Source organism: Sturnus vulgaris, chromosome W (genome assembly GCF_052056855.1).
Source record: "Sturnus vulgaris isolate bStuVul1 chromosome W, bStuVul1.hap1, whole genome shotgun sequence".
Taxonomy (NCBI): Eukaryota; Metazoa; Chordata; class Aves; order Passeriformes; family Sturnidae; genus Sturnus; species Sturnus vulgaris.
The window spans coordinates 44,676,234-44,820,412 of record NC_142282.1 but is presented as its reverse complement, the minus strand read 5'-3'; the positions used below and the strand labels follow the sequence as shown (position 1 = coordinate 44,820,412).

Genomic DNA, 144,179 nt, shown 5'->3' with positions numbered 1-144,179 from the left:
TTTAGCCTCTCTATCATTTTTCAGAATACTAATTTGCATTCCCACTTCAGCCATCAAATTCCTTCCCAGTAAATTACAATCACAATGAGGAACAAACAGGAATTCATGCATTTCAAACCTATCCCCCACATCTACTAACAGCAGTTGAATAAAATGCACCTGCACCTGCTCATCCCTTCCACTCACCTCTTGAATAAAAAAGGATCTTTCTGAGAATTTTCCCCCCTTAGGGATGAAAGTAATAAGGGACTTGTCTTTACAAGCAAACTGTGGGTCTGCTGATAAATAAAGCTAGATACTGAGAGATAAAAGAAGCAATGGGAAGGATTCCACTGATTGATAAATGGAATGAGAGATTTGTCTTTACAAACAAACTGTGGGTCTGCTGATAAATAAAATTGGATACTGAAAGATGAAAGAAACAATGGGAAGAACCATAAATTACATGAGGAATTCCACTGAATGACACAAGGAAAAGACAAAGCGGGAGGGGGTAGACATTAGAAGGGAGTCTTAGGTATTGGGCATTTCAGGAAGTCTGTACCTCTCAAGTACTTCAGCCAATGGGGAAAGAAAGAGGGACACACAGCCAGGAAATTAAAATAAAAAGGAGGCTGCATCCTCCAGAAATTTGAGACACCCCAGGGGAAAGGCCCCATGGCCTCTCCCTTTATTTGAATAAAGTTACAGGACTCCTCTGTCTCCTCTTTGGACATAAACCTCTGGTGTTTGTGGATTAATTTTCCTGACAGTGGCAAGGAAATACTTGCAGTCATATTCCAGCAAGAAATAACCTGCAGTCAGAGTGTGCAAAGGAAACCTATGGTGGGAGTTTGCTGCAGTCAAAGTCTGTGATTAGTTGGATTCAGGATGGCTGAACTATAATGAGGAATAAGCTTGGACCTTTTCACATTGTTAAACAAGAGTCTGTGTCTTGATTAATTTCTCTCTCAAACGCAAGGTCTGCTGCAACACTGTTGATTGCATGGTGTGAATTTACCGATTTTGTAATAGGCATAATTCATAAGATATTAAAGTTGTATTTATAGCTGGCTTTTTCATATATTTTAACATCTCTTGGTGCAATTATCTGCGAGAGGTGTCATTTTCAGGATATTTTCTTTTCTTCTCTAGTTGCATATGCATCTCATTTAATCCAGGCTACCTCTCTGTAGGGTTCCAGGTAACGATATCTGAGCTTCATTGGAAGCCTTCTCTAAAGTGATGATCTTGTCGTTCTTGTGAGAGAGGACAGAGCAGAGATGCAATCCCAGTCATTTCTTACAGAAACACTCCAGCAGTTTGCTGCCTTCAAGACATCTCTATCCAAATGAAAACTTTGGAGGGAACCGGCTATTGGATGGGTTTGATTAGTCCTTCACCCCAAGACCTTTACTCATAACTCCTCTTCTTAAGTCTTGTTTTTTAAAATAAGTCAGGGAATTATCTTCCAATTAGGGCCTGGAATGTGGCCATGCCCTGGCTCTACCTGGATGGGAAACTGCCAATAGACCCAAGTGTTTTCTGCATCAAAACAATACTCAAGTAGCTTAGACTTGGCAATTTGACCTTATCAATATGACAGTTGGACATATTTTTGAAGTGAGCTTGGGAATCATTTTCTGGAGATCATTATCCAATTCTTCACTGATTTGAGGTTTATCAGCTGTTGCAGACACTGGCATGATGGTACTATGTTTTAGTGCTTGGTAATAATGTAATTTCACATGTGTTATTAATTATGTCTGTTATTGGAAATGTTTTTGATTGTTATATTGGAATTATTCCTGACTGCTCTAAGTTTCTGGTTTCACTAGATATGTTGTTGTGTTATTCCCTTCATGTTCTTAGCAAGAGTAATGCATGCTGTTTCTAAAACAAAAAGAAAGGGGAATTAGCTTCTAAAGAAGTCTGAGTAATACTATATATATATATATATATATATAAATTTTTAAACAATTTTTAGGTAAGGGTCCTCAATTGAATGTACAATGACAAAGTCTAATTGATTCACTAACTTAAAGAGAAGATATGCATGTCTTTTTATCATCAGCAGGTTCAAAGTACTGATCTATTCAATTGAGCAGACATCAATTGCCTCCATGAAAATGAGCCCAGTCAGAAGAGAAATTACCTAACCACCATGCAACTTTCATGACACGAACAGGAACAGGACTGCCAAAACATAGCCCTGTCTGGTGTCCTGGGGTACAATGCAAAAATGTGTATTCTGTCACCATCTGTTGAAATGTGGGAGGGGTGGTGATCCTTATCTCTGTGGAAGATATCCTCTGCTGATGTGCCATCTGATAAAATCAGGGGGATGATCATCGTTATCTTTTCCACAACCCATCCTTCCTCCAGAAGTTATATTCTGTTAATGGGCCATTAAGTCCTATTGTATGACTGATAAGATTACATCATCCCATTGGGAGATGCTCCTGCCAGGGGCAGGAGCCGAGCCTTTCCTACCTGGATAAAAAACTGGGGTTTGGGACGCGAAGGCAGACCTTTCCACTGGGTCCCAGAGGAAAGTCAGACCATATCTACATCATCGCTGGACCTTCGGAGGAAAACTGCACCTTCTACAGGAGCACTGCTTCAACGGAACCACATCTGTCATCCAGGAGGACTGCAACCACCATTTATACGGACTGCTACTAACACCCTGACTGACAGGGTGTCAGGTTGTATTCTGACTCTGTCGGTGGTTTTTCTTTTGTATTATTGCATGTATTTTATTTTTTCTCTTTTCTCCCATTAAATTGTATTACTGACTTGGAGTCTCGCACTGGTTTTGCTTTCAAACCAACACATTTATTGGCGCCCAAGGTGGGGCACGAAGGGTCCTGAGAAAAGTCAGTATTACAATTTTGTTTTCAGCATGAGTCTCAACATGCTTACATGGGTTTTATATCTTGCTCTCTATATTTTTTCGCACATGGGGAACTATCTGCCAGCTGTAATGCTTCTGTGTAAACCAGGGTATGATATAAAAATTGCTTTATTGGCCTATTATGTCTACGGCATAACAACCTCTGAGGCAATGAATATCATTCGGAATATATACTCAACTTTGTTTGCTTGTCCTAGTCTAGGTTGCTACATCTGCGGCCTTAACAATCACACCCAGCCCCTGGGGGCAGGGGTAAAGAATGATTTTTCCGATCTTTCCAGCCTAACACAGCAGTTTTTGGAAATGTTGAGTTCCCACTGGATGCCAAGGACAGCATAATGTGGTTGTTAGTTCTGCTTTGTCTCCTCGGCACATCCTACAACATGCTTAGAAAAAAACCACTACATGGTGTATTGCTGCGTATTCTTGAGGAAGAGGAAAAAAGAAACAAATCAACTTCGTCCACGTCTGCACAAAATGTCACAAAGAAGAGAAGAACCAAACACAAAGCAACAGTGTCCATGTCTATGCAGGCTGCCACAGAGGAGAAAAAAGCCAGAAGCTCCATCAGCATCTCCACACAAACCATCACTGAACCAGAACAGCCTAGACCAGTAGCAGTTGCCCCCGTTCAGAAGAAGAAATCAAAGAGCAAATCAGTTCGCATAGTGACTGACGAGGACGTGGCAGGACCTTCGCACCCAGCGGACGAGACAGAGCCAGAAATCATCACTCGCTCTCTATCCCTGGGTGAGCTGCTTGACCTGCGGAGGGAATTCACCCGCCAGACAAATGAGTCCATCCTGACCTGCCTACTCCGCATCTGGGACGCTGCAGCCAATGACACCATTCTGGATGGAAGTGAGGCCAGGCAACTGGGATCTCTGTCCCGGGATGTGGTCATTGACCAGGGGATTGGGAGAACCCAAGAAACTCTCAGCTTCTGGCGGTGACTGCTGACAAGTGTAAAGGACAGATACCTTTGTAAAGAAGATCTCCAGGTGCACCAAGGAAAATGGAGCACAATAGAACAAGGTATCCGATGCCTGAGGGAATTGGCCGTGCTAGAGATCATTTTCTCAGAAAATGAGAGATTTCCTAAGAGCCCAGACTGTGTCCGGTGCACGTCACGTATGTGGTTGAGATTCGCACAGCTTGGACCAGAGATGTATTCCCGTTACCTGGCAATGCTGCAGTGGAGGGAAGGTGAGGACATGGTAGGCCTCTTGGCCAATAAACTAAGAATTTATGAGGACACTGTCACAGCCCCATTTCGTACCCATGTCTCATCCGTGGAAACAAGGCTGGTGGAGCAAGTCCAGAGCTTGATTGAAGAGGGCCATCAGAGACTAAAAAAAAGAACTTAAGGAAAACAACTACCAGATCTCGCCAGAACCAACAAGAATTTCTGCCATTAGGAGCCAGCGTTTCTGAGGCAGGGGGAAATGACACACTCCACTAGGTAACCTCTAGTTTTTCCTTCAGGAGAATGAAGAAGACATGAGGAAATGTGATGGAAAACCCACCTCCTCCTTAGCAGCCCGGGTACATGAGCTGAAAAGAGGAACACCTAACACAAGAAGCTCATCTAGACTCAAGGCTGCTCTAGTGTCTTGTGCACATAACTCCAGACAGTATCAGAATGATGGTATGACTGATCCTCTTGAAGGGACCTCAAGAACCTATTTACAGGAAGAGAGCAACCTGTACCAAGACCAGGAATAGAGGAGCCCTGCCTCTAGCCAGGTAGAGGAGAGGGATAATCGGATCTATTGGACTGTGTGGGTCCGATGGCCTGGCACGTCCGACCCACAAAAACAATGTACTCTGATGCCTTCAAGGTATGTAGGAGAAGAATCCATCTCTATTTCTGGGGTAACAGGAGGATACCAGCAGCTGATTGTAGTAGAGGCCGAAGCAAGTTTCACTAGGAACAGGTGGCAGAAACACCCCATCCTGACTGGCCCAGAGGCTCCATGCATCCTTGGCATAGACTATCTTAGAAATGGATATTTCAAAGACCCAAAAGGATATCACTGGGCTTTCGGGATAGCTGCTGTAGAGACAGAAGACATTAAAAAGCTGAACACCTTGCCTGGTCTTGCAGATGACTGCTCTGCTGTGGGACTACTGAGAGTTGAAAAGCAACAGGTACCAATCGCCACAACAACAGTACACCGTCAGCAATACCGTACTGAGAGAGACTCGGTGATTCCCATCCATGAAATGATTCATAAACTAGAGAGCCAAGGGGTGGTCAGCAAAACCCACTCATCCTTCAACAGCCCCATCTGGCCTGTGCGTAAATCTGAAGGAGAATGGAGATTGACCGTGGACTATCGTGCATTGAATGAAGTGACTCCACCACTGAGCGCTGCTGTGCCGGACATACTGGGACTCCAGTATGAGCTGGAGTCCAAGGCAGCAAAATGGTATGCCACTGTCGATATTGCCAATGCATTTTTCTCCATTCCTCTGGCAGCAGAATGCAGGCCTCAGTTTGCTTTCACCTGGAGGGGCGTGCAGTACACCTGGAATCGTCTGCCCCAGGGGTGGAAGCACAGTCCCACCATCTCTCATGGACTGATCCAGGCTGCACTGGAAAAGGGTGAAGCTCCCGAACATCTACATTATATCGATGACATCATTGTATGGGGCAGCACAGCAGGGGAAGTCTCCAAGAAAGGAGAAAAGATTATCCAAATTCTGCTGAAAGCTGGTTTTGCAATTAAGCGAAGTAAAGTTAAGGGACCGGCTCAGGAAATTCAGTTTCTAGGAGTCAAGTGGCAAGATGGATGTCATCAGATCCCAATAGAGGCAATTAATAAGATCACCGCTATGTCTCCACCTACCAACAAGAAAGAAACACAAGCTTTCCTAGGTGCGATAGGCTTTTAAAGAATGCACATTCCTGAATACAGTCAGATTGTAAGTCCTCTCTACCTGGTTACCTGCAAGAAGAACCATTTCCACTGGGGCCCTGAACAACTCAGCGCGCCCGTATTGGAAATCCGAATCGCCCTAGGATTGTGGAAATAATTACAAATTGGCCTGAAGGTAAAACTTTTGGATTGTCTTCTAAAAAAGAAGAGGAGGAAGTGGCACGTGCCGAGGAAGCCCCACCATATAATGAGCTACCAGAAGCTAAAAGATGATATGCCCTCTTCACTGATGGTTCCTGCCGAATTGTAGGCACTAACCGGAAATGGAAAGCTGCAGTATGGAGCCCCACATGAAAAGTTGCACAAGCTACCGGGGGACAAGGTGGATCGAGTCAGGTCGCAGAGCTAAAAGCCGTCCAGTTGGCTTTGGATATTGCTGAACGAGAGAAGTGGCCAAGGCTCTATCTCTACACTGACTCATGGATGGTAGCTAATGCTCTGTGGGGATGGCTGGATCGCTGGAAAAAGGCCATCTGGCAGCATAGAGGGAAACCCATCTGAGCACCTGAGATTTGGCAGGACATTGCTACCCGAATAGAGAAACTGACCATAAAGGTTCGACACGTAGATGCACATGTACCCAAAAGTCGGGCTAATGAAGAACATCACAACAATGAGCAGGTGGACGGAGCTGCCAAAGTAAAAGTATCACAGGTGGATCTAGACTGGCAGCACAAGGGAGAATCATTCCTAGCTCGTTGGGCCCATGATGCCTCTGGTCATCGGGGGAGAGATGCAACATACTGATGGGCCCGTGACCGAGGAGTGGACCTTACCATGGACAGCATCTCACAGGTCATCCACAACTGTGAGACCTGTGCTGCAATCAAACAGGCCAAGCAGGTGAAGCCTCTGTGGTACGGTGGACCATGGTCGAAGTACAGGTATGGGGAAGCCTGGCAAATTGACTACATCACCCTTCCCCAAACCCACCAGGGCAAGCGCTACGTACTGACCATGGTGGAAGCAACCACAGGATGGTTAGAAACCTACCCTGTGCCTCATGCTACTGCCCGGAACACCATCTTGGGCCTAGAAAAAAAAGTCCTTTGGAGGCATGGTACCTCTGACAAAATTGAGTCAGACAACGGAACACATTTCAAGAACGACCTTATCAACACGTGGGCCAGAGAACATGGTATTAAATGGATATATCATATCCCTTACCACACGCCAGCTGCCGGGAAAGTTGAACGGTGTAATGGACTCCTTAAGACTACTTTGAAAGCACTTGGTGGTGGAACCTTCAGAAATTGGGAAATGAACTTGGCCAAAGCCACCTGGATGGTTAACACCCGAGGGTCCATCAATCGAGCCGGTCCTGCCCACTCTGAATCCCTGCGCACAGTGGATGGGGACAAAGTCCCTGCGGTACACATGAAAGATATTTTAGGAAAGACTGTTTGGACTAATCCCACCACAAGCAAAGGCAAACCAATCCCTGGGATTGTTTTTGCTCAAGGACCTGGTTACACTTGGTAGGTAATGCAGAAAGATGGGGAAACCCGTTGTGTACCACAAGGAGACCTAATTTTAAGTAAGAACTGTATGTAAGGTTTCATTCTGTATTATATATATATATCTGTAAGAGGGTATTGGTTTGGGTATGATGTAGATGGTAATAGAATAAGGGGTGGATTATGTCCTGGGGTACAATGCAAAAATGTGTATTCTATCACCATCTGTTGAAATGTGGGAGGGGTGGTGATCCTTATCTCTGTGGGAGATATCCTCTGCTGATGTGCCATCTGATAAAATCAGGGGGATGATCATCGTTATCTTTTCCACAACCCATCCTTCCTCCAGTAGTTATATTCTGTTAATGGGCCATTAAGTCCTATTGTATGACTGATAAGATTACATCATCTCATTGGGAGATGCTCCAGCCAGGGGCAGGAGCCGAGCCTTTCCTACCTGGATAAAAAACTGGGGTTTGGGACGCAAAAGCAGGCCTTTCCACTGGATCCCAGAGGAAAGTCAGACCATATCTACATCATCGCTGGACCTTCGGAGGAAAACTGCACCTTCTACAGGAGCACTGCTTCAACGGAACCACATCTGTCATCCAGGAGGACTGCAACCACCATTTATACGGACTGCTACTAACACCCTGACTGACAGGGTGTCAGGTTGTATTCTGACTCTGTCGATGGTTTTTCTTTTGTATTATTGCATGTATTTTATTTTTTCTCTTTTTTCTTATTAAATTGTATTACTGACTTGAAGTGTCTTACTGGTTTTGCTTTCAAACCAACACATCTGGAAACTTACAAAAGCAACTTATCAAGAAAAAGCGTCATGTCATCATGATGATATTGTGTTCCTACTAACCTTCTTCAGCCATTCCCTGTTTCAGGCTATCAAAATGGACATTCAGTGATGTCAAAGATCAACATTTTCAGCTAATGGACTTTGTCCTACTTCTCAACTAATTGGACTTAAAAACAATGATCATTTATTTCCATTTCCCTAAAAGATACTGGGCATTATCTTTTGTTTTTCCATGCAGCGAGACCCTGTATCAATGACATGATTTGATTTAATAAGTTTTGTTGATTGTAATCGGTCTTTCATGTATCTTATCCCGTATTTAATAGATTACCGGTAATAGCCTTAATAAGATGCAAAGGAATATTTACCCCAGGATTTGGGGAGTTAGATCTGATCAGTGGGAACAAACAAAGTGGAGGTGGGAAGAGAAGAACCAAAGAAGACGGAACAGAAGAAGGGCGCAAAGAGCAAAAGGCACTGTCAGTTTGAGTTTTGTCCCTGATCTCATAGGGGAGGGGTTTATTACCAATGATAAGGATGAAGAATAGTTTTAAATTAGATGTTTGGGTTTTTGGAGGTCTCCCTCTGTTACTTGTAATATATGGCAACATCTGTAGTACAGAAGAAATTAGTCCGCTGGGATGGCATCGACAGAATATGTGGCTTGCTTGGGCCAGTGCTACTGGGGTGGACTCGACTCCTTTTGTTTATCCTTAGCCATGCCAGGAGACCCTTTCTGAACATGTTTAATTGGTATCCCAATAAGTAATTTTACTGCTTTTGCAAAATGGGTAGGAGCAGGAGGAAAGACATATGTGGGAGCAAATAGATCAAACGTGGAGAATCGCTGGTGTAACATAACCAGAGGTGGTACAAAACTGGACATATGCAAAATATTGGGGATTAGACCAAACGGAGAGGGCTTCTAAGCAAGTATGATAACACAGTCATTGAATGAAAGTGAAAGAGAGCCTCAAGAACTACACCTGTTAGGGTGGGTACCTGGGAATTATTGCTTGTTTTTTAACTACTTTTTAAACCCAAGATCAACTGATATGAGTAATGTCCTTGTCCCACGTCCCAAAAATAATATTGTCATCCCTAATCCCAATTCTCCATGGTATAAGAACGTGACTAAATATTGCCACAATTGGACTTATCCTGGAAGTGCTGACAAAAATGCGACTCTAAGAACACTTCCATCAGGTGTCTTTTTAATCTGTGGGGATAGGGCATGGCCCGCAATTCCAGGTAAGTAGTTTGATGGGCCTTGTTATTTAGGAAAACTAACCATATTTGCTCCTAGCATGAGTGAAATGCTGAATCAGACTATTTGGAGAGTGGGACATAGCAAAAGAAATCACAAGCCAGAGGCAGGAGCCAAGCCTTTCCTACCTAGATAAAAAACTGGGGTTTGGGACGCGAAGGCAGACCTTTCTACTGGATCCCAGAGGAAAGTCGGACCTTTTCCACATCATCGCTGGATCTTTGGAGGAAAACTGTGCCTTCTACAGGAGCACTGCTTCAACAGAACCACATCTGTCATCCAGGAGGACTGCAGTCACCATTTATACGGACTGCTACTAACACCCTGACTGACAGGGTGTCAGGTTGTATTTCTGACTGTGTTGGTGGTTGTTTCTTTTATATTATTGCATGTATTTTATTTTTTCTCTTTTCTCCTATTAAATTGTATTACTGACTTGGAGTCTCGCACTGGTTTTACTTTCAAACCAACACACAGACTAAGCAAGCACTTAGGATTGTGATTCAGATGGGCATTGGGTACCTAGATATTTATATATATTTAGGCTAAAATTTGAGACAAGGTTAAAACCTGGTGAAAAGGGGATAAAAGCACATTATAAATTACGAGAGGGCAATACCAGATTGATCTCTATTCTTGCTACCTAGAAGATGCATTACTCAACTGCTGGCAGCAATCCAGTAAGTTGGGGAGGGAGAGGAATAAATCGTACCACACCTCTTAAATGGTGGATACTAATGTGCTTAATACCCTTACAAGCTAATGGGGACTTCTCCAAATTCTATCAGCTTGTACGTATTGGCCTCCACATCAAATATGCATTTGCAGCAAACACTCACATGAATTCTGTATGTTATGACCGACATCAATTAGCATCATGTGACATCATGTAACCCAAAATCTTGCACCAGGAGGACCGTGGCTGGGTTTGCCTTGTCCCAAGGGACAAGAGTATATTTGTTTTACTAAAGAAGGCATGTGGGGCCTTACAGACAACGAGGGGTGCAGGACTAATTTTAGGCACAATTAGTAAAGAATGTTCCAAAACTATTAAAAGAAATAACAAAAAAAAAGATGATAATAAACCCCAGAAAAATTCACGACCTATATTCCAACATACAGGAACACCTTTCAGAAATAGAATTGCCCACTCTAGGAAAGAATTTATTGGTAGATTTAGCAGAAAGGATTGAAGAAGAACTAAATGTGTCCAATTGTTGGGTTTGTGGAAGAGCATTAATGGCTGAACAATGGCCGTGGAAAGGTGAAGGATTGGCTATCACTCAAATACTTAAATGGAATCTAACAGAAATTGCTGAACGAGGACATAGGTCAGAAGAGTGGGTTTTGATTAACATAGTTGTGGGTCAAGAATGTATTGACAGAGAAGGGAAATCAAGGATTTTTCAAAGGATAGGCAAAATACCGTGTAAAGGGGTATATACCGCAAGTTTAAGCACTACCTGGTGGTGGCCAAAAAGCCCAAATGGATACTGCAGCCTCCAAAACAATACTAACTGTAACTTTAATGAAATAGAAAAATTGTTTTGGTGTAGTAAGAATAATGTCAACCTTTTTGAAGGAATAGACACATTAAAAAGGTTCTGGGAAAACCCTCAAGACACTATAGGGGATTAGAAAGCTCCAGATGGAATGTTTTAGATTTATGGGGAAAGAGCATATAGTCAGTTACCGTCAAATTGGAAAGGTAACTGTACCATAGGAATTATTCAACCTGGATTCTTTCTCTTACCGAGAACAAGAGGAAACACCCTTGGGAGGCCTTTGTATGAACATCTAGAAGTACTTTCAAAGAGGGATCTCATCGGGGAAACCCAAAAATGGGGGGATGATGAGTGGCCTCCTGAGCAGATAATAGAAACTTATGGAACTGCTACTTGGGTACAAGATGGCAATTGGGGATATAGAACTCCCATTTATATGCTTAACCGAATTATCAGACTTCAAGCAGTAATAGAAATAATAACCAATAAAACAGTCCAAGATTTAGAATTAATAGCTAAACAAATGTCTCAAACCTGAACAGCAGTGTACCAAAACTGTGTGGCATTGGATTATTTGTTAGCTGAAGAAGGTGGAATTTGTAGGAAGTTTAACATGTCTGAATGTTGTTTACAAATTGATGATAATGGAGAAGTTGTTACTCAGCTAGCAAAAGATATTAAACAGCTAGCGCATGTCCCAGTTCAGAAATGGAACTCCATCCTTCAAGGAACTTGGTGGAAGCAATTGTTTGATGGAGTCTGGTGGAAGAAAGCAGGACTCATGATACTGTGTTCAGTACTAGGGTTACTGTTTTTACCATGTCTAATTCCATATATAATCCCATGTTTTACTCTACTCATACACTCAATCATCCAAGTCATGCAAATTTCAGCCATCCCCATCAATCCCAAACTTGCCGCCTCAGAGAAAACTCATAAAGTAATGATATTAACTAAAAATAAAAAGAAACAGACCCCCACACAAAAAGCACTATCTAGATTTGAAGAACAAACACAAATGGATGAGATAAAGAAGATTGTGGATTGTGAAATGTTACATAGTGATTCGTGTCATTATGGAAATATACCATGGGATCAATATAAACAAGAATACTGAAACCAAAGCATGGACATGAGACACAGGAAAAAACAATTTCATTATATTTGTTTAAATCACTTTGCTGTGAATTGTTGGCTTTTTGTTTTTATGTATTTTTTATTATTTTATCACTATAATTATAAATTGCATCCACTTTTTATGTATAAGTAAAACGTGGGAACATGGACAGACTTGTTACTGTTGTTACCTGCTTGCTAAGAGTGTAACCTGAAAACATGTTCGAGCTTTGTCCAGACCTGGTGGGGGCTTGTGGCTACTACTACTTGAGTGGTAGTCAACATATTTGGGCTTGTTTGGACTTGTACCCCAGCACACTAAGCACGACACAGCCCCACCAGAAACTGCCTCTAAAAGGGGTAATGACCAGGGTGTATGGTGGAGCGTGGACTCCCTGTGTGCCCAGCGCTTCTTGCCCATTCCTTATCAACGAATTAATAAATTGCCTTATTGATTGACCTACCCGATTGTGGTGAGTAAATCTATAACAGAATGAAGTCGTCATGGACTTCTTTCTTCACCCCAAAATTCCATTCCATTATGGACCTCACTCAGGGTGCTGACCCACCATTTAGGTTCGACTTGGCTGGCCACCCATGGTCAGTCTTCAGATCCTCCTGGCCCTCCACAGTCCCAACAATTGCTAAGGTTAAAGGTTGTTGCTACTTCTTCTCCTAGGATGAAAGAACGATTCTCCCACCTCTGGCCCAAACCTAACTGAAAATATAAAGGTAAGATTATTAAGAAAAACATTCTAATGGTGTAATCTAATCACTTAATCTAATTTTCATGTTGTCTTCCATGCCACCTGTGGCAAGTGAAGGCACAGAAACAACACAAAGAAAACAATGACAGCGAGGATTAGCCCCCCCCCCAGTGACTGGAGATCCGAAAGGAGGGATGCCCATACAGACTATTTCAGCAGGCAGTCTGTGGGTAGGCACACGGGGCTTCCCCCAATGTGGACACACTGGCTGCTGCTCCGGTCCACTCCTGGGGACTGTCAATCGCTGCTTCCAGTCCTTCTCCTCCAGCTGAGATGTACAAATCTCCGGGGCTGCAGACCTTGACCCGAGTGTGATGGGTCCACCCGTGTTCAGCTGTCTTGAAGTCTGTTTCTGTAGTCAGTAACACTTGAAAAGGTCCACGCCACTTCACCACCAGTGGTGCTTCTTTCCACTCCTTAACTAGGACCCAGTCTCCTAGTTGGATGTTATGAACAGTCTTAGGTTGCAATACAGGATGTGACCAAATGTATGTATTCCATCACCATCTGTTGAAACCGGGTGAGGCAGTAATCCTTATCTCTGTGGGAGATATTATCTGCTAATGGGACATCTGTTAAAAACAGGTGGGGCAGTGTTCTTTATCTTTTCCACAACCCATCCTTCCTTCAGGAAGATATCGGCTGTTAATGGGCCACTGGGTCCCACTGTATGACTGATAAAATTACATCATCCCATTGGGAGATGCTCCAGCCAGGGGGAGGAGCCAAGCCTTTCCTACCTAGATAAAAAGCGATATTTGGAACACCAAGGCAGCCTTTTTCCACTGGATTCCAGAGGAAAACTGGACCTTTCTACATCATCACTGGACCTTCGGAGGAAAACTGCACCTTCAACAGGAGCACTGCTTCAACTGAACCACATCTGTCATCCAGGAGGACTGCAGCCACCATTTATACAGACTACTACCAACACCCTGACTGGCAGGGTGTCAGGTTGTATTCTGACTCTGTCAATGTTTTTAGATTCGCTCTCTGTAATACTATATTTCTATTTTAATTTTCCAAGTAAAGAACTTTTATTTCTATTCCCATATCTTTGCCTGAGAGCCCCTTAATTTCAAAATGATAATAATTTGGAGGGAGAGGGTTTACATTCTTGTTTTGGTTTTCTTTATTTTTTTTAAAAAATGTTTTTGTTTCATTTAAATTTCTTGGCTAACATACTAAAAATGTTATAGTTTTGATTTGTTAATTTAATTATATTTAATTTTTGTTGTGAGACAAAACTAGGAGCAGAAGCAAGGCAGGTTTAAAATTTAAAAGGGTATAAAAAGAAATTTATTAACTACACAGAGAGGGAGCAAAAAAAACCCAAACAAATTCGGAATAAGATTTTTGACTACTTTTTTCTTCTCTCTCCTAACTTTCAAAACAACAAAACCAACATACAAATAACTACTTCAGTCAGTTTTTAACTTAAATAGTTTTTTTTTTTAGTTTTCCTTCGAGAGAGAAGGTCCTTTTTTGTCAGGTTAAAGGGATTTTTTTACAAGGAGGAAGAAAAAAGTTTTTTTGTGGTTTTATTTTTATGATTTGCACCCATCCTGGAATTTGTAATCGTGGTACTTTTTTTAACTTCATAGCTTTTTCAGAGCTGTGCACGTGGGCTATGTTGGACTCATGGGGTATTATTTTTAAGAATGAAATATTTTAAAGGAAAGATTTTTTGTTTGTTTGTTTATGTTTTATTTTTAGAAAACTGAGATCCCCTTTTTTCCTGGGGGTAAAGATTTTTAACACAGGTACTTTAGTTAAATGATTTATTAAATGGAACACTCCAACCCCCTTATGTCTTTTTTTTTACCGTTTATAGGAATTTTTAGTGTGATATCAGTCTATCTTTACAACTTTACAAAAGGATTTTTAGCCAACTTTCGAAGCATTTTCTGATTTTTTTTTATTTAAAAAAATTTAGTTCTTGCTTCACTGACTTTAGGGTGTTTCCTTTTTCGCCTCTCATATTTAAAGGAAAGCCAGAGGTTTTGCAAATTTTATCTGAGCACAAAGAGTTAAAGTTTCACACAGCTACAAGAGTTGGGCCAGGCCCAGGCCTGCGGGGTGAGGGGCGGCTGAAATTTTAATCAACCTTTTCTGAAGCTCAGCTGCAGCAGCCACACTGCTCTCCAGACAGGAACCCAGGATGCCTCCCCCACAGGCCGTGCGGGGGCCGGCCGGGCCAGGCCTGTCCGAAGCTGCTCCGAGCCAGCAGCAGGAGCCAGGCCCGAGCCGCGGGCCCACGGGATAGGAAGCCGGGCTAAGGTCTTATCAATGAGCTTTTCCTCCCCCAGGCTATCGGGTCCCTTGGTTTGCAAACGGGCCCAGGCAGCCTCCCGGGCCACCCCCCCCGCATGGGACGGAGCCCGGGCTGAGCCGGTGTTACCTGACCAGTCACCAGAAATCAAAGAGAACTTTTCTCCTGGGTAACCTCCTTCAAAATGTGTGTTCACAAAGCGAACTAACTTTCTCTAATTGGCTGTTAAAACTGTCAATAACTAAATAAGTCCTCAATTAGTCCCAATCAACGTACAAAAAAAAGCCCCTATTAAAAAAAACTTCTCTCCAAGTTTCTTTTTCCCAAGTAAACCCAACACAATTCTCCATTTTAAAAAGAGGCTCCTGCCTTTCTTGGCAGACACCTGTCTTTCTAACCAAGACAACAGCAAAGTCCAAAGGCAGGGTCTGTACCAGCCGAGCATCCTGTCAAAGAGATTTCAAAAGAGACAGTATCCTGGCCACATATTGTTTTAAATATACATCACTTATTTCCACCCCCTTTTGTTTTGGGTGGGAGGCTGGGTAATCCTGGCTTCTGCAGGCTGTGGTCTCCCCCACCCAAAACTCAGCCAGGGAAGAATCTCTATTGTGTTTGGCTTTCTTGAGGATGCATCCCTCTCTTTCAGCCTTGTTTGTTCTAGGTCTGAGATGATTAAAGAATGGGTTTTCCTTTTATCTAATCTTAGTCGTTTAACTTACAGTCAAAAGTCCCAGTCAGGTATCTTCAGGGAGGCTTCTTTGATTGTAGCTTCTTGTCTTGGGGCGATACCCCAATACACTTTTTTATACAGTTTTTGTTATAATGAGCAAAACTTTATATCAGTGTTTGAGGCATGAACTATTTCAGTCTCTGACATCCACCCTGTGACTCAAACATTGTAATAAATGTCTTTTTCCTAGCGATTTTCTTCTGGTTATGGGTTGTCCACGGAGATGATGAAGAAAGATAATAAGAGAAAAGACAGAAACAGCAGAAGCAATGACAAGTAATCATACAGTGTCTAATAGTTCAAAATGAAAATTCAGTTGTAATTATCAAACCAATTTTCATTAGCCAGTGCCTCCACCCCATGAATCCCAGTTTTTTTAATGGGTAGTGGGTGTGAGGGATATCACAATGTTGTATCTCTTAGATGTTGGTTCGATATGTTTTGAAATTAGTTTTAGAATTATACAGCGGGTCTTCATTTTCAAATTTCATAGAGGTAGCCTCAACAGGTACATGTATTAACACGTGTCAATCAGCCAAGTTTCAAGAGAATTCCCATCTCTTGTGGTATAATTGATTAACTTTGCACCCTGGAATAAATGTGAACGGATTTCATGAGGGTGCATGTTTTCTTCTTGACTGCACTCACATCTAGTTAGAGGAATTTCATAGGTAACATTCCTACTTGTCTGGATAATTCTATACATTATGAAGGATTAGTTTTTATGATGCAAAATTAACACGCAAAACATTTTCATACAAAATATTCTCATGCAAACATATCCTTAAATCAGAGCTATGCTCTGTTTTCCAGGAGACAGATTATAGCACTGTTGTAATTTAATCTTGACACAAACGATAAACTATGGCTTTATTATTGGTGGGATTAAAAATGAAATTAATTCCCTTTCAAACTTAGCTGTATTATCCCAAGTAGGGTTTGTTTTTTTCTCTTGAATTTCAGTGAGCAAATTGTCCTCATCACATTCTGCACCCACAACTGAGAAGCATGTGCATTGCAGAATGTGCTATAGTCACTACACTGATTGGCATAAATAGGATAAGTGAGGCAAAGTTAAAATACAAAAATCAAACTAGAGATTATGTAGAATGCTTTAACTAATATTTGATCTCCCACCAAGTGACTTTCAATGAAAACGCAAACAAATCACAAACATTAATGAGAGGAATAACGAATTTGTCTTTACAAACAAGCTGTAGGTCTGCTGGTAGATAAGACTAGCACTGAGAGATAAAAGAAACAATGGGAAGGATTCCACTGATTGATGAATGGATAAAAGATATTCGCCTTTACTAACAAACTGTAGGTTTGCTGATAAATGAAATTGGATATTGAAAGATGAAAGAAGCAATGAGGGAAAACAATGAATTCTATAAGAATAAAAAATTAAAAAGGGAAGGTTATACATTAGAGAGGAATCTTTGGTATCAGGCGTTCTGGAAAGTCTGTACCTCTCAAGTACCTCAGCCAATGGGGAAAGAGAGAGGGAAATACATCTAGGAAAACAGGATAAAAAGGAGGCTGCGTTCTCTAAAAAAAGTTTGAGAGATCCCAGGGGAATGCCTGTAAGGGTCGGTCCGAAGTTTCCCTCGTTTTTGCCTCACGACCATTGCAAGAAGACCCCGAGGACCCCCACCCAGGTTGACTGGACAATGGTTTTCTGGCCTGACCAAGGTGGATGCTTGCCAAGGGACTGTTTGCAGGTGCTTGCTGTGCTTCATGGTACACTGCTCTCCAGCAGGCACTAGTTGGAGCGGCAGGTTCTGTATACCTGTTTCTTGGAGCAATCCTCACAATAGTCCACAAATCTCCCCACCTCTTGGCCAGAAGCCACTCGCTTTGGAGAAGGACTATAAAAGAGCGATCCTCTGGAGAAGACCCTTGAGATCTCCCCACGGATGAAGATCCGTCCATTGGCAGGCCCATGAGGACGTCCGTCTCTTCTTTTGGTATATATTTCCCCATTCCCATCTTTCTTTCTCTCTCTCTATACTCCATTTCCTGTATCTCTCCCATCTATCGCACCCGAGTTGTTTGCATTAATAAATATGCATTGCTGTTGTTGAATAAACTGATTTTGTCCCCTGCTGTTTGCCTGTTTGCACCTCTGAGATCAAACGAACCATCACGATCCCCGCCCTGTGTTGGCAGATCGTGACAATGCCCCACGGCCTCTCCCTTTATTGGAATAAAGTAAAAGGACCCCTCTGTCTCCTTTTTTCACATAAACCTCTGGTGTTTGTGGATTAATTTTCCTGACATTAACAAACTGACAATGCAAGCAATTATGGTGACACTTTAATTTTTTTTCACGCAGCTCCATCTCATGTGTTGGTAGGTTCCTGTAAAAGAAAAGTGAAAATTTGGCCCACTAGACCAATTATTAAAAAGAAGTAAAATCTTCATGTTGCTAACACAAAGTGTCAGAGTCCAGGTGAAGAAATTGTTGTCACATTTAGGTGTGTTTTTGCTCTTAAACTCTTTTCCTTAACTTAATGCAGGGATGTTTGAGATTCCTAGAAAAGAGAAAATAAACAAACTTCCCAGGCAAAATACGCCTGAATTAAACATGTTGTTAATTGCATTAACTTATTCAGGTGGAGTTTTAGCTTTTATTCAATTAAGTGCTTGTTGCACCATTGTTGAGGGTTAGGTTTGACTGCTGGTACTTATGGGTACTTGAGAAAACAAAGGATTGGCTGGGTCCAGGTAAAAGGAGGGGGGGGTGGGCAGCTGCTAGCTCTCTCGCTCTGGGGCTTCAGAGGGGGACGCTAGCTGTTGTTGCTTGGGAAAAGGAATTCGCCATAACTCACCCCGGAGCTTCTTGTCCTTCTTGCTCTTCTTGTTCGTCTTGTTCTTTTTCTTGTTCTTCTTCTCGTTCTTCTTCTTCAGAGCTGCTGCTGCTTCTTCTTCCTCTTCTTCTGTGGGGCGAGCTTTTGCTCACTGTAAGGGTCGGTCCGAAGTTTCCCTTGTTTTTGCCTCCCGACTATCGCAAGGAGACCTCGAGGACCCCCATCCAGGTTGTCAGGAAAATTAATCCACAAACACCAGAGGTTTATGTCCAAAAAGGAGACAGAGGAGTCCTTTTTGCTTTATTCGAATAAAGGGAGAGGCCATGGGACATTCCCCTGGGATCTCTCAAATTTTCGGAGGACGCAGCCTCCTTTTTATCCTATTTTCCCGGCCGCATTTCCCTCTCTCTTTCCCCATTGGCTTAGGTACTTGAGAGGCACAGACTTCCCGGAACGCCTGATACCTGAAATTCCCCTCTAATGTATAACCCTCCCTTTTAATTTTTAATTCTTATAGAATTCATAGTTTTCCCCCCGTTGCTTCTTTCATCTTTCGATATCCAATTTCATTTATCAGCAGCCCTACACTTTGTTTGTAAAGGCAAATATCTCTTTCCATTCATCAATCAGTGGAATCCATCCCATTGTTTCTTTTATCTCTCAGTGCTAGCCTTATCTATAGGCTGATCCACAACTCATTTGTAAAGACAAATTTAACATTCCTCTCAATCCCTCCTCTTTTATTTGTTTAATAATTGTCTTTACAAACTTTAGCTATCATTGACTTAATTTCTTGTTTCTGAGTTCTTTTTGTTTTGTAATTATTTGGAGTGACATCAATTTCTTTTGTAACCATCTCTGGATCAGTAGGTGTGGCTATTACCTGCATCCCTTTGATTACATGTTGAATAAGTTGTACTAAGCAAGGGATCATGCATGGTAAAAATATTAGAGTTGCTACAGCACATAAGAGGAAAAAAAGTAGTTGTTTAACCCATAGTCCACCAGGTAGCCAAGAAAACATGTCCCATTCCCATAAAGGTTTTTGCTACTTTTTCTCCTAAGGTCAAAACAATTATTTTCCCATTTTTGGCTCCAACCTAACTGATAATATAAAGGTAACATTATTAAGAGAAACATTCTGATTGTGTAATCTAATTTCCTAACTTAATTTTTACTTTCACGTTGTTTTTCACACCACTTGTGGCGAGTGAAGGCACAGAAACAGCTTAACATAAAGAAAACAATGACAGCAAGGGTTGGCCCCCAATGCCTGGAGATCTGAGAGGAGGGATGCCCACACAGACTATTTCAGCAGGCACTCTGTGGGTGGGCACACGAGGCTTCCCCCGATGTCGACGCACTGGCTGCTGCTCCAGTCCACTCCTGTGGAGTGTCAGTCGCGGCTTCCCGTCCTTCTCCTCCAGCTGAGATGTCCAAATCTCTGGGGCTGCAGAGACCTTGACCCGAGTGTGATGGGTCCACCCATGTTCAGCTGTCTTGACGGCTATTCCTGTGGTCAGTAACACCTGGAAAGGTCCACGCCACTTCGCCACCAGTGGTGCTTCTTCCCACTCCTTAACTAGGACCCAGTGTCCCGGTTGGATGTTGTGAACAGCAAAAGTCCAAAGGCAAGGTTTGTGCCAGCTGAGCTTCCTGTCAAAGAGATTTCACAAGAGACAGTATCCGAGCCATATATTGTTTTAAATACACATCACTTATCTTTATCCCCCCACTCGGCTGAGAATTACAAGGGTAAGGAATTCCAAAGATCAATTCAAAGGGAGATAATTGAATATCTTCCCTGGGTCTTATCCTTGCTAAAGCCAGGGGCAGGAGCCGTACCTACGGCATCTTAGTTTCTATTACCAGCTTCAGGAGATGTTTCTTTATTTCTCCATTCATCCTCTCAACCTGGCCCGAACTTTGTGGGTGCCAGGGGGTATGGAGGTTCCACCGTATTCCTAAAGGAGTCATAACTCCTTGAAGAATTTTTCCTGTAAAATGAGTTTCCCTATCTGAATCTATCGCTTCCACCATCCCTTATCTTGGAATTTTTTTGTTCCAAAAATATTTTAACAACTGATCCTGTAGTTGCTGACACAGTTGGAAATGCTTCTGGCCACCCGGTTAATTGACATACTATTACCAGAAGATATTTAAATCTTGCCACTCGAGGCATTTCAGTAAAATCCACCTGGCATCTCTGGAAGGGACGTACTGCCCAACGCCTCCCTCCCCTGGCCAGTTTCTTTGTAACTTTGTTGTTGGTTTTAGCACAAGTCAAACAGCCTTCAGTGGCTCGCTTTGCCAGGCTAAAGAGACCAACAGCAGTGTTCATTTTGAGGAAGGCGTCTGCCAGTCCTCGGGAGCCCCAATGACTCCCTTCATGAAGTTGTTTTAACAATTGTAAGGCTAGAGCTTTTGGTATCCACTGCTTACCATCCCTTGTAAACCAATTATTTTCTCTTTTCTCTGCCCCACTTTTTTTTTTTAATTATCTCAAGTTCCTCTGGTGGAAAAGAGAGTTTCTCTGGCAGCGGTGCAGTTACTGGGAGCAAAGGCAGGATCTTAGAGACTTCTGGCAACAATGCAGCTTTGCGAGCTTCTTCATCAGCTAGTCGGTTTCCTATTGCCTCCTCCGACCATCCTGCCTGATGCCCCTTAATGTGGATTATCGCCACCTTTTTTGGTAAATTCACTGCCTCCAATAGGCGAGAGATTAAGTTCTCGTGAGCTAATGTCTTTCCTCTGCAGCTTAATAAACCTCTTTCTTCCCCTAGTTTTCCAAATGCATGTATCACCCCATATGCATATTTAGAATCAGTAAATATATTTACTGTCTTGTCCTGGTATAATTCACAGGCTCTCACAAGCGCGTACAGCTCTGCTGTCTGAGCTGACCAGGTGTGTGGTAACCTCCCCCCTTCCCTTAATTGCTTCTCATTCACGATAGAGTATCCTGTAAATCGTTTCCCTTCTACCACCTTGGAGGACCCATTAATGAACACATTCTCTCCCTCAGGCCAGGGAATATCCCGTAGATCTTCCCTAGCCCGTGTCTGGAGGTCTATAACCTGGATACAATCATGGATTTCTTCCTGGCCCCCCTTTTCTCCAGGGCCATTTAAATAAGAGGCTGGATTAAAAATTTCCCCACCTTTAAATTCTAAATCCTCCTGTTCCATTAAACAAGATCCATACTGTAATAATCGAGCACTCGTCATCCACTTAGAGGCTCTCTCAGTTAACGAAGCTTTAATCTGATGTGGGACTTTAACAATGAGATACCCTCCCCTTGTCAGCTTTCGGGCCTCAGCCACCATCAGAGCTGTGGCTGCACAGTTCTGCAGACAATGGGGCCAGCCTCTGGCACCGGGTCTAACAACTTAGAAAAACAGGCAACAGGCCTCCGTGTTCCCCTATGCTCTTGCACCAAAATTCCTTTAGCATGACCCTGTTTGACATCCACATATAGCTGAAATTCTTTTTCTGCGTCTGGAAGAGCCAAGACTGGGGCCTTAACCAATTTGTCTTTTAATTTCTTAAAGCTTTTTTTCTCCTTCTGGTGTCCATACCACAACATTAGGACTGTTTTGAGTTAAAAAGTTATATAAAGGTCTGGCCACCACAGAAAAATCCTAGATCCATGCTCTACAGTACCCCACCAACCCTAAAAACTGCCGTAACTCCTTTTTAGTCTGGGGTAATGGTACCTGTAAAATCCCTTGTATCCTTTCTGGATCAATACACCGTAACCCTTCGGACAGAATGTGTCCCAAATATTTGACCTTCTTTTCTACCAACTGTGCTTTCTTTTTGGATACTCTAAGTCCCTTTTTTGCAAGAAAATTAAGCAGCTTTACAGTAGCCTCTTCAACCACCTTTTCCTATTCCCCTGATAAGAGCAAATCATCTACACACTGCAACAACTTGACTCCTAAGGGTGGAGTAAACTCTCTTAATATTTTCTGCAAAGCTTGCCCAAACAGAACTGGTGACTCTGTATATCCTTGAGGGAGTACTGTCCATGTCAATTGTTGTTTCATCATTTTCCCTCCTTCCTCCTGTTCCCACTCAAAAGCAAAATACTGTTTACTATCTTCTGTGATTGGACACCCCCAGAAAGCATCCTTCAAATCCAGTACAGAATAATACTGATGTGAAGAAGGGATTTGATTTAGGATTGTGTATGGATCTGGAACTGTGGGATGCCTTGGTTTGACAATCTCATTTATTATTCTTAAATCCTGCACCATTCTGTAGGTTCCATCCGGTTTCTTAACCGGCAGGATAGGAGTGTTATAGGGAGACATACACGGCTCTAAAAGACCTGCTTTTAGCAGGGACTCAATAACAGGCTGTAACCCCTTCTTTCCCTCCCTTGAAAGAGGGTATTGCTTTTTAGACACCACTTGTCCTGGTTGCTTCAAATTGGAGAGGCTCTATGTCCAGTTTCCCATATTTCCCTGGAGCTGCCCATACTTCTGGATTTATTTTAGCATAAGCCTTTTCAGACATTTTACACAAAGATATCACAGTTTCGGACTCCGTGTCACTTCGTACAATACTAATTTGCATTCCCATTCTAGCCATCAAATCTCTTCCCAGTAAATTACAATCACAATTAGGAACAAACAAGAATTCATGCAGTTCAAATCTGTCCCCCACATCTATTAACAGCGGTTGAATAAAATGCACTCGCTCATCCTTCCTGCTTACTCCTTGAATAACCAAGGATCTTTTTGACAATTTCCCCCCCTTAGGTATAAAATTTAAGGTGGACCGAGAGGCCCCCGTGTCTACCAAAAAACACTTCCTCTCGATCCGGACCCACCTTAAAAGTTATCAAGGGCTCCTGAGTGGTGGGTCCTTGGTATAATAGGAGCCCCTGACACCCCTAACAATCCATTTCTATTATTCTCTGGACTTCCTCCTCCTGAGGGTCCAGTTGTTTTTGCGGACACTCGTTTTTCCAATGCCCTTCTGCCCTGCAGACAGCACACTGGTTCTTCCCCAGCCACTGTTTGGGTCGGCTGTCCCCTGCCGAGGAGGGAATCCCTCTGCCACTTCCTTGTGGCCGACCCCGTCCCCTCTGTCCCTGGGGACCCCTTGGACCCTGCGGTTTATTCCTCTGGGGCTGCAAAAACTCTGCCATCATCTTTGCTTTAGCTTCTGCCTTTTCCTCATCCCTTCTTACACATATCTGCTGCGGTTTTCTAACCAATTCCTTTAGAGGCTTATTTTGCCACTTTTTATCTTTTTGTACCCCTTCCGTATATCAGGCCAGGCTTTAGTAACAAATTGTACTTTAAGCAATGTGTTGAAGGCTGGCCCTTCAGGATCCATCCCCCCGTGCTTCCTCAAGGCATCCCTAATCCTCTCCAACCAATGAGGGGTTTCCTGTTTCTCCTGTTCTAACGACATAGCCTTAGCTATGTTGTTAGTTCTGGGAGCCGCAGACTTGATTGCCCTGATCAAATAAGCACGGCAATCACGGTGAGCCAGACTGGCCTGGTTATTTGGGTCCCACTGGGGGTCTGCCTGGGGGATGGCATCACCCACCGTAGGTGCATTGGGTCCAGCCCCCCCTGCTGCTTGTGGGTGTTCATCCTCCCACAGCTGCCGAGCTTTCAGCAAAATCATTCGTTTGTCTGATGACTCAAACAAAATTCCCAAAAGAAAATCCCAATCCTTCCATGTATAATCCGCATTTCCCAAATATTCCTCTTATCTTTTCCCCCACCCCTATGGGATCATCCAAATATGGGGGTAATTCTTTTTTTCAACCCTCTTATATCCTGGGTAGTGAGTGGTACAATTACAAACCCAAATCCTCCCCCTTGACCCCCCCAAAGGAACTTGACAGAGTGGCATCTGGTGTACCCCTGTCTCTTGGGGGGCTTCTGATGCCCTAAACTGAGTTCCTCTTCTAGTTCTGGGGGGTGATACAACATGCTGCTCCCCTCCCCCTACACCATTATCCTTTTCAGGTGGGGCTGTAGGAATAACATTTCCCTGATCCCCTTGCTCTGAAAGTTGAGGATACAGACGACCTGCAGCTGGCTCTGGGTCAGCTAGCAACACTGGAGGACAAGACGGGGGAAGGTGCTGAAAAACATTCCAATCCTCACCACTTTCCTCTAAATACCTTCACAAAATTCGACACAAATGAATTTTATCTGTTCCATAAGTAGCCATATAAGTCCCCTTGCCAACTTATACTCTGGCCACACAAAATAACAATATTTTACCATTATTTCCATAGTTACTTCTGGGTGAATATACAATCTCTCCCAAGACCTCAGCATTCACCCCAAGGGACTCTCCGGGGGTATTATGGGATCGTCATCCCATTTGCCGGGGCCCCTTCGCGGCTTTACCTTTCCAACCCTCTCTGGGTGCCCCGTTTTACCTGTGCTACCCTCCATGGGTGCCCTCCCAGGTTTACCTGTGCTACCCTCCATGGGTGCCCTCCCAGGTTTGCTCCCCGAAGATCCCATTTTACTCACCGGTGAGATTTTCAGTGGTCCTTCCCTGCGGACTCTTCACGGACCCCCCTGGTCCGCCACTCGTCTGTCTCCTGGACAGTCTCGGGAACCCAATCAATCGCCCGGTGCCAGCCGGCACCAAGGGGAGCTGATCACCGAAACTGGGTGAGGCGCGCCTTCAGCTCCGCTCGCCGCCTGCCGCCCCGGACGGTGGAAAGATCCCGGACGAGCCCCCAAATTGTCAGGAAAATTAATCCACAAACACCAGAGGTTTATGTCCAAAAAGGAGACAGAGGAGTCCTTTTTGCTTTATTCGAATAAAGGGAGAGGCCATGGGACATTCCCCTGGGATCTCTCAAATTTTCGGAGGACGCAGCCTCCTTTTTATCCTATTTTCCCGGCCGCATTTCCCTCTCTCTTTCCCCATTGGCTTAGGTACTTGAGAGGCACAGACTTCCCGGAACGCCTGATACCTGAAATTCCCCTCTAATGTATAACCCTCCCTTTTAATTTTTAATTCTTATAGAATTCATAGTTTTCCCCCCGTTGCTTCTTTCATCTTTCGATATCCAATTTCATTTATCAGCAGCCCTACACTTTGTTTGTAAAGGCAAATATCTCTTTCCATTCATCAATCAGTGGAATCCATCCCATTGTTTCTTTTATCTCTCAGTGCTAGCCTTATCTATAGGCTGATCCACAACTCATTTGTAAAGACAAATTTAACATTCCTCTCAAGGTTGACTCCAAACAATGGTTTCCTGGCCTGGCCAAGATGGATGCTTGCCGAGTGACTGTGTGCTGGTGTATTGTGTTCACTGGACTGTGCTGTCGTGGCACCAACCAGAGATTGTGTTGTACCAACTGGAGGTTGTGTTGTACCAACTGAGGACTGCCCGACCGCCCGTCTCCCGCAGCTCCACACAATGGTCCATAAATCTTCCCACCTCTTGGCCAGAAGCCACTTGCTTTGGAGAAGGACTATAAAAGAGCGACCCTCTGGAGAAGACCCTTGAGATCTCCCAATGGATGAAGACTCGTCTATCGGCTGTCCGTGAGGACGTCCGTCTTGTCTGTTGGTAGCTATTTTCCCATCCCCTTCTTTTTCTTTTTTTCTCTCTCTATACTTTGTTTCCTATATCTCTCTCCTCTATCGCAACTGAGTTGTTGACATTTAATGAAAATGCATTGCTGTTGTTGAATAAACTGATTTTGTCCCCTGCATTTTGCCTGTTTGCACCTTTGAGATCAAAAGAACCATCACGACCCCCGCTCTGTATTAATAGCGGATCGTGACACTAAAAGAGGGATCTATCACCATGTGCTCCAATGCTCAGGAATCCTGAGTCCACCTCTCCCTGCCCTGCTGGGAGCTGGGCCGCCGCTGCCCCGCCCCCGCAGCTTCTTCGGCACTGCTCTGGGTTTCTCCATGCTGTAAGCCATCACCGCTCTGCCCTGCTGGGATGCCCCGCAGTTCGAACTACTGCCGCTGAGTTTAATGCATCTTGTCCACCAGCTCGGGATCTTTTTTTCATTCCTGCTGTTCCAGCTTAGTGCTCGTCAGAGTCCTGCATGTGCACTGGGATCGACTGCCCCAAGGCTTTGTGAAGCAAACCCTCATCTCCATCCTTTCTTGTCTTGGCCGAGAAGGCTGTCATGGGGTCCCTGGTACTGTTTGTTATTAATTCCATAGATGTTGTTTTGTTTGCCTTGTTATACATACTAGTAAAGAACTGTCATTCCTATCCTCATATTTTGCCAGAGAGCCCCTTAATTTCAAAATTATAATAATTTGGAGGGAGGGGGTTTACATTATCCAATCCAAGGGAGGGTCCTGTCTTCCCTAGCAGACACCTGTCTTTCAAACCGAGACAACCTCTTTTGTTGTTTCCCATAGGTTTTCAGTGGGGTTTTCTCCGATTGATTGTTCAGCTGAGGGAGTGAGACTGCTTTTAAAAAATTTTGCAAGAGTTGCAGTCTGTGAATTAGGCATTTGAGTTGCTTTTATTTCACGGTTTTAGTAGGCTTCAGCTTTTCGCCCTGGAGCAGTTCGCCTTATCAGTTTGTTCCTTTTGTTCCAGTGGTTTTCCTTTTAGACATGATCGAGTTCATCGGCAAGCAATGTCACTGGCTAAAGCTTTTCTTAATAACCAATCACTTTTTTAGTAGTCAATCATCTTTTAGTATCCTATCCCTGTTAGGTGCGACAGCGCAGAGTCTGAGACAGAAGATACTACACTCTGTAATCCATGTGACAAAAGCCTTTATTCAGTTCTGACCTCGCTTTATATATCCCTTTCAATGTTCACGGGTTAATGTCTGTGATTGGTTCACAGATCAGGCTCCTCAGCCCTCTGACCAATAGCTCTCTGCAGCCAGGGCTGGAACTCATTGGATTAAATCCTTGTCTGTCTCCAATTCTGTCCTATCTCTGTTCTTTGGGGGCTTGCCTTTTAAGCCAGGCTGCTTATCCAATCAGTGGTCAGATTAACTGCCCAGTACAAGCCAGCTTGTACTGTGACATATCCCATTTTTTTTTAATCAAGTCCACCCCAGGGGTTGGAAGGCGACTAATAAATTAACCAAGGAAGGATAACAAAATGTTTTCTCCTAAAGTTTTCCTATAGCCCCCACAGAGGAAGCTGCATGATAAATACCTAGACTTGCACAGGGACAACACCATCACAAGACAGCAGCTGCAGAATTGGCCTAAGGATTAAAACCTGCCAATTCTAGTTCTCCACAACGGACCACAGACCGGTGGGGGGAAGGTTCCCCACAAATAGGAGTTGCAAAATTGACTTCAGGACTGAAACATGCCAATTCTTGCTTTTCACAATAAAGCACACAAAAAGCACAGGGGCTTGAGTCCCCTCCAAACAGGTGCTTTAGGCTCTGCACAAAACCCCACATAGACAAAGGAATAAAATCCCCAAATTAAAATTACCACATTTCCACAATTCCCTGAGAGAAAGATGCATTCAAACTTCCAAGCCTACAGAAGAAACCACAATTTCCACAACTCCTTGAACAAACAAAGATATTTTTGACAATTTTCCCTCCTTAGGGCTAAAATTGAAAGTGTATCGAGAGGTCCCTGTGTCTACCAGGAAACACACCTCCTCTCGATCTGGGCGCACCTTACAAGTTAGCAAGGGCTTCAGGGTGGAGGGTCCCTGGTACAATGGGAGCCCCTGACACCCCTAACAATCCATTTCCGTTATCCTCTGGACTTCCGCCTCCTGAGGATCCAGCTGTTTTAGCTGACATTCCTTCTTCCAGTGTCCCTCTGTCCTGCAGATAGCACACTGATTCCATCCCAACCACTGTTTGGGTTGGCTTTCCCCTGCCAAGGAGGGAATGTCTCTGCCACATCTTTGTGGCTGACCCCATCCCCTCTGTCCCGGGGTGTCACAGCACAGCTAGTCTGTAGATGGGCAAATAATTTGGCCATAAATAAGAAAACAAATTTGGCTAGCCTGGTTTGATAAACAGGTCCCTGGGTGAACAAGTGCAGGAGCACAGGACTTCTGGACAACTAACTCATGTGATTAAGCAGAAGCCACTTTATTGTTTACATTATGGTCTACTTATGCATTCTAAAACTACTGTCCATGCGATCATGCATTACTTGATTGGTGCCTCTATCTTGTCCACGAGCTCTGCACACATCTTTCAGGAAATATGATTGGTTACAGTCCTGTGCTTCACGGCCCTCCTTTATCTAGTTCTTGCAGTCTTGGTATTCTGTTTCTCAGCCTCTTCTTTCACACTTTAGCACAATTTATGTTTCAGGAACCTTGACGAATTTCAGAGGGTTCTGATAAGAATAACTAAAAATGGTTTGGCTGGGGCACAATGCGGCCTAAGCTGTTCAAATACATTGCTACAATTCCCCCTTCTTCTGCTTGCACCAGCCAAACCCTTTTTACATTATTTTCCACCAAGTGGGTCACCAATTTCATTATGCTTGGAAAAATACAAAGCAGTAAAATGACTAATAGTAATAACAAAGCTCCCTTCATAATATCTTTCAATCCTCCAGTTATTTCCCATCCCTCAAAACATTCATCCAAACAGCAGTTATTCAGTCAACTTGTTCATGTTATCTTGTAATTGTCTGAGTTTCTTGTGAATGGATGCAAATGGTCAGAGAGGTTCATACAACACATTGCTTCAAAATCCTCACACCCATGCCTATGTACCAATAACAAAAACTCTATAGCAGCTCTATTCTGCAGTGTGCTGCGCCTAATACTATCTATATCAGCGAGCATCTGATTTAAAAGAGCTGAAGTTATGTTTAGCTGTTTGGCTGTCCAGCATCCCAACTTTTTAAGTGCAGCCAAAGCTTGAGGAGCAGCAACACCTGGAGCAAGAAATGATGCTATTATTTGTGCTGGAGCACCCCAAAACTCTAAGTGATTGTCACAATCAGGTCCCAAGCTTGTGATTTCTTTTGCTATGTCCCACTCTCCAAATAGTCTGATTCAGCATTTCACTCATGCTAGGAGCAAATATGGTTAGTTTTCCTAAATAACAAGGCCCATCAAACTACTTACCTGGAATTGCGGGCCATGCCCTATCCCCACAGATTAAAAAGACACCTGATGGAAGTGTTCTTAGAGTCGCATTTTTGTCAGCACTTCCAGGATAAGTCCAATTGTGGCAATATTTAGTCACGTTCTTATACCATGGAGAATTGGGATTAGGGATGACAATATTATTTTTGGGACGTGGGACAAGGACATTACTCATATCAGTTGATCTTGGGTTTAAAAAGTAGTTAAAAAACAAGCAATAATTCCCAGGTACCCACCCTAACAGGTGTAGTTCTTGAGGCTCTCTTTCACTTTCATTCAATGACTGTGTTATCATACTTGCTTAGAAGCCCTCTCCGTTTGGTCTAATCCCCAATATTTTGCATATGTCCAGTTTTGTACCACCTCTGGTTATGTTACACCAGCGATTCTCCACGTTTGATCTATTTGCTCCCACATATGTCTTTCCTCCTGCTCCTACCCATTTTGCAAAAGCAGTAAAATTACTTATTGGGATACCAATTAAACATGTTCAGAAAGGGTCTCCTGGCATGGCTAAGGATAAACAAAAGGAGTCGAGTCCACCCCAGTAGCACTGGCCCAAGCAAGCCACATATTCTGTCGATGCCATCCCAGCGGACTAATTTCTTCTGTACTACAGATGTTGCCATATATTACAAGTAACAGAGGGAGACCTCCAAAAACCCAAACATCTAATTTAAAACTATTCTTCATCCTTATCATTGGTAATAAACCCCTCCCCTATGAGATCAGGGACAAAACTCAAACTGACAGTGCCTTTTGCTCTTTGCGCCCTTCTTCTGTTCCGTCTTCTTTGGTTCTTCTCTTCCCACCTCCACTTTGTTTGTTCCCACTGATCAGATCTAACTCCCCAAATCCTGGGGTAAATATTCCTTTGCATCTTATTAAGGCTATTACCGGTAATCTATTAAATACGGGATAAGATACATGAAAGACCGATTACAATCAACAAAACTTATTAAATCAAATCATGTCATTGATACAGGGTCTCGCTGCATGGAAAAACAAAAGATAATGCCCAGTATCTTTTAGGGAAATGGAAATAAATGATCATTGTTTTTAAGTCCAATTAGTTGAGAAGTAGGACAAAGTCCATTAGCTGAAAATGTTGATCTTTGACATCACTGAATGTCCATTTTGATAGCCTGAAACAGGGAATGGCTGAAGAAGGTTAGTAGGAACACAATATCATCATGATGACATGACGCTTTTTCTTGATAAGTTGCTTTTGTAAGTTTCCAGATGTGTTGGTTTGAAAGCAAAACCAGTAAGACACTTCAAGTCAGTAATACAATTTAATAAGAAAAAAGAGAAAAAATAAAATACATGCAATAATACAAAAGAAAAACCATCGACAGAGTCAGAATACAACCTGACACCCTGTCAGTCAGGGTGTTAGTAGCAGTCCGTATAAATGGTGGTTGCAGTCCTCCTGGATGACAGATGTGGTTCCGTTGAAGCAGTGCTCCTGTAGAAGGTGCAGTTTTCCTCCGAAGGTCCAGCGATGATGTAGATATGGTCTGACTTTCCTCTGGGATCCAGTGGAAAGGCCTGCTTTTGCGTCCCAAACCCCAGTTTTTTATCCAGGTAGGAAAGGCTCGGCTCCTGCCCCTGGCTGGAGCATCTCCCAATGAGATGATGTAATCTTATCAGTCATACAATAGGACTTAATGGCCCATTAACAGAATATAACTACTGGAGGAAGGATGGGTTGTGGAAAAGATAACGATGATCATCCCCCTGATTTTATCAGATGGCACATCAGCAGAGGATATCTCCCACAGAGATAAGGATCACCACCCCTCCCACATTTCAACAGATGGTGATAGAATACACATTTTTGCATTGTACCCCAGGACATAATCCACCCCTTATTCTATTACCATCTACATCATACCCAAACCAATACCCTCTTACAGATATATATATATAATACAGAATGAAACCTTACATACAGTTCTTACTTAAAATTAGGTCTCCTTGTGGTACACAACGGGTTTCCCCATCTTTCTGCATTACCTACCAAGTGTAACCAGGTCCTTGAGCAAAAACAATCCCAGGGATTGGTTTGCCTTTGCTTGTGGTGGGATTAGTCCAAACAGTCTTTCCTAAAATATCTTTCATGTGTACCGCAGGGACTTTGTCCCCATCCACTGTGCGCAGGGATTCAGAGTGGGCAGGACCGGCTCGATTGATGGACCCTCGGGTGTTAACCATCCAGGTGGCTTTGGCCAAGTTCATTTCCCAATTTCTGAAGGTTCCACCACCAAGTGCTTTCAAAGTAGTCTTAAGGAGTCCATTACACCGTTCAACTTTCCCGGCAGCTGGCGTGTGGTAAGGGATATGATATATCCATTTAATACCATGTTCTCTGGCCCACGTGTTGATAAGGTCGTTCTTGAAATGTGTTCCGTTGTCTGACTCAATTTTGTCAGAGGTACCATGCCTCCAAAGGACTTTTTTTTCTAGGCCCAAGATGGTGTTCCGGGCAGTAGCATGAGGCACAGGGTAGGTTTCTAACCATCCTGTGGTTGCTTCCACCATGGTCAGTACGTAGCGCTTGCCCTGGTGGGTTTGGGGAAGGGTGATGTAGTCAATTTGCCAGGCTTCCCCATACCTGTACTTCGACCATGGTCCACCGTACCACAGAGGCTTCACCTGCTTGGCCTGTTTGATTGCAGCACAGGTCTCACAGTTGTGGATGACCTGTGAGATGCTGTCCATGGTAAGGTCCACTCCTCGGTCACGGGCCCATCAGTATGTTGCATCTCTCCCCCGATGACCAGAGGCATCATGGGCCCAACGAGCTAGGAATGATTCTCCCTTGTGCTGCCAGTCTAGATCCACCTGTGATACTTTTACTTTGGCAGCTCCGTCCACCTGCTCATTGTTGTGATGTTCTTCATTAGCCCGACTTTTGGGTACATGTGCATCTACGTGTCGAACCTTTATGGTCAGTTTCTCTATTCGGGTAGCAATGTCCTGCCAAATCTCAGGTGCTCAGATGGGTTTCCCTCTATGCTGCCAGATGGCCTTTTTCCAGCGATCCAGCCATCCCCACAGAGCATTAGCTACCATCCATGAGTCAGTGTAGAGATAGAGCCTTGGCCACTTCTCTCGTTCAGCAATATCCAAAGCCAACTGGACGGCTTTTAGCTCTGCGACCTGACTCGATCCACCTTGTCCCCCGGTAGCTTGTGCAACTTTTCATGTGGGGCTCCATACTGCAGCTTTCCATTTCCGGTTAGTGCCTACAATTCGGCAGGAACCATCAGTGAAGAGGGCATATCATCTTTTAGCTTCTGGTAGCTCATTATATGGTGGGGCTTCCTCGGCACGTGCCACTTCCTCCTCTTCTTTTTTAGAAGACAATCCAAAAGTTTTACCTTCAGGCCAATTTGTAATTATTTCCACAATCCTAGGGCGATTCGGATTTCCAATACGGGCGCGCTGAGTTGTTCAGGGCCCCAGTGGAAATGGTTCTTCTTGCAGGTAACCAGGTAGAGAGGACTTACAATCTGACTGTATTCAGGAATGTGCATTCTTTAAAAGCCTATCGCACCTAGGAAAGCTTGTGTTTCTTTCTTGTTGGTAGGTGGAGACATAGCGGTGATCTTATTAATTGCCTCTATTGGGATCTGATGACATCCATCTTGCCACTTGACTCCTAGAAACTGAATTTCCTGAGCCGGTCCCTTAACTTTACTTCGCTTAATTGCAAAACCAGCTTTCAGCAGAATTTGGATAATCTTTTCTCCTTTCTTGGAGACTTCCCCTGCTGTGCTGCCCCATACAATGATGTCATCGATATAATGTAGATGTTCGGGAGCTTCACCCTTTTCCAGTGCAGCCTGGATCAGTCCATGAGAGATGGTGGGACTGTGCTTCCACCCCTGGGGCAGACGATTCCAGGTGTACTGCACGCCCCTCCAGGTGAAAGCAAACTGAGGCCTGCATTCTGCTGCCAGAGGAATGGAGAAAAATGCATTGGCAATATCGACAGTGGCATACCATTTTGCTGCCTTGGACTCCAGCTCATACTGGAGTCCCAGTATGTCCGGCACAGCAGCGCTCAGTGGTGGAGTCACTTCATTCAATGCACGATAGTCCACGGTCAATCTCCATTCTCCTTCAGATTTACGCACAGGCCAGATGGGGCTGTTGAAGGATGAGTGGGTTTTGCTGACCACCCCTTGGCTCTCTAGTTTATGAATCATTTCATGGATGGGAATCACCGAGTCTCTCTCAGTACGGTATTGCTGACGGTGTACTGTTGTTGTGGCGATTGGTACCTGTTGCTTTTCAACTCTCAGTAGTCCCACAGCAGAGCAGTCATCTGCAAGACCAGGCAAGGTGTTCAGCTTTTTAATGTCTTCTGTCTCTACAGCAGCTATCCCGAAAGCCCAGTGATATCCTTTTGGGTCTTTGAAATATCCATTTCTAAGATAGTCTATGCCAAGGATGCATGGAGCCTCTGGGCCAGTCAGGATGGGGTGTTTCTGCCACCTGTTCCTAGTGAAACTTGCTTCGGCCTCTACTACAATCAGCTGCTGGTATCCTCCTGTTACCCCAGAAATAGAGATGGATTCTTCTCCTACATACCTTGAAGGCATCAGAGTACATTGTTTTTGTGGGTCGGACGTGCCAGGCCATCGGACCCACACAGTCCAATAGATCCGATTATCCCTCTCCTCTACCTGGCTAGAGGCAGGGCTCCTCTATTCCTGGTCTTGGTACAGGTTGCTCTCTTCCTGTAAATAGGTTCTTGAGGTCCCTTCAAGAGGATCAGTCATACCATCATTCTGATACTGTCTGGAGTTATGTGCACAAGACACTAGAGCAGCCTTGAGTCTAGATGAGCTTCTTGTGTTAGGTGTTCCTCTTTTCAGCTCATGTACCCGGGCTGCTAAGGAGGAGGTGGGTTTTCCATCACATTTCCTCATGTCTTCTTCATTCTCCTGAAGGAAAAACTAGAGGTTACCTAGTGGAGTGTGTCATTTCCCCCTGCCTCAGAAACGCTGGCTCCTAATGGCAGAAATTCTTGTTGGTTCTGGCGAGATCTGGTAGTTGTTTTCCTTAAGTTCTTTTTTTTAGTCTCTGATGGCCCTCTTCAATCAAGCTCTGGACTTGCTCCACCAGCCTTGTTTCCACGGATGAGACATGGGTACGAAATGGGGCTGTGACAGTGTCCTCATAAATTCTTAGTTTATTGGCCAAGAGGCCTACCATGTCCTCACCTTCCCTCCACTGCAGCATTGCCAGGTAACGGGAATACATCTCTGGTCCAAGCTGTGCGAATCTCAACCACATACGTGACGTGCACCGGACACAGTCTGGGCTCTTAGGAAATCTCTCATTTTCTGAGAAAATGATCTCTAGCACGGCCAATTCCCTCAGGCATCGGATACCTTGTTCTATTGTGCTCCATTTTCCTTGGTGCACCTGGAGATCTTCTTTACAAAGGTATCTGTCCTTTACACTTGTCAGCAGTCACCGCCAGAAGCTGAGAGTTTCTTGGGTTCTCCCAATCCCCTGGTCAATGACCACATCCCGGGACAGAGATCCCAGTTGCCTGGCCTCACTTCCATCCAGAATGGTGTCATTGGCTGCAGCGTCCCAGATGCGGAGTAGGCAGGTCAGGATGGACTCATTTGTCTGGCGGGTGAATTCCCTCCGCAGGTCAAGCAGCTCACCCAGGGATAGAGAGCGAGTGATGATTTCTGGCTCTGTCTCGTCCGCTGGGTGCGAAGGTCCTGCCACGTCCTCGTCAGTCACTATGCGAACTGATTTGCTCTTTGATTTCTTCTTCTGAACGGGGGCAACTGCTACTGGTCTAGGCTGTTCTGGTTCAGTGATGGTTTGTGTGGAGATGCTGATGGAGCTTCTGGCTTTTTTCTCCTCTGTGGCAGCCTGCATAGACATGGACACTGTTGCTTTGTGTTTGGTTCTTCTCTTCTTTGTGACATTTTGTGCAGACGTGGACGAAGTTGATTTGTTTCTTTTTTCCTCTTCCTCAAGAATACGCAGCAATACACCATGTAGTGGTTTTTTTCTAAGCATGTTGTAGGATGTGCCGAGGAGACAAAGCAGAACTAACAACCACATTATGCTGTCCTTGGCATCCAGTGGGAACTCAACATTTCCAAAAACTGCTGTGTTAGGCTGGAAAGATCGGAAAAATCATTCTTTACCCCTGCCCCCAGGGGCTGGGTGTGATTGTTAAGGCCGCAGATGTAGCAACCTAGACTAGGACAAGCAAACAAAGTTGAGTATATATTCCGAATGATATTCATTGCCTCAGAGGTTGTTATGCCGTAGACATAATAGGCCAATAAAGCAATTTTTATATCATACCCTGGTTTACACAGAAGCATTACAGCTGGCAGATAGTTCCCCATGTGCGAAAAAATATAGAGAGCAAGATATAAAACCCATGTAAGCATGTTGAGACTCATGCTGAAAACAAAATTGTAATACTGACTTTTCTCAGGACCCTTCGTGCCCCACCTTGGGCGCCAATAAATGTGTTGGTTTGAAAGCAAAACCAGTGCGAGACTCCAAGTCAGTAATACAATTTAATGGGAGAAAAGAGAAAAAATAAAATACATGCAATAATACAAAAGAAAAACCACCGACAGAGTCAGAATACAACCTGACACCCTGTCAGTCAGGGTGTTAGTAGCAGTCCGTATAAATGGTGGTTGCAGTCCTCCTGGATGACAGATGTGGTTCCGTTGAAGCAGTGCTCCTGTAGAAGGTGCAGTTTTCCTCCGAAGGTCCAGCGATGATGTAGATATGGTCTGACTTTCCTCTGGGACCCAGTGGAAAGGTCTGCCTTCGCGTCCCAAACCCCAGTTTTTTATCCAGGTAGGAAAGGCTCGGCTCCTGCCCCTGGCAGGAGCATCTCCCAATGGGATGATGTAATCTTATCAGTCATACAATAGGACTTAATGGCCCATTAACAGAATATAACTACTGGAGGAAGGATGGGTTGTGGAAAAGATAACGATGATCATCCCCCCGATTTTATCAGATGGCACATCAGCAGAGGATATCTCCCACAGAGATAAGGATCACCACCCCTCCCACATTTTAACAGATGGTGATAGAATACACATTTTTGCATTGTGCCCCAGGACAGTCTGCTTTCTCTTTTTGTTTTTGCAGGTTCACAATAGAGGAGGTTCCTCAGTTTTTCCCAAGTATTATATCTATACCACAAATTCTCACACTTAGGACAGTGAAAACATTCTCAAAGTTTACAATTACAGTTAGGAGTTTGACAAATTACTTCCTTGGAATATCTTAAAATATATTTAACTGGTTGCCATGACGTGACTCAACTTTATCAAGGTTGTTTCAGGAATTTTACTTGAAGGCCCCCTGGATGGAAGCAACTTTCCATTTAGGTTCAGGTGGAGGTTGTATTGGTCCTTTAACTCGAGAGGCATGTGTCCATCCCTTTTCAGCAGTCCACACAGCTTTTTTTGTAGTTAAAAGATTTCAATACAACCCTTCCCATTTAGGGGTTAAGTTTTCTTCTTTCCACCCTTTTATCAGTACCCAGTGTCCTGGCTTGATATTGTGAATGTTAAAACTAAGGGGTACTAATTGAGCTAATATCCCTTGCTTTCTTAAATAGTTTACATTCAGTCCCATAGTTTGCATATATGTTTGAATGGTGGTATCTTTGATTACTATAGGGTCATGCGGTATTTCCTGGGAATATGGTATTCCATATAGCATTTCATAGGCTGACAGTCCCATGTTAGCATTTGGAAGAGTCCTTATATTTAATAATGCTAGTGGTAGGCATTTTACCCATGACATTTTAGTTTCAGTCATTAATTTAGTCAATTGTTGCTTTAGGGTTTGGTTCATTCTTTCTACCCTGCCTGAACTCTGAGGATGCCATGGAGTATGATATTCCCAGGTAATGTTTAATGCTTGTGCCAAATTTTTAATAATTTTTGAGGTGAAATGCATCCCCTGGTCCAAATCAATTGCTATAATCATCCCAAATCACAGTATTATTTGTTCTAATAATATTTTTGCTACAAATCTTGCTGTGGCCCTTGTAGCTGGATATGCTTCTACCCAATGAATAAGCTGATCTACCACTACTAACAAATATTTTCAGTTATTAACTTTTGGAAGCTCAGTATAATCTATCTGTATTCTTTCAAAAGGACCGAATGCTACTTTTCTTCCCCTTAAAGTGGTCTATCTCTTTGCTTTTTTATTCACCTTTTGACATGCTAAACACCCTTGGGTTATTTGTTTAGCTATCTCAAATACTCCTATACACCTGTAAAATTTCAAAAATTGGTCATACAAGGCCCTAGTTCCCCAATGGGTTCTTTGGTGTAATTGTTTTAAAATCCCCCTGGTCTGTGTCAAGCGTGGTGTTCAGATGGGGAGGGAGAGAGTGGGGTTTAGAAAAGCCACACAGCCGTGTTTTGGCTATATGGTCTCTGGTTCCAAGTTTTGTCTTGTGCGGGTGGTGGTGCTTGTGGAGGGTAAGGAGAGGGAAGGTTATCTAAAGGGTCCCAGGGCTTTTTATCCTTTTCCACCTCCCCTTTAGTTCTTAAGGCATATATATCCTTGCCCATGCCCTATCTGTTCTATGGGTTTTCTATCCCAGCAGAGGCCAACAGCCACCTGAGGCCACCAAAGGTGGGACGCCCCCCCAGGATAAATTGTTCTCCCGAGAGAAATGGAAATTCATCACGTCGGGGACACCAAATTTGTTATAAATTTACTCACCACAATCGGGTAGGTCAATCAATAAGGCAATTTATTAATTCGTTGATAAGGAATGGGCAAGAAGAGCTGGGGATGGGGGGAATCTGCACTCCACCAACACATCCATCCTACTCCCGGTCACTACCCCTTTTATAGGCAGTTTCTGGTGGGGCTGTGTCGTGCCTACTGTGCTGGGGTACAAGTCCGAGCAAGCCCGAACATGTTGACTACCACTCAAGTAGTAGTAGCCACAAGCCCCCACCAGGTCTGGACAAAGCTCGAACATGTTGTCGGGTTACATTCCTAGGAAGCAGGTAACAGCAGTAACAAGTCTGTTCATGTTCCCATGTTTTCCTTATACCTAAAAAGTGGATACAATTCATAATTAGAGTGACAAAATAATAAAAAATACATTATAAAAAAGCCAACAATACACAGCAAAGTGATTTAAAAATATATAATTAAATATTTTTTTTCTTGTGTCTCATGTCCATGCTTTACTTTGGATTTATTATTCTTGTTTATATTGATCCCATGTTCTATTTCCATAATGACACGAATCACTATGTAACATCTCACAATTCTTCTGAAAGAGGCATTTATTGTCTGAGTAGAACAGGAGGTGTATATGTGGGAAAAAGTGTTTGTGACTGGACTTTATCTTTGGGTTTATCTATTAGTAGAAGAAGGGAGACTTTGTAGAAAACTAAATGATTCAAACTGCTGTTTGCAAACAGATGACAATGGAAAAGTGGTGAAACAAATAACAAAGGGAATAAGAAAGTGTGATCATGTACCAGTCGAAACATGATAAAGATGAGAATGGGACATGTTTTCGTGGTTACTTGGTGGACTATGGGTTAAATGAATACTTTTTTTCCTCTTATGTGCTGTAGCAACTCTCATCTTTTTACCATGGATGATCCCTTGCTTAGTGCAATTTATTCAACATGTGATCAAGGGGATGCAGGTAATAGCCATGCCTACAGATCCAGAAATGGCTACAAAAGGACAGAAATTGATGTCACTTCAAATAATTGCAAAACCTAAAAGGACCCAGAAACAGAAAATTAAGTCAATGATAATTAAAGATTGTAAAGACAATTACTGAGAAAATAAAAAGGGAGGGATTGAAAGGAATGAGGGATTTGTCTTTACAAACAAACTGTGAGTCTGCTGACAAATAAAGTTAGATACAGAGATGTTGCCCTTGTGTTTCAGCCTCCAGATTGTTGACAGATTCTTTTTGCATCCTGATGATAGGCCAAAATTTGCTTTCACAGTGCCAGCTCTCAACACTGATGAACCTGCACAGAGATATCAATGGAAGGTTCTTCCCCAGGGCATGCGAAACTCGCCAGCCATTTGCCAGCGGTATGTCGCTCATGCCTTGTCTGGAGTTCGCAAGCAGTTCCCTGATGCCCGAATTTATCATTATATGGATGATATCCTGGTGGCAGCGTCCACTCAGGATGAGCTGCTGAGAATAAAACCTCAGTTGTTCGATGTTTTGCATTCACATGGGCTGCAGGTGACTCCAGAAAAGGTTCAAGAGCTACCTCCTTGGAAATACTTAGGAGTCAAAATCATGGAGAAAACAATTCAGCACCAAGAGGTGCAATTCGAGTGTTCTATCAGGACACTGAATGATGTGCAAAAATTGATGTGTGTCGTCAATTGGTTATGTCCATATTTGGGACTGACCACGACACAATTGTCTCCATTGTTTGATTTGTTGAAGAGGGACTCTGATTTGAAGTCACCCAGCACGTTGAGGTGAGACGAGCACTGGAGGAGGTTCAGCAGGTGATTTCTGCTTTCCAAGTTTATCACATTGATCCTTCCATTGATGTCACTGTTTTCATTATCGCTCCATATCAACAACCTACAGGTATCATTGGCCAATGGGATGACAAATGGTCTGATCCCTTGCACGTTTTGGAATGGGTCTTTTTGCCTCATCAGCTATGAAAAACGGCAACCCCAATCTTTGAATTGTTTTCTCACCCGATACGCAAGTGCTGGCAACGGTGCTTGCAGTTGATGGGAGCAGATCCTGCAGAAATCATACTCCCGGTACCGTGGGAGGACTTTGAAGGGGCCTTTGTAAAGAATGTTTCTCTGCAAAGTGCTCTCGACAGTTTTTCAGGGCAGATCACTTATCATCTGCCCAGCCACAGGCTACTGCACGTGGCGAAATCGAATCATTTTTATTTGCTGCCCAAACATAGTCAGGAGCCGGTGCAAGGGCCCACCGTCTTTACTGACGGCTCAGGAAGAACAGGAAAATCCATTGTTACTTGTCAGGATGGATCTGAGTGGCAGGTTCTGGAAGGTCATGAGTCTGGCTCAGCCCAATTGGTTGAATTGAGGGCTGCTGTCATGGCGTTTCAGAGATTTTCTCAGGAACCTTTCAATTTGGTCACAGATTCTGCCTATGTGGCTGACATCGCACAGTGGTTGGGTCATTCAGTTTTGAAGGAGGTCAGTAATCCTGCCTTGTTTCATTTACTGAGGACCTTGTAGTGTGCAATTCAGGTCAGGGTTCATCCATTCTATGTTCTGCATGTAAGGAGTCACATCGATTTACCAGGATTTATAGCAGAAGGAAACGCGAGGGCTGACAAGTTAGCTAACCCAGTGTAGGTAGCACCTCAGCCTGATACAGGCCAAGGCATCGCATGGATTTTTCCATCAGAAATCACATACGTTGCAGAAGCAGTTTCAGCTGTCGCCAACTGAGGATCGTGACATTGTTGAGGAGTGTGACAACTGTCATGCGCTGGCTCTGCCATTTCCAGCAGGGGTGAACCCCAGAGGCCTTAGGACCTTGGAGCTTTGGCAGACTGATGTCACCCAGATTGCTGAGTTTGGCTGGCTCAGGTATGTGCATGTGACGGTGGACACGTTCTCCTCTGTGATGTGGGCTTCTGCTCACACTGGGGAAAAGGCCCGCGATGTCATTGCCCACTGGAGGCAGGCCTTTGCCTCTCTAGGCATACCCTCTGCTATGAAAACCGACAATGGTCCTGCATATGCATTGCAACAGGTGTGGCAGTTCCTACAGTTGTGTGGTGTGTCACACAAGTTTGGTGTCCCTCATTGCCTGACTGGTCAAGCCATTGCAGAATGCGCTCACAGTACTCTGAAGTGGTGTTGGAGTCAGTAAGTCAGGAGTTTCTCTGAATCCTTCAGGGAGAGATCAGAATGCAGGGATTGAGTTGAAACCTTTAGATGGATTGAAGTATATTAGGCCTCTCACTTATAAGGCAGAGGTGAAGATATAGGTTGTAACATAAGAGAGAGAAAATAAGTAAGTAAATGGAATAAGTTTTAAGTGCTTTTAGTAAGCAAAAGGTCTTAGATGCCTGAGAAGTAGTACATGTTCTAGTGAAGGTTGAAAAACATACTAGTGTTTTCTTAGAGACTCCAAGAACCTAGCTTTAGACATAATAGAGTTAGAGTTAAGAATATTGCTTACATTTTTCAGTTAGAACAAGATAGGCCATGAACGTAATTTACACGTAGCTTGGCGTGTTAAGAAACTAGAATTCTAATAGGTTAAGAAGTAGTGGTCCGAGTCTGTTGGCGGCCTAGTAGGAGCTCTGACTCTGCAGCCTGTCTATAGAAAACTACCTTAGTTATGTTAAAGGTCTGTTCAAGGTTACCGTGTCCTTGGCGTGACTATAGGAGAAAAACAAGATCATAAATTTTAACGTTGAGATAAGCAAGAACAAAGGAAAAGACATCTGGGGAAGCAAGATACTGTTTAGTCGACATACCATGTCCACTTCAAAGAGTATCTTACGCAATAACTAGACTGTAGAAAGATAGATCTTAGATGAACCAATAGAATTACTATTAACATATATACGTCTTTTGTGTAACCAATCATACTCTTTGTAACAAACTCTAAGTAACCACTGAAAATGTATAAAAATCATCTCTTTGTTAAAAATAAAGATTCTGCTCTTTGCATTCATATTGAGTGCGTGTTATTGATTCCTGTTCTCCAGCATGAAGACCCCAGCATCTTGGTGACCCCGACGTGATGATCCGAAGGGGCCAGACTGCTTAACAGACGGACTTTTATGTGGAGGGTCTCTGTGCGTGCCGCCTAGGAAAACGTTGACTTCCAGCAGTGGTTGCGACCGGGCGTCCGAGAGAGGGGCGAGTGGCCACTGTCGACCGGTGAGTCGGAGCCTTAGACGGCTGTAAAAAATTTGCGGGATGGGAAACAGGGTATCAGCTATCGAGAAGGCTACTGTTGATGCCTTAATGAAACTTGCCCAAAAGAAAGGAGAGACTGTTGATCGGTCTTCGCTCGTGAATTTACTGTATTGGGCTAAACGTCGTGGTTTTTTAAAAGACTCTACCGATGTTTTTAAAGAGACTACTTGGCAAGAAGTCGGGGCAGATTTGTGGGAAGCTATACAAACTGGGAATAAGGAGGCAAAATCATTAGCTCCTACGGACCGGCAGCTGTGCATGTTAATTGAACAAATGGGTGCTGAAATTGAGCTGGAACTCGCAGCACAGACCATGGTCACTGCCGTAGCTGGTAAACTCACCCAAGAGTCCGCTACTGCCCCACCCGTGTACATGTCAGCCCCTGCGGCCCTTGGCCCCTATGATGATCTAATACCACCCTGGGACCCTACCGATGTTCATAATGTGCCTTCCTTTGCACCCCCGGCACCTACGGCACCCTCTGCGCCCTCGGTACCTACTGCACCCCCAGTAACAATAAGCGTAGCGCCCGCTAATCCCACTAATATTGACCCCGTGTTACATCTGCCCTCACCTCCCACTTTCGACCCAGCGACTGTGCCTCTTCCCGAAGAAACAGAAATGGACACGGACGATTTACAGTCCACACTGCAAAAGCAGACCGAAACCATGCTTGAACTGTTAGGTGAAATGAAGCAGCTTGATAAGGGTTCCAAAAGTAAAACGATTCGGGAAGCATATAAAAAGGCCCATAACGCCATTCTCTCGGGCCTCAAAACTTTAGAGGAAAATTCTTTTTCTGCACCTAATACATCTACATCTCAACGCCGTCAGAACATTATCAATTTGGTTAAGGCGGGGGAGTGGGATATGCCAACTGCAAATCAATTTCTAGCATCTAAAGGTTTACCCCCAATAATGCTTTCCAAAACTGAAAACACAAATGTTTCTCATTCTACAGAAAAGGAAGGGATGGGATTGTTAACTACCTTTAATGACTCTTTTCAGCGTTGGTGGAACAAAGGAGGGGAGGGAGGTTAGGGGGGCTCGGGAAGCTCGGGAAGCTCGGGGAAAGGTTCTGACAAAACTTCCATCCCCAAAGACCCTTCTTTTGACATGAATAAGAGGTGGAAAGGAGTGGTAACAAATACTGAGTTGACGGGAGATTTTCAGTTTGTCTCAGCTCCGGTGGTGCGAGGAACTGGTGGTAATAATGCTTGGCAGCCCTTAGACTGGCAAATGATAGCAAGGGTTCAAAAATCTGTAATGGACTATGGTGTTGATAATCGCTTGGTAAGGCAGCAAGTAGAAGCATTGCTAAAATATCAAGAACTCGTCCCTGCCGACCTTAAGGCTATGTTTGAGCTTATACTAGGACCTACTAGTTATATGTTATTTTTATCAAAGTGGCAACAAAGATTGGAGCTTAAACAATTAGATAATGTCAATTTGCCACAAGGTGATCCTCTATGCTTTGCCACGCTAGATATGCTTATGGGAAATGGTCAATTCATCGATCCACAAAGACAGGCAGCGTTAGGAGCTCGCATTCTAGCTCAAAGCAAGTCTGCTGCTTTAGAAGCTTTTAACAGCTTGCCCCAAGTAGGTAAGCCCCGACAACCTTATTTACATATTCAGCAAAAGGAAGATGAATCCTTTTTGACTTTTGTGGACAGGATTAAAGAAGGAGTAGAGGCAGCACCAGATGTCCCTCCTGATATGAAAGATACTTTAGTAAAAGAAATAGCTATGCAAAATGCAAATGCCACCTGCAAGCGATTATTAGCAGCATTACCAGCTCATATGACAATAATACAAATGATTGAACAATGTTCATGAGCCCCTTTAGAAATTGAAAAGGACAAAGCTCGAATTCATGCTGCTGCTTTAGCTGCAGCCATTACTCAAGCACACAAGCAAGGGAACGGGGACAAAGGCCCTCCCAATACATGCTATAATTGCGGTCATACCGGACATATTAGAAAGCATTGTCCTTTACGTTTGGCAAAACAACAACAAAATAACAATACGAACCTCACATCTACATCATTTGTCGGCACTTGCCGCAGATGCGAAAAGTTTGGCCACAAGGCAAATGAATGCCGATCCAAATTTTAAAAGGATGGGACACCGTTGGCGGGAAACGAGATGTGCTGCGAGGGGGGCGCGGCGAACAAAAAGAACCCCTCAGTAGCCATGGCTGTCTCTACAACATGCTCCCCGCCACAAAAGGGAGCGCTGGAGTCGATTTGGTAACTAGAGACTCCGTGACTATTTTTGATGATTCTGTTACTGTCATCGATAGCACTACCAAAGGTCCACTAGGTGGCGGTATGGCCGCATTATTGCTAGGGAGCTCGTCGGCCACTTTAGACGGCATTTTTGTTTTACCTGGTGTAATTGATGCTGATTATTGTGGTATTATCAGAATAGTAGTGAAAGTCTTTTCCCCACCAATGTTCATTCCACAAGGTAGTGTAATTGCTCAACTTGTTCCTTTTCTTCCCCAGGTTCCAACAACTACTAATTCACAAAGATCTGGTGGTTTTGGTAGTACCGGACCCTTAATTGCCTTTGCTCAAGTCATGACTAGTGATAGACCGACCCGACAAGTAACCGTAAAATTGTATTCTGATAATATCGATGATTCCGAAATGCTTGAACATTCAATGATGCTAGACACTGGGTCAGACGTCACCATAATACCATTAACTGCTTGGCCTCAGCAGTGGCCCACTACACTCTTAAATGAGCAAATCTTAGGAGTTGCTGGAACCACCCGTACTTTACAAAGTCAGGAATTCGTAGAAATTACTGATAAAGAGGGAAACAAGGCTGTAGTAAAACCTTATGTACTAGACACTCCTCTTTGGATCCTTGGTAGAGACACACTTAGTCAATGGAATGTCATCTTAACCAACCAACATTTTCAGGGGCGGCCACTGAGCCGATAGGTGCTCGACCCACTATACAACTAACATGGAAATCAGACCAACCAGTATGGGTGGCTCAGTGGCCCATCACTAAAGATAAATTAGAGCATCTCCATTCATTAGTACAAGAACAATTAGCCTTTGGTCATTTACAACCTTCTATGAGTCCCTGGAATACCCCCGTTTTTGTTATACAAAAAAAGTCGGGAAAATGGAGATTTTTACATGACTTAAGGGCAGTCAATAATCAAATGCACTCTTTAGGAATTCTGCAACCAGGTTTGCCATCGCCAGCTGGTTTACCAAAAAACTATCACCTGTTTATTATTGATATCAAAGATTGCTTTTTAAGCATTCCGTTGCACCCTGAAGATACCAAACGATTTGCATTTAGTGTGCCCTCCATTAATCACAGTGCACCTATGAAAAGATATGAGTGGGTGGTACTCCCTCAAGGTATGAAAAATAGTCCTACAATTTGTCAATGGTTTGTAGACCAAGCCTTACATCAATGGAGACTTAACAATCCAAATTTTCTAATTTTCTAACATATCATTATATGGATGACATTTTAGTCACAAGTGAATTTCCATTACCGCACTTAAAACAAAAGGAATTATTGCTAGAGTTAGAAAAGTGGGGATTGAAAGTGGCAGAAGAAAAGGTGCAATTCTCCAACCCTTGGTCTTATTTGGGCTTTAAAATAACACAAGCTCGCTTTGTGCCTCAAAAGGTAACTTTACATGCAAATATTGAAACAGTCAATGATGTGCAAAAGCTTCTAGGAGACATTCAAAGCATATGTGCATGGGCAGGTATTTCAAATCAAGATTTAGATCCTTTAAGAAAATTGTTACAAGGTTCAAAGGACATTAATGATAAAAGGGAATTAACCCAAGAAGGGAAACAAGCACTGCAAATAATTGCTAAAAAGTTGCATTGTACAACTGCTTTTAGGTTTGATCCTACCATACCAAGAAACCTTTATATAATTAACTACCCTGCTGAACAAATTGCTATAATTGGGCAGGAATCATTCAAGACCTTCTTCTTATTGGAATGGGTGTTTTTAGCATGTAGCCCCACTTCCTCTGTTACAAGACATATTGATCATTTAGGATCCTTAATTCTGAAAGCACGCCAACGAGTGCGTACTGTTTTTGGAGTTGATGCATCTTCTCTTTATGTGCCCATAAATAATTTGTCTCTTTGCACTGAATGGCTATCACTATCGTATACATTCACTACAGCCACTATTGGCTTAGAACTTGATAATCATTATCCGTCACATGCCTTGTTTTCCACTAACCTCCCACTAAAAGGTCAAACATTGCTAAACTCTAAGCCAATTCCCAATGCGATCACTGTTTTTACTGATGCCAGTGGAAGGACCAAAAGGTTCGGATATGCAATATGGAAAAATGGCAACTGGGATGTCGTAGTTTACCAACATCCGGAAGGATCAGTACAATTACTTGAACTCAAGGCTGTAACCTTGGCTTTTCAACACTTTGACTCTCAAGAAATTAATCTTGTTAGCGATTCCTTGTATGTTGCCTCTATCTTGGAAAGAATTGAGGACGCATTAATAGGTCGAATCTCAAACTCCTTAATTTATCATGAACTCATTCTTCTAGTAAATGCAATTAATATTAGGCACCATGCCTTTTTCTCAACACATATCCTCAGCCAGCTCAATCTACCAGGGTTTTTATCAGAAGGAAATGCCAAAATTGACCAAATCGTATCCTCACCAGCCATTGGACTCAGTAATTTTGACCTTGCCGTTGCCTCTCATGCCTTTTTTCACCAGTCAGCATTAAGCCTACAGAAGGAATTCCATCTAACAAAACGAGAGGCACGAGGTATCATAGCATGTTGTCCTGATTGTGCAAAACTACCCCCAATCCAGTTACAAGGAGTGAACCCTCGTGATCTCCACCCTAGAACATTGTTTCAATCAGATGTCACAATCGTGCCATCATTTGGACGCTTTAAACATGTACATGTCACTGTTGATACCTGTAGCAGACTAGTATGGGCAACGCCTATGATAAATGCCAAAAGCAAGGCAACCTGCAGACACTGGTTAGAAGCTTTTGCAGTGCTTGGTGTCCCACAACAAATAAAAACAGATAATGGTCCTAATTATGTTAGTTCTACTTCACGTGAGTTCCTACGCAGATGGAACATTACCCATGTCACAGGAGTACCTCACAATAGTACTGGGCAAGCTATTGTAGAACGCAAACATCAAGACCTTAAACGCCTTTTCTCTGCTTTACAAAGGGAGGAGAATGTCACCGTCTCTCCACAAGAAATCGTAGCAAAAACATTGTATGTCCACAATTGGAAAATGTGGATGGAACGCCCTGAGTTAAAAACCCAAATGTTGCCCATTACATTGCATTTTTGCAAGGATGAATCTTTGACTGTTCATAAGATACAAGTATCTGTATGGGAACCCCAATCACAACAATGGACTGGTCCCCACCAATTATTGACATGGGGATGGGGTTATGCTTGTGTATTAACAGGTGCTAAACCTAATTGGATCCCAGCCAAGTGGGTCAAGCCTTGGATATCAAAGATTGAGGAAGCTGGAGAAGACACGGAGCCAAATTCAACGGTGGACGAATAGAGTGCAAGATTCATCCTGATCCTAATCATTATTCTCAAGGAACCAATAAGAACACACCCTAATATCCCAGACTTTCCAGATGTGATTGATTTGCGTAGACTAGTACAGAAATATCTTAGGTCTAGAATACAAGAAGTATTATTTCCTCGTTGTGGTTGTGTAGTATGGAAATTAGGAACTTTCTTATGTGGAAATTGTAAAAGGGAGTATAACTCCAGTGATATTTATACTTGCTTTTTGGGATGAAATGAATGTCAGGAACGCCAATCAGTAAGACCTTTAGAATCACTTAGAAAGTGGTTGAAACTGCATGACTTAACTGTTAGTGAAGCTATAAGCTTATTTGAATCAATAGAAGAAAGGAATTTAGCATTGCATGCGTGGTATATTTTAAATTATACAAAGCTAGTTCAGACTGCTTGGTGTACTATTATTATATCTAGCCAATATACTGTTGCCTGCAAAATCCATAGCAATAACGATGCTAATTAAGCTACTAACACTATGTTTGACTCTTACCCAGTGCTTTTCGCAATCAATCAACCTCCCTCAAGAGAACTTCTGGATCGCTTCGGCCAACAAAACTGGTAACACAAATTTTTGTTTACATCTTAGTGCAGCCACTGACCCATTTAAAACTTGCCTCATTGGGTCACCGGTACAACCACAAGAAATCACTATAGCCCCCCCTATCAATTGCTCAGAAGTAAAAAACAACAGTCACTGCCTGGCAAAAATAATCAAATCTCTAAATACAACCCTGCCATGGGATCCTCAAGAGTTAAATTTACTAGACAGTCGAAAAGCAAGTCACTCTGGATGTGTGTATTTTGGGCAGACTAGTTGGAACATTAACGAATCTAAAAAACAAGTCTGGCTAACCCCTCGTAAGTTTTACAATAGTAGTGAACATTGTGGATCATCCCCCTATGGGTGGGGTTCAGGTCATATTCACTTAGACATTTCTAAGGCCCTTTCCCTACCTCAAGGCCTATATTTAATCTGTGGAGATAGAGCCTGGCAAGGAATACCTTATCATGCTTATGGGGGTCCTTGTTACCTTGGCAAGTTATCTTTAATGCTACCCTCTTTTAATAATTTGATTGCCTGGAACATTTCCAAAAATCAAAGGGAAAAACGACAAGTCTCAGAATTAGATGATAAATGCGATGATGAAGTGGAACTATGGAGTAGAACCGCTCGATTTTTTGCAGCATTACTACCCCCAGTGGGAACAGCACAAGCGCTAACTGAGATCCAACACCTAGCGTGCTGGACAGCTAAACAGGCCAATGTCACTACACAAGTTCTGTCCCAAATGGCTCAAGATATGAGTAGTCTCCGACAAGCTATTCTCCAAAACAGAGCAGCTATTGATTACCTTTTGTTGGCCCAAAGTAAAGGCTGTGAAGATTTTGAAGGAATGTGTTGTTTTAACTTGTCCGATCATAGTGATTCAATCCATAAGCAACTAGAATGGCTCCAAGATCACACTAAGAAGACTACTGTCAATCACAACCCCCTTGATGACTGGTTAATGTCTTTTGGAATTTCTGCATGGGTAAAAGATATCCTTAAGATAGGAATTATTATTGTACTAATTGTAGTAATTGCGTTATGTATGGGACGTTGCATCATCCAGTGTTTTTCCTTTCAAAATCAACGTATGGCCAATGCTGTTTTTGAAAAGAAAGGGGGAGATGTTGGTGGCCTAGTAGGAGCTCTGGCTCTGCAGCCTGTCTATAGAAAACTACCTTAGTTATGTTAAAGGTCTGTTCAAGGTTACCGTGTCCTTGGCGTGACTATAGGAGAAAAACAAGATCATAAATTTTAACGTTGAGATAAGCAAGAACAAAGGAAAAGACATCTTGGGGAAGCAAGATCCTGATCCTGTTTAGTCGACATACCATGTCCACTTCAAAGAGTATCTTACGCAATAACTAGACTGTAGAAAGATAGATCTTAGATGAACCAATAGAATTACTATTAACATATATACGTCTTTTGTGTAACCAATCATACTCTTTGTAACAAACTCTAAGTAACCACTGAAAACGTATAAAAATCATCTCTTTGTTAAAAATAAAGATTCTGCTCTTTGCATTCATATTGAGTGCGTGTTATTGATTCCTGTTCTCCAGCATGAAGACCCCAGCACGAGTCTGGTCCGATTCTACGTCTTAGTTTGCTCATAAGTTTCTATAAAAGAAGAGGCTTGGAAAGAGCCATTGCTTTTAGCCATTGCTTTTATGCCACGGCTTTTGCTCTGCTTTTGCTTGGCTGCTCTGAAACCAACACCCGAGAACAAGATAGGAGCTGCCCGGCTCCTCCGGCCCTGCTGGGACCACAGGGGGCTTCTGCTTCTGTTTGGGACTTTGAGCTAGAACCTGGAATGGACTTTGTTAGCTTTGACTCTGCATTTGAGACTGATGTGCTTCTGCAATAAATAACTTTCCAGTTACTATTAGCCGCTTGCTCTTTAAATAAAAGAAGAAGTAGCCCGACAGTGTGGGTGCACAGGAGGCACCTGGAGGTCGCCAGAAACCTCACAAAGTGGGTTCTTGACAAACAAAAACGGGGAATGCAGAGTGAAACCTCACATGGTCAGTTGGCAAAAGCTTTGTACACCATCAATTACCTCACGGTGCCACAGAACTCAAATAACCCTGTCATTTTGAATCACCACTTCTCGTTACAGGCTTCAGACAAGATGCACCTGCCTCGAGCCAAAGTTCTGGTGTGAAATCTAGTCACCAAACAGTGGGTAGGCTTTTATGACCTTGTGTCTTCAGGGTGCGGGTATGCATGTGTGTCCACAGATACTGGGGTGCGCTGGGTACCTTCGAGGTGTGTCCTTCCTGACCTGCAACCGCAGAGACAGAATCTGGCTGACAGGCAGGGTGGAAGCTGTGACCAAACTGAAAGTCATCAAGTGGAGGACTCATCGAGTGAGGACTCAGATGCAGACGATGCGAGTCATCATCTGACGAGCCAACCACGAGCAGAGACTGATCATTCTTCATTTTCACTTTCTACATTGTTCATTTTTCTCTTTTCTTTTTCTTTTTTAAATGGTAAAAGGGTGAGATGTTGCCCTTGTGTTTCAGCTTTCTGATTGTTGACAGATTCTTTTTGCAGTTTCTCACACTCTGTTCTTGTAAATAATGAATGCTTTGCATTCCTCTTTGGAGGAAGAGAGAATTGATGGACTGTTGATGGGACCTATGGGGTCAGGAGGTATTATCCTCACTGTCCAATCCATGGTCATTCTTGGAATTCTATAAATAGACATTGTCCTGGGGTACAATGCAAAAATGTGTATTCTATCACCATCTGTTAAAATGTGGGAGGGGTGGTGATCCTTATCTCTGTGGGAGATATCCTCTGCTGATGTGCCATCTGATAAGATCGGGGGATGATCACCGTTATCTATTCACAACCCATCCTTCCTCCAGAAGATATATTCTGTTAATGGGCCATTAAGTCCTATTGTGTGACTGATAAGATTGCATCACCCCATTGGGAGATGCCCCAGCCAGGGGCAGGAGCCAAGCCTTTCCTACCTAGATAAAAAACTGGGGTTTGGGACCCGAGGGCAGACCTTTCTACTGGATCCCAGAGGAAAGTCGGACCTTTTCCACATCATCGCTGGATCTTCGGAGGAAAACTGCACCTTCTACAGGAGCACTGCTTCAACAGAACCACATCCGTCATCCAGGAGGACTGCAGTCACCATTTATACGGACTGCTACTAACACCCTGACTGACAGGGTGTCAGGTTGTATTTCTGACTGTGTTGGTGGTTGTTTCTTTTATATTATTGCATGTATTTTATTTTTTCTCTTTTCTCCTATTAAATTGTATTACTGACTTGGAGTCTCGCACTGGTTTTACTTTCAAACCAACACATTAATTGGCGCCCAACGTGGGGCTCGAAGGGTACTGAGAAAAGTCAGTATTACAATTTTGTTTTCACCATGATTCTCAACATTCTTACATGGGTTTTATATCTTGCTCTCTATATTTTTCCACACATGGGGAACTATCTGCCAGCTGTAATGCCCCTGTGTAGACCAGGATATGGTATAAAAATTGCTTTACTGGCTTATTATGTCAACTGCATGATAACCTCCGAGGCAATGAACATAATCCAGAATATATACTCGACTTTGTTTGCTTGTCCTAGTCTAGGTTGCTACATCCGGGGTTTTAACAATCACACCCAGCCCTTGGGGGGAGGGGTAAAGGATGATTTTTTCCAATCTTTCCAGCCTGATACAGTAGTTTTTGGAAATGTTGAGTTCCCGCTGGATGCTAAGGACAGCATAATATTGTTGTTAGTTCTGCTTTGTCTCCTCTGCACAGCCTTTACAGCCTACAACATGCTTAGAAACAGAACACTACATGGCGTATTGATGCGTATTCTTGAGGAAGAGGAAAAAAGAAACAAATCAACTTCGTCTACGACTGCACAGAATGTCACAAAGAGGAGAAGAAGCAAACAAAAAGCAACAGTGTCCGTGTCTATGCAGACTGCCACAGAGGAGAAAAAAGACAGAAGCACCATCAGCATCTCCACACAAACCATCACTGAGCCAGAACAGCCTAGACCAGTAGCAGTTGCCCCCGTTCAGAAGAAGAAATCAAAGAGCAAATCAGTTCGCATAGTGACTGACGAGGACGTGGCAGGACCTTCGCACCCAGCGGACGAGACAGAGCCAGAAATCATCACTCGCTCTCTATCCCTGGGTGAGCTGCGTGACCTGCGGAGGGAATTCACCCGCCAGACAAATGAGTCCATCTTGACCTGGCTGCTCCGCATCTGGGACGCTGCAGCCAATGACACCATTCTGGATGGAAGTGAGGCCAGGCAACCTCTCAAGTACCTCAGCCAATAGGGAAAGAGAGAGGGAAATGTGGCTGGGAAATTAGGATAAAAATGAGGCTGTGTCTTCTAACAATTTGAGAGACCCCAGGGGAAATGCCCCATGGCCTGTCCCTTTATTGAAATAAAGTTACAGGACTCCTCTGTCTCCTCTTTGGACATAAACGTCTGGTGTTTGTGGATTAATTTTTCTGACAAAGGGATTATGGCTGCTTTGAGAATTCACTGGGACCTCCATACACCCTGGCACCCTGAGAATTCAGGTGAAGTAGAAAGGATGAATGGAGAAATAAAGAAACATCCTTTTAAGCTGGTGGACAGAAACTAATATGACACTGATAGGCAAGATGGCTTTACAAAGAATTCGATGGGTGAAGGTATGGGTGTTAACGTCTTTGAAATGGGTCTTAATGTCAACTAATTTCAAGCAGCAGGTTTGTTACAGAGCCCAGACAGCTTGACTCCTGAAACAGATAGGTGGGTCTGCACAAGCCTGAACTTCAGAACTTTGGGGTAAAATGAAAGGTTCAAGGGGGAATATGTGGTAGGTGGTTCCAGAAGGCTGTACCTTTTTTTTGCGGTTTTGATTTAACTAGGTAGAAACATTAATTTTGTGTAGTGGCTTTGGTTTGTTAATTAGAATTTATTTTTTTCTGTGAGATAGGATTAGGAGGAAGGTAAAACAGGCCCAATTTTAAATGGTACAAAGAGAAACTTTATTACTAGAAACTATAGGGAAAAAAAAGAACTCAGAATAAAACTTTAGACCACTTTTCTTCCTCCCGCATATTTTCTCTTACACTGAAAACGTACAGAAAACAATTCAGACATTTTATTATCTTTAAAATAGTTTTTTACTAATTTATTTGAAAGATGAGACTTTCTTTATCAGTTAATGGCGAGAGGAATGTTGAATTTGTCTTTAAAAATGAGTTGTGGATCTGCTTGTAGATAAGGCTAGCACTGAGAGATAAAAGAAACAATGGGATGGATTCCACTGATTGATGAATGGAAAAAGGTATTTGCCTTTACAAACAAACTGTAGGGCTGATGATGAATGAAATTGGATATCGAAAGATGAAAGAAGCAACGGGGGGAAAACTATGAATTCTATAAGAATTAAAAATTAAAAGGGAGGGTTATACATTAGAGGGGAATTTCAGGTATCAGGCGTTCCGGGAAGTCTGTGCCTCTCAAGTACCTAAGCCAATGGGGAAAGAGAGAGAAATGCGGCCGGGAAAATAGGATAAAAAGGAGGCTGCGTCCTCCAAAAATTTGAGAGATCCCAGGGGAATGTCCCATGGCCTCTCCCTTTATTCGAATAAAGCAAAAAGGACTCCTCTGTCTCCTTTTTTGGATATAAACCTCTGGTGTTTGTGGATTAATTTTCCTGACAATTTTGGGGGGTCGTCCGGGATCTTTCCACCGTCCTGGGCGGCGGGCAGCGAGTGGAGCTGAAGGCGCGCCTCACCCAGTTTCGGTGATCAGCTCCCCTTGGTGCCCGCCGGTACCGGGCGATTGATTGGGTTCCCGAGACTGTCCAGGAGACAGACGAGTGGCGGACCAGGGGGGTCCGTGAAGAGTCCGCAGGGAAGGACCACTGAAAATCTCACCGGTGAGTAAAATGGGATCTTTGGGGAGCAAACCTGGGTAGACACCCATGGAGGGTAGAACAGGTAAAATGGGGCACCCAGAGAGGGTTGGAAGGGTGAAGCTGGGAAAGGGCCCCAGCAAAAGGGATGACGATCCCATAATACCCCCGGAGAGTCCCTTGGGGAGAATGCTGAGGTCTTGGGACAGATTGTATATTCACCCAGAAGTAACTATGGAAATGATGGTAAAATATTGTTATTTTGTGTGGCCAGAGTGTAAGTTGGCAAGGGGACTTACATGGCCACCTTATGGAACAGATAAAATTCATTTGTGTCAAATTTTGTGGAGGTATTTAGAGGAGAATTGGAAAGGATGGATTGAAAGGGAATGTGGATTAATATGGGTCAGACAAGGAACAAGAGAAATTTATGTGTTAAGAAAACAAAGGAGAAGAGGAAAGTGGTGAGGATTGGGATGTTTTTCAGCACCTTCCCCCGTCTTGTCCTCCAGTGTTGCCAGCTGCAGGTTGTCTGTATCACAACTTTCAGAGCAAGGGGATCAGGAAAATGTTATTCCTACAGCCCCACCTGAGAAGGATGATGGTGTAGGGGGAGGGGAGCAGCATGTTGTATCACCCCGTAGAACTAGAAGAGGAACTCAATTTAGGGCATCAGAAGCCCCCCAAGAGACAGGGGTACATCAGATGCCACTCCGTCAAGTTCCTTTGGGGGGTCAAGGGGGAGGATTTGGGTTTGTAATTGTACCACTTACTACCCAGGATATAAGAGGGTTGAAAAAAGAATTACCCCCATATTTGGACGATCCCATAGGGGTGGGGGAAAAGATAGAGGAATATTTGGGAAATGCGGATTATACATGGAAGGATTGGGATTTTCTTTTGGGAATTTTGTTTGGGTCATCAGAGAAACGAATGATTTTGCAGAAAGCTCGGCAGCTGTGGGAGGATGAACATCCACAAGCAGCGGGGGGGAGCTGGACCCAATGCACCTACGGTGGATGATGCCATCCCCCAGGCAGACCCCCAGTGGGACCCAAATAACCAGGCCAGTCTGGCTCGCCTCCGTGATTACCGTGCTTATTTGATTAGTGCAATCAAGTCAGCAGCTCCCAGAACTAACAACATAGCTAAGGCTATGTCATTAGAACAGGAGAAACAGGAAAGCCCTCATTGGTTGGAGAGGATTAGAGATGCCTTGAGGAAGCACGGGGGGATGGATCCTGAAGGGCCAGCCTTCAACACATTGCTTAAAGTACAATTTGTTACTAAAGCCTGGCCTGATAGACGGAAAGGGGTACAGAAAGATGAAGAGCGGCAAAATAAGCCTCTAGAGGAATTGGTTAGAAAAACACAGCAGATATATGTAAGAAGGGATGAGGAAAAGGCAAAAGCTAAAGCAAAGATGATGGCAGAGTTTTTGCAGCCCCGGAGGAATAAACCGCAGGGTCCAAGGGGTCCCCAGCGACGGAGGGGACGGGGGTCGGTCACAAGGAAGTGGCAGAGGGATTCCCTCCTCGGCAGGGGACAGCCGACCCAAACAGCGGCTGGGGAAGAACCAGTGTGCTATCTGCAGGGCAGAAGGGCATTGGAAAAACGTGTGTCCGCAGAAACAACTGGACCCTCAGGAGGAGGTAGTCCAGAGGATAATGGAAATGCATTATTAGGTGTGTCAGGGGCTCCTATTATATCAAGGACCCACTACTCAGGAGCCCTTGATAACTTTTAAGGTGGGTCCGGATCGAGAGGAGGTGTGTTTTCTGGTCGACACAGGGGGGCCTCTTGGTCCACCTTAAATTTTATACCTAAGGGGGGGAAATTGTCAAAAAGATCCTTGGTTATTCAAGAAGTAATCGGGAAGGATGAGCGAGTGCATTTTATTCAACCGCTGTTAATAGATGTGGGGGACAGATTTGAACTGCATGAATTCTTGTTTGTTCCTAATTGTGATTGTAATTTACTGGGAAGAAATTTGATGGCTAGAATGGGAATGCAAATTAGCATTGTAAAGAGTGACACGGAGTCCAAAACTGTCCTATCTTTTGTGTAAAATGTCTGAGAAGGTTTATGCTGTAATAAATCCGGAAGTATGGGCAGCCCCAGGGAAATATGGGAAGCTGGACATAGAGCCTCTCCAAATTACTTTGAAGCAACCAGGACAAGTGGTGTCTAAAAAGCAATACCCTCTTTCAAGGGAGGGAAAGAAGGGATTACAGCCTGTTATTGAGTCCCTGCGAAAAGCAGGTCTTTTAGAGCCGTGTATGTCTCCCTATAACACTCCTATCCTGCCGGTTAAGAAACCAGATGGAACCTACAGAATGGTGCAGGATTTAAGAATAATAAATGATATTGTCAAACCAAGGCATCCCACAGTTCCAGATCCATACACAATCCTGAATCAAATCCCTTCTTCACATCAGTATTATTCTGTACTGGATTTGAAGGATGCTTTCTGGGCGTGTCCAATCACAGAAGATAGTAAACAGTATTTTGCTCTTGAGTGGGAACAAAAGGAAGGAGGGGAAAATGGTAAAACAACAATTGACATGGACAGTACTCCCTCAAGGATATACAGAGTCACCAGTTCTGTTTGGGCAAGCGTTGCAGAAAATATTAAGAGAGTTTACTCCACCCTCAGAACTCAAGTTGTTGCAGTATGCAGATGATTTGCTCTTATCAGGGGAACAGGAAAAGGTGGTTGAAGAGGCTACTGTAAAGCTGCTTAATTTTCTTGCCTAAAAAAAAAGACTTAGAGTATCCAAAAAGAAAGCGCAGTTAGTAGAAAAGAAGGTCAAATATTTGTGACACATTCTGTCTGAAGGGTTACGGTGTATTGATCCAGAAAGGATACAAGGGATTTTACAGGTACCATTACCCCAGACTAAAAAGGAGTTACGGCAGTTTTTAGGGTTGGTGGGGTACTGCAGAGCATGGATCGAGGATTTTTCTGTGGTGGCCAGACCTTTATATAACTTTTTAACCCAAAACAGTCCTAATGTCGTGGTATGGACACCAGAAGGAGAGAAAAGCTTTAAGAAATTAAAAGACAAATTGGTTAATGCCCCAGTCTTAGCTCTTCCAGATGCAGAAAAAGAATTTCAGCTATATGTGGATGTCAAACAGGGTCATGCTAAAGGAATTTTGGTGCAAGAGCATGGGGGAACACGGAGACCTGTTGCCTATTTTTCGAAGTTGTTAGACCCGTTGGCCAGAGGCTGGCCCCATTGTCTGTAGAACTGTGCAGCCACAACTCTGATGGTGGCTGAGGCCCGAAAGCTGACAAGGGGAGGGTATCTCATTGTTAAAGTCCCACATCAGATTTAAAGCTTTGTTAACTGAGAGAGCCTCTAAGTAGATGACGAATGCTCGATTATTACAGTATGAATCTTGTTTAATGGAACAGGAGGATTTAGAATTTAAAAGTGGGGAAGATTTTAATCCAGCCTCTTATTTAAATGGCCCTAGAGAAAAGGGGGGCCAGGAAGAAATCCATGATTGTATCCAGGTTATAGACCTCCAGACACGGGCTAGGCAAGATCTACGGGATATTCCCTGGCCTGGGGGAGAGAATGTGTTCCATTGATAGGTCCTCAAAGGTGGTAGAAGAGAAACGATTTACAGGATACTCTATCGTGAATGGGAAGCAATTAAAGGAAGGGGGAAGGTTACCATGTACCTGGTCAGCTCAGAGAGCAGAGTTGTACGCGCTTGTGAGAGCCTGTGAATTATACCAGGACAAGACAGTGAATCTCTTTACTGATTCTAAATATGCATATGGGGTGATACATGCATTTGGAAAAACTATGGAAAGAAAGAGGTTTATTAAGCTGCAGAGGAAAGACGTTAGCTCACGAGAACTTAATCTCTCGCCTATTGGAGGCAGTGAATTTACCAAAAAGGGTGGCAATAATCCACATTAAGGGGCATCAGGCAGGATGGTCGGAGGAGGCAATAGGAAACCGACTGGCTGATGAAGAAGCTCGGAAAGGTGCATTGTTGCCAGAAGTCTCTAAGATCCTGCCTTTGCTCCCAGTAACTGCACCGCTGCCAGAGAAACTCTCTTTTCCACCAGAGGAACTTGAGATAATTAAAAAGAGTGGGGCAGAGGAAAGAGAAAATAATTGGTTTACAAGGGATGGTAAGCAGTGGATACCAAAAGCTCTGGCCTTACAATTGTTAAAACAACTTCATGAAGGGAGTCATTGGGGCTCCCGAGGACTGGCAGAAGCCTTCCTCAAAATGTACGCTGCTGTTGGTCTCTTTAGCCTGGCAAAGCGAGCTATTGAAGGTTGTTTATCTTGTGCTAAAACCAACAACAAAGTTACAAAGAAACTGGCCAGGGGAGGGAGGCGTTGGGCAGTACGTTCCTTCCAGAGATGCCTGGCAGATTTTACTGAAATGCCTCAAGTGGCAAGATTTAAATATCTTCTGGTAATAGTATGTCAATTAACCGGGTGGCCAGAAGCATTTCCAACTGTTTCAGCAACTACAAGATCAGTTGTTAAGGTATTTTTGGAACAAATAATTCCAAGATATAGGATGGTGAAAGCAATAGATTCAGATAGGGGAACTCATTTTACAAGAAAAATTCTTCAAGGAGTTATGACTGCTTTAGGGATACAGTGGAACCTTAATACCCCCTGGCACCCACAGAGTTCGGGTCAGGTTGAGAGGATGAATGGAGAAATAAAGAAACATCTCCTGAAGCTGGTGATCGAAACTAAGATGCTGTGGGTACAGCTCCGGCCCCTGGCTTTAGCAAGAATAAGAGCCAGACCCAGGGGAGATATTTAATTATCTCCCTTTGAATTGATGTTTGGAATTCCTTACCCTTGTAATTATCAGCCTAGTGGGGGGATAGAGATAAGTGATGTGTATTTAAAACAATATGTGGCCAGGATACTGTCTCTTGTGAAATCTCTTCGACAGGAAGCTCAGCTGGCACAGACCGTGCCTTTGGACTTGGCTGTTCACAACATCCAACCGGGACACTGGGTCCTAGTTGAGGGGTGGAAAGAAGCACCACTGGTGGCGAAGTGGCGTGGACCTTTTCAAGTGTTACTGACCACAGAAACAGCCATCAAGACAGCTGAACACGGGTGGACCCATCACACTCGGGTCAAGGTCTCTGCAGCCCCAGAGATTTGGACATCTCAGCTGCAGGAGAAGGACGGGAAGCTGCGACTGACACTCCTCAGGAGTGGACTGGAGCACTAGCCAGTGCGTCGACATCGGGGGAAGCCTCGTGTGCTCACCCACAGACTGCCTGCTGAAATAGTTTGTGTGGGCATCCCTCCTCTCAGATCTCCAGTCATTGGGGGCCAACCCTTGCTGTCATTGTTTTCTTTATGTTAAGCTGTTTCTGTGCCTTCACTCGCCACAGGTGGTGTGGAAGACAACGTGAAAGTAAAAATTAAGAGATTAGATTACACAATCAGAATGTTTCTCTTAATAATGTTACCTTTATATTATCAGTTAGGTTGGGGCCAAGAATGGGAAAATAATTTTTGACCTTAGGAGAAGAAGTAGCAAAAACCTTTAACCTTAGCAATTGTTGGGTCTGTGGAGGGCCAGGGGGATCTGAAAACTGGCCATGGGTGGCCAGCTCAGTTGAACCTAAATGGTGGATTAGCACCCTGAGTGAGGTCCGTAATGGAACAGGATTTTGGGATGAAGAAGGAAGTCCATGGCGGCTTCATTCTTCTGAAAGAGGCACTTACTGTCTAAATAGGACATGAAGCATATACATGGGAAAAAGCGTTTGTGACTGGACTTTATCTTTGGGTTTAGATTGTTGGACCCCCAACTGCCTTCCTTATGATTGTTCCAGATATCAAGGCAGATGGAATCAAACACATGTTAAGCTCAAAAATGGTAGCTGGGTAAAGTGCTCCTACCATAATTACCAGAAAGATTTAGAAGGCTGTAAAGCAGTGGGGAAGGATAAGTTTTTTGACCCCTTATTTTTAAGCTTCCCCCAAGGTAATTCCACAAGTAGGACACGTGTTAACCGTGACTACCAGTGGAAATGGCAACATCAAAATGGAACTCAAACCCTTTTAAATAGGTTCTGGTCCAAATCTAACAAAACAGATCTGGGATGTAACTGCAGGTGGAAACCTCAAGTGGGAGCTTGGAAATGCAACTACTGTGATTCTTATGGTGGGGCAACCATTGTTGGGGGACCACTAGGCCCAGGGAGTAAGCTGTATTTTGACTCTCCAATTGACCATGAAAATTGGGAAGGTCCCTTTGCCAATGGGACATGGGCTTTAAAGGGGCATTACTGGATTTGTGGCCAACATGCCTATCGCAGGTTCCCCCCAAACTGGTCAGGAATATGTTATGTGGGGTATATCAGACCACTGTTCTTTCTGCTACCACAGGTTCAGGGAAATCACTTAGGAATCAAGGTATATGATGATCTAATAAGAGAAAAGCGGTCAATTGATGTATCCCTGGCTGGCGGGAGCACACAAAGTTGGGGTGAATATGAATGGCCACCTGAACGAATCATACAACACTACGGACCAGCCACTTGGAATCCTAATGAATTAATATCACGTGCCAGAGAACCCATTTATAACCTAAACCAGATAATGAGGTTACAAGCTGTCTTTGAAATAGTAAGTAACCAGACAGCTACAGCTCTTGACCTTGCTGACCAGACTACTCAGATGAGAACTGCAATATTTCAACACCGGAAGGTATTAGACTATTTATTAGCAAAAGAAGGGGGAGTGTGTGGCAAATTTAATGAGTCAAACTGCTGTTTGCAAATAGATGACAATGGAAAGGTGGTGAAGCAAATAGCAAAAGAAATAAGAAAATTAGCTCATGTGCCAGTCCAAACATGGAAAGGATGGGAATGGGACATGTTTTCTTGGCTACCTGGTGGACTATGGGTTAAACAACTACTTTTTTTCCTCTTATGTGCTGTAGCAACTCTAATCTTTTTACCATGCATGATCCCTTGCTTAGTACAACTTATTCAACATGTGATCAAAGTGATGCAGGTAATAGCCACGCCTACTGATCCAGAAATGGTTACAAAAGGACAGAAATTGATGTCACTCCAAATAATTACAAAACCAAAAAGGACTCAGGAACAAGAAATTAAGTCAATGACAGCTAAAGTTTGTAAAGACAATTATTAAAAAATAAAAGAGGAGGGATTGAGAGTAATGTTGAATTTGTCTTTACAAATGAGTTGTGGATCAGCCTGTAGATAAGGCTAGCACTGAGAGATAAAAGAAACAATGGGATGGATTCCACTGATTGATGAATGGAAAGAGATATTTGCCTTTACAAACAAACTGTAGGGCTGCTGATAAATGAAATTGGATCTCGAAAGATGAAAGAAGCAACGGGGGGAAAACTATGAATTCTATAAGAATTAAAAATTAAAAGGGAGGGTTATACATTAGAGGGGAATTTCAGGTATCAGGCGTTCCGGGAAGTCTGTGCCTCTCAAGTACCTAAGCCAATGGGGAAAGAGAGAGGGAAATGCGGCCGGGAAAATAGGATAAAAAGGAGGCTGCGTCCTCCAAAAATTTGAGAGATCCCAGGGGAATGTCCCATGGCCTCTCCCTTTATTCGAATAAAGCAAAAAGGACTCCTCTGTCTCCTTTTTTGGACATAAACTTCTGGTGTTTGTGGATTAATTTTCCTGACAATGGAGATTTCTTTACAAGAAATAGTTTTCTCGTGGCTTTGATGTCACAGTGATCAGATGCCCGGGAGAATGGAGATTTAATTATTATTCAAAAACTCTTTTTTCGACTAACAGTTTTTTAGAACTATTATTGAAGACCATATCAACTTATGATGCACACTTTAAGGATTATAACAGTTAAAACAAAATTTTGCTTCATTTTTGAAAACAGGGTTTTTTTTTCATTTTCTTCTTCCCTGGGGAGCAGCAAGGGGTTTTTATTATGTAAATTTAGGGGGATTACAGCAATTTCCATATTTGTTTACTTTAACACCAATGCCTCTGTTCATATTTGCAGTTAGAACAGTTATATACACCTTATAATAGCTTTATGTGTTATAGGGAAACAAGAGACTTTTTTACATAGCATAAAAAATAGAAATTTCAGTCCATGACTTTCTTCCTTCCTTCATCTGGGACCTGACTCTTCTTTTTGTTTGTTTTTTTTGTTTGTTTGTTTGTTTTTTTTTTTACTCAGGAGAGAGAACAAAGTATTTCTAAAGTCTTATTTTGGGCATTGAAAGAGTTAATATCTTGTCCGGGCAGCAGAGGGGCTTGTGATCTTTTTCAGGTGGGGCGGCTGGAACTATTTATGATAAAGTCTTTTAAGGCCAGGCTGAGGCTGGTTAGGATTGTAGGACTCAACCAGAAGGCGCTGATGGGTTTTCTGGCTGCATGGCTGTTTTCCGGCATTTGCTGCATTCAATTGCAGCTGCGGGCTGGTGGTCTTCCCTCCACCCTGCCTAGCAGGCAAGGGCGGGGGGGACCTTGCCAGAATGGGGCATAGCTGTCTCTCCCCCAGGCCGCGTAGGCGGCGGGGGGGAGGGCCTCTCCTCCCCCTGGCTGTCGGGGCTCCTGGTTGAAAACGGGGTCCGGCGGCTTCCTGAGCCTCGCGTCAGAGCCTGTCTGGCCTGGGCCGGGCCGTGTGAACAAGGCCCAGGCAAGTGTTATCTTATGAGAGGACCAGAATGGAAAAAGAGCTTTCCCGGGATTTTTTTGACTTTACATTTGCTTCACAAAGACGTATAAACTTTCTCATTGGTGTAACAATGCGTCAGTATTAAAAATCCGACACTGATTGGTCCTTGTCATGTACAAAGAAAACTGCTCAAGTTTCAACAAATAAAAATTTCAAGAAACCTGTGCTAGTTACACCTGGGGAAGGGCAGAGTTAGAAAGGTTTTTTTCTATGAGAACTTCCTCTGTGTTATAAATGAGAGACAAAAGTCTCGATATCCAGCAAAATTTAGATTGCTTTATTTGATACAGAAAGAGCAAGCAGCGCGCTGGGGAACGTGAGGGGTCACCGCCCACTCCACGCTCCACCGAACCTTGGTTTGTAGCCTCTTCTTATACTGTGGGTTCTCGTTGTACACAAATTCACAAAGCCTTTGGGTGATAATCAGTCACAGATTGCCATCCGGTCCTTGTAGATGACCACCAGGGAAGTTCTGGAGGTCTGGTCTTTGTAGATAACCACCAGAGAAGTTCTGGGAGTCTGGTTTTTGGGATAGGCAGTATTGATCAGACAAAGGCAGGAAGGGCTTTTTGGGAAGTCCAATTTTGCAAGCTGGTAGCCGATACAACTTATTTGAAAAACATAACATAACATATTATAATGTAACATAATACAACATAATATAACATAACAAGGTGATTTTAAACAGAATTATTTAATAATATAATTTCCTTTATCTAGTGTCCATGCTTCACTTTAGAGCTTAGTATTCTGGTTTATACAAACCCTAATGCTTTTGTGATTAACACGAATCTTTTATCAATTGTCACATCTGTGAGTTGATAGGACCAATTGGAAGCTGGTTTAGTTATTGACAGCCTTTAAAACAAATTGGAAAAAGTTAGTTGGCTCAGTGAAAATATATTTCGAAGGAGGTAATGGGGAAAAAAGTTGTCTTTCTCTTCTGGCAGCAGTGCAGGTAACAGGACCCGGGCTTGACTCCACTGCAGGCCTGCAGGCCTGACAGTGGGGCAGGGCCGGGCCCCCCTGTTTGGGGAGCTGGCATGTTCTGGCAGGGAGGAGGGGTGGCCATCAACAGTGGGTGCTGTAGCTGAGACCCAGGGAGGCTGATTGAAGTCCCTGCCGTTCCTCCTCCTCCCCCTTTTCTAGCCAGGCCGCTGTCCTTTCTAGCTTAGGACAGCACAGCTCCAGCATGGCTTGGCTACATTCTTGACATTTTCCTGTCTAAGATTTTAACCCTTTTAATGCTCAGTTAAGACTTGCAGACTTTCAATTCTCCTCTGAGTTAGAGGAAAAAAAAGAAGAGCAAAGTTTCTTTAGATGGAAGGAAAATGAGAAGATGCTATGAAAGTTGTCTGAAAATCCTTTTGTATGTTGTAAGAATGAACTAATATTGCACTGAATATTCCGATAAACCATTAAAAAAGACATGGGGGAATTGAATCGTTCCATTTGATAAATTGTTGTGACAATTGATAAAAGATTCCTGTTAATCACAAAAGCATTGGGGTTTGCATAAAACAGAATACTAAGCTCTGAAGTGAAGCATGGACACTAGATAAAGGAAATTATATGATTAAATAACTCTGTTTAAAATCACCTTTTTATGTTATATTATGTTGTGTTATGTTACATTACATTATGTTATAATATGTTTTTTTTTTCAAATAAGTTGTATCGGCTACCAGCTTGCAAAATTGGACTTCCCAAAAAGCCCTTCCTGCCTTTGTCTAATCAATACTGCCTATCCCAAAAACCAGACTCCCAGAACTTCTCTGGTGGTTATCTACAAAGACCAGACCTCCAGAACTTCCCTGGTGGTCATCTACAAGGACTGGATGGCTGTCTGTGACTAATTATCACTCAAAGGCTTTGTGAATTCGTGAACAATGAGAACCCACAGTATAAGAAGAGGCTGCAAACCAAGGTTCGGTGGAGCGTGGAGTGGGCGGTGACCCCTCACGTTCCCCAGCGCGCTGCTTGCTCTTTCTATATCAAATAAAGCAATCTAAATTTTGCTGAATATCGAGACTTTTGTCTCTCATTTATAACATCATTAACCAAATCATCTGTGTTACGAATCCTTCGCCCCGAGGAGAAAAGGGGATCTCTGTTTCTGGAGATGAAGCATGAACAGAGAGAAAGAGAGATGAAGAGAACTTTTGTTTTGGAACAGTTCATTCTTAAAAGTAAATACCCCATGAGTTTAGCATGGCCCATAAGCACAGCTTTAGGAAAGCTGTGAAGATGGGAGGAGCTTCACAACTTGCAAGTTTTTCCCGGGCACATGCGAATCACGGAAGTGAAGCCACAAGAAAACAGGTTTTTTCCCTCCTTGTGGAAAAGTCCCAATGGCCTAATAAGAAAAAAATTCTCTCTCTGAAATAAACTAAAATAGACTATTTAAGTTGGGAACTGACTGAAGTGGGGTTTTTTTTGTATGTTGTTTTGTTGTTAAGAATATTGGGAGAGGGGAGGAAGGGAGTGGTCTGAAGATCTTATTCTGAATTTGGTTTTTTTTTTCTCTTTCTTTGGGTAGTTAATAAAGTATTTTATACCCTTTTTAAGTTTTAGGCCTGCCTTGCTTTTGCTCCTGGTTCTGTCTCACAACAGAAAATAAGTATATTTAATTTGACAAATCAAAACTATAACATTATTGATACGTTAGCCAGAAAATCAAATTAAACCAAGACAAAACCTTTACAAACTACCACATCCTTCCTAGTACCTCAGCCAATGGGGAAAGGAAGAGGGCAACATGCGGCTGGGAGTTTAGGATAAAAAGAAGGCTGCGCCCTCCAAAACCTCGAGAGAGACAACCCTGTGGGCATGTGCCCCAGTGGACTCTCTCCCTTTATTCAAACAAAGTTGCAAGACTCATCTGCCTCCTTTACGGACACTGGCTTTTCATAGCGTGATTTTCTGTACAACAGGAGGGCCACAAAGATAATGCATGGGGTTATTATGACCCCATTGCAGGACCCAGCACTTGGTCTTGTTGAATTTCATACAATTGTCCTTGGTCCATCAATCCAGTCTGTCCAGCTCCCTTTTGCAGAGCCTTCCTACTACCTTCAAGCAGATTAGCCCTCCCACCCAGCTCCCAGCTAGGTGTCATCTGAAAACTTACCGAGGGTGCACTCAATCCCCTCATCCAGATCACTGATAAAGATATTAAACAGAATTTGCCCCAATACTGAGCCCTGGGGAACACCATGTGTGACTGGCCGCCAACTGGATGCAACTCCATTCACCATAATTCTTTGGGCCCTGCCATCCAGCCAGCAGAGTGCACCCATCCAATCCATGAGCAGCCAGTTTCTCCAGGAGGATGCTGCGGGAGACAGTGTCAAAGGCTTCACTAAAGTCCAGATAGACAATATCCATAGCCTTTCCTTCATTCACTAGGCACGTCGCCTGGTCATAGAAGGAGATCAGGTTAGCCGAGCAGGACTTGTCTTTCCTAAACTTATGCTGGCTGGGCCTCATTCCCTGGTTGTCCTGTATGTGCCGTGTGATCGCACTCAAGATGATCTGCTCCATAACCTTCCTCGGCACACTTTGATATGTTATGGCGATCTGTTTTCTGAACTTCGCAATGTTAACCAATAAAAATGGACTGGTTAACCATACAGACTGCAACTGATTTAGAGTTGGCCCTAAAACTAGGATGCAAGTAGTAAAAGCTTAAAAAAAAATCATTACCCAGTAAATGGTTTATATCTTCTACAGAGCTGAATGAAACATGGAAAAATCTATTACATTCTGTTTGCTGACTGATGGTCAAGCATGACAAATTTGCCTTGAACATTAATATGGCCAGCTCTAGTGAGAAGTTTAGTTTGGATTCTAGGCAATTTGATGACACTAAGAGATTGTTTATATTTAGGTAATTGCACTACTTTTCAGATAAAAATAAAAATTTATTAGATTTTGTAGTGATTTTTCCTTCCTCTTATGTTTTCCCATTTTATTCAGTTGAAAACAAGTGCCATATCTCTTTTGAGAAAGACTGAATGACATCCCACTCATAAAATCATTTTAGACAGAACATTTATTAAATCAATGAACAGCTAAGAGGTTCTGACTTCTCCCATTCCCAACATTTGTTGAAGAGAAGGCATGTCAAAGACATACTTTAGAATAGTCTGATGCACAGGGACAAGAGGGGAATCATCTGTCACTTCATAATTCCCTCTGTTGTCCTTAGTGGGAACCTGTAGAGGGATTTCATGGCAGACCTCAGTGCTGTCACATGTCGTGATTCACCATCTTAGATTTTTGGTTTTTTTGTATCAGGGATCAGACTCTACTGCCGAAGATGCAAACTTAATGCTTAATACCTGGTTTTGCACTTCAATATTAGTTCCTGGATATGAGCTTGGGGTTGGTTTGGTTTTTTGTGATTGTATATTTCTACTCCCTTAAAAATTACACACTCTCACCTTTCCTGTTGTAAGTTATTGTCTTTCATCCAAATGTGACATTTATAGCAAGGTGCTTGAAACAAACTAAAAATACAATGTCCTTCTAAATTTCAAATATTTCATGTTTTGAACTGGATTAGAGGTACACTATTCAACTTGTATGTTACAGCATCATCTAGCCTCTATTCAGAGGCTACTACTAGGTCAGGAGATATGGAGATGTAGCTCTAAAAAGAGCAAGCTGCAGCTGACAAGGAGTGAACGATTACTTAGAGAACAAATAGATTACTTTTTTCCTATTTCAAGAATATCGTTCAGAGGGCAGTTGAAACACACCTGATGATGTCTTTGTACATTGCTTTCACTAGAAAAAAAAAAAATTTAACTGTCATGCAAGTATAAGTCCTTGGCATCTCTTAAATGTCTGAGAGTCTCTGAAGAAGACTGTGCTCAAAATTAATGGAATGTGGAAAGTCTACGACTAGACTGAGTCAGGCTGGACTCTCCAGTCAAATCAATATTCCTAGGAGCAGCTGTCATCTTCTAACAGAAGCCTACTGAAAAATCACATTGGACGCTTGACTCTTTGCAGCTGCATATAGCCATATAATTTGATTCACAGGATTCGGTTCAAATCAGCAGCATTCACATTAGCAAAGAAGTGTCCCTGTAGAAAGTTCATTACTGGACAAAAGCCAAGTTTACTCTATCTGTTCTGAAGAATGTTCTTTGATTCTGTGGCTGAACTTTTGTGAGTGCTGCTGTCCTGCAAAAAACTAAGGTAGCTGTAGTTTACGGTAAATTACTGGCTGATTTTCCTCAAACATGAAAGGCTTAAATTTAAAAAGGGATTAATAAGTGTTATTTTAACAAGACAACTGGAAAAAAAGAGATCAGTTTTGCAATGTTGCCTAATATCTCTCAGATATTGGAATTTCCTGATTCATCACCCCTTCATATTTTTTTATGGATAGTTGATATAAAAGAGTAATTAGTTTTATATCCTGGTATAGCACAGATTTGTATGCATGCACAGGTATTTTAATATTCAGAAATACAAAACATTTGGGGTTTTTTTTAAATGAACTCTCCATATCTCAAAGAATAAAACTGGTAATTTCCAATTTTTTATTAATGCTAGTGTTGCCAGAATGATTTTTGCTTTTATATTTCCTTCATATATATATATATATATATATTCATAGCTCTGTAGACTATTGTTGTACAGTTATATAGTTCCTAGCTCGCTCCAGTACTTTTCCCTACCCTGATAGGCAGAAAGACAAAAGACATTCCAGAGGCTCCAAAACCCAGGGGTCCAAGGACCCTATCCTGTCTTAGTTCTTCCTGGGAGCCAAGGTTGAAACCAGCTCTTTGAGACACATTTTCATAAACAAAGTTTAGTTCCTATCTAAAGGGGGGCTACAGAAGAGGTGGAACCAAAAGGGGGGAGTTACTTCATCACTTGTGCTTCTAATTTGGGATTCTTGTCAATTATGCTAATCTGCCAAGCTTATAAAACTATATTCACCCCATGGGGGTAGGGCATTTTTCCATATCTGCCCCTGGAGCCCTCCAGTAAAGACCAGCCTTCATATTGCCTCCTATACTAATATTGTCTCGAAAGCGTGTTGTTTTATTTCTAGGTCTTCAAGGCATCACTAGCAATAAACCTAAAGGTAGAAAAAAAATCATGAGAAGTGGTTGTGGTCTAAAAAGGCAATTTCAAGAAAATGTTGCAGAAAAATGCTCAAAGTGTCTGTCCCTTAAATGAACTGATGATAATTTAAATTCTGACATTGCCACGTAGGATTAGAAACTTTAGTTATTAAAAAGGGTTGTGCTGTTATTAGAAAAAAAATATTCTAATCATTGTCACTCAGTTATAAAGGAGTTCTGGAGTCTATTAATCATAATGAGAGACAACCTTATTTTTTATATTTCCTATTGGTTTCAATCAAAACTCAGGCACAAATGATTCACAGTGTTATTAATGGGGGAAAAAACCAAACAAACCCAAAGATCTTTCTGGATTCTCCCTAGTTGGCAGTTACAAATTCAAAGTTAAATAAAAATGCTTTATTTGACACAATAATTCACGCATTTAGGAAGTCTACTGTTTGCATTATACAAGGAGTTAGATCCAATGTTTGGGTTGTCTATGTTAGTAGCATACACCATAAAACCTCCTGTAACAATACCATGATCATTTAGTGGTCTTTGGTACCTTTAACACCAACAGTCAGGAACAGCATTTATTGGACTCCCGAGTCCCGGCTGCTAGCCTAGTGAACCTTGCCTTAGGTCAAAAGACGCTTTGATATCAAACAATGATGATAGTCCATTCTTTCAGAGGTTCAGCTGTGTGCAGTATACAGAAACAAGATGCTACGGCAGTGCTTCATTTCTGGAATGTTGAGGAGCGGTATTAATACCTTGCAAAGCTCTACTGACCAAAACACAAATCACAGATAGTGATTTTCAACATCTGGTAACATTAGACTTCTAAGTAAATAGCAAGACACACCTTATTGACCCCAGTTCAACAAACCAACCTTCAGATCCCAACTGAAACTCACCGAGTTATCTGGCTTTTAAAGTAATTTCCCTTCCCCAGTTTCCTCCCACCCCTACAAAAATGTGCAATCCCTGCCCCCACCATATGTACTGGAAAACACTAAATAACTTGTACAGAGGTCACGAGTTACAGTAATTTTTAAGCAGTGTCCTGAAAAAACATTCATATCCTGTAATTTATTGGTATTTTCTAAGTTTAGGAGATTGTATTATAGCTTCCCAGCTGAAACCTAGCCCTAGGAAACCATTGATATAAACAAGACAAAGGAACTGAAGGTGCTGAAACTCAGCTCTTGTACTAATCAGTGGTGTAGCTCCAGAAATAGTTTTTCCCTATGTAGTTGATACATATCATATGCATTTCTGATAGTAATTTGATCCTTATGGCTGTTATTTTACACAACGACACATGTTTAAGTCACAAACACTCTTACAGATCACAATTAAAGCTTTTTAAAGCATTTAAACAAAATTTTTAAAGTTTCTTTTTCACAAGGAAGAACAATAGAAAAAATTTGTTTTCCACATAGTTATCTTAAAACAAAGTCCATAAGGACATATTCAGCACCAAACGTTAATTTAAAAAAGAAACACAACCAAAAAAAAACAAACAAAAACCCCAACCAAAACCCAGTCATAGAATAGAATCTATAAAGCAAACATTTAATATTGCACTTTGTTTCTCTAATGCTTGGATTTTACTTTTTCTTAATTCAGATCAAGATTCTATATCAGATATTGGGCTACAACTATGAACCTATAATGCCTCTGAACAACTAATAAAGTTTAAGTGGGAAATCTTTATTTGATAAGGTTTTAGAATTTTTCACTCTGATCACAGCCTGTGATGCAACATCAAATATGACAACATTGGTCAATTTTGCTTCATATATAGTTTTTCCAATATACTGGGATAAGTGCTTCAATGCTATGTATATCAACAATTGTTCCCTAGTCTGATAACAAAAAAAAAAAAAAAAAAAAAAAAAAGTAAAATCATCAAATGCCCTTTTATGCCAACAATTTTAACTTGTATAATTTTGTCTGGTTGGAAAGGATTGAAGGAAAGGACAGTCACAAAAATGGCAGCATAAGACATCACCCAATTTCCAATTCTTTCTTATCAAAGCCCAAACATCTGAACTGAATCACTTAAGACATGACTCTCATTTAATCACCCTGTCATCATTTTTGGAACATAAAATATCTTTCATGTTCTCATAAAGGCCACTTATGGAAAAGTCTATTTTATTATATTTATGAAGCCTTAAAAATAAGGCATAACTCTAAGAATGAGCACAATAGAGGAACACCAGCTTTCCCTCCCCTCCCTTCTGAGCCGTTTCATTGTACAAAGATTCACATGATGAATTAGTTTTTAAATAGTCAACATCAGACATGTCTCAGACCATAGTTTTGTTGCTGGTTTTTGGGTTTGGGTGGGGTTTTTTGTTGTTGTTGGTTGGTTGGTTTTATTTTTTTTTACATGATTTCTGAAAAGAAAATTTACACTTACAAATCTCTAGCATAAAAACACTGATCATATCTAATAGCTCCATCATTCATTTCTTCTTTAGAATACGTTCAAGGAGTCAGTGCTTTTTCTATATAATTTCTCGCATTCTAGATGAATGTATGGTTAAAGTTGTTGGATTTTTTGTTTGTTTCATAAAATCATAGAATATCTTGAGTTGGAAGGGACCCACAAGGATCATCAAAGTCCAACTCCTGGCCCTGCACAGGACAGTCCCAAGAATCACACCCTGTGCCTGAGAGCATCATCCAAACACTTCTTGAGATCTGTCAGGCTTAGTGCTGTGACCACTTCCCTGGGGAGCCCGTTCCAGTGCCCAACCACCCTCTGCGTGAAGAACCTTTTCCTAATATCCAACCTAAACCTCCCCTGATACAACTTCAGGCCCTTCCCTTGGGTCCTGTGGCTGGTCACCAGAGAGAAGAGATCGGCATCAGTGCCTGCCCCTCCACTTGCCCTCATGAGGAAGCTGTAGACTGTAATGAGGTCTCCCTTCAGTCTCCTCCAGGCTGAACAAACCAAGTGACCTCAGCCACTCCTCATACAGCTTCTCCTCTAGACCTTTCACTATCTTTGCAGCCCTCCTTTGTAAGCTCTCTAATAGATTTATATCCTTCTTATATTGGTGGCACCCAAAACTGCACCCAGGACTCGAGGTGAGGCCGCACCAGTGCGGAGCAGAGTGGGACAAGCACCTCCCTTGACTGGTTGGCGATGCTGTGCTTGATGCATCCCAGGACACGGTTGGCCCTCCTGGCTGCCAGGGCACTTCTGACTCATATTTAACTTGGCATCGACCAGGACCCCCAGTTCCCTTTCTGCAGCATTGATCTCCAGCTTCTTGTTCCCCAGTCTGTCCATACATCCAGGGTTGCCCCATCCCAGGTGCAGAATCTGGCACTTGCCTTTGTTGAACTTCATACGGTTGGTGATTGCCCAGCCCTCTCATTTTTCAAGGTCTCTCTGTAGGGCCTCTCTGCCTTTGAGGGAGTCAACAGCTCTTCCCATTTTATTATCGTCAGCAAACTTAGTATACCTTCGAGTCCTGCATCCAAGTCGTTTATGAAGATGTTGAAGAGAACTGGCCCTAAAATGGAAATTTTTTGTTATAAATTGTTTGTTTTAAAGCTCTCGGGACTTGCCCAGGAGCGATCAGAGCAATTCTCAGCAAACTAATTTGAGTATGGCTGATAACACTGATACTCTGGCCCAGTTTTATAATAGTTTTACTCTACCGACCTCCAAACCAAGATGATAAGGCCAATGGAGCAATATTTGGGTCCCTTAAACAAGCTTCAGGTGAACAGAACCTGGTTCTCATGGATGACTTCAACTACCCAGACATTTGTTGGAAGAACAGTACAGCAGCTCATATATCAGCCATCAAGTTCCTGGAATACGTAGAGGACTGCTTCCTCATACAAATGTTAGATGCACCAAGCAGAAATGCTGCTGCTGGACTTGCTTCTCACAAACCAAGCAAACCTGCTTTGTAATATCTTTTAGTGATAACCTTCGCTGCAGTGATCACAATATTGTGGAATTGGAGAGCCAGCTGAGCATGCTAAAGGTTAGTATTAAGACAAAGGTTTTAGATTTTAGAAGAGCAAACTTCAGCTTGCTCAGAGCTCAGTTGGGAGGGATTCCATGGGAAGCTTCCACAGAGGATAAAGGTGCTAGTGAGGGCTGGGAGTTTTTCCAAGAACACTTTCCTGGAGGCACAAAAGCAATTCGTTGCCTTTAAAAGTAAAAGAAATAGGCAGAGCAAGAGACCCCCCCCTGGCTTAACTGCAAGCCTCTGAGTCTGCTCAAAACCAAAAGAAGCATACCAGAGATGGAAAAGCAGACCTACTGAATACTACAAAGGCACTGCCAGGGCATGCAGAGAAGCAGTTAGAAAAGCAAAAGTTCAGCCCAAATTGAAATTGTTCAGAGATGTCAAAAACCCAAAGAAAGGGTTCTTTGTGTATGTAAACAGTAAGAAACAGAAGGAAAATATGGACCTGATGTTAAACAGGAGAGATTAATCAGTCACCAACAATGCTGAAAAGGCTAGAGGTTCTCAACACTTTCTTCTCCTCTGTGTTCTTCACCCAGCACTGCTGGGCCCCAGGCCTTGGAAACAAAAATACAGGTTGATGCAAACACAGACCTACTGTCAATGAAGAAAGAGTTGGCATGTGAGCTGTTACAGGAGCTTGACCCCAACAAATCTATGGACCCTAACACTATCCACCCAAGGGTGTTAAGATAGTTGGCTGACATCATTGCAAGGCTGTTCTCCATAACCTCTGAGAAGTCACAGAGATCGAGGGACTGCCCAGGAGATTGGAAGGCGGCTAATATCACCCCCATCTACAAGAAGGGATTAAAAGAGGATCACAGAGATTATAGGTCCATCAGTCTTATTCAGTCTCTGGGAAAGTTATTGAACAAATCTTCCTTGGGTCTATCAGAAGTCAAATGAAGCATGGGATTGGGAAAAGCCAGCATGGACTCACCAAGGGCAAATTATGCTTAACAAACCTGATCACCTTCTATGACTAAGTAACTAGCTTGGTTATGTGGGGTAAGCAGTGGACACTGTCTACATGGATTTCTCCAAGGCTTTCGATGCTGTTTCCCACAGCCTCCTCCTACAGAGACTAATGTGTTATGGTCTAGACAAGTGGTCTGTGCAGGGGGGGGGGAACTGGCTGACAGGCCACACCTAGAAGGTGGTGGTAAATAGCTCCTTTTCAAACTGGAAATCTGTGCAAGTGGGGTCCCCCAGGGATCAATATTGGGCCCAATGCTGTTTATTATCTTCATAAGTAATCTGGATGATGGAATCAAGTGTACCCCGATGAAGTGTGCCAAGATACCAAGCTGAGTGGGGAAGCGGACACTTTGGAAGAAAGATCCACCCTGAAGGAAGACCTGGATAGGCTGGAAGAGTGGGCTAACAAGAACCTTATGAAGTTCAACAAAAACAAACATCTTGCACCTGGAAAACATCATCCAGGAATGCAGCATAGGCTGGGATCTATCCCTCTGGGGAGATGTTCTGTGGAAAGGGCCCCAGGGATCCTGGTGGACAAGAAGCTGAATATGAGCGAACAGTGAGCTGCTGTGGCAGAGAGCCAACAGGGTACTGGGTTGCATCAACAAGGGCACCACCAGCAGAGATAAAAAAGCCATTCTCCCACTCTACTCAGTGCCTTGTCAGGCCAGACTTGGAATACTGTGATCACTTTTGGTCCCTGATATACAAAAGAAGATGTGGGCAGGCTGGAGAGGGTCCAGAGAAGGGCCACAAAGATGATTCAAGGTCTGGGAAGGTGCCATGTGAAGAAAGGCTGAGAGAACTGAGTTTGTTCAGCCTTGAGAAAAGAAGGCTAAGGGGAGACCTTATCACCATGTTCCAGTATTTAAAGGGTGGCTAAAAAGAAAACGGAGCCTTCTTTTTTACAGGGAATCACATGGAAAAGACAAGGGGTAATAGGTACAAGTTACTCCTCAGGAGATTCCAATTGGACACAAGAGAACAATTTTTCACAATGAGAACAATCAGCCATTGGAATAATCTCCCCAGGGAAGTGGCAGATTCCCCAACACTGGACACTTTTTAGGTGTACTAGGTCATCTTGTCTAGACCATGCTTTTGCCAAGAAAGGTTGGACCAGATAATCCTTGAGCTCCCTTCCAATCTGGTGTTCTATGATTCTGTGACAGAGTATCATAAACCCTGAAGATAATACCAAATGGGCAAACCGAGCTGCTGCTTAGTTGCCATAGTTCAATTTTTTCTTGCAATCTGAAATACACTTTCTACTGGAGACTCATTTTATATATAAATTTCTGATGATTAGGTAACTACATATTATTTAAATAAAACCAAACACAAACCAACCAACAAACCTTCTCCTTTCCCATCCCTAATAGTTAAGATAACGCTGCCCGTGAACCCTGGACAGCATATGATTGTCCCCTTTTCACACTTTGCTAGTGTCTGCTGGTGCTGCTTTCACTTTGTAAGAAAATCCCCCTCAAAGAACAAAACCAAAACACAAATATAAATAACAGTGCGACATAACAAAACAAATAGCATTCTAACAGTTTGGCAAGTGATGATTTCATCTGAGATTAAATGATCTTCAGGCAGTTTGTAACAAAACACTGCTTTGCAATAAAAGCAGAAAGGCAACGAATTCTTTTAAGAAATCAAGAAGATATACAATCTTGATCACGTCTCATTAGTTTCTTTCTGTTATCTATTCCCCCACCTATCTGTTGCTTGTCTACTACAATTGGCTGCAAAACATACAGCAAGGATTGACTTTGAAGGCATGTAATGTTTGTAAATAAATCCACAATGGGATCAAAGTCGAAGAGGTGATACAGGATCAGCCTACTGGGACAATTCTGAGCATGTGCATATGAAGGTAAAGTCCAGGCTGCATCAAATTAAAAGAAAAGGAAAAGCCAGGGCATTTGTCAGCCTTCATCTCTTCTTTTTTCTTTTTTTTTTTTTTTTTTTTTTGGGCAAAGCTGTCTTTTGTTCCTTGTTGTGCAGATCACAAGCAATTGGGGGGGGATGGTGGTAACAACAGTCCATCACAAATGAGAATAAGTTGTAGCGACACTTAACTGCATAACATAAGTAATAAGCATGTGCAAATTTTCATAGAATCATAGAAATAAACCATTCCTCTCTTACAATATAGTTTGAGTGTTTTGAAACACCTGACTGCATGCTAATAAGGCTGCTCCTAGTATGTGCCACACAGGTTTTCAAGCATGTGGAGCAGTCCTACGATGTGCTGTAGGTGTCAAAGCATGATCACAGGTTCTTTTCATTTATTCACCATACAGGCAAGAGCAATACCATTTCCTTTAAAAGCAAGTCTCCACTATGACACCTTGATCTTCAACACAGAAGGTGTGATTCAAAACCCAAGTCAAGTCAGCTTTTTATGGATTCCTTCAACGAGAGGGGCAAGACGGTATCTCATCTGTGGGCTGATCTGGGTTTGGATCAATCTAACCAAAAGAAAAAGAAAAAAAAACCCAAAACAACAAAAAACCAACCAAACTATTGACCAAATAACCCCCTCCCCTTCCAAAAAAAAAAAAAAAAAGAAACCAAAACCAAAATAAAATGTTGTGGCCTGGACAGCTGTTAATATGGTCAAAGGTAAAGAGGCAGGAAGGGCCTTTGTATGGGTTCACAGAGATGTTTATTTCAGTCACACGCATGGATAGTGTAGGGTCAGAGGCAAAGGCGAGCCTCGTGGTGAGGGCCTAGGTTCAAATATATGGGTGGTAGGGGCAGGGAGAGCATCAGAGACCAATTATCAGAGGACATGGGGGCAAGTACAAAGGTGGAGTTAGGGTATGGGAGCCAATGGGGAAATAGAGTGGGAGTGACTGAAAGACTGAGGGACAGGGAGGGGGCACGGGGCCGACTGAGGGGACAAAACAGGTGTACATTGGCATTACAGAACAGGGTTTGTTGTGAGAGAAGCCTCTTCTGTCTCCCTAACTAGGGAATGCCTCTCAGGGTCTCCACAATAAAAACCACAACAACCCAGTGCATTTCAGCATCAAATGCTCAGAATAAAAAACAAAATTCACAAGTTTAAGACAATTATATGTGGCATTTCCAGTCCAAGGGTTATTGAAATAATTGAAAAACTTCTAGTTAGACAAAACTTTGGATAAACAAAAATATTAGATCCAGTGGAAGACTTTAAACTCCAGGTTGATGGCAATTTAAGGAGAAGCATGAATAAATGCTATGAAAAAAAAATTTCTCCTTTACTCACACAGAAGTATTTTGAATTATCTGATATATACAAAAAAAATTACTTGACACATATCACTGGAAACATAATTTAAGAAATATTTAATTGAGAGAAGCAAAGTTTTTCTTGAAACGGCAGAAATTCATCAATAAAAAAATCATTCTACTTTTAAATTAAAGTAGTTAATCCTCAAATATCCTATGGAATGTTTCAAAACATTCATGTGTTCTAAACCTTACCTCTTCTTCCTCTCTACAGGAGAAATAAAGGGTACAAGCCTGCTAACTTAGGTCTCAAAATCTAGATGTAAGAATAGTTTAAGCGTACTTTGCATCTTTTAGACAACATTGAATCAGTTAGCTTCATATAGCCCTTTTTTTTTTGCATTTCAAGCCTGGAGGGGGGGTGAAATTGTGCTACATAATGCTATTTTCCTAAAGTGGATCAATTCAGACAAAATTTGGCCTGAGGACACTTTTTTCATTTGTCCTATATAACTTCTTTTTCTTGAAAAAGAAAATAAAAACAACATGAAAAGCTTTGAAAATTGCATCTCATTCGTGGTTATTCGGTGGCTGCATTTATAGTTCTGTGAAGGCCAAAAGTGTTGAAGAACTGTGAACTTCAGAAAACTTAAGTCATAAATTAATACCAATACATTGCTTTTCTACATGAAACTTCTAAAAGGCCTACATTCACAGAATTTAAACACACATGCAGGCAAAACAGTTTAGTGGTTGCTATAAAATGTTAGGAAGCAGCAGAGGTGAAAGAGTCGAAAACTTATTTTTAATACACAAATTTTTAAAATTTATGTTTCTAAATTGGCAAACAACACTTGGAAAATTTCCAGAAAGTATTAGACTAGGGAAGCGTGCTGCCAAGAAAAATTACCTCCCAGGTCGGCAGCTCCAGGAAATAGCATGATGGAGAAGCCAAGGCACCTCATGGAGCACCTTTTAAATTTAAGGTTGCAGAGTTCATGTAAAATTTAAAAAAAAAAAAAATTATAAAAAGGGTAACCCATGCTGTAAAACAGGCATGGAAAACTCTTGATGCAATTGATCTGCATCTTGCAAACAAACAAAAATCCTCCTCAAAACCAACTTATTCCATGTTCATAATTTTAATGGTTTCTTCCAATTTTAGGAAGGAGAAACAGGTTTCTAAACTTATTCCATCAGACAAAAAAAAAATCAGTCACAAACAATATATAAATCATCATAGTCTAACAGATATACCTACTTCTGAATATAGGGGAGGAGGCAGAAAACGAAACTCCTGGATGTATGCAAATAATGGTCCTTGCAGTGCTCTCTGAAAATCATCAAAAGCAGCTACAGGTGCAAGACCAGACTGTCTGTTTTCCCCTGTGACCACTTCTGCATAGCTAGGAGGTGCTGGAGGGAGAAGGTACATACAGTTCAAACAACAAGTTCTTATGCATGACAAAATATACAACATGATAAATATTAAACTTCAACCACTGAAAGATTCACCAGCAGATAAACAATGACTTAAAATTTGTTAAACAAAAAAGGGAAACTATTTTGTTTTATTCTGATATTAAACTTATGTTCAAAGACAGACTGACCACTGTTTCTTGTGGCTTAATTATCCCCTTAAAATTTAAATCAGACCAAAGATAATTTAATCTCTGCACAGGTAGAAATGACAGAACATTGCAGTCCTCTGTACTCCAGAAGTCTCCAGGTCTGGGATTTGTACTTAAAAGAAGCAAGATATTAGATATGCAAAAAGAGAAGGAAGGAAATACATAATTCTTTCTTTGGCCATGAGAGATCTCCCATAGAAAATATTATCTTTTCACAAAGCTTTGCCTACTAAGGCTGATGAGAAAGCTCAGAAACTGCTATTATGGGTTGCAATGCCTTATAACCAAGGATGCAATTGGGATACTGGACGTGGATGCAATGAAGTTATGCACAGATACAATGGTAGCCTGTGCTTTTATTTCTGCCACTTTCCATAGAAGCTAGATTTCACTGCCTGTCCTAGAGACAGAAAGGCAAGGAGGGAAAAAAATCTCTTGCTCTACGCAGAACAAGCAGGTGGCAAGAAAACATCCACAACAGATTTCCTGTGGGCTTTATTATAAAAGGATGTAATTTGACTCTGTTAACAAGACTGCAATGAATAAAGCAGACAAAAAAATCAAAAGACAGTAGCAAATTGATTGGGATTTGTATTATCAAGTTACCTTCTAGTCTTTCAGGCAGAGTCAGACCAAGCCAATTCATGTTCATACTACCCTGGCTGCTTATACTTGATGTTCTGCTACCAAATGGATGCAGAGGAATGGTACCAATGACCAGTGGTAAGTTAAGGAATAAATCCACAGCTCCTGGAATATCAACATATACCTGAAGAAAAATGAAATAAGTATATGATTAAAATGTGGAGTTTTATCAGCATTTCATAAGTATTAGTCAAAGTTATTGTGATGGTTACATCTGAGGGAGGGCAGACTCACAGAGGTTTTTTCTCTATGAGAACTTCCTCTGTGAGTTGATGGGACCAATTGAAGGCTGGTTTGGTTATTGACAGCCTGAGAAACCAATTGGAGAAAGTTAGTTCGCTCCGTGAAAGCACATTTTGAAGGAGGTAACCCGGAAAAAAAAGCTCTCATTTCCTGCTTCGTTCAAGGTACACTAACCTGGCCCGGGCCCTTTGCCCGGGCCAGGCCAAGGTGGGCTCGGGAGGCCGCTGGGCCCCATTTGCAACCGGGGGCCCCGATGGGCAGGAAGAGGCCCATTTCTAAAATCTTGGCTCGCCCTTCTCCCCCCTCCCCCGGAAACGCAGCTCGGCAGAGCCCTGCCGCCGCCTCAGAACAGCCGAAGGGTGGCTGAGCCCGCTCAACCGCCCACGCGGCCTGGGGGGAGGTAGCCGGGCCCTCTGTCTGGAAAGCTGGCATGTCCCGGCAGGGAGGAGGGGTGGCCATGGCCAGTGGGTGCCGCAGCTGAGCCCCAGGGAGGCTGACTGAGATCTCAGCTGTCCCCATCCCCGCCCTCCCAGCGCGGCCTGAGTCTCCCGAGATCCTGGCACAGCTCCAGCATGGCCTGGCTGCAAGCTTCGGCATTCCCCGTGTAAAATCTTAACTCTTTTAATGCTAAGATAAGACTTGCAGACCTTCAATCCTCTCCTGAGTGAGAGGGAAAAAGAATAGAGAGAAGACACCAAGGTCAGTGAAGCAGGAGTCAGGTTCCAGATGGAAGGAGAATGAGGAGATGCTGTGAATTTAGGCTGAAAATCCTTTTGTAACCTATAGGGATGGACTATACTACATTAAGAAATTCCTATAAACCGTGGAGAAAAACATGGGGGGTTGGAGTGTTCCATTTGATAGTTCATTGACCAAAAACACCTGTGTTGAGAATCCTTTGCCCCGAGGAGAAAAGGGGATCTCTGTTTCTGGAGATGAAGCATGAACAGAGAGAAAGAGAGATGAAGAGAACTTTTGTTTTGGAACAGTTCATTCTTAAAAGTAAATACCCCATGAGTTTAGCATGGCCCATAAGCACAGCTTTAGGAAAGCTGTGAAGATGGGAGGAGTTTCACGATTTGCAGATTTTCCTGGGTGGATGCAAATCGTGAAAGTGAAGCCACGAGAAAACTGGTTTTTTTCCCTTCTTGTGGAGAAGTCCCTATGGCCTGACAAGAGGAAACTTCTCTCTCTGAAGTGAACTGAAAAGGACTATTTAAGTTGGGAACTGACTGAAGTGGGGATTTTTTGTATGTTGTTTTGTTGTTAAGAATATTGGGAGAGGGGAGGAAGGAGTGGTCTGAAGATCTTATTCTGAATTTGTTTTTTTTTCTCTTTCTTTGTGTTGTTAATAAAGTTTTTCTTTCACACCCTTTTAAGTTTTAGGCCTGCCCTGCTTTTACTCCTAATTCTATCCCACAACAGAAAATTATATATTGAAATTAACAAACTTAAACTATAACAGTTATCTTTCTATGAAAGTTTTCATGAGGAGTTTGTTTCTAATAGCCCCTTTTAGGCCCCACGCCCCTATGGAGACATGAGCTCTTCAAGTTAAGAAGAGTCTTAACATGAGCCCTCACATGGAAATGCAGTCTAGTCATTAAATGCTTGCTTAGTTGACAGAGAGCTGCTTTAAGAACTTGCATGATTTAAACTAAATTTACTTACCAGACCTCCTGCCATGACACTAATACCAGAACATGTATTTCTTTCATAACTAATGATCACAAAATGCTGTGCTAGAAATTTGTATGGCATGTTGGAAGCTACTCGCTCTCGCAAGTGAAACAGATTAGCCAACATACCATCAGTGAATACTCCACACGGATTATACTACAGTCAAGGATCGAAGGGGAAACAGGTGGAATTTTCAACTGTTTGCCATTCCAGGTTTCTGTTTTGCCAGATGACAAGGATTCCCCACGGAGGTTGGCAACAAGCTGTCTGACTTCCTTCATTTTCCCTTTGGCATAGAATGCCTGCGTTTGGTAAATGGTTGCCTTTGGCACTACCATACGGGAAGAACAATTCTCAATCTCAGCAAAGATCTGAATTGATTCACCTGAAACAAAAAGAAAAAAAAAAAAAACAAACAAAAAACCTCAACAAAACACACCAGAATTTCAATTTCTCTTTACATTTACAAGGCAGCTTAAGCAAACTTTCACATTCTTTATACTGTTATAACGATGCTGCTATCACTGCTCTACCTGAAAAAAAATCCATCCACTGATGCTAATAGAAACAAGATCCCCATGAGCTCTTCTAAAAGGAAAAGGAAAACAACACATCAAAAAAAAACAAACAAAAAAAACCCAGTCTGTCCTGGTTTAGGACAAATTTGGGAGATAACTTCCAAAGCCCCACCCCCAGGAAGCAGACCTGAGCGGCCCCTCCCCCAGCTGGTTCGGGAAGAAATTTCCTCAGAGAAAAGTGGAAAAAACCTGTTTATTCAACAGGCACAGCACTGCCCAGCACAAACCCCCCCCCCCAATACCGAACAACAAAACTTCTGACTGCTCTGAAGAGGTGACAAATTCAGAAAGTCTCTCTCCTGTGGGTGATAGCTCGGCTCAGTCTGTTCTCAGTCCCTCTGGCGCTGGAAAATGCCGCTGCCCAGGCCAGACCCGGTGGGCCGCAGGTGCAAGCTCCTGGTGCTCCCCCGGGTCCCCAGTCCAGAGCAGGTTCAAATAATTCCAGGAAAAAAGGAAAAAAAAAAAACTTTCCGGGGAACTTCTCTGCTTCAGTTAGTCAGAAACTAACAAAAAGCAAAGGAGAGCTCTCTCCGCTGTCCACCACGGTGACACAGTCCAGGAAGAGGAGACGATGGAACTCCTATCTCCGTGTTTTGAAAACAATCGCCTCAGATATTCCACCACTTCTCCTCCCCCCTCCTTCACTCTCAAATCCAGCCTTAAAGGTACAAAACTTATTTCTGGGCTAAACAGACAAATGGGGATACAATTCAACATGACAAAGTCACCCGAGGACATTCCACCCCTTATCCCCATATTGTCGACTCATTACCAAAATGAATATATATATATTTTCTAATTCTGCACACACATACCTTATGCACACACATATATATGGTATACAACTATGTACAGATAATAGCAGTAACACTCAGCAAACAGTGATATTTGCATATGGTTCTCACCCAACAATCAGATCTCCCTGAGGTACACCTCGTGTTGTTCCATCTTTCTACATTATCCACCGTGTGCAACCTGGTCCCTGAGCAAAGACAACCCCACGAATGGGTTTGTCTGTACTCAAAGCAGAATCGATCCAAACTGTCTTCCCTAACAAACCTCTGACATGCACCACTGGGACTTTGTCTCCATCTACTATATGCAGGGGTCAGATTAGGCAGGGCCTGCTCGGTTGATGGAGCCTCGGGTGTTAACTAACCAGGTGGCCTTTGCTAAATGCTGCTCCCAATTTTTGAAAGATCCCCCACCCAATGGTTTCAAGGTGGTTTTTAACAGTCCATTGTACCTCTCCACTTTTCCTGCAGCTGGTAGGGGATATGGTACACCCACTCAATGCCGTGTTCCCTATCCCAGGTGTTGATAAGGCTATTCTTGAAATGAGTCCCATTGTCAGACTCAATTCTCTCAGGGGTACCATGCCTCCAAAGGACTTGTTTTTCCAGGCCCAGGATGGTGTTCCGGGCAGTGGCATGAGGCACAGGGTAGGTCTCCAACCATCCAGTGGTGGCTTCTACCATAGTCAGTACATAGCGCTTGCCTTGACGTGTCTGGGGCAGTGTGATGCAGTCAATCTGCCAGGCCTCCCCATACTTGTACTTGGACCATCGTCCCCCATACCAGAGGGCCTTGACCCGCTTGGCCTGCCTGATGGCAGCACACGTCTCACAGTCATGGATAACTTGAAAAATACTGGCCATGGTTAGATCCACCCCTCGGTCGCGTGCCCACTTATAGGTGGCGTCTCTGCCCTGATAACCTGAGGCATCATGGGCCCATCGGGCTAGAAACAACTCTCCCTTGTACTGCCAATCTAAATCTATTATTGACACCTCTGTATGTGCAGCCTGATCTACCTGCTTGTTGTTTCGGTGTTCCTCGTTAGCTCTACTCTTGGGGACATGGGCATCTACATGGCGGACTTTCACAGGTAGTCTCCCTACCCTGGTAGCGATGTCTTTCCACCCTTCAGCAGCCCAGATTGGTTTCCCTCTATGCTGCCAATTAGCCTCCTTCCACCTCTCCAGCCATCCTCACAGAGCATTGGCTACCATCCATGAATCAGTGTAGAGGTAGAGTTTTGGCCACTTCTCTCTTTCAGCAATGTCCAGGGCCAGTTGAACGGCTTTGAGTTCTGCAAGTTGACTCGATCCACCTTCTTCTTCAGTGACCTCTGCAACCTGTCGTGTGGGGCTGGCAGTTGGTTATACAGTGGGGCTTCTTCAGCACGTGTCACTTGCTCTTGTTCTTCTTCATCTGTGAGACCAAAATTTTCACCTTCAGGCTAGTTTGTAATTATCTCCAAAATCCCAGGGCGATTCAGTTTACCAATACGGACGCGCTGCGTTATAAGAGCAATCCACTTGTTCCATGTGGCGTTGGTGGCTGGAGGGAACCTTTGCTTTGAACATCCAGCTCAGCACTGGTAGTTGGGGTGCCAGGAGGAGTTGTGCTTCTGTACCATTCACCTCCGAAGCGGCTTGGACTCCTTCATAGGCTGCTAAAATTTCCTTCTATGTTGGGGTATAGTTGGCGTCAGACCCTCTGTAGCTCCGACTCCAAAATCCCAGTGGTCGGCCTCGAGTCTCCCCAGGCACCTTCTGCCACAGGCTCCAGGACAAACCATGACTCCCAGCTGCAGAGTAGAGCACGTTCTTCACCTCTGGTCCCGTCCTGACTGGGCCAAGGGCTACCGCGTGAGCAATCTCCTGCTTGATCTGGGCAAAGGCTTGCGGCTGCTCAGGGTCCCAGTGGAAATCGTTCTTCTTGTGGGTAACCAGGTAAAGAGGGCTCACAATCTTACTGTACTCGGGAATGTGCATTCTCCAAAAGTCTATGGCACCTAAGAAAGCTTGTGTTTCCTTTTTACTGGTCAGTGGAGACATTGCTGTAATCTTGTTGATGGCATCGGTAGGAATCTGTCGTCATCCATCTTGCCACTTTATTCCCAGGAACTGGATCTCACGAGCTGGTCCCTTGACTTTGCTTTTCTTGATGGCAAAACCAGCTCCCAGGAGAATCTGGATGATTTTCTCTCCTTTCTCGAACACTTCTGCTGCTGTGTTCCCCCACACAATGATATCATCAATATATTGTAAATGTTCTGGAGCCTCATCCTTTTCTAGTGTAGTCTGGATCAGTCCATGGCAGATGGTAGGACTGTGCTTCCACCCCTGGGGCAGTCGGTTCCAGGTGTACTGCACTGCCCTCCATGTAAAGGCAATCAGGCCTGCATTCTGCTGCCAGAGGAATGGAGAAAAATGCATTGGCGATATCGATAGTGGCGTACCACTTTGCTGCCTTGGACTCCAGCTCGTACTGGAGTTCCAGCATGTCCGGCACAGCAGCGCTCAGTGGTGGAGTCACTTCATTCAATGCCCGATAGTCCATGGTCAATCTCCATTCTCCTTCAGATTTACTCACAGGCCAGATGGGGCTGTTGAAGGGTGAGTGGGTTTTGCTGGCCACTCCTTGGCTCTCCAGCTCACGAATCATCTTATGAATGGGAATCACAGCATCTCGAGTTGTTCTGTACTGTCTGCGGTGCACTGTTGAAGTGGCAATTGGTACTTGTTGCTCTTCCCCCTTCACAAGTCCTACTGTAGATGGGTTCTCTGACAGTCCAGGCAAAGTATTCAATTGCTTGATGCCCTCTGTCTCTACAGCAGCTATTCCAAAAGCCCACCTGAGTCCCTTTGGGTCTTTGAAATACCCACTTTGGAGGAAGTCTATGCCCAAAATATGTGGGGACTCTGGGCCAGTCACAATAGGGTGTTTTTTCCATCCATTTCCAGTTAGGCTCACCTCAGCTTCCATCAAAGTAAAATCCTGAGATCCTCCTGTCACGCCAGCGATGGAAACAGATTCTGCCCCCACATACCTCGATGGAATTAATGTGCACTGCGAACCAGTGTCAACCAAGGCCTCATATTTTCGTGGTTCTGATGTGCCAGGCCAACGAATCCACACGGTCCAAAAAACACGGTTTTCCCCAACCTCTACCTGGCTAGAGGCAGGGCCCCTCTAAGCCTGGCTATCCTTCTTTCCCTGGGTATATGTCTTGGAGGTTCCTTCAAGGGGATTGGACATGTCATCATCATCATCATACCTGGCAGTTTGGCTACGGGCAACTGGAGCTGCTTCCCTTTTGGTGGAACTCCCTCTCTGAGTCTTGCCTTCCTTCAATTCACGCACCCGTTGGGCCAGAGCAGCAGTAGATTTTCCGTCCCATCTCGTCATGTTTTCCCCGCAATCACGCAGCAAGAACCACAGCTCAGCTCGTGGGGTGTACCTTCACTCCTTATCTGGGGAACGTCTGTGTTGGGTACCAGAACCTCTGATCGGTATAGCTGAGATTTGGAGAAGGTCCTCTTTAATCTCCTCCCCGAGTTTCTCGTGATTCTCCTGTATCTTATCTTCTAATTTCTGCAGACGTGTTTCCACAGCTGCAATTCTGGCATGTGTTGGGCCATGCACGGCATCTGCATATGCTCGGAGCTTCTTAGCCATATCGAGCACGATCTCCTCCCTTTCCTCTCGCTTCATTTTTGCTAGAGCAGAAGTGTCACAGTATAGGCTGGCCTGTACTGGACAGGTAATCTGACCACCGATTGGATAAGTAGCCTGGCTTAAAAGGCCAGCCCCCAAAGAACAGAGATAGGACAAGATATAGAGACAGACAAGGATTTAATCCAATGAGTTCCAGCCCTGGCTGCAGACAGCTATTGGTCAGAGGGCTGGGCAGCCCGACCTGGGAACCAATCACAGACGCTTGCCCGGGAACATGGAAAGGGGAATAAAAAGCGAGGTCAGAACTCAATAAAGGCTTTTGTCACATAGATCACAGAGTGTGGGGTTTTTCTGTCTCGGATCCCACGCCGTTCGAACTCAACACAGAAGCGTATTCATGTAAGCCCAAGTCGTACAAGTTTTCACCACATCACAGATGTACATGGTACCAAGTCTGGATTCCTAGTTGATAGGTCATCTGAGAAGACAACCTCTGCCACTGCCATTTCTCTCAAGCGTTGAATCCCTTGTTCTATGGTCTTCCACTGGGTTTGGTGCATATAGGGATCATCTGCACATAGATATCTTTGTGCCACACTTCCCAGGACCTGTTCCCAGAGACTCTGAGGATTAGCCCCCCTCATCATTCCTTGGTCAATAACAGGATCATGTGACAGGGATCCCAAATGCCTCGCTTCAGTACCATCCAGAATTGTAGCCTCGCCTGCAGCGTCCCAAAGACGGACTAGCCAACTAATTATAGATTCATCAGGTCGTCGGGTGTAATCCTTTCTTAGGCCACGAAGGTCTTTCAGGGATAAGGACTCAATAGCCCTTTCAGGGGAAAGGACTTCTGATCTTGTGTCAGTTGCTGTGATTTCTGATTTTTTATAAGTAGCTCGCTTTGAGGGTCCTTCCCCTGGATCATCATCATCCACTGGCTGATCAGTTTTGCTGGTGTGCTTCCTTCCCACAGCAACTGCCAGTGACTTAGGCTCACTGTCTGGTTTAACTACAACCTGAGTGGCTGGGGTGTTGGCTGCAACCTGAGTGACTGGGGTAGCTGCTGATTTATCTCCCTGCCCCCCTGCCTCTCTCTGCTGCCTTACAGTACCTAGCAGCATGCAATAAGCATATGCCAGGGCCCAGCTTACAGCAATGATCCTTTTCTCCTTAGAGTCATCATGGCACATCTCTTTCAGGTATTTCCCCACCTCAGCTGGGTTCTGAATTTGATAACACAGAAAGTCCCAGACTACAGGGTCAGAAAAGTCCTTCAGGATTTGGCCCATATCCTCCCATTCTCCACACCACTCAGGATTTTCCATGCCCGGGTCTACTCCTAGGTCAGGGATCTCATCAGCCCCTCTAGAAATCTCAGCCCTCATTCTAGAGAAGCTGAAGACTGTATAGAGGAAGCTTACCAGATTAAATACCAGGAAGGTGGTCTCTTTAACATTCAGGGGGAACTGAACATTTTCCAAAAGTGATGTAACAGATTCAAAGGAGAAGGAAAGGAAAGGCTGAAAAGCCTCATCCTCTGCTCCTCCTGTAACAAACTGGGTGCATACCCATAACCATGAACCAAATATACCTTGAACAGACTCCAATACCTTTATAAACTTCCTATAAATCATTACCACCAAACCCAGCACAATAGCTATTCTAATCCGTGTCCCCCTACTGAAGAAACTTCGTGTTAGGGACACTACTGGAGCTAGTTCTGGGTAAGAAAATAAACCTAGGGACCATAAAGGTATCACAACCTCAAAAAAGCCTAGGGAGCAGAGACACATGAAGGCCTCCACCCCAAGAGACATTGTCAATTCAAACAACATGGTTACAGATTGCTTTGTCCCAATACAGACTAAATTCAACCAAAATGCAATCAGTACCGGTTTTTTCCACTTTCTCGAGCCTGGCATTGGGCGCCAAAATGTGTATTTGTCCTGGTTTAGGGCAAATTTGGGAGATAACTTCCAAAGCCCCACCCCCCCCCCCTCCCCACCCCCAGGAAGCAAACCTGAGCGGCCCCTCCCTCAGCTGGTTCGGGAAGAAATTTCCTCAGGGAGAAGTGGAAAAAACCCTGTTTATTCAACAGGCACAGCACTGCCCAGCACAAAAAAACAAACAAACAAACAAACAAACCAACCAATACCGAACAACAAAACCTCTGACTGCTCTGAAGAGATGACAAATTCAGAAAGTCTCTCTCCTGTGGGTGATAGCTCGGCTCAGTTCTCAGTCCCTCCAGCGCTGGAAAATGCCGCTGCTCAGGCCAGACCCGGTGGGCCGCAGGTGCAAGCTCCTGGTGCTCCCCCGGGTCCCCAGTCCAGAGCAGGTTCAAATAATTCCAGGAAAAAAGGAAAAAAAAAAACTTTCCGGGGAACTTCTCTGCTTCAGTTAGTCAGAAACTAACAAAAAGCAAAGGAGAGCTCTCTCCGCTGTCCACCACGGTGACACAGTCCAGGAAGAGGAGACGATGGAACTCCTATCTCCGTGTTTTGAAAACAATCGCCTCAGACTGCTTCTCCTCCCCCCTCCTTCACTCTCAAATCCAGCCTTAAAGGTACAAAACTTATTTCTGGGCTAAACAGACAAATGGGGATACAATTCAACATGACAAAGACACCCCAGGACACAGTCTAACACCCAAAACATGCCAGTCTAAGAGATGAGGTCATTGAACCATCTAGAGATACAAGTAGCGCTGTCTTTGTTAACAGGGTATGCAGAGAAGATTGCTAAATGCAGACTGATGTGGTACAAATATCCTTAATGTTTCATTTATCTAAAAACAGCAGTACAGACTCCAGCTTTAAAAAGGAAGGAAAAGCACACAGAATTAATTATTGGATCACATACCTGGGGTGTAGCCCTTTCTTTCAATTTTGGCACTTAAAGATATTGGGCCTGAGGTACAAAGCCAACAACATAGAGTTTTTTCTTTTGTGCCTGCTTGGGGTGACTGCAAGAAGAAGAAAAGTATTGTCCATCAAATTAGGAGCTCCATGAATCTCATCAGGTATTTAAACCAACACAGGAAAATAATAATTTTCATAATGTGCTTATTATTACATATTTTGATAAATAAAGCTGCTTTCATAGAAAGTCTCAAGCAGTTTAAACAGCATTATACAAATACAATGTTTGTCCTAATGTCACTGGTGTATTCGTATTGCTTTTTCTTCGATCCTCCATACTACAGCCACAATTAAAACAATACTAAAAGAAAATACTGTATAGGTTAAAACAAAAGGCTTCATAGCCTACACATCCCAACATAATGCTGCAGAGCTTTTCATTTAACTAACAGCAAATTAGAACATCTTCACACGTTCCATTAAGCTGCATTTCCAACGCAAAATAACTAAGCTAAACTACTGCAATGTTTACTCCTGCTATTTCCTCAGTTTCAGAATAATCCTCTTTCATCTATGTTTAAAAGACTTATTTTACACAACACCAGGATTTAGGGCTTGATCCAAAGCCCGCTAAAGTCAAATGAGAGACCTTCGATTTTCATGGAGTTTGTGCAAGGTCCCTTTGCAAGCTGATTTTTCAGTCATACACACAAAAAATCTGTTTCAATGGCCTTCTCATTTTCTTTTCCCTCTAGATTAAAATTTGAGAGGGGGATAAAAATAAAGGATTTTTAGGCCAGACTGAAATCAAATCCTCACTGGAAGCAGTTGCGATAATAAAGTTATTTTAATAAAATGATATTTCAGAAACGGATTTTACAGAATTGTGATAATTTCCTCCCCATCAGTAGAAAACTATCCATATGGAAACTATAAATTATGCACTGCAGTAAATTTTTTACTTTGCATTTTTAAGTTAGCGGTCTCTCACTAAAATATTGAGAGGAATGTTGAATTTGTCTTTACAAATGAGCTGTGGATCTGCTTGTAGATAAGGCTAGCACTGAGAGATAAAAGAAACAATGGGATGGATTCCACTGATTGATGAATGGAAAAAGGTATTTGCCTTTATAAACAAACTGTAGGGCTGATGATGAATGAAATTGGATATCGAAAGATGAAAGAAGCAACGGGGGGAAAACTATGAATTCTATAAGAATTAAAAATTAAAAGGGAGGGTTATACATTAGAGGGGAATTTCAGGTATCAGGCGTTTCGGGAAGTCTCTGCCTCTCAAGTACCTAAGCCAATGGGGAAAGAGAGAGGGAAATGCGGCCGGGAAAATAGGATAAAAAGGAGGCTGCGTCCTCCAAAAATTTGAGAGATCCCAGGGGAATGTCCCATGGACTCTCCCTTTATTCGAATAAAGCAAAAAGGACTCCTCTGTCTCCTTTTTGGACATAAACCTCTGGTGTTTGTGGATTAATTTTCCTGACAACTTTGGGGGCTCGTCCGAGATGTTTCCACCGTCCGGGGCGGCGGGCGGCGAGTGGAGCTGAAGGCGCGCCTCACCCAGTTTCGGTGATCAGCTCCCCTTGGTGCCGGCCGGTACCGGGCGATTGATTGGGTTCCCGAGACTGTCCAGGAGACAGACGAGTGGCGGACCAGGGGGGTCCGTGAAGAGTCCGCAGGGAAGGACCACTGAAAATCTCACCGGTGAGTAAAATGGGATCTTTGGGGAGCAAACCTGGGTAGACACCCATGGAGGGTAGCACAGGTACACCTGGGAGGGCACCCATGGTGGGTAGCACAGGTAAAATGGGGCACCCAGAGAGGGTTGGAAGGGTGAAGCTGGGAAAGGGCCCCAGCAAAAGGGATGACGATCCCATAATACCCCCGGAGAGTCCCTTGGGGAGAATGCTGAGGTCTTGGGACAGATTGTATATTCACCCAGAAGTAACTATGGAAATGATGGTAAAATATTGTTATTTTGTGTGGCCAGAGTGTAAGTTGGCAAGGGGACTTACATGGCCACCTTATGGAACAGATAAAATTCATTTGTGTCAAATTTTGTGGAGGTATTTAGAGGAGAATTGGAAAGGATGGATTGAAAGGGAATGTGGATTAATATGGGTCAGACAAGGAACAAGAGAAATTTATGTGTTAAGAAAACAAAGGAGAAGAGGAAAGTGGTGAGGATTGGGATGTTTTTCAGCACCTTCCCCCGTCTTGTCCTCCAGTGTTGCCAGCTGACCCGGGGCCAGCTGCAGGTCATTTGAATCCTCAACTTCCAGAGCAAAGTCATCAGGAAAATGTTAATCCTACAGCCCCACCTGAGAAGGATGATGGTGTAGGGGGAGGGGAGCAGCATGTTGTATCACCCCGTAGAACTAGAAGAGGAACTCAATTTAGGGCATCAGAAGCCCCCCAAGAGACAGGGGTACACCAGGTGCCACTCCGTCAAGTTCCTTTGGGGGGGTCAAGGGGGAGGATTTGGGTTTGTAATTGTACCACTCACTACCCAGGATATAAGAGGGTTGAAAAAAGAATTACCCCCATATTTGGACGATCCCATAGGGGTGGGGGAAAAGATAGAGGAATATTTGGGAAATACGGATTATACACGGAAGGACTGGGATTTTCTTTTGGGAATTTTGTTTGGGTCATCAGAGAAACGAATGATTTTGCAGAAAGCTCGGCAGCTGTGGGAGGATGAACATCCACAAGCAGCGGGGGGGGATGGACCCAATGCACCTACAGTGGGTGATGCCATCCCCAGGCAGACCCCCAGTGGGACCCAAAGAACCAGGCCAGTCTGGCTCGCCTCCGTGATTAGCATGCTTGTTTGATCAGGGCAATCAAGTCAGCGGCTCCCAGAACTAACAACATAGCTAAGGCTATGTCATTAGAACAGGAGAAACAGGAAAGCCCCTCTCATTGGTTGGAGAGGATAAGGGATGCCTTGAGGAAGCACGGGGGGATGGATCCTGAGGAGCCAGCCTTCAACACATTGCTTAAGGTACAGTTTGTTACTAAGGCCTGGCCTGATATAAGGAAAGGAGTACAGAAAGATGAAGAGTGGCAAAATAAGCCTCTAGAGGAATCGGTTAGAAAAACACAGCAGATATATGTAAGAAGGGATGAAGAAAAAGCAAAAGCTAAAGCAAAGATGATGGCAGAGTTTTTGCAGCCCCGGAGGAATAAACCGCAGGGTCCAAGGGGTCCCCAGGGACAGAGGGGACGGGGTCGGCCACAAGCAAGTGGCAGAGGGATTCCCTCCTCGGCAGGGGACAGCCGACCCAAACAGCGGTTGGGGAAGAACCAGTGCGCTATCTGCAAGGCAGAAGGGCATTGGAAAAACGAGTGTCCGCAGAAACAGCTGGACCCTCAGGAGGAGGAAGTCCAGAGGATAATGGAAATGCATTGTTAGGGGTGTCAGGGGCTCCTATTATACCAAGGACCCACCACTCAGGAGCCCTTGATAACTTTTAAGGTGGGTCCGGATCGAGAGGAGGTGTGTTTTCTGCTAGACACAGGGGCCTCTTGGTCCACCTTAAATTTTATACCTAAGGGGGGGAAATTGTCAAAAAGATCCTTGGTTATTCAAGGAGTAAGCGGGAAGGATGAGCGAGTGCATTTTATTCAACCGCTGTTAATAGACGTGGGGGACAGATTTGAACTGCATGAATTCTTGTTTGTTCCTAATTGTGATTGTAATTTACTGGGAAGAAATTTGATGGCTAGAATGGGAATGCAAATTAGCATTGTAAAGAGTGACACGGAGTCCAAAACTGTCCTATCTTTTGTGTAAAATGTCTGAGAAGGTTTATGCTGAAATAAATCCGGAAGTATGGGCAGCCCCAGGGAAATATGGGAAACTGGACATAGAGCCTCTCCAAATTACTTTGAAGCAACCAGGACAAGTGGTGTCTAAAAAGCAATACCCTCTTTCAAGGGAGGGAAAGAAGGGGTTACAGCCTGTCATTGAGTCCCTGCTAAAGGCAGGTCTTTTAGAGCCGTGTATGTCTCCCTATAACACTCCTATCCTGCCGGTTAAGAAACCAGATGGAACCTACAGAATGGTGCAGGATTTAAGAATAATAAATGATATTGTCAAACCAAGGCATCCCACAGTTCCAGATCCATACACAATCCTGAATCAAATCCCTTCTTCACATCAGTATTATTCTGTACTGGATTTGAAGGATGCTTTCTGGACGTGTCCAATCACAGAAGATAGTAAACAGTATTTTGCTTTTGAGTGGAAACAGGAGGAAGGAAGGAAAACGGTAAAACAACAATTGACATGGACAGTCCTCCCACAGGGATATACAGAGTCACCAGTTCTGTTTGGGCAAGCTTTGCAGAAAATATTAAGAGAGTTTACTCCACCCTCAGGACTCAAGTTGTTGCAGTATGCAGATGATTTGCTCTTATCAGGGGAACAGGAAAAGGTGGTTGAAGAGGCTACTGTAAAGCTGCTTAATTTTCTTGCTAAAAAAAAAGACTTAGAGTATCCAAAAAGAAAGCGCAGTTAGTAGAAAAGAAGGTCAAATATTTGGGACACATTCTGTCTGAAGGGTTACGGTGTATTGATCCAGAAAGGATACAAGGGATTTTACAGGTACCATTACCCCAGACTAAAAAGGAGTTACGGCAGTTTTTAGGGTTGGTGGGGTACTGCAGAGCATGGATCGAGGATTTTTCTGTGGTGGCCAGACCTTTATATAACTTTTTGACCCTAATGTCGTGGTATGGACACCAGAAGGAGAGAAAAGCTTTAAGAAATTAAAAGACAAATTGGTTAATGCCCCAGTCTTAGCTCTTCCAGATGCAGAAAAAGAATTTCAGCTATATGTGGATGTCAAACAGGGTCATGCTAAAGGAATTTTGGTGCAAGAGCATGGGGGAACACGGAGACCTGTTGCCTATTTTTCGAAGTTGTTAGACCCGGTGGCCAGAGGCTGGCCCCATTGTCTGTAGAACTGTGCAGCCACAACTCTGATGGTGGCTGAGGCCCGAAAGCTGACAAGGGGAGGGTATCTCATTGTTAAAGTCCCACATCAGATTTAAAGCTTTGTTAACTGAGAGAGCCTCTAAGTAGATGACGAATGCTCGATTATTACAGTATGAATCTTGTTTAATGGAACAGGAGGATTTAGAATTTAAAAGTGGGGAAGATTTTAATCCAGCCTCTTATTTAAATGGCCCTAGAGAAAAGGGGGGCCAGGAAGAAATCCATGATTGTATCCAGGTTATAGACCTCCAGACACGGGCTAGGCAAGATCTACGGGATATTCCCTGGCCTGAGGGAGAGAATGTGTTCCATTGATAGGTCCTCAAAGGTGGTAAAAGGGAAACGATTTACAGGATACTCTATCGTGAATGGGAAGCAATTAAAGGAAGGGGGAAGGTTACCATGTACCTGGTCAGCTCAGAGAGCAGAGTTGTACGCGCTTGTGAGAGCCTGTGAATTATACCAGGACAAGACAGTGAATCTCTTTACTGATTCTAAATATGCATATGGGGTGATACATGCATTTGGAAAAACTATGGAAAGAAAGAGGTTTATTAAGCTGCAGAGGAAAGACGTTAGCTCACGAGAACTTAATCTCTCGCCTATTGGAGGCAGTGAATTTACCAAAAAGGGTGGCAATAATCCACATTAAGGGGCATCAGGCAGGATGGTCGGAGGAGGCAATAGGAAACCGACTGGCTGATGAAGAAGCTCGGAAAGGTGCATTGTTGCCAGAAGTCTCTAAGATCCTGCCTTTGCTCCCAGTAACTGCACCGCTGCCAGAGAAACTCTCTTTTCCACCAGAGGAACTTGAGATAATTAAAAAGAGTGGGGCAGAGGAAAGAGAAAATAATTGGTTTACAAGGGATGGTAAGCAGTGGATACCAAAAGCTCTGGCCTTACAATTGTTAAAACAACTTAATGAAGGGAGTCATTGGGGCTCCCGAGGACTGGCAGAAGCCTTCCTCAAAATGAACACTGCTGTCGGACTCTTTAGCCTGGCAAAGCGAGCTATTGAAGGTTGTTTGACTTGTGCTAAAACCAATAACAAAGTTACAAAGAAACTTGCCAGGGGAGGGAGGCGTTGGGCAGTACGTCCCTTCCAGAGATGCCTGGTAGATTTTACTGAAATGCCTCGAGTGGCAAGATTTAAATATCTTCTGGTAATAGTATGTCAATTAACCGGGTGGCCAGAAGCATTTCCAACTGTTTCAGCAACTACAAGATCAGTTGTTAAGGTATTTTTGGAACAAATAATTCCAAGATATAGGATGGTGAAAGCAATAGATTCAGATAGGGGAACTCATTTTACAAGAAAAATTCTTCAAGGAGTTATGACTGTTGGAGTCAGCAAGTCAGGAGTTTCTCTGAATCCTTCAGGGAGAGATCAGAATGCAGGGATTGAGTTGAAACCTTTAGATGGATTGAAATATATTAGGCCTCTCACTTATAAGGCAGAGGTGAAGATATAGGTTGTAACATAAGAGAGAGAAAATAAGTAAGTAAATGGAATAAGTTTTAAGTGCTTTTAGTAAGCAAAAGGTCTTAGATGCCTGAGAAGTAGTACATATTCTAGTGAAGGTTGAAAAACATACTAGTGTTTCCTTAGGGGCTCCAAGAACCTAGCTTCAGACATAATAGAGTTAGAGTTAAGAATATTGCTTACATTTTTCAGTTAGAACAAGATCGGCTATGAACATAGTCTATAAGAAGTCTGGTGTGCTAAGAAACCAGAATTCTAATAGGTTAAGAAGTAGTGGTCCGAGTTTGTGTCTTAGCTAGTTGGAAAGTTTCTATAAAAGAACATGCATCAGGGAGAGCTGGTGCTCTATGCCATGGCTTTTTGCCATGTGCATTTTGCCACTGCAGCTTTGCCATTGCTTTATGCCATTGCTTTGCTTTGCTTTGTTTTTGCTTTTGAGACTGATGTGCTTCTGCAATAAATAACTTTATAGCAACTATTAGCCGCTTTGCTATTTACACAAAAGAAGAATAGGCCCAACAGTGTGGGTGCCCAAGAGGCACCCGGAGGTTCCCCGAAACCTCACATATGACTGCTTTAGGGATACAGTGGAACCTCCATACCCCCTGGCACCCCCAGAGTTCAGGTTAGGTTGAGAGGATGAATGGAGAAATAAAGAAACATCTCCTGAAGCTGGTGGTCGAAACTAAGATGCCGTGGGTACAGCTCCGGCCCCTGGCTTTAGCAAGAATAAGAGCCAGACCCAGGGGAGATATTTAATTATCTCCCTTTGAATTGATGTTTGCAATTCCTTACCCTTGTAATTATCAGCCTAGTGGGGGGATAGAGATAAGTGATGTGTATTTAAAACAATATGTGGCCAGGATACTGTCTCTTGTGAAATCTCTTCGACAGGAAGCTCAGCTGGCACAGACCGTGCCTTTGGACTTGGCTGTTCACAACATCCAACCGGGACACTGGGTCCTAGTTGAGGGGTGGAAAGAAGCACCACTGGTGGCGAAGTGGCGTGGACCTTTCCAGGTGTTGCTGACCACAGAAACAGCCATCAAGACAGCTGAACACGGGTGGACCCATCACACTCGGGTCAAGGTCTCTGCAGCCCCAGAGATTTGGACATCTCAGCTGCAGGAGAAGGACGGGAAGCCGCGACTGACACGCCTCAGGAGTGGACTGGAGCAGCAGCCAGTGCGTCGACATCGGGGGAAGCCTCGTATGCCTAACCACAGACTGCCTGCTGAAATAGTCTGTATGGGCATCCCTCCTCTCAGATCTCCAGTCACTGGGGGCCAACCCTTGCTGTCATTGTTTTCTTTATGTTAAGCTGTTTCTGTGCCTTCACTCGCCACAGGTGGTGTGGAAGACAACGTGAAAGTAAAAATTAAGAGATTAGATTACACAATCAGAATGTTTCTCTTAATAATGTTACCTTTATATTATCAGTTAGGTTGGGGCCAAGAATGGGAAAATAATTTTTGACCTTAGGAGAAGAAGTAGCAAAAACCTTTAACCTTAGCAATTGTTGGGTCTGTGGAGGGCCAGGGGGATCTGAAAACTAGCCATGGGTAGCCAGCCCAGTAGAACCTAAATGGTGGGTCAGCACCCTAAGTGAAGTCCATAATGGAACAGGATTTTGGGATGAAGAAGGAAGTCCATGGCGGCTTCATTCTTCTGAAAGAGGCACTATTGTCTAAATAGGCAAATAGATGACAATGGAAAGGTGGTGAAACAAATAGCAAAATGAATAAGAAAATTAGCTCATGTGCCAGTTCAAACATGGAAAGGATGGGAATGGGACACGTTTTCTTGGCTACCTAGTGGACTATGGGTTAAACAACTGCTTTTTTCCCTCTTATGTGTTGTAGCAACTCTAATCTTTTTACCATGCATGATCCCTTGCTTAGTACAACTTATTCAACATGTGATCAAAGGGATGCAGGTAATAGCCACGCCTACTGATCCAGAAATGGTTACAAAAGGACAGAAATTGATGTCACTCCAAATAATTACAAAACAAAAAAAGACTCAAGAGCAAAAAATTAAATCAATGATAGCTAAAGTTTGTAAAAACAATTATTAAAAAAAATAAAAGAGGAGGGATTGAGAGTAATGTTGAATTTGTCTTTACAAATGAGCTGTGGATCTGCTTGTAGATAAGGCTAGCACTGAGAGATAAAAGAAACAATGGGATGGATTCCACTGATTGATGAATGGAAAGAGATATTTGCCTTTACAAACAAACTGTAGGGCTGCTGATAAATGAAATTGGATATCGAAAGATGAAAGAAGCAACGGGGGGAAAACTATGAATTCTATAAGAATTAAAAATTAAAAGGGAGGGTTATACATTAGAGGGGAATTTCAGGTATCAGGCGTTCCGGGAAGTCTGTGCCTCTCAAGTACCTAAGCCAATGGGGAAAGAGAGAGGGAAATGCGGCCGGGAAAATAGGATAAAAAGGAGGCTGCGTCCTCCAAAAATTTGAGAGATCCCAGGGGAATGTCCCATGGCCTCTCCCTTTATTCGAATAAAGCAAAAAGGACTCCTCTGTCTCCTTTTTGGACATAAACCTCTGGTGTTTGTGGATTAATTTTCCTGACAATATTAAGCATTGCATTGTTCCTTCATAGATTATTCTTTATAATTTAAGAGGACCAGTTCACCAAATGTTTCTTCCTTAATGAGTCTACAATTTGTTAGTATCAGTTTAGACCCACAAATGCATTTTACGTCTTGTAAAGATCAAACAACTCCAAGTACAGGATAACTTAGCCTTCAAAATACCAGCAGTTAAGAGTTGTTAAACTGATATAATACTTAAAAGAAGAGCTGTACTTAAACTAGCAAATAAATATTAGGTTAAGTTACATGCTGACGTTGTTTCAGTTATTATACTTCATTATTTTTATGTCAGAAAAGGAATGAGTAGTTCTGTCAGTTCTTACCAGTAACGCAGGAGTGTTGATATCTATATGTTCAAAGACTGTAAATGCCTTCTTTAATTTTACTGGTAGAAGCCAAGGCCTATGTAATTCAGCTTTCACCCAATACCGCACACTGCCGTGTCTGCCTTCGAATGAGGTAGCAAGTGGTCTGTGCAGGACAAAGGTCAAAGTTGTAAAGTTTTTCTCTCATTCCAGTAACAATGCAATTGATCAGATTTTGAATTAGTATGTTGTTGGGGTTTAGGATTTTTCCTTTTGCTTCTTTCTCTTAGGGAATTTCTCCCATTTTGTTGCTAAGAAACAATAACGACCGGTATTTAAGAGAGACAAAAGAAGTAACCATAGAGAAGAGGGAGGAGTGCAGTTGGCTGCACTATCGTAGCTGAGGGGGCATTCTCCTGGGAAGGGATGTCTCGAGATTTGGGCTGGGCGCAGCTCCCAGCCTTCTCTTGCTCTCTCGGCGTCGGAGGAGGACGACTGAGTTGCTGCTTACTGGGGGTGGGGGGGGAGGGGAAATCGCTGCCGCCCCCGGAGCCCAGCCCTGTCCTGCTGCTTCTGCCGTGGGTGAGCCTTTGCTCGTGAGAGCAGCCACTGAATTGGGACCTTATTAACACCTTCCTCACTAAAAAAAAAAAAAAAAAAAAAAAAAAAAAGTACCTTCTCCATCTGCTCGGGTACCTCAGGGGAAACCAGGGGATCCCGAGCCCTTTCCCCCTCCCAGGGAGCCTCTCCCTGCCGTGTTCGGGAGCCGGGCTGCCACTGCCCAGCCCCCGCCCTTTCTTTGCCACTGCTCCGGGGTTTTTTGCTACACTGTAGCCCGCACCCTTTGCCTGCCGGGACGCCCCGCGGTTCCAACTACAGCTGCGGAATTTCTGATACATCTTGTCTACCACTCCGGGATTTTGCTCGTCCCTGCTGTTCCAGCTTGCTGCTTCCGAGGTCCCTGCTACAGCTCCATTTGCTATGCAGGGGGGCACCAGGATCGGCTGCCCCTGGGGGTTTGTAAAGGAAGCCAGCCCCTTTTCCATCCCTTCTGCCGGCTGTGCCCACCATTGTCCACGTGCAGAGAGACGACCGAACTCGCACCACAGCGCCCCCTGCAGCCGCAGGGGAATCGTCGCACCTGCCCTGCCCAGCTGGGGAGCCACCAGCGCCCCTGCCGGCTGTGACCGTAACTACACCAAAGGGGAAGGTGCCTGACAGCCGAGAGAAGGCTGTTACTGGGTTTCTGGTTTTGTTTGTTGTTGATGCCATTGTTGTTGTTTGTTTGCCCTGATATACATACTAGTAAAAAACTGTTATTCTTTTTCCCATATCTTTGCCTGAAAGCCCCTTAATTTCAAAGTTATAAGAATTCGAAGGGAAGGGGGTCATATTCTCCATTCCAAGGGAGGTTCCTGCCTTCCTTGGCAGACACCTGTCTTTCAAACCAAGACATATATAGAACTGTATTTTTCATGTATCATAATAAGCATAACTTATTTGCAACATTTGCATATCTCAGAAAAACATAATGTTCAAGTTGGGGAATTGTGCAAGAAAAGTGCCAGAAGAATACACATCTCCTTTAGAGGCCATTTTCAAGTGTAGAATAAAGCATGCCCTTTTAAGGTCAAATTAAGACCACCAAGAAAAATTAGCATTAGTACCATCCCATTATTATTTTGGACATTGCATTCTGTTAATAATTGTGTATTATTTACTTGGCTGGTATCTCAGTGGTTTAACTAACTAAATGCTTTTGTAGCTTGTTTTGCCTTAAGTAGAGTAGTTCAATATTTCAGTGTAGAGTTCTGAAGAGAGAGCTTTTGAGCATCATCCAATTTTCCTTTACCCTGATGAGATCATCTTAATATATATACACACACACATATAAAAAATATAAAGACTATTCTGCTCTGAATGCTGAAAGACAAAGTCCTTTTGGGGAGTTGAAGAGGGGAAAAAAAATGCAGATAGGGATGTCAAACCTTTCAGCATTACCCTTTTATCCTCTTCTCCTTCCTCCTCCTTCCCTCCTCCACTATCATAAGATGAAGGAACTAAGATTTGTATATTCCAGTCATGTCCAGTTAACTGTAACTTGTCTTTTCCTAACACTTTCATCCTTTAATCTCCAGGAAGATTTTTTATATTGCACTATGTTTGAAATGCATCATAATAAAAGATAAGTTATGGGCAAAGCTTCCCTCCCTAAATTCTATATCAAATAATACTACAAGTTTGACATCTCTGTTTGCACATCTGAAATGTTTACTTATTTTTTCTTAATAACGCAAATGAAAGGATTTTCTAAGCAACCTTCAATATTTCATCCTGCTGCAGTATCCTCTAAGAAAAAAAAAAAAAAAATCAGTAAGGCCAGTCAGCATATTGGTTCTTTTCACTATTGCTTTGTACTTGGTTGCACTGGATCTGGCTGGGATTGAGTTAACTTTCCTCATAACAGCCCGTATAGTAGGGTGCGCACACACACAGACACAGGCACACAGGATGACCAGATGGGCAGGGCTGACAGACATTCATGGCTATGGTGTTTGTCTTCTCAAGCAACCATTACACATACTGAGGCCCTGCTTTTCAGGAAGTGACTGGACATTTGCCTGCTGATGGGAAGTAGTGAATTAATTCTTATTTTTGCTTTGCTTCCACATACAGCTTTTGTTTTTTCTTATTAAAACTGCCTTTATCTTGACCCAGAAGCTTGTCCATCTTATTTTCTCTCCCTGGCCTGTTGATGCGGAAGAATGGGAGAGCAACTGCATGGAGAGCCGGCAGGCAGCCAAGGTCAACCCACCACATTGGTTGTGTTTAAAATAACTTTTAGAAATATTCCATGGATACAAAATAGCAAGAAATGGTAAGGAGGCAGTGTCAAACTAGTGTTTTTCAGGCCTTTTACTACCAGCCTTCATTTTTTCCAGTATTATTAAAAATGCCTTCATAGTTATTCTTTCAACTCACTTGGCAAGACCTTCAGTGTTTTAATCAATTATTGTGCTATTTTAGTGGTCATATTTCAACATTTCTTCCAACTCAAGGGAATATCAATATCATCCTTATCACTTCTTATAGAAGAGTTTTTCATCTGAACCTTAAATTGACTTCTAAAAGTTTCCACATATATTCATCATCTTCAGCATTCTAATATCGACTGTAAAGCCCTGTGCTATTTGCGGAAACTGATCTGTAAAAGCATTTATCATCTGCCGGTTCTGTTAAAGCCACTCCCTCTAATAAGCAGATGTTTTATAACTTTAATATTAGGTATCAGTCTAATATTCTGCCAATTTTTTAACCTTAATGACTTTGGCACTTGGCTTTTACAGTAAAAGGCTTCTCCTACCTCCTTTCTTTCATCTATTTCCAGACTCTCTCCGTTCCTTCATATTTAATTTTCCTGCAACTTGTGTTTGAGCTAATTTCCATGTTGAGAACTCCTCTATGTATAAATCTTCCCTTCACCGTGTATACATTAGACACCTCAAACTTGTGTGTGTGTGTGTGTGTGTATGTGGCAATTTATCTTAAGACTTCTGCTATCACTTTTGCTTCACCTTTACTTTCTGAGTCAAGTGGGATTAGGTATGGGAATGTTTCTTGCTTCATCCACCCATCCATTTGGGTTTTTTTCATCCTGGCTTTTTTGTCTAGAGGTCAGCCTGAGTACATACATCCTATTTGAAGTAGGAAAAAAAAAAATCCAAACACTCTTATTTAGTTCAAATGCAGTTAAGCCTGCCACATCTGTTTCAGACTGAGCCTGAACTGTTAAGCTGTTCTCACTAGGTTCTTATGGCCTGCATGGCTGCAGTAAAATCTTGTTTCATTTAGAAGATACTTCAGCCCTTCTGCAGGACTTAAATGACACAAGTTCCCCTCCCTTCTTCTGTGAAGGGGTCCAATCCTCCATAAGGAGCCAACATACCTCAGTCAAAAGAAAGAGTAACCAATTGGGCAACAACAAGCTTCTGTTTTGTGAACAACTCTTAACTAGTTTAAAAGCAACCTCTTCAGTTTAATGAGATTATGTCCTCTATTGCATGTCTGAGCACAACTCCTACTGCCACTCAAAAGGTTTCTCTCCTTCCATACGATTTTTTCTTAAGCAGGTATCTTAGCCTTCTCTCACACAATCTATGTACTGCATGCAAGTACTTACATCTGTGGAAGCTCAAAGCTGAATGCATATTCATGCCTTCCTGAATGAATGGTGTGAAGGCAGTCTTCGGAGTTGTCATCATCTAGGAGGGAAAAACCCAATATGCTATTCCACCTGTGAACATTTTACATAGCATAATATATGATATAGGTTTCTTCTCCAGAAGAAGAGGGATTTATGCATTCTTTACAATACTAAGAATACAGTGTCTCAGAAACAAATCTCTCCAGTCCATTTGTATTAACTGCTAGATGTATAGCTGCAGAATTGTTAAGGTTAGGTGAGATTCCAAGACTCTCCTGACACAGATGCAGAAGTTAATTTGTTTTAATTTATGATCTTGATTCCAAGTACTGACATAGTTGTAATTGCTGCCATTTCAAGGTCTGCCTGAAAGATCCATAATGGAAACTGTTTTCTGATATGACTTCTAGTTAAAACTTGAAATAGAGCTCTCTAATAGTATTAAGTAATCTTAGTATTGTCTGCTACATTAAATCAATTACATTTAGTAATTCAGCTTCCTCCTATCGCCTGCCTAGCAAGTGTCCAAAACCTGATTTTTAAAAAAAGTGCACAAGCACCACCTAGGAAGTACCAAACAAATTCAGGGGCACGAGAAGTGGCAAACTGTCCAATTAATGCTAACAGCTAACGTATAAAAAATTCAAAGTTTAGCTCGATTTTGCTTTGATAGCAAAGACCCAGATATTTCCTAATTTCAATTAGAAAGCTGACCTTGTTTTATAATCATGATTCCTTGTATTGCTTTAAATGCCCTAATAAATTTGTGGTTTGTTCCGATATAATTACCATGAACCCAGAAAAAAAACCCGCTGATTCCAACAGAATAAAAAGTGATTTAGATAAAACAATTGAGCATCTCATATACAAAAGGGTTGGCATAATAAAGGCACATATAGTGGGATTACACAAAAGACCCTTCCTGTTGTTAATAGTCTGAAGCATCATGAAAGAACACTGCTACATTTTAAGATTTTTTAGTTCCCACTGTTCTGCAAAACTGCTGATGCTCCAATTTCTTTAGTGCACCAGAAATGCTGAAAGAAACCTATGCAAAAATATAAAATCCCTAGAACGCTATTTGCACAAAAGCACCTGTAGCATGTAATGCCACGAAATAACCATCTTCAACACACTGAAAGAGCAAAACAATGTGTATAATGTGTTTTTTTTGTTGTTGTTAAAAAACACTTGCAGAGCTTTGTTTGTTTTTAATTAAAAATGATAGTGTTTTCCTTGCACATACATTTTTTTCATCCCTTCTTCACTTCCTGTCAGATCAGCAGTCCCATTGAGCCTGAACAGCAGCAGCATCAGAATTATGGTAAGCAAGTATTGAGCTGTCAGTGACAGACTAGGCTGGCGCAGGAGAGGACTGGCCTAAACAGGCACGAGCACATCCCCTGCCAACCGCTCATATACATACAGTATACATTACACCCCACTACATTTGCTCAGCAGCTCTGCTCACAGTCTGGCCTGACTACCGCACAGGTAAGGAGAGAGGGGGAGGGCATCACCCACGCCTCACCATCTGCTCCCCTCATACCACAGGGCCATGCTGCCAGTTTGTCCCGTGCAGACACCCCAATCCTGCACTTCTCTCAGGAGCATGTGCTGACCATTTCTGAAAGGCGATTACAGATAGTGCTGGCCAGGGGTGTGGGACAGGAGAGATAACCGAGTGAGAGATGCAAGAGGCTGCAGGGCCGTGTGTCCCAACGGCCGCCCCAGCTCCCTTGCTGGCCCAGTGGATGTGCATGGCAGGAGTTTGAATACTCTTGTCTGTCCCCAGAGGTGGGCATTACCAAGAAAGGCAGTGTGCCCTCTGGAGCCATTTCGCTCTGCCCCCCAGCACACACTAGAGAGCGGGCAAAGGAACTTCCCCCAAGTCCCAGCCCCCTACAATCAGCAGCTGGCATCACCTTAGCAACAGGCTAACAAACCCCAGCAGGCCAATGACAAGGCAGGGATGGAGTGGTCTTCCAGACTATAGTAGGGTACAGGGCGGAGAGTTAAGCTCCACTCTGTGCAGCGAGTGTTCACAGTCCTGCCGCTGCAGCCAAGGGAAAGACAGTGGTGTCCCGGGACAACTGCTTAAGATTGTACATGCTGCACATGTAGCACCAGTCTTGCTTCTGGTGTCGGAATGTGTCAGATCTGTCCCTTCCCTGCCACCTTTTGTTCCCTTTCCAGACAAAACCAAGCACCTACTATCGAGGTCAGCATTTGGATCTGCAGGCCACATACAAAGTCACTGCTGCTGCTTAAGCTGACAGAAGCATAGGATCGCCTTCTTACTCGTAAGGATACATCCTGCTATGAACGACTCAATGCATGCTTGCATGTTTCCGTCATCTGCAAGCCAGAGGTGAATGAATTTTTCGCATGAGAGAATTATTTCTAAGGCAGCAGTATAAAGAATATATGAACTAGAAAGACATCTCATAAGTGACCCGAGTTTACTTGCATCACAGTTACAATTAAAATCGATAGCAACTGCTATTGGCAGAGGATCTCTGCAGTAAATATACTTCAAATTTAAAAAAAAACCAAAAAAACCCCCCACAAACACACATACCCCTCCCCCTTAAACAAAGCCGAAACAACACATCAAAACACCCAACCAAATTATGTACTCAGTTTTAACATTTTCTTGTTCTAGGAACTGAGTCATCATCACCACCACCTGACGTGTGCAACCAATCTGCAGAAAGAAGGAATACTCCCTCCCTTCTTCCCAGGACTGGCCCCAAACAGGATTGAACCGCTTCTAACAAAGGGTGGAAACTTCATAAATAACAAGCTTAGAGTCCCTTGTACTTTCACAACTATGCAAACAACAGATTAGCAAATTTAAGACCCACAATCCCACTCACAATGTAATACCCCATTTCCATACCCCAAAATAAGGGAATTTGCAGGGCATTTTCCATTTCTATAGGGGCTTAGCAGACCAAGTTTTCATTGAATGCAGATTGCAGAACTCCTCAACTCAGAAGCGATGCTCCAATCATACAACCATGACCTCTTATTTGGACTTTCAGACAGCTTTTTACATCTGGGTCCTCCATAGAGGAGTCGAATAAAAGAAATTAAAGTAATTTACAAGTATGCTAGTTTAGAACAAAGGAAGAAATGGAAAATTACGGGTGCGGTGGTGATAGCACATCAAAGTAATCCACAGGAAATCTTATCTGCCAACAATGAATCAACCTTAAAAACAATTCTGCAAGTCAGACCTAGATCTGTTACGCGTCAAAAAGTCTAATGTTACATTTTAATTACACTTAGGATTCGATATGATACTATCAATAAAGCAATTTACTACATATCTGGTTTTGATTTAACAGCTCTTTTCCCCATAGAGAAACAAATAACGCTAATATCGCTAATGAAAAAAAAGGCATTGTATATTAAAAAGCACACAATAAAAACAAATGCAAATACCTATGAAAAGACTGTGTAAAAGGCAGGTATTTTTAAAAAGTCCTGTTTTCAGGTACTTTGAAAATGCACCTCAATATGCTTTTAAGTAAACGTTAAAATAATCAAAAATACAACCTAAGGATGTAACCAGCATTTCCTCATCTTTAGAAATAGTGAACGCTCTGAGACTGCATATTAAAAAGAGATAAACCAAGCAAAGATGCATCTTTTTCTAGAAATATGTCTACATGTAGTGAATGAATAAGCGAAAAGCTTACCTCTTGCATGCCCGACTAGAACGTCCTTATGGTTAAAATACTCTACTTCTTCGGTGTAATTTTGTGTATAGGCAGTGTTGGATCCAGCATTTCTAGATTCGCTCCAACGTACTTTTGCATGTCCTCTTGCATGAATTTTAAGAGCTTTCACTCTAATTTCCCCAGTAACTTCTAAACTGATCCTTCCTGAGACCGTGTCCCCGCTAGAATACACGGGGATATTGCTGTTACTGAGACAGTCAAAGCTTATTGTCAAACTCTTCACCTTCCCCAGGACCATGATTTTTAACGAAGTGTATAAAAATATACTGTAAGGAAAACAAAAAAAAAAGTCAAGGTCTCATACAAAACGCGACCTTCACTTTACACGGAACAACGCCTCTGCCGCGTAAAGAGCCTGCCAACAAAATCAGCGTATCCCCTACGAACGCTTCATCGGAATTACTGAGAAGACAATGGCAGCCGCCCAATACTGCGATATCCTTACAAAGGCAGCTGGCCCGCACACTGCCAGCTCACTTTAAGAACAGCTTCGTGAAAAACAACCACCCTTGCGCATGCGCGAAGCGAGTCGTGGCGGCGGTTTCCTCCGCCACTTGCGTGTCTTTCCTGTCGTGTTCGTTTTTCTTCTATTATTGCTTCCGTCTCATGCAGAGAGTCAGAGCACTCCCTGGTGGAGTCAGGGCTCTACTACGATTTCGAACTCCGCTATTGAGATAGGTACTGAAGAAGTGAGAGAAAAATGTCTGGGGTCGGGGGGACGGGAGGGTCATCATCTCATTCTCATTCTCATTCTCATTCTCATCTCCTGGCACGGCCTGGGGATCCTGGCTGGCTGGCTAGGAGGTGTCTCAGGAGAAGCTGACAGCTGAAATCGGACAGCAGTCCGTGGGCACCAGGCCCCGGATATTGGCAGCAGACGACACAGGTTCTCCCCCAGCCAGAGGTAGCCTGTCTTACAGAAAAGATAGCAACGATTCTGTCAAGGAAATGTTCAGCAGGTCGTTCGAATAGGATGTATGTACTCAGGCTGACCTCTAGACAAAAAAGCCAGGATGAAAAAAACCCAAATGGATGGGTGGATGAAGCAAGAAACATTCCCATACCTAATCCCACTTGACTCAGAAAGTAAAGGTGAAGCAAAAGTGATAGCAGAAGTCTTAAGATAAATTGCCACATACACACACACACACACACACAAGTTTGAGGTGTCTAATGTATACACGGTGAAGGGAAGATTTATACATAGAGGAGTTCTCAACATGGAAATTAGCTCAAACACAAGTTGCAGGAAAATTAAATATGAAGGAACGGAGAGAGTCTGGAAATAGATGAAAGAAAGGAGGTAGGAGAAGCCTTTTACTGTAAAAGCCAAGTGCCAAAGTCATTAAGGTTAAAAAATTGGCAGAATATTAGACTGATACCTAATATTAAAGTTATAAAACATCTGCTTATTAGAGGGAGTGGCTTTAACAGAACCGGCAGATGATAAATGCTTTTACAGATCAGTTTCCGCAAATAGCACAGGGCTTTACAGTCGATATTAGAATGCTGAAGATGATGAATATATGTGGAAACTTTTAGAAGTCAATTTAAGGTTCAGATGAAAAACTCTTCTATAAGAAGTGATAAGGATGATATTGATATTCCCTTGAGTTGGAAGAAATGTTGAAATATGACCACTAAAATAGCACAATAATTGATTAAAACACTGAAGGTCTTGCCAAGTGAGTTGAAAGAATAACTATGAAGGCATTTTTAATAATACTGGAAAAAATGAAGGCTGGTAGTAAAAGGCCTGAAAAACACTAGTTTGACACTGCCTCCTTACCATTTCTTGCTATTTTGTATCCATGGAATATTTCTAAAAGTTATTTTAAACACAACCAATGTGGTGGGTTGACCTTGGCTGCCTGCCGGCTCTCCATGCAGTTGCTCTCCCATTCTTCCGCATCAACAGGCCAGGGAGAGAAAATAAGATGGACAAGCTTCTGGGTCAAGATAAAGGCAGTTTTAATAAGAAAAAACAAAAGCTGTATGTGGAAGCAAAGCAAAAATAAGAATTAATTCACTACTTCCCATCAGCAGGCAAATGTCCAGTCACTTCCTGAAAAGCAGGGCCTCAGTATGTGTAATGGTTGCTTGAGAAGACAAACACCATAGCCATGAATGTCTGTCAGCCCTGCCCATCTGGTCATCCTGTGTGCCTGTGTCTGTGTGTGTGCGCACCCTACTATACGGGCTGTTATGAGGAAAGTTAACTCAATCCCAGCCAGATCCAGTGCAACCAAGTACAAAGCAATAGTGAAAAGAACCAATATGCTGACTGGCCTTACTGATTTTTTTTTTTTTTTCTTAGAGGATACTGCAGCAGGATGAAATATTGAAGGTTGCTTAGAAAATCCTTTCATTTGCGTTATTAAGAAAAAATAAGTAAACATTTCAGATGTGCAAACAGAGATGTCAAACTTGTAGTATTATTTGATATAGAATTTAGGGAGGGAAGCTTTGCCCATAACTTATCTTTTATTATGATGCATTTCAAACATAGTGCAATATAAAAAATCTTCCTGGAGATTAAAGGATGAAAGTGTTAGGAAAAGACAAGTTACAGTTAACTGGACATGACTGGAATATACAAATCTTAGTTCCTTCATCTTATGATAGTGGAGGAGGGAAGGAGGAGGAAGGAGAAGAGGATAAAAGGGTAATGCTGAAAGGTTTGACATCCCTATCTGCATTTTTTTTCCCCTCTTCAACTCCCCAAAAGGACTTTGTCTTTCAGCATTCAGAGCAGAATAGTCTTTATATTTTTTATATGTGTGTGTGTATATATATTAAGATGATCTCATCAGGGTAAAGGAAAATTGGATGATGCTCAAAAGCTCTCTCTTCAGAACTCTACACTGAAATATTGAACTACTCTACTTAAGGCAAAACAAGCTACAAAAGCATTTAGTTAGTTAAACCACTGAGATACCAGCCAAGTAAATAATACACAATTATTAACAGAATGCAATGTCCAAAATAATAATGGGATGGTACTAATGCTAATTTTTCTTGGTGGTCTTAATTTGACCTTAAAAGGGCATGCTTTATTCTACACTTGAAAATGGCCTCTAAAGGAGATGTGTATTCTTCTGGCACTTTTCTTGCACAATTCCCCAACTTGAACATTATGTTTTTCTGAGATATGCAAATGTTGCAAATAAGTTATGCTTATTATGATACATGAAAAATACAGTTCTATATATGTCTTGGTTTGAAAGACAGGTGTCTGCCAAGGAAGGCAGGAACCTCCCTTGGAATGGAGAATATGACCCCCTTCCCTTCGAATTCTTATAACTTTGAAATTAAGGGGCTTTCAGGCAAAGATATGGGAAAAAGAATAACAGTTTTTTACTAGTATGTATATCAGGGCAAACAAACAACAACAATGGCATCAACAACAAACAAAACCAGAAACCCAGTAACAGCCTTCTCTCGGCTGTCAGGCACCTTCCCCTTTGGTGTAGTTACGGTCACAGCCGGCAGGGGCGCTGGTGGCTCCCCAGCTGGGCAGGGCAGGTGCGACGATTCCCCTGCGGCTGCAGGGGGCGCTGTGGTGCGAGTTCGGTCGTCTCTCTGCACGTGGACAATGGTGGGCACAGCCGGCAGAAGGGATGGAAAAGGGGCTGGCTTCCTTTACAAACCCCCAGGGGCAGCCGATCCTGGTGCCCCCCTGCATAGCAAATGGAGCTGTAGCAGGGACCTCGGAAGCAGCAAGCTGGAACAGCAGGGACGAGCAAAATCCCGGAGTGGTAGACAAGATGTATCAGAAATTCCGCAGCTGTAGTTGGAACCGCGGGGCGTCCCGGCAGGCAAAGGGTGCGGGCTACAGTGTAGCAAAAAACCCCGGAGCAGTGGCAAAGAAAGGGCGGGGGCTGGGCAGTGGCAGCCCGGCTCCCGAACACGGCAGGGAGAGGCTCCCTGGGAGGGGGAAAGGGCTCGGGATCCCCTGGTTTCCCCTGAGGTACCCGAGCAGATGGAGAAGGTACTTTTTTTTTTTTTTTTTTTTTTTTTTTTTAGTGAGGAAGGTGTTAATAAGGTCCCAATTCAGTGGCTGCTCTCACGAGCAAAGGCTCACCCACGGCAGAAGCAGCAGGACAGGGCTGGGCTCCGGGGGCGGCAGCGATTTCCCCTCCCCCCCCACCCCCAGTAAGCAGCAACTCAGTCGTCCTCCTCCGACGCCGAGAGAGCAAGAGAAGGCTGGGAGCTGCGCCCAGCCCAAATCTCGAGACATCCCTTCCCAGGAGAATGCCCCCTCAGCTACGATAGTGCAGCCAACTGCACTCCTCCCTCTTCTCTATGGTTACTTCTTTTGTCTCTCTTAAATACCGGTCGTTATTGTTTCTTAGCAACAAAATGGGAGAAATTCCCTAAGAGAAAGAAGCAAAAGGAAAAATCCTAAACCCCAACAACATACTAATTCAAAATCTGATCAATTGCATTGTTACTGGAATGAGAGAAAAACTTTACAACTTTGACCTTTGTCCTGCACAGACCACTTGCTACCTCATTCGAAGGCAGACACGGCAGTGTGCGGTATTGGGTGAAAGCTGAATTACATAGGCCTTGGCTTCTACCAGTAAAATTAAAGAAGGCATTTACAGTCTTTGAACATATAGATATCAACACTCCTGCGTTACTGGTAAGAACTGACAGAACTACTCATTCCTTTTCTGACATAAAAATAATGAAGTATAATAACTGAAACAACGTCAGCATGTAACTTAACCTAATATTTATTTGCTAGTTTAAGTACAGCTCTTCTTTTAAGTATTATATCAGTTTAACAACTCTTAACTGCTGGTATTTTGAAGGCTAAGTTATCCTGTACTTGGAGTTGTTTGATCTTTACAAGACGTAAAATGCATTTGTGGGTCTAAACTGATACTAACAAATTGTAGACTCATTAAGGAAGAAACATTTGGTGAACTGGTCCTCTTAAATTATAAAGAATAATCTATGAAGGAACAATGCAATGCTTAATATTGTCAGGAAAATTAATCCACAAACACCAGAGGTTTATGTCCAAAAAGGAGACAGAGGAGTCCTTTTTGCTTTATTCGAATAAAGGGAGAGGCCATGGGACATTCCCCTGGGATCTCTCAAATTTTTGGAGGACGCAGCCTCCTTTTTATCCTATTTTCCCGGCCGCATTTCCCTCTCTCTTTCCCCATTGGCTTAGGTACTTGAGAGGCACAGACTTCCCGGAACGCCTGATACCTGAAATTCCCCTCTAATGTATAACCCTCCCTTTTAATTTTTAATTCTTATAGAATTCATAGTTTTCCCCCCGTTGCTTCTTTCATCTTTCGATATCCAATTTCATTTATCAGCAGCCCTACAGTTTGTTTGTAAAGGCAAATATCTCTTTCCATTCATCAATCAGTGGAATCCATCCCATTGTTTCTTTTATCTCTCAGTGCTAGCCTTATCTACAAGCAGATCCACAGCTCATTTGTAAAGACAAATTCAACATTACTCTCAATCCCTCCTCTTTTATTTTTTTTAATAATTGTTTTTACAAACTTTAGCTATCATTGATTTAATTTTTTGCTCTTGAGTCTTTTTTTGTTTTGTAATTATTTGGAGTGACATCAATTTCTGTCCTTTTGTAACCATTTCTGGATCAGTAGGCGTGGCTATTACCTGCATCCCTTTGATCACATGTTGAATAAGTTGTACTAAGCAAGGGATCATGCATGGTAAAAAGATTAGAGTTGCTACAACACATAAGAGGGAAAAAAGCAGTTGTTTAACCCATAGTCCACTAGGTAGCCAAGAAAACGTGTCCCATTCCCATCCTTTCCATGTTTGAACTGGCACATGAGCTAATTTTCTTATTCATTTTGCTATTTGTTTCACCACCTTTCCATTGTCATCTATTTGCCTATTTAGACAATAGTGCCTCTTTCAGAAGAATGAAGCCGCCATGGACTTCCTTCTTCATCCCAAAATCCTGTTCCATTATGGACTTCACTTAGGGTGCTGACCCACCATTTAGGTTCTACTGGGCTGGCTACCCATGGCTAGTTTTCAGATCCCCCTGGCCCTCCACAGACCCAACAATTGCTAAGGTTAAAGGTTTTTGCTACTTCTTCTCCTAAGGTCAAAAATTATTTTCCCATTCTTGGCCCCAACCTAACTGATAATATAAAGGTAACATTATTAAGAGAAACATTCTGATTGTGTAATCTAATCTCTTAATTTTTACTTTCACGTTGTCTTCCACACCACCTGTGGCGAGTGAAGGCACAGAAACAGCTTAACATAAAGAAAACAATGACAGCAAGGGTTGGCCCCCAGTGACTGGAGATCTGAGAGGAGGGATGCCCATACAGACTATTTCAGCAGGCAGTCTGTGGTTAGGCATACGAGGCTTCCCCCGATGTCGACGCACTGGCTGCTGCTCCAGTCCACTCCTGAGGCGTGTCAGTCGCGGCTTCCCGTCCTTCTCCTGCAGCTGAGATGTCCAAATCTCTGGGGCTGCAGAGACCTTGACCCGAGTGTGATGGGTCCACCCGTGTTCAGCTGTCTTGATGGCTGTTTCTGTGGTCAGCAACACCTGGAAAGGTCCACGCCACTTCGCCACCAGTGGTGCTTCTTTCCACCCCTCAACTAGGACCCAGTGTCCCGGTTGGATGTTGTGAACAGCCAAGTCCAAAGGCACGGTCTGTGCCAGCTGAGCTTCCTGTCGAAGAGATTTCACAAGAGACAGTATCCTGGCCACATATTGTTTTAAATACACATCACTTATCTCTATCCCCCCACTAGGCTGATAATTACAAGGGTAAGGAATTGCAAACATCAATTCAAAGGGAGATAATTAAATATCTCCCCTGGGTCTGGCTCTTATTCTTGCTAAAGCCAGGGGCCGGAGCTGTACCCACGGCATCTTAGTTTCGACCACCAGCTTCAGGAGATGTTTCTTTATTTCTCCATTCATCCTCTCAACCTAACCTGAACTCTGGGGGTGCCAGGGGGTATGGAGGTTCCACTGTATCCCTAAAGCAGTCATATGTGAGGTTTCGGGGAACCTCCGGGTGCCTCTTGGGCACCCACACTGTTGGGCCTATTCTTCTTTTGTGTAAATAGCAAAGCGGCTAATAGTTGCTATAAAGTTATTTATTGCAGAAGCACATCAGTCTCAAAAGCAAAAACAAAGCAAAGCAAAGCAATGGCATAAAGCAATGGCAAAGCTGCAGTGGCAAAATGCACATGGCAAAAAGCCATGGCATAGAGCACCAGCTCTCCCTGATGCATGTTCTTTTATAGAAACTTTCCAACTAGCTAAGACACAAACTCGGACCACTACTTCTTAACCTATTAGAATTCTGGTTTCTTAGCACACCAGACTTCTTATAGACTATGTTCATAGCCGATCTTGTTCTAACTGAAAAATGTAAGCAATATTCTTAACTCTAACTCTATTATGTCTGAAGCTAGGTTCTTGGAGCCCCTAAGGAAACACTAGTATGTTTTTCAACCTTCACTAGAATATGTACTACTTCTCAGGCATCTAAGACCTTTTGCTTACTAAAAGCACTTAAAACTTATTCCATTTACTTACTTATTTTCTCTCTCTTATGTTACAACCTATATCTTCACCTCTGCCTTATAAGTGAGAGGCCTAATATATTTCAATCCATCTAAAGGTTTCAACTCAATCCCTGCATTCTGATCTCTCCCTGAAGGATTCAGAGAAACTCCTGACTTGCTGACTCCAACAGTCATAACTCCTTGAAGAATTTTTCTTGTAAAATGAGTTCCCCTATCTGAATCTATTGCTTTCACCATCCTATATCTTGGAATTATTTGTTCCAAAAATACCTTAACAACTGATCTTGTAGTTGCTGAAACAGTTGGAAATGCTTCTGGCCACCCGGTTAATTGACATACTATTACCAGAAGATATTTAAATCTTGCCACTCGAGGCATTTCAGTAAAATCTACCAGGCATCTCTGGAAGGGACGTACTGCCCAACGCCTCCCTCCCCTGGCAAGTTTCTTTGTAACTTTGTTATTGGTTTTAGCACAAGTCAAACAACCTTCAATAGCTCGCTTTGCCAGGCTAAAGAGTCCGACAGCAGTGTTCATTTTGAGGAAGGCTTCTGCCAGTCCTCGGGAGCCCCAATGACTCCCTTCATTAAGTTGTTTTAACAATTGTAAGGCCAGAGCTTTTGGTATCCACTGCTTACCATCCCTTGTAAACCAATTATTTTCTCTTTCCTCTGCCCCACTCTTTTTAATTATCTCAAGTTCCTCTGGTGGAAAAGAGAGTTTCTCTGGCAGCGGTGCAGTTACTGGGAGCAAAGGCAGGATCTTAGAGACTTCTGGCAACAATGCACCTTTCCGAGCTTCTTCATCAGCCAGTCGGTTTCCTATTGCCTCCTCCGACCATCCTGCCTGATGCCCCTTAATGTGGATTATTGCCACCCTTTTTGGTAAATTCACTGCCTCCAATAGGCGAGAGATTAAGTTCTCGTGAGCTAACGTCTTTCCTCTGCAGCTTAATAAACCTCTTTCTTTCCATAGTTTTTCCAAATGCATGTATCACCCCATATGCATATTTAGAATCAGTAAAGAGATTCACTGTCTTGTCCTGGTATAATTCACAGGCTCTCACAAGCGCGTACAACTCTGCTCTCTGAGCTGACCAGGTACATGGTAACCTTCCCCCTTCCTTTAATTGCTTCCCATTCACGATAGAGTATCCTGTAAATCGTTTCCCTTTTACCACCTTTGAGGACCTATCAATGGAACACATTCTCTCCCTCAGGCCAGGGAATATCCCGTAGATCTTGCCTAGCCCGTGTCTGGAGGTCTATAACCTGGATACAATCATGGATTTCTTCCTGGCCCCCCTTTTCTCTAGGGCCATTTAAATAAGAGGCTGGATTAAAATCTTCCCCACTTTTAAATTCTAAATCCTCCTGTTCCATTAAACAAGATTCATACTGTAATAATCGAGCATTCGTCATCTACTTAGAGGCTCTCTCAGTTAACAAAGCTTTAAATCTGATGTGGGACTTTAACAATGAGATACCCTCCCCTTGTCAGCTTTCGGGCCTCAGCCACCATCAGAGTTGTGGCTGCACAGTTCTACAGACAATGGGGCCAGCCTCTGGCCACCGGGTCTAACAACTTCGAAAAATAGGCAACAGGTCTCCGTGTTCCCCCATGCTCTTGCACCAAAATTCCTTTAGCATGACCCTGTTTGACATCCACATATAGCTGAAATTCTTTTTCTGCATCTGGAAGAGCTAAGACTGGGGCATTAACCAATTTGTCTTTTAATTTCTTAAAGCTTTTCTCTCCTTCTGGTGTCCATACCACGACATTAGGGTCAAAAAGTTATATAAAGGTCTGGCCACCACAGAAAAATCCTCGATCCATGCTCTGCAGTACCCCACCAACCCTAAAAACTGCCGTAACTCCTTTTTAGTCTGGGGTAATGGTACCTGTAAAATCCCTTGTATCCTTTCTGGATCAATACACCGTAACCCTTCAGACAGAATGTGTCCCAAATATTTGACCTTCTTTTCTACTAACTGCGCTTTCTTTTTGGATACTCTAAGTCTTTTTTTTTAGCAAGAAAATTAAGCAGCTTTACAGTAGCCTCTTCAACCACCTTTTCCTGTTCCCCTGATAAGAGCAAATCATCTGCATACTGCAACAACTTGAGTCCTGAGGGTGGAGTAAACTCTCTTAATATTTTCTGCAAAGCTTGCCCAAACAGAACTGGTGACTCTGTATATCCCTGTGGGAGGACTGTCCATGTCAATTGTTGTTTTACCGTTTTCCTTCCTTCCTCCTGTTTCCACTCAAAAGCAAAATACTGTTTACTATCTTCTGTGATTGGACACGTCCAGAAAGCATCCTTCAAATCCAGTACAGAATAATACTGATGTGAAGAAGGGATTTGATTCAGGATTGTGTATGGATCTGGAACTGTGGGATGCCTTGGTTTGACAATATCATTTATTATTCTTAAATCCTGCACCATTCTGTAGGTTCCATCTGGTTTCTTAACCGGCAGGATAGGAGTGTTATAGGGAGACATACACGGCTCTAAAAGACCTGCCTTTAGCAGGGACTCAATGACAGGCTGTAACCCCTTCTTTCCCTCCCTTGAAAGAGGGTATTGCTTTTTAGACACCACTTGTCCTGGTTGCTTCAAAGTAATTTGGAGAGGCTCTATGTCCAGTTTCCCATATTTCCCTGGGGCTGCCCATACTTCCGGATTTATTTCAGCATAAACCTTCTCAGACATTTTACACAAAAGATAGGACAGTTTTGGACTCCGTGTCACTCTTTACAATGCTAATTTGCATTCCCATTCTAGCCATCAAATTTCTTCCCAGTAAATTACAATCACAATTAGGAACAAACAAGAATTCATGCAGTTCAAATCTGTCCCCCACGTCTATTAACAGCGGTTGAATAAAATGCACTCGCTCATCCTTCCCGCTTACTCCTTGAATAACCAAGGATCTTTTTGACAATTTCCCCCCCTTAGGTATAAAATTTAAGGTGGACCAAGAGGCCCCTGTGTCTAGCAGAAAACACACCTCCTCTCGATCCGGACCCACCTTAAAAGTTATCAAGGGCTCCTGAGTGGTGGGTCCTTGGTATAATAGGAGCCCCTGACACCCCTAACAATGCATTTCCATTATCCTCTGGACTTCCTCCTCCTGAGGGTCCAGCTGTTTCTGCGGACACTCGTTTTTCCAATGCCCTTCTGCCTTGCAGATAGCGCACTGGTTCTTCCCCAACCGCTGTTTGGGTCGGCTGTCCCCTGCCGAGGAGGGAATCCCTCTGCCACTTGCTTGTGGCCGACCCCGTCCCCTCTGTCCCTGGGGACCCCTTGGACCCTGCGGTTTATTCCTCCGGGGCTGCAAAAACTCTGCCATCATCTTTGCTTTAGCTTTTGCTTTTTCTTCATCCCTTCTTACATATATCTGCTGTGTTTTTCTAACCGATTCCTCTAGAGGCTTATTTTGCCACTCTTCATCTTTCTGTACTCCTTTCCTTATATCAGGCCAGGCCTTAGTAACAAACTGTACCTTAAGCAATGTGTTGAAGGCTGGCTCCTCAGGATCCATCCCCCCGTGCTTCCTCAAGGCATCCCTTATCCTCTCCAACCAATGAGAGGGGCTTTCCTGTTTCTCCTGTTCTAATGACATAGCCTTAGCTATGTTGTTAGTTCTGGGAGCCGCTGACTTGATTGCCCTGATCAAACAAGCATGCTAATCACGGAGGCGAGCCAGACTGGCCTGGTTCTTTGGGTCCCACTGGGGGTCTGCCTGGGGATGGCATCACCCACTGTAGGTGCATTGGGTCCATCCCCCCCCGCTGCTTGTGGATGTTCATCCTCCCACAGCTGCCGAGCTTTCTGCAAAATCATTCGTTTCTCTGATGACCCAAACAAAATTCCCAAAAGAAAATCCCAGTCCTTCCGTGTATAATCCGTATTTCCCAAATATTCCTCTATCTTTTCCCCCACCCCTATGGGATCGTCCAAATATGGGGGTAATTCTTTTTTCAACCCTCTTATATCCTGGGTAGTGAGTGGTACAATTACAAACCCAAATCCTCCCCCTTGACCCCCCCAAAGGAACTTGACGGAGTGGCACCTGGTGTACCCCTGTCTCTTGGGGGGCTTCTGATGCCCTAAATTGAGTTCCTCTTCTAGTTCTACGGGGTGATACAACATGCTGCTCCCCTCCCCCTACACCATCATCCTTCTCAGGTGGGGCTGTAGGATTAACATTTTCCTGATGACTTTGCTCTGGAAGTTGAGGATTCAAATGACCTGCAGCTGGCCCCGGGTCAGCTGGCAACACTGGAGGACAAGACGGGGGAAGGTGCTGAAAAACATCCCAATCCTCACCACTTTCCTCTTCTCCTTTGTTTTCTTAACACATAAATTTCTCTTGTTCCTTGTCTGACCCATATTAATCCACATTCCCTTTCAATCCATCCTTTCCAATTCTCCTCTAAATACCTCCACAAAATTTGACACAAATGAATTTTATCTGTTCCATAAGGTGGCCATGTAAGTCCCCTTGCCAACTTACACTCTGGCCACACAAAATAACAATATTTTACCATCATTTCCATAGTTACTTCTGGGTGAATATACAATCTGTCCCAAGACCTCAGCATTCTCCCCAAGGGACTCTCCGGGGGTATTATGGGATCGTCATCCCTTTTGCTGGGGCCCTTTCCCAGCTTCACCCTTCCAACCCTCTCTGGGTGCCCCATTTTACCTGTGCTACCCTCCATGGGTCCCCTCCTAGGTGTACCTGTGCTACCCACCATGGGTGCCCTCCCAGGTGTACCTGTGCTACCCTCCATGGGTGTCTACCCAGGTTTGCTCCCCAAAGATCCCATTTTACTCACCGGTGAGATTTTCAGTGGTCCTTCCCTGCGGACTCTTCACGGACCCCCCTGGTCCGCCACTCGTCTGTCTCCTGGACAGTCTCGGGAACCCAATCAATCGCCCGGTACCGGCCGGCACCAAGGGGAGCTGATCACCGAAACTGGGTGAGGCGCGCCTTCAGCTCCACTCGCCGCCCGCCGCCCCGGACGGTGGAAACATCTCGGACGAGCCCCCAAAGTTGTCAGGAAAATTAATCCACAAACACCAGAGGTTTATGTCCAAAAAGGAGACAGAGGAGTCCTTTTTGCTTTATTCGAATAAAGGGAGAGTCCATGGGACATTCCCCTGGGATCTCTCAAATTTTTGGAGGACGCAGCCTCCTTTTTATCCTATTTTCCCGGCCGCATTTCCCTCTCTCTTTCCCCATTGGCTTAGGTACTTGAGAGGCAGAGACTTCCCGAAACGCCTGATACCTGAAATTCCCCTCTAATGTATAACCCTCCCTTTTAATTTTTAATTCTTATAGAATTCATAGTTTTCCCCCCGTTGCTTCTTTCATCTTTCGATATCCAATTTCATTCATCATCAGCCCTACAGTTTGTTTATAAAGGCAAATACCTTTTTCCATTCATCAATCAGTGGAATCCATCCCATTGTTTCTTTTATCTCTCAGTGCTAGCCTTATCTACAAGCAGATCCACAGCTCATTTGTAAAGACAAATTCAACATTCCTCTCAATATTTTAGTGAGAGACCGCTAACTTAAAAATGCAAAGTAAAAAATTTACTGCAGTGCATAATTTATAGTTTCCATATGGATAGTTTTCTACTGATGGGGAGGAAATTATCACAATTCTGTAAAATCCGTTTCTGAAATATCATTTTATTAAAATAACTTTATTATCGCAACTGCTTCCAGTGAGGATTTGATTTCAGTCTGGCCTAAAAATCCTTTATTTTTATCCCCCTCTCAAATTTTAATCTAGAGGGAAAAGAAAATGAGAAGGCCATTGAAACAGATTTTTTGTGTGTATGACTGAAAAATCAGCTTGCAAAGGGACCTTGCACAAACTCCATGAAAATCGAAGGTCTCTCATTTGACTTTAGCGGGCTTTGGATCAAGCCCTAAATCCTGGTGTTGTGTAAAATAAGTCTTTTAAACATAGATGAAAGAGGATTATTCTGAAACTGAGGAAATAGCAGGAGTAAACATTGCAGTAGTTTAGCTTAGTTATTTTGCGTTGGAAATGCAGCTTAATGGAACGTGTGAAGATGTTCTAATTTGCTGTTAGTTAAATGAAAAGCTCTGCAGCATTATGTTGGGATGTGTAGGCTATGAAGCCTTTTGTTTTAACCTATACAGTATTTTCTTTTAGTATTGTTTTAATTGTGGCTGTAGTATGGAGGATCGCAGAAAAAGCAATACGAATACACCAGTGACATTAGGACAAACATTGTATTTGTATAATGCTGTTTAAACTGCTTGAGACTTTCTATGAAAGCAGCTTTATTTATCAAAATATGTAATAATAAGCACATTATGAAAATTATTATTTTCCTGTGTTGGTTTAAATACCTGATGAGATTCATGGAGCTCCTAATTTGATGGACAATACTTTTCTTCTTCTTGCAGTCACCCCAAGCAGGCACAAAAGAAAAAACTCTATGTTGTTGGCTTTGTACCTCAGGCCCAATATCTTTAAGTGCCAAAATTGAAAGAAAGGGCTACACCCCAGGTATGTGATCCAATAATTAATTCTGTGTGCTTTTCCTTCCTTTTTAAAGCTGGAGTCTGTACTGCTGTTTTTAGATAAATGAAACATTAAGGATATTTGTACCACATCAGTCTGCATTTAGCAATCTTCTCTGCATACCCTGTTAACAAAGACAGCGCTACTTGTATCTCTAGATGGTTCAATGACCTCATCTCTTAGACTGGCATGTTTTGGGTGTTAGACTGTGTCCTGGGGTGTCTTTGTCATGTTGAATTGTATCCCCATTTGTCTGTTTAGCCCAGAAATAAGTTTTGTACCTTTAAGGCTGGATTTGAGAGTGAAGGAGGGGGGAGGAGAAGCAGTCTGAGGCGATTGTTTTCAAAACACGGAGATAGGAGTTCCATCGTCTCCTCTTCCTGGACTGTGTCACCGTGGTGGACAGCGGAGAGAGCTCTCCTTTGCTTTTTGTTAGTTTCTGACTAACTGAAGCAGAGAAGTTCCCCGGAAAGTTTTTTTTTTTCCTTTTTTCCTGGAATTATTTGAACCTGCTCTGGACTGGGGACCCGGGGGAGCACCAGGAGCTTGCACCTGCGGCCCACCGGGTCTGGCCTGAGCAGCGGCATTTTCCAGCGCTGGAGGGACTGAGAACTGAGCCGAGCTATCACCCACAGGAGAGAGACTTTCTGAATTTGTCATCTCTTCAGAGCAGTCAGAGGTTTTGTTGTTCGGTATTGGTTGGTTTGTTTGTTTGTTTGTTTGTTTTTTTGTGCTGGGCAGTGCTGTGCCTGTTGAATAAACAGGGTTTTTTCCACTTCTCCCTGAGGAAATTTCTTCCCGAACCAGCTGAGGGAGGGGCCGCTCAGGTTTGCTTCCTGGGGGTGGGGAGGGGGGGGGGGTGGGGCTTTGGAAGTTATCTCCCAAATTTGCCCTAAACCAGGACAAATACACATTTTGGCGCCCAATGCCAGGCTCGAGAAAGTGGAAAAAAACGGTACTGATTGCATTTTGGTTGAATTTAGTCTGTATTGGGACAAAGCAATCTGTAACCATGTTGTTTGAATTGACAATGTCTCTTGGGGTGGAGGCCTTCATGTGTCTCTGCTCCCTAGGCTTTTTTGAGGTTGTGATACCTTTATGGTCCCTAGGTTTATTTTCTTACCCAGAACTAGCTCCAGTAGTGTCCCTAACACGAAGTTTCTTCAGTAGGGGGACACGGATTAGAATAGCTATTGTGCTGGGTTTGGTGGTAATGATTTATAGGAAGTTTATAAAGGTATTGGAGTCTGTTCAAGGTATATTTGGTTCATGGTTATGGGTATGCACCCAGTTTGTTACAGGAGGAGCAGAGGATGAGGCTTTTCAGCCTTTCCTTTCCTTCTCCTTTGAATCTGTTACATCACTTTTGGAAAATGTTCAGTTCCCCCTGAATGTTAAAGAGACCACCTTCCTGGTATTTAATCTGGTAAGCTTCCTCTATACAGTCTTCAGCTTCTCTAGAATGAGGGCTGAGATTTCTAGAGGGGCTGATGAGATCCCTGACCTAGGAGTAGACCCGGGCATGGAAAATCCTGAGTGGTGTGGAGAATGGGAGGATATGGGCCAAATCCTGAAGGACTTTTCTGACCCTGTAGTCTGGGACTTTCTGTGTTATCAAATTCAGAACCCAGCTGAGGTGGGGAAATACCTGAAAGAGATGTGCCATGATGACTCTAAGGAGAAAAGGATCATTGCTGTAAGCTGGGCCCTGGCATATGCTTATTGCATGCTGCTAGGTACTGTAAGGCAGCAGAGAGAGGCAGGGGGGCAGGGAGATAAATCAGCAGCTACCCCAGTCACTCAGGTTGCAGCCAACACCCCAGCCACTCAGGTTGTAGTTAAACCAGACAGTGAGCCTAAGTCACTGGCAGTTGCTGTGGGAAGGAAGCACACCAGCAAAACTGATCAGCCAGTGGATGATGATGATCCAGGGGAAGGACCCTCAAAGCGAGCTACTTATAAAAAATCAGAAATCACAGCAACTGACACAAGATCAGAAGTCCTTTCCCCTGAAAGGGCTATTGAGTCCTTATCCCTGAAAGACCTTCGTGGCCTAAGAAAGGATTACACCCGACGACCTGATGAATCTATAATTAGTTGGCTAGTCCGTCTTTGGGACGCTGCAGGCGAGGCTACAATTCTGGATGGTACTGAAGCGAGGCATTTGGGATCCCTGTCACATGATCCTGTTATTGACCAAGGAATGATGAGGGGGGCTAATCCTCAGAGTCTCTGGGAACAGGTCCTGGGAAGTGTGGCACAAAGATATCTATGTGCAGATGATCCCTATATGCACCAAACCCAGTGGAAGACCATAGAACAAGGGATTCAACGCTTGAGAGAAATGGCAGTGGCAGAGGTTGTCTTCTCAGATGACCTATCAACTAGGAATCCAGACTTGGTACCATGTACATCTGTGATGTGGTGAAAACTTGTACGACTTGGGCTTACATGAATACGCTTCTGTGTTGAGTTCGAACGGCGTGGGATCCGAGACAGAAAAACCCCACACTCTGTGATCTATGTGACAAAAGCCTTTATTGAGTTCTGACCTCGCTTTTTATTCCCCTTTCCATGTTCCCGGGCAAGCGTCTGTGATTGGTTCCCAGGTCGGGCTGCCCAGCCCTCTGACCAATAGCTGTCTGCAGCCAGGGCTGGAACTCATTGGATTAAATCCTTGTCTGTCTCTATATCTTGTCCTATCTCTGTTCTTTGGGGGCTGGCCTTTTAAGCCAGGCTACTTATCCAATCGGTGGTCAGATTACCTGTCCAGTACAGGCCAGCCTATACTGTGACACTTCTGCTCTAGCAAAAATGAAGCGAGAGGAAAGGGAGGAGATCGTGCTCGATATGGCTAAGAAGCTCCGAGCATATGCAGATGCCGTGCATGGCCCAACACATGCCAGAATTGCAGCTGTGGAAACACGTCTGCAGAAATTAGAAGATAAGATACAGGAGAATCACGAGAAACTCGGGGAGGAGATTAAAGAGGACCTTCTCCAAATCTCAGCTATACCGATCAGAGGTTCTGGTACCCAACACAGACGTTCCCCAGATAAGGAGTGAAGGTACACCCCACGAGCTGAGCTGTGGTTCTTGCTGCGTGATTGCGGGGAAAACATGACGAGATGGGACGGAAAATCTACTGCTGCTCTGGCCCAACGGGTGCGTGAATTGAAGGAAGGCAAGACTCAGAGAGGGAGTTCCACCAAAAGGGAAGCAGCTCCAGTTGCCTGTAGCCAAACTGCCAGGTATGATGATGATGATGACATGTCCAATCCCCTTGAAGGAACCTCCAAGACATATACCCAGGGAAAGAAGGATAGCCAGGCTTAGAGGGGCCCTGCCTCTAGCCAGGTAGAGGTTGGGGAAAACCGTGTTTTTTGGACCGTGTGGATTCGTTGGCCTGGCACATCAGAACCACGAAAATATGAGGCCTTGGTTGACACTGGTTCGCAGTGCACATTAATTCCATCGAGGTATGTGGGGGCAGAATCTGTTTCCATCGCTGGCGTGACAGGAGGATCTCAGGATTTTACTTTGATGGAAGCTGAGGTGAGCCTAACTGGAAATGGATGGAAAAAACACCCTATTGTGACTGGCCCAGAGTCCCCACATATTTTGGGCATAGACTTCCTCCAAAGTGGGTATTTCAAAGACCCAAAGGGACTCAGGTGGGCTTTTGGAATAGCTGCTGTAGAGACAGAGGGCATCAAGCAATTGAATACTTTGCCTGGACTGTCAGAGAACCCATCTACAGTAGGACTTGTGAAGGGGGAAGAGCAACAAGTACCAATTGCCACTTCAACAGTGCACCGCAGACAGTACAGAACAACTCGAGATGCTGTGATTCCCATTCATAAGATGATTCGTGAGCTGGAGAGCCAAGGAGTGGCCAGCAAAACCCACTCACCCTTCAACAGCCCCATCTGGCCTGTGAGTAAATCTGAAGGAGAATGGAGATTGACCATGGACTATCGGGCATTGAATGAAGTGACTCCACCACTGAGCGCTGCTGTGCCGGACATGCTGGAACTCCAGTACGAGCTGGAGTCCAAGGCAGCAAAGTGGTACGCCACTATCGATATCGCCAATGCATTTTTCTCCATTCCTCTGGCAGCAGAATGCAGGCCTGATTGCCTTTACATGGAGGGCAGTGCAGTACACCTGGAACCGACTGCCCCAGGGGTGGAAGCACAGTCCTACCATCTGCCATGGACTGATCCAGACTACACTAGAAAAGGATGAGGCTCCAGAACATTTACAATATATTGATGATATCATTGTGTGGGGGAACACAGCAGCAGAAGTGTTCGAGAAAGGAGAGAAAATCATCCAGATTCTCCTGGGAGCTGGTTTTGCCATCAAGAAAAGCAAAGTCAAGGGACCAGCTCGTGAGATCCAGTTCCTGGGAATAAAGTGGCAAGATGGATGACGACAGATTCCTACCGATGCCATCAACAAGATTACAGCAATGTCTCCACTGACCAGTAAAAAGGAAACACAAGCTTTCTTAGGTGCCATAGACTTTTGGAGAATGCACATTCCCGAGTACAGTAAGATTGTGAGCCCTCTTTACCTGGTTACCCACAAGAAGAACGATTTCCACTGGGACCCTGAGCAGCCGCAAGCCTTTGCCCAGATCAAGCAGGAGATTGCTCACGCGGTAGCCCTTGGCCCAGTCAGGACGGGACCAGAGGTGAAGAACGTGCTCTACTCTGCAGCTGGGAGTCATGGTTTGTCCTGGAGCCTGTGGCAGAAGGTGCCTGGGGAGACTCGAGGCCGACCACTGGGATTTTGGAGTCGGAGCTACAGAGGGTCTGACGCCAACTATACCCCAACATAGAAGGAAATTTTAGCAGCCTATGAAGGAGTCCAAGCCGCTTCGGAGGTGAATGGTACAGAAGCACAACTCCTCCTGGCACCCCAACTACCAGTGCTGAGCTGGATGTTCAAAGCAAAGGTTCCCTCCAGCCACCAACGCCACATGGAACAAGTGGATTGCTCTTATAACGCAGCGCGTCCGTATTGGTAAACTGAATCGCCCTGGGATTTTGGAGATAATTACAAACTAGCCTGAAGGTGAAAATTTTGGTCTCACAGATGAAGAAGAACAAGAGCAAGTGACACGTGCTGAAGAAGCCCCACTGTATAACCAACTGCCAGCCCCACACGACAGGTTGCAGAGGTCACTGAAGAAGAAGGTGGATCGAGTCAACTTGCAGAACTCAAAGCCGTTCAACTGGCCCTGGACATTGCTGAAAGAGAGAAGTGGCCAAAACTCTACCTCTACACTGATTCATGGATGGTAGCCAATGCTCTGTGAGGATGGCTGGAGAGGTGGAAGGAGGCTAATTGGCAGCATAGAGGGAAACCAATCTGGGCTGCTGAAGGGTGGAAAGACATCGCTACCAGGGTAGGGAGACTACCTGTGAAAGTCCGCCATGTAGATGCCCATGTCCCCAAGAGTAGAGCTAACGAGGAACACCGAAACAACAAGCAGGTAGATCAGGCTGCACATACAGAGGTGTCAATAATAGATTTAGATTGGCAGTACAAGGGAGAGTTGTTTCTAGCCCGATGGGCCCATGATGCCTCAGGTTATCAGGGCAGAGACGCCACCTATAAGTGGGCACGCGACCGAGGGGTGGATCTAACCATGGCCAGTATTTTTCAAGTTATCCATGACTGTGAGACGTGTGCTGCCATCAGGCAGGCCAAGCGGGTCAAGGCCCTCTGGTATGGGGGACGATGGTCCAAGTACAAGTATGGGGAGGCCTGGCAGATTGACTGCATCACACTGCCCCAGACACGTCAAGGCAAGCGCTATGTACTGACTATGGTAGAAGCCACCACTGGATGGTTGGAGACCTACCCTGTGCCTCATGCCACTGCCCGGAACACCATCCTGGGCCTGGAAAAACAAGTCCTTTGGAGGCATGGTACCCCTGAGAGAATTGAGTCTGACAATGGGACTCATTTCAAGAATAGCCTTATCAACACCTGGGATAGGGAACACGGCATTGAGTGGGTGTACCATATCCCCTACCAGCTGCAGGAAAAGTGGAGAGGTACAATGGACTGTTAAAAACCACCTTGAAACCATTGGGTGGGGGATCTTTCAAAAATTGGGAGCAGCATTTAGCAAAGGCCACCTGGTTAGTTAACACCCGAGGCTCCATCAACCGAGCAGGCCCTGCCTAATCTGACCCCTGCATATAGTAGATGGAGACAAAGTCCCAGTGGTGCATGTCAGAGGTTTGTTAGGGAAGACAGTTTGGATCGATTCTGCTTTGAGTACAGACAAACCCATTCGTGGGGTTGTCTTTGCTCAGGGACCAGGTTGCACACGGTGGATAATGTAGAAAGATGGAACAACACGAGGTGTACCTCAGGGAGATCTGATTGTTGGGTGAGAACCATATGCAAATATCACTGTTTGCTGAGTGTTACTGCTATTATCTGTACATAGTTGTATACCATATATATGTGTGTGCATAAGGTATGTGTGTGCAGAATTAGAAAATATATATATATTCATTTTGGTAATGAGTCGACAATATGGGGATAAGGGGTGGAATGTCCTCGGGTGACTTTGTCATGTTGAATTGTATCCCCATTTGTCTGTTTAGCCCAGAAATAAGTTTTGTACCTTTAAGGCTGGATTTGAGAGTGAAGGAGGGGGGAGGAGAAGTGGTGGAATATCTGAGGCGATTGTTTTCAAAACACGGAGATAGGAGTTCCATCGTCTCCTCTTCCTGGACTGTGTCACCGTGGTGGACAGCGGAGAGAGCTCTCCTTTGCTTTTTGTTAGTTTCTGACTAACTGAAGCAGAGAAGTTCCCCGGAAAGTTTTTTTTTTTTCCTTTTTTCCTGGAATTATTTGAACCTGCTCTGGACTGGGGACCCGGGGGAGCACCAGGAGCTTGCACCTGCGGCCCACCGGGTCTGGCCTGGGCAGCGGCATTTTCCAGCGCCAGAGGGACTGAGAACAGACTGAGCCGAGCTATCACCCACAGGAGAGAGACTTTCTGAATTTGTCACCTCTTCAGAGCAGTCAGAAGTTTTGTTGTTCGGTATTGGGGGGGGGGGTTTGTGCTGGGCAGTGCTGTGCCTGTTGAATAAACAGGTTTTTTCCACTTTTCTCTGAGGAAATTTCTTCCCGAACCAGCTGGGGGAGGGGCCGCTCAGGTCTGCTTCCTGGGGGTGGGGCTTTGGAAGTTATCTCCCAAATTTGTCCTAAACCAGGACAGACTGGGTTTTTTTTGTTTGTTTTTTTTTGATGTGTTGTTTTCCTTTTCCTTTTAGAAGAGCTCATGGGGATCTTGTTTCTATTAGCATCAGTGGATGGATTTTTTTTCAGGTAGAGCAGTGATAGCAGCATCGTTATAACAGTATAAAGAATGTGAAAGTTTGCTTAAGCTGCCTTGTAAATGTAAAGAGAAATTGAAATTCTGGTGTGTTTTGTTGAGGTTTTTTGTTTGTTTTTTTTTTTTTTCTTTTTGTTTCAGGTGAATCAATTCAGATCTTTGCTGAGATTGAGAATTGTTCTTCCCGTATGGTAGTGCCAAAGGCAACCATTTACCAAACGCAGGCATTCTATGCCAAAGGGAAAATGAAGGAAGTCAGACAGCTTGTTGCCAACCTCCGTGGGGAATCCTTGTCATCTGGCAAAACAGAAACCTGGAATGGCAAACAGTTGAAAATTCCACCTGTTTCCCCTTCGATCCTTGACTGTAGTATAATCCGTGTGGAGTATTCACTGATGGTATGTTGGCTAATCTGTTTCACTTGCGAGAGCGAGTAGCTTCCAACATGCCATACAAATTTCTAGCACAGCATTTTGTGATCATTAGTTATGAAAGAAATACATGTTCTGGTATTAGTGTCATGGCAGGAGGTCTGGTAAGTAAATTTAGTTTAAATCATGCAAGTTCTTAAAGCAGCTCTCTGTCAACTAAGCAAGCATTTAATGACTAGACTGCATTTCCATGTGAGGGCTCATGTTAAGACTCTTCTTAACTTGAAGAGCTCATGTCTCCATAGGGGCGTGGGGCCTAAAAGGGGCTATTAGAAACAAACTCCTCATGAAAACTTTCATAGAAAGATAACTGTTATAGTTTAAGTTTGTTAATTTCAATATATAATTTTCTGTTGTGGGATAGAATTAGGAGTAAAAGCAGGGCAGGCCTAAAACTTAAAAGGGTGTGAAAGAAAAACTTTATTAACAACACAAAGAAAGAGAAAAAAAAACAAATTCAGAATAAGATCTTCAGACCACTCCTTCCTCCCCTCTCCCAATATTCTTAACAACAAAACAACATACAAAAAATCCCCACTTCAGTCAGTTCCCAACTTAAATAGTCCTTTTCAGTTCACTTCAGAGAGAGAAGTTTCCTCTTGTCAGGCCATAGGGACTTCTCCACAAGAAGGGAAAAAAACCAGTTTTCTCGTGGCTTCACTTTCACGATTTGCATCCACCCAGGAAAATCTGCAAATCGTGAAACTCCTCCCATCTTCACAGCTTTCCTAAAGCTGTGCTTATGGGCCATGCTAAACTCATGGGGTATTTACTTTTAAGAATGAACTGTTCCAAAACAAAAGTTCTCTTCATCTCTCTTTCTCTCTGTTCATGCTTCATCTCCAGAAACAGAGATCCCCTTTTCTCCTCGGGGCAAAGGATTCTCAACACAGGTGTTTTTGGTCAATGAACTATCAAATGGAACACTCCAACCCCCCATGTTTTTCTCCACGGTTTATAGGAATTTCTTAATGTAGTATAGTCCATCCCTATAGGTTACAAAAGGATTTTCAGCCTAAATTCACAGCATCTCCTCATTCTCCTTCCATCTGGAACCTGACTCCTGCTTCACTGACCTTGGTGTCTTCTCTCTATTCTTTTTCCCTCTCACTCAGGAGAGGATTGAAGGTCTGCAAGTCTTATCTTAGCATTAAAAGAGTTAAGATTTTACACGGGGAATGCCGAAGCTTGCAGCCAGGCCATGCTGGAGCTGTGCCAGGATCTCGGGAGACTCAGGCCGCGCTGGGAGGGCGGGGATGGGGACAGCTGAGATCTCAGTCAGCCTCCCTGGGGCTCAGCTGCGGCACCCACTGGCCATGGCCACCCCTCCTCCCTGCCGGGACATGCCAGCTTTCCAGACAGAGGGCCCGGCTACCTCCCCCCAGGCCGCGTGGGCGGTTGAGCGGGCTCAGCCACCCTTCGGCTGTTCTGAGGCGGCGGCAGGGCTCTGCCGAGCTGCGTTTCCGGGGGAGGGGGGAGAAGGGCGAGCCAAGATTTTAGAAATGGGCCTCTTCCTGCCCATCGGGGCCCCCGGTTGCAAATGGGGCCCAGCGGCCTCCCGAGCCCACCTTGGCCTGGCCCGGGCAAAGGGCCCGGGCCAGGTTAGTGTACCTTGAACGAAGCAGGAAATGAGAGCTTTTTTTTCCGGGTTACCTCCTTCAAAATGTGCTTTCACGGAGCGAACTAACTTTCTCCAATTGGTTTCTCAGGCTGTCAATAACCAAACCAGCCTTCAATTGGTCCCATCAACTCACAGAGGAAGTTCTCATAGAGAAAAAACCTCTGTGAGTCTGCCCTCCCTCAGATGTAACCATCACAATAACTTTGACTAATACTTATGAAATGCTGATAAAACTCCACATTTTAATCATATACTTATTTCATTTTTCTTCAGGTATATGTTGATATTCCAGGAGCTGTGGATTTATTCCTTAACTTACCACTGGTCATTGGTACCATTCCTCTGCATCCATTTGGTAGCAGAACATCAAGTATAAGCAGCCAGGGTAGTATGAACATGAATTGGCTTGGTCTGACTCTGCCTGAAAGACTAGAAGGTAACTTGATAATACAAATCCCAATCAATTTGCTACTGTCTTTTGATTTTTTTGTCTGCTTTATTCATTGCAGTCTTGTTAACAGAGTCAAATTACATCCTTTTATAATAAAGCCCACAGGAAATCTGTTGTGGATGTTTTCTTGCCACCTGCTTGTTCTGCGTAGAGCAAGAGATTTTTTTCCCTCCTTGCCTTTCTGTCTCTAGGACAGGCAGTGAAATCTAGCTTCTATGGAAAGTGGCAGAAATAAAAGCACAGGCTACCATTGTATCTGTGCATAACTTCATTGCATCCACGTCCAGTATCCCAATTGCATCCTTGGTTATAAGGCATTGCAACCCATAATAGCAGTTTCTGAGCTTTCTCATCAGCCTTAGTAGGCAAAGCTTTGTGAAAAGATAATATTTTCTATGGGAGATCTCTCATGGCCAAAGAAAGAATTATGTATTTCCTTCCTTCTCTTTTTGCATATCTAATATCTTGCTTCTTTTAAGTACAAATCCCAGACCTGGAGACTTCTGGAGTACAGAGGACTGCAATGTTCTGTCATTTCTACCTGTGCAGAGATTAAATTATCTTTGGTCTGATTTAAATTTTAAGGGGATAATTAAGCCACAAGAAACAGTGGTCAGTCTGTCTTTGAACATAAGTTTAATATCAGAATAAAACAAAATAGTTTCCCTTTTTTGTTTAACAAATTTTAAGTCATTGTTTATCTGCTGGTGAATCTTTCAGTGGTTGAAGTTTAATATTTATCATGTTGTATATTTTGTCATGCATAAGAACTTGTTGTTTGAACTGTATGTACCTTCTCCCTCCAGCACCTCCTAGCTATGCAGAAGTGGTCACAGGGGAAAACAGACAGTCTGGTCTTGCACCTGTAGCTGCTTTTGATGATTTTCAGAGAGCACTGCAAGGACCATTATTTGCATACATCCAGGAGTTTCGTTTTCTGCCTCCTCCCCTATATTCAGAAGTAGGTATATCTGTTAGACTATGATGATTTATATATTGTTTGTGACTGATTTTTTTTTTGTCTGATGGAATAAGTTTAGAAACCTGTTTCTCCTTCCTAAAATTGGAAGAAACCATTAAAATTATGAACATGGAATAAGTTGGTTTTGAGGAGGATTTTTGTTTGTTTGCAAGATGCAGATCAATTGCATCAAGAGTTTTCCATGCCTGTTTTACAGCATGGGTTACCCTTTTTATAATTTTTTTTTTTTTTAAATTTTACATGAACTCTGCAACCTTAAATTTAAAAGGTGCTCCATGAGGTGCCTTGGCTTCTCCATCATGCTATTTCCTGGAGCTGCCGACCTGGGAGGTAATTTTTCTTGGCAGCACGCTTCCCTAGTCTAATACTTTCTGGAAATTTTCCAAGTGTTGTTTGCCAATTTAGAAACATAAATTTTAAAAATTTGTGTATTAAAAATAAGTTTTCGACTCTTTCACCTCTGCTGCTTCCTAACATTTTATAGCAACCACTAAACTGTTTTGCCTGCATGTGTGTTTAAATTCTGTGAATGTAGGCCTTTTAGAAGTTTCATGTAGAAAAGCAATGTATTGGTATTAATTTATGACTTAAGTTTTCTGAAGTTCACAGTTCTTCAACACTTTTGGCCTTCACAGAACTATAAATGCAGCCACCGAATAACCACGAATGAGATGCAATTTTCAAAGCTTTTCATGTTGTTTTTATTTTCTTTTTCAAGAAAAAGAAGTTATATAGGACAAATGAAAAAAGTGTCCTCAGGCCAAATTTTGTCTGAATTGATCCACTTTAGGAAAATAGCATTATGTAGCACAATTTCACCCCCCCTCCAGGCTTGAAATGCAAAAAAAAAAGGGCTATATGAAGCTAACTGATTCAATGTTGTCTAAAAGATGCAAAGTACGCTTAAACTATTCTTACATCTAGATTTTGAGACCTAAGTTAGCAGGCTTGTACCCTTTATTTCTCCTGTAGAGAGGAAGAAGAGGTAAGGTTTAGAACACATGAATGTTTTGAAACATTCCATAGGATATTTGAGGATTAACTACTTTAATTTAAAAGTAGAATGATTTTTTTATTGATGAATTTCTGCCGTTTCAAGAAAAACTTTGCTTCTCTCAATTAAATATTTCTTAAATTATGTTTCCAGTGATATGTGTCAAGTAATTTTTTTTGTATATATCAGATAATTCAAAATACTTCTGTGTGAGTAAAGGAGAAATTTTTTTTTCATAGCATTTATTCATGCTTCTCCTTAAATTGCCATCAACCTGGAGTTTAAAGTCTTCCACTGGATCTAATATTTTTGTTTATCCAAAGTTTTGTCTAACTAGAAGTTTTTCAATTATTTCAATAACCCTTGGACTGGAAATGCCACATATAATTGTCTTAAACTTGTGAATTTTGTTTTTTATTCTGAGCATTTGATGCTGAAATGCACTGGGTTGTTGTGGTTTTTATTGTGGAGACCCTGAGAGGCATTCCCTAGTTAGGGAGACAGAAGAGGCTTCTCTCACAACAAACCCTGTTCTGTAATGCCAATGTACACCTGTTTTGTCCCCTCAGTCGGCCCCGTGCCCCCTCCCTGTCCCTCAGTCTTTCAGTCACTCCCACTCTATTTCCCCATTGGCTCCCATACCCTAACTCCACCTTTGTACTTGCCCCCATGTCCTCTGATAATTGGTCTCTGATGCTCTCCCTGCCCCTACCACCCATATATTTGAACCTAGGCCCTCACCACGAGGCTCGCCTTTGCCTCTGACCCTACACTATCCATGCGTGTGACTGAAATAAACATCTCTGTGAACCCATACAAAGGCCCTTCCTGCCTCTTTACCTTTGACCATATTAACAGCTGTCCAGGCCACAACATTTTATTTTGGTTTTGGTTTCTTTTTTTTTTTTTTTTTGGAAGGGGAGGGGGTTATTTGGTCAATAGTTTGGTTGGTTTTTTGTTGTTTTGGGTTTTTTTTTCTTTTTCTTTTGGTTAGATTGATCCAAACCCAGATCAGCCCACAGATGAGATACCGTCTTGCCCCTCTCGTTGAAGGAATCCATAAAAAGCTGACTTGACTTGGGTTTTGAATCACACCTTCTGTGTTGAAGATCAAGGTGTCATAGTGGAGACTTGCTTTTAAAGGAAATGGTATTGCTCTTGCCTGTATGGTGAATAAATGAAAAGAACCTGTGATCATGCTTTGACACCTACAGCACATCGTAGGACTGCTCCACATGCTTGAAAACCTGTGTGGCACATACTAGGAGCAGCCTTATTAGCATGCAGTCAGGTGTTTCAAAACACTCAAACTATATTGTAAGAGAGGAATGGTTTATTTCTATGATTCTATGAAAATTTGCACATGCTTATTACTTATGTTATGCAGTTAAGTGTCGCTACAACTTATTCTCATTTGTGATGGACTGTTGTTACCACCATCCCCCCCCAATTGCTTGTGATCTGCACAACAAGGAACAAAAGACAGCTTTGCCCAAAAAAAAAAAAAAAAAAAAAGAAAAAAGAAGAGATGAAGGCTGACAAATGCCCTGGCTTTTCCTTTTCTTTTAATTTGATGCAGCCTGGACTTTACCTTCATATGCACATGCTCAGAATTGTCCCAGTAGGCTGATCCTGTATCACCTCTTCGACTTTGATCCCATTGTGGATTTATTTACAAACATTACATGCCTTCAAAGTCAATCCTTGCTGTATGTTTTGCAGCCAATTGTAGTAGACAAGCAACAGATAGGTGGGGGAATAGATAACAGAAAGAAACTAATGAGACGTGATCAAGATTGTATATCTTCTTGATTTCTTAAAAGAATTCGTTGCCTTTCTGCTTTTATTGCAAAGCAGTGTTTTGTTACAAACTGCCTGAAGATCATTTAATCTCAGATGAAATCATCACTTGCCAAACTGTTAGAATGCTATTTGTTTTGTTATGTCGCACTGTTATTTATATTTGTGTTTTGGTTTTGTTCTTTGAGGGGGATTTTCTTACAAAGTGAAAGCAGCACCAGCAGACACTAGCAAAGTGTGAAAAGGGGACAATCATATGCTGTCCAGGGTTCACGGGCAGCGTTATCTTAACTATTAGGGATGGGAAAGGAGAAGGTTTGTTGGTTGGTTTGTGTTTGGTTTTATTTAAATAATATGTAGTTACCTAATCATCAGAAATTTATATATAAAATGAGTCTCCAGTAGAAAGTGTATTTCAGATTGCAAGAAAAAATTGAACTATGGCAACTAAGCAGCAGCTCGGTTTGCCCATTTGGTATTATCTTCAGGGTTTATGATACTCTGTCACAGAATCATAGAACACCAGATTGGAAGGGAGCTCAAGGATTATCTGGTCCAACCTTTCTTGGCAAAAGCATGGTCTAGACAAGATGACCTAGTACACCTAAAAAGTGTCCAGTGTTGGGGAATCTGCCACTTCCCTGGGGAGATTATTCCAATGGCTGATTGTTCTCATTGTGAAAAATTGTTCTCTTGTGTCCAATTGGAATCTCCTGAGGAGTAACTTGTACCTATTACCCCTTGTCTTTTCCATGTGATTCCCTGTAAAAAAGAAGGCTCCGTTTTCTTTTTAGCCACCCTTTAAATACTGGAACATGGTGATAAGGTCTCCCCTTAGCCTTCTTTTCTCAAGGCTGAACAAACTCAGTTCTCTCAGCCTTTCTTCACATGGCACCTTCCCAGACCTTGAATCATCTTTGTGGCCCTTCTCTGGACCCTCTCCAGCCTGCCCACATCTTCTTTTGTATATCAGGGACCAAAAGTGATCACAGTATTCCAAGTCTGGCCTGACAAGGCACTGAGTAGAGTGGGAGAATGGCTTTTTTATCTCTGCTGGTGGTGCCCTTGTTGATGCAACCCAGTACCCTGTTGGCTCTCTGCCACAGCAGCTCACTGTTCGCTCATATTCAGCTTCTTGTCCACCAGGATCCCTGGGGCCCTTTCCACAGAACATCTCCCCAGAGGGATAGATCCCAGCCTATGCTGCATTCCTGGATGATGTTTTCCAGGTGCAAGATGTTTGTTTTTGTTGAACTTCATAAGGTTCTTGTTAGCCCACTCTTCCAGCCTATCCAGGTCTTCCTTCAGGGTGGATCTTTCTTCCAAAGTGTCCGCTTCCCCACTCAGCTTGGTATCTTGGCACACTTCATCGGGGTACACTTGATTCCATCATCCAGATTACTTATGAAGATAATAAACAGCATTGGGCCCAATATTGATCCCTGGGGGACCCCACTTGCACAGATTTCCAGTTTGAAAAGGAGCTATTTACCACCACCTTCTAGGTGTGGCCTGTCAGCCAGTTCCCCCCCCCCTGCACAGACCACTTGTCTAGACCATAACACATTAGTCTCTGTAGGAGGAGGCTGTGGGAAACAGCATCGAAAGCCTTGGAGAAATCCATGTAGACAGTGTCCACTGCTTACCCCACATAACCAAGCTAGTTACTTAGTCATAGAAGGTGATCAGGTTTGTTAAGCATAATTTGCCCTTGGTGAGTCCATGCTGGCTTTTCCCAATCCCATGCTTCATTTGACTTCTGATAGACCCAAGGAAGATTTGTTCAATAACTTTCCCAGAGACTGAATAAGACTGATGGACCTATAATCTCTGTGATCCTCTTTTAATCCCTTCTTGTAGATGGGGGTGATATTAGCCGCCTTCCAATCTCCTGGGCAGTCCCTCGATCTCTGTGACTTCTCAGAGGTTATGGAGAACAGCCTTGCAATGATGTCAGCCAACTATCTTAACACCCTTGGGTGGATAGTGTTAGGGTCCATAGATTTGTTGGGGTCAAGCTCCTGTAACAGCTCACATGCCAACTCTTTCTTCATTGACAGTAGGTCTGTGTTTGCATCAACCTGTATTTTTGTTTCCAAGGCCTGGGGCCCAGCAGTGCTGGGTGAAGAACACAGAGGAGAAGAAAGTGTTGAGAACCTCTAGCCTTTTCAGCATTGTTGGTGACTGATTAATCTCTCCTGTTTAACATCAGGTCCATATTTTCCTTCTGTTTCTTACTGTTTACATACACAAAGAACCCTTTCTTTGGGTTTTTGACATCTCTGAACAATTTCAATTTGGGCTGAACTTTTGCTTTTCTAACTGCTTCTCTGCATGCCCTGGCAGTGCCTTTGTAGTATTCAGTAGGTCTGCTTTTCCATCTCTGGTATGCTTCTTTTGGTTTTGAGCAGACTCAGAGGCTTGCAGTTAAGCCAGGGGGGGGTCTCTTGCTCTGCCTATTTCTTTTACTTTTAAAGGCAACGAATTGCTTTTGTGCCTCCAGGAAAGTGTTCTTGGAAAAACTCCCAGCCCTCACTAGCACCTTTATCCTCTGTGGAAGCTTCCCATGGAATCCCTCCCAACTGAGCTCTGAGCAAGCTGAAGTTTGCTCTTCTAAAATCTAAAACCTTTGTCTTAATACTAACCTTTAGCATGCTCAGCTGGCTCTCCAATTCCACAATATTGTGATCACTGCAGCGAAGGTTATCACTAAAAGATATTACAAAGCAGGTTTGCTTGGTTTGTGAGAAGCAAGTCCAGCAGCAGCATTTCTGCTTGGTGCATCTAACATTTGTATGAGGAAGCAGTCCTCTACGTATTCCAGGAACTTGATGGCTGATATATGAGCTGCTGTACTGTTCTTCCAACAAATGTCTGGGTAGTTGAAGTCATCCATGAGAACCAGGTTCTGTTCACCTGAAGCTTGTTTAAGGGACCCAAATATTGCTCCATTGGCCTTATCATCTTGGTTTGGAGGTCGGTAGAGTAAAACTATTATAAAACTGGGCCAGAGTATCAGTGTTATCAGCCATACTCAAATTAGTTTGCTGAGAATTGCTCTGATCGCTCCTGGGCAAGTCCCGAGAGCTTTAAAACAAACAATTTATAACAAAAAATTTCCATTTTAGGGCCAGTTCTCTTCAACATCTTCATAAACGACTTGGATGCAGGACTCGAAGGTATACTAAGTTTGCTGACGATAATAAAATGGGAAGAGCTGTTGACTCCCTCAAAGGCAGAGAGGCCCTACAGAGAGACCTTGAAAAATGAGAGGGCTGGGCAATCACCAACCGTATGAAGTTCAACAAAGGCAAGTGCCAGATTCTGCACCTGGGATGGGGCAACCCTGGATGTATGGACAGACTGGGGAACAAGAAGCTGGAGATCAATGCTGCAGAAAGGGAACTGGGGGTCCTGGTCGATGCCAAGTTAAATATGAGTCAGAAGTGCCCTGGCAGCCAGGAGGGCCAACCGTGTCCTGGGATGCATCAAGCACAGCATCGCCAACCAGTCAAGGGAGGTGCTTGTCCCACTCTGCTCCGCACTGGTGCGGCCTCACCTCGAGTCCTGGGTGCAGTTTTGGGTGCCACCAATATAAGAAGGATATAAATCTATTAGAGAGCTTACAAAGGAGGGCTGCAAAGATAGTGAAAGGTCTAGAGGAGAAGCTGTATGAGGAGTGGCTGAGGTCACTTGGTTTGTTCAGCCTGGAGGAGACTGAAGGGAGACCTCATTACAGTCTACAGCTTCCTCATGAGGGCAAGTGGAGGGGCAGGCACTGATGCCGATCTCTTCTCTCTGGTGACCAGCCACAGGACCCAAGGGAAGGGCCTGAAGTTGTATCAGGGGAGGTTTAGGTTGGATATTAGGAAAAGGTTCTTCACGCAGAGGGTGGTTGGGCACTGGAACGGGCTCCCCAGGGAAGTGGTCACAGCACTAAGCCTGACAGATCTCAAGAAGTGTTTGGATGATGCTCTCAGGCACAGGGTGTGATTCTTGGGACTGTCCTGTGCAGGGCCAGGAGTTGGACTTTGATGATCCTTGTGGGTCCCTTCCAACTCAAGATATTCTATGATTTTATGAAACAAACAAAAAATCCAACAACTTTAACCATACATTCATCTAGAATGCGAGAAATTATATAGAAAAAGCACTGACTCCTTGAACGTATTCTAAAGAAGAAATGAATGATGGAGCTATTAGATATGATCAGTGTTTTTATGCTAGAGATTTGTAAGTGTAAATTTTCTTTTCAGAAATCATGTAAAAAAAAATAAAACCAACCAACCAACAACAACAAAAAACCCCACCCAAACCCAAAAACCAGCAACAAAACTATGGTCTGAGACATGTCTGATGTTGACTATTTAAAAACTAATTCATCATGTGAATCTTTGTACAATGAAACGGCTCAGAAGGGAGGGGAGGGAAAGCTGGTGTTCCTCTATTGTGCTCATTCTTAGAGTTATGCCTTATTTTTAAGGCTTCATAAATATAATAAAATAGACTTTTCCATAAGTGGCCTTTATGAGAACATGAAAGATATTTTATGTTCCAAAAATGATGACAGGGTGATTAAATGAGAGTCATGTCTTAAGTGATTCAGTTCAGATGTTTGGGCTTTGATAAGAAAGAATTGGAAATTGGGTGATGTCTTATGCTGCCATTTTTGTGACTGTCCTTTCCTTCAATCCTTTCCAACCAGACAAAATTATACAAGTTAAAATTGTTGGCATAAAAGGGCATTTGATGATTTTACTTTTTTTTTTTTTTTTTTTTTTTTTTGTTATCAGACTAGGGAACAATTGTTGATATACATAGCATTGAAGCACTTATCCCAGTATATTGGAAAAACTATATATGAAGCAAAATTGACCAATGTTGTCATATTTGATGTTGCATCACAGGCTGTGATCAGAGTGAAAAATTCTAAAACCTTATCAAATAAAGATTTCCCACTTAAACTTTATTAGTTGTTCAGAGGCATTATAGGTTCATAGTTGTAGCCCAATATCTGATATAGAATCTTGATCTGAATTAAGAAAAAGTAAAATCCAAGCATTAGAGAAACAAAGTGCAATATTAAATGTTTGCTTTATAGATTCTATTCTATGACTGGGTTTTGGTTGGGGTTTTTGTTTGTTTTTTTTTGGTTGTGTTTCTTTTTTAAATTAACGTTTGGTGCTGAATATGTCCTTATGGACTTTGTTTTAAGATAACTATGTGGAAAACAAATTTTTTCTATTGTTCTTCCTTGTGAAAAAGAAACTTTAAAAATTTTGTTTAAATGCTTTAAAAAGCTTTAATTGTGATCTGTAAGAGTGTTTGTGACTTAAACATGTGTCGTTGTGTAAAATAACAGCCATAAGGATCAAATTACTATCAGAAATGCATATGATATGTATCAACTACATAGGGAAAAACTATTTCTGGAGCTACACCACTGATTAGTACAAGAGCTGAGTTTCAGCACCTTCAGTTCCTTTGTCTTGTTTATATCAATGGTTTCCTAGGGCTAGGTTTCAGCTGGGAAGCTATAATACAATCTCCTAAACTTAGAAAATACCAATAAATTACAGGATATGAATGTTTTTTCAGGACACTGCTTAAAAATTACTGTAACTCGTGACCTCTGTACAAGTTATTTAGTGTTTTCCAGTACATATGGTGGGGGCAGGGATTGCACATTTTTGTAGGGGTGGGAGGAAACTGGGGAAGGGAAATTACTTTAAAAGCCAGATAACTCGGTGAGTTTCAGTTGGGATCTGAAGGTTGGTTTGTTGAACTGGGGTCAATAAGGTGTGTCTTGCTATTTACTTAGAAGTCTAATGTTACCAGATGTTGAAAATCACTATCTGTGATTTGTGTTTTGGTCAGTAGAGCTTTGCAAGGTATTAATACCGCTCCTCAACATTCCAGAAATGAAGCACTGCCGTAGCATCTTGTTTCTGTATACTGCACACAGCTGAACCTCTGAAAGAATGGACTATCATCATTGTTTGATATCAAAGCGTCTTTTGACCTAAGGCAAGGTTCACTAGGCTAGCAGCCGGGACTCGGGAGTCCAATAAATGCTGTTCCTGACTGTTGGTGTTAAAGGTACCAAAGACCACTAAATGATCATGGTATTGTTACAGGAGGTTTTATGGTGTATGCTACTAACATAGACAACCCAAACATTGGATCTAACTCCTTGTATAATGCAAACAGTAGACTTCCTAAATGCGTGAATTATTGTGTCAAATAAAGCATTTTTATTTAACTTTGAATTTGTAACTGCCAACTAGGGAGAATCCAGAAAGATCTTTGGGTTTGTTTGGTTTTTTCCCCCATTAATAACACTGTGAATCATTTGTGCCTGAGTTTTGATTGAAACCAATAGGAAATATAAAAAATAAGGTTGTCTCTCATTATGATTAATAGACTCCAGAACTCCTTTATAACTGAGTGACAATGATTAGAATATTTTTTTTCTAATAACAGCACAACCCTTTTTAATAACTAAAGTTTCTAATCCTACGTGGCAATGTCAGAATTTAAATTATCATCAGTTCATTTAAGGGACAGACACTTTGAGCATTTTTCTGCAACATTTTCTTGAAATTGCCTTTTTAGACCACAACCACTTCTCATGATTTTTTTTCTACCTTTAGGTTTATTGCTAGTGATGCCTTGAAGACCTAGAAATAAAACAACACGCTTTCGAGACAATATTAGTATAGGAGGCAATATGAAGGCTGGTCTTTACTGGAGGGCTCCAGGGGCAGATATGGAAAAATGCCCTACCCCCATGGGGTGAATATAGTTTTATAAGCTTGGCAGATTAGCATAATTGACAAGAATCCCAAATTAGAAGCACAAGTGATGAAGTAACTCCCCCCTTTTGGTTCCACCTCTTCTGTAGCCCCCCTTTAGATAGGAACTAAACTTTGTTTATGAAAATGTGTCTCAAAGAGCTGGTTTCAACCTTGGCTCCCAGGAAGAACTAAGACAGGATAGGGTCCTTGGACCCCTGGGTTTTGGAGCCTCTGGAATGTCTTTTGTCTTTCTGCCTATCAGGGTAGGGAAAAGTACTGGAGCGAGCTAGGAACTATATAACTGTACAACAATAGTCTACAGAGCTATGAATATATATATATATATATATATGAAGGAAATATAAAAGCAAAAATCATTCTGGCAACACTAGCATTAATAAAAAATTGGAAATTACCAGTTTTATTCTTTGAGATATGGAGAGTTCATTTAAAAAAAAACCCAAATGTTTTGTATTTCTGAATATTAAAATACCTGTGCATGCATACAAATCTGTGCTATACCAGGATATAAAACTAATTACTCTTTTATATCAACTATCCATAAAAAAATATGAAGGGGTGATGAATCAGGAAATTCCAATATCTGAGAGATATTAGGCAACATTGCAAAACTGATCTCTTTTTTTCCAGTTGTCTTGTTAAAATAACACTTATTAATCCCTTTTTAAATTTAAGCCTTTCATGTTTGAGGAAAATCAGCCAGTAATTTACCGTAAACTACAGCTACCTTAGTTTTTTGCAGGACAGCAGCACTCACAAAAGTTCAGCCACAGAATCAAAGAACATTCTTCAGAACAGATAGAGTAAACTTGGCTTTTGTCCAGTAATGAACTTTCTACAGGGACACTTCTTTGCTAATGTGAATGCTGCTGATTTGAACCGAATCCTGTGAATCAAATTATATGGCTATATGCAGCTGCAAAGAGTCAAGCGTCCAATGTGATTTTTCAGTAGGCTTCTGTTAGAAGATGACAGCTGCTCCTAGGAATATTGATTTGACTGGAGAGTCCAGCCTGACTCAGTCTAGTCGTAGACTTTCCACATTCCATTAATTTTGAGCACAGTCTTCTTCAGAGACTCTCAGACATTTAAGAGATGCCAAGGACTTATACTTGCATGACAGTTAAATTTTTTTTTTTTCTAGTGAAAGCAATGTACAAAGACATCATCAGGTGTGTTTCAACTGCCCTCTGAACGATATTCTTGAAATAGGAAAAAAGTAATCTATTTGTTCTCTAAGTAATCGTTCACTCCTTGTCAGCTGCAGCTTGCTCTTTTTAGAGCTACATCTCCATATCTCCTGACCTAGTAGTAGCCTCTGAATAGAGGCTAGATGATGCTGTAACATACAAGTTGAATAGTGTACCTCTAATCCAGTTCAAAACATGAAATATTTGAAATTTAGAAGGACATTGTATTTTTAGTTTGTTTCAAGCACCTTGCTATAAATGTCACATTTGGATGAAAGACAATAACTTACAACAGGAAAGGTGAGAGTGTGTAATTTTTAAGGGAGTAGAAATATACAATCACAAAAAACCAAACCAACCCCAAGCTCATATCCAGGAACTAATATTGAAGTGCAAAACCAGGTATTAAGCATTAAGTTTGCATCTTCGGCAGTAGAGTCTGATCCCTGATACAAAAAAACCAAAAATCTAAGATGGTGAATCACGACATGTGACAGCACTGAGGTCTGCCATGAAATCCCTCTACAGGTTCCCACTAAGGACAACAGAGGGAATTATGAAGTGACAGATGATTCCCCTCTTGTCCCTGTGCATCAGACTATTCTAAAGTATGTCTTTGACATGCCTTCTCTTCAACAAATGTTGGGAATGGGAGAAGTCAGAACCTCTTAGCTGTTCATTGATTTAATAAATGTTCTGTCTAAAATGATTTTATGAGTGGGATGTCATTCAGTCTTTCTCAAAAGAGATATGGCACTTGTTTTCAACTGAATAAAATGGGAAAACATAAGAGGAAGGAAAAATCACTACAAAATCTAATAAATTTTTATTTTTATCTGAAAAGTAGTGCAATTACCTAAATATAAACAATCTCTTAGTGTCATCAAATTGCCTAGAATCCAAACTAAACTTCTCACTAGAGCTGGCCATATTAATGTTCAAGGCAAATTTGTCATGCTTGACCATCAGTCAGCAAACAGAATGTAATAGATTTTTCCATGTTTCATTCAGCTCTGTAGAAGATATAAACCATTTACTGGGTAATGATTTTTTTTTAAGCTTTTACTACTTGCATCCTAGTTTTAGGGCCAACTCTAAATCAGTTGCAGTCTGTATGGTTAACCAGTCCATTTTTATTGGTTAACATTGCGAAGTTCAGAAAACAGATCGCCATAACATATCAAAGTGTGCCGAGGAAGGTT

At 43.1% G+C, this 144,179-nt stretch overlaps 3 protein-coding genes and 1 pseudogene across 10 annotated transcripts; 3 read left to right on the top strand and 1 right to left on the bottom strand.

Moving 5' to 3' along the window:
* Positions 1-38,432: 38,432 nt before the first annotated feature.
* On the bottom strand, positions 38,433-107,681 carry LOC148220225 (arrestin domain-containing protein 3-like). Of its 8 annotated transcripts, none has more exons than XR_015799070.1 (9): positions 107,142-107,681; positions 103,411-103,492; positions 99,249-99,396; positions 89,810-89,912; positions 82,028-82,284; positions 79,938-80,100; positions 78,962-79,116; positions 40,409-42,613; positions 38,433-38,762 (listed from the first exon to the last, which is right to left on the bottom strand). XR_015799070.1 is itself a non-coding variant. In XM_088155623.1 (9 exons), exons 1-8 carry the CDS (start codon positions 107,419-107,421, stop codon positions 73,983-73,985), a joined length of 1,251 nt encoding a protein of 416 aa, XP_088011749.1. In that variant the 5' UTR covers positions 107,422-107,681; the 3' UTR covers positions 67,429-73,017; positions 73,934-73,982. The 8 variants fall into 8 exon arrangements, 6 of the variants coding, with proteins under 6 accessions (XP_088011747.1, XP_088011752.1, XP_088011749.1 ...); XM_088155623.1 differs by lacking the exons at positions 38,433-38,762; positions 40,409-42,613 and adding exons at positions 67,429-73,017; positions 73,934-74,045; XM_088155621.1 differs by having other exon boundaries at positions 38,433-42,613.
* On the top strand, positions 42,905-45,035 carry LOC148220227 (endogenous retrovirus group K member 8 Gag polyprotein-like; annotated as a pseudogene).
* LOC148220226 (endogenous retrovirus group 3 member 1 Env polyprotein-like) lies at positions 47,602-51,192 on the top strand. Its single transcript, XM_088155759.1, has 3 exons — positions 47,602-47,635; positions 48,985-49,883; positions 51,025-51,192. Exons 1-3 carry the CDS (start codon positions 47,602-47,604, stop codon positions 51,190-51,192), a joined length of 1,101 nt encoding a protein of 366 aa, XP_088011885.1.
* A 20,770-nt stretch (positions 107,682-128,451) lies between the features above and the next one.
* On the top strand, positions 128,452-143,686 carry LOC148220224 (arrestin domain-containing protein 3-like). The gene is made up of 5 exons (XM_088155495.1): positions 128,452-128,683; positions 128,832-129,088; positions 131,016-131,178; positions 132,000-132,154; positions 134,164-143,686. Exons 1-5 carry the CDS (start codon positions 128,668-128,670, stop codon positions 134,218-134,220), a joined length of 648 nt encoding a protein of 215 aa, XP_088011621.1. The 5' UTR covers positions 128,452-128,667; the 3' UTR covers positions 134,221-143,686.
* Positions 143,687-144,179: the final 493 nt, after the last annotated feature.

Coding starts and splice junctions, on each gene's coding strand:
- LOC148220226 (XM_088155759.1), top strand. CDS start 47,602: ATGGGCAACGCCTATGATAAATGCCAAAAGCAAG. Junction 47,636..48,984: donor TGATAAATGCCAAAAGCAAG/GCAACCTGCAGA, acceptor GGGATCCTCAAG/AGTTAAATTTACTAGACAGT. Junction 49,884..51,024: donor ATCAACGTATGGCCAATGCT/GTTTTTGAAAAG, acceptor GTGTGTCCACAG/ATACTGGGGTGCGCTGGGTA.
- LOC148220225 (XM_088155621.1), bottom strand. CDS start 107,421: ATGGTCCTGGGGAAGGTGAAGAGTTTGACAATAAGCTTTGACTGTCTC. Junction 89,913..99,248: donor TCAACACTCCTGCGTTACTG/GTAAGAACTGAC, acceptor TTCTTCTTGCAG/TCACCCCAAGCAGGCACAAA. Junction 79,117..79,937: donor TCTGCCTGAAAGACTAGAAG/GTAACTTGATAA, acceptor TTCTCCCTCCAG/CACCTCCTAGCTATGCAGAA.
- LOC148220224 (XM_088155495.1), top strand. Junction 131,179..131,999: donor TCTGCCTGAAAGACTAGAAG/GTAACTTGATAA, acceptor TTCTCCCTCCAG/CACCTCCTAGCTATGCAGAA. Junction 132,155..134,163: donor CTCCTCCCCTATATTCAGAA/GTAGGTATATCT, acceptor TCTTTTGGTTAG/ATTGATCCAAACCCAGATCA.